This window comes from Oreochromis niloticus, linkage group LG11, assembly GCF_001858045.2.
Source record: "Oreochromis niloticus isolate F11D_XX linkage group LG11, O_niloticus_UMD_NMBU, whole genome shotgun sequence".
In the NCBI taxonomy this organism is placed as follows: Eukaryota; Metazoa; Chordata; class Actinopteri; order Cichliformes; family Cichlidae; genus Oreochromis; species Oreochromis niloticus.
The window spans coordinates 5494797-5638975 of NC_031976.2; the positions used below are offsets into that span (position 1 = coordinate 5494797).

The 144179-nt window shown below is 40.6% G+C and overlaps 4 protein-coding genes across 8 annotated transcripts; 2 read left to right on the top strand and 2 right to left on the bottom strand.

The window, feature by feature from the left end:
* Positions 1–1812: 1812 nt before the first annotated feature.
* On the bottom strand, positions 1813–35556 carry cep192 (centrosomal protein 192). 3 transcript variants are annotated; one of them, XM_019364467.2, is made up of 53 exons: positions 35411–35444; positions 35234–35297; positions 34516–34760; positions 34083–34193; positions 33482–33639; positions 33006–33067; positions 32511–32661; positions 32265–32380; positions 32048–32137; positions 30260–30412; positions 29953–30103; positions 29543–29763; positions 28556–28678; positions 27661–27816; positions 27204–27477; positions 26956–27105; positions 26788–26852; positions 26411–26629; positions 26060–26201; positions 25844–25926; positions 25451–25738; positions 24563–25286; positions 24283–24388; positions 23882–24038; positions 22986–23673; positions 22686–22877; positions 22233–22381; positions 21873–22103; positions 21563–21688; positions 19752–19892; positions 19443–19506; positions 19121–19260; positions 17970–18062; positions 17548–17666; positions 16884–17081; positions 16326–16416; positions 13676–13855; positions 13259–13519; positions 13052–13173; positions 12327–12436; positions 11432–11591; positions 11085–11175; positions 10840–10918; positions 10609–10732; positions 8605–8710; positions 8292–8511; positions 8000–8076; positions 7581–7676; positions 6996–7115; positions 5829–5941; positions 5076–5202; positions 4621–4679; positions 1813–3362 (listed from the first exon to the last, which is right to left on the bottom strand). In XM_019364467.2, the coding sequence occupies exons 3-53, from the start codon at positions 34686–34688 to the stop codon at positions 3230–3232; spliced, it is 8283 nt and encodes a 2760-aa protein (XP_019220012.1). In that variant the 5' UTR covers positions 34689–34760; positions 35234–35297; positions 35411–35444; the 3' UTR covers positions 1813–3229. The 3 variants fall into 3 exon arrangements, with proteins under 3 accessions (XP_019220012.1, XP_005456837.1, XP_005456838.1); XM_005456780.3 differs by lacking the exon at positions 35234–35297 and having other exon boundaries at positions 35411–35556; XM_005456781.4 differs by having other exon boundaries at positions 19121–19257; positions 35234–35467.
* Positions 35557–36657: 1101 nt separating this feature from the next.
* seh1l (SEH1-like (S. cerevisiae)) lies at positions 36658–42676 on the bottom strand. 3 transcript variants are annotated; one of them, XM_005456777.4, is made up of 10 exons: positions 42449–42674; positions 41972–42022; positions 41703–41849; positions 41408–41619; positions 40992–41090; positions 40760–40900; positions 40439–40593; positions 38631–38784; positions 37302–37424; positions 36828–36968 (listed from the first exon to the last, which is right to left on the bottom strand). In XM_005456777.4, the coding sequence occupies exons 1-9, from the start codon at positions 42557–42559 to the stop codon at positions 37343–37345; spliced, it is 1152 nt and encodes a 383-aa protein (XP_005456834.1). In that variant the 5' UTR covers positions 42560–42674; the 3' UTR covers positions 36828–36968; positions 37302–37342. The 3 variants fall into 3 exon arrangements, with proteins under 3 accessions (XP_005456833.1, XP_005456834.1, XP_003452143.2); XM_005456776.4 differs by lacking the exon at positions 37302–37424 and having other exon boundaries at positions 36658–36968; positions 42449–42676; XM_003452095.5 differs by having other exon boundaries at positions 36858–37424.
* Positions 42677–43370: 694 nt separating this feature from the next.
* On the top strand, positions 43371–54207 carry ptpn2a (protein tyrosine phosphatase non-receptor type 2a). The gene is made up of 9 exons (XM_013275678.3): positions 43371–43628; positions 45097–45187; positions 45282–45382; positions 45559–45657; positions 46875–47012; positions 47236–47445; positions 50049–50213; positions 51958–52145; positions 52382–54207. The coding sequence occupies exons 1-9, from the start codon at positions 43572–43574 to the stop codon at positions 52572–52574; spliced, it is 1242 nt and encodes a 413-aa protein (XP_013131132.1). The 5' UTR covers positions 43371–43571; the 3' UTR covers positions 52575–54207.
* Positions 54208–56597: 2390 nt separating this feature from the next.
* On the top strand, positions 56598–69299 carry cep76 (centrosomal protein 76). Its single transcript, XM_003452094.5, has 13 exons — positions 56598–56863; positions 57446–57601; positions 57835–57919; positions 58013–58237; positions 58346–58531; positions 61271–61368; positions 61561–61689; positions 61882–62070; positions 66038–66204; positions 66892–67051; positions 67589–67762; positions 68078–68295; positions 68921–69299. Exons 1-13 carry the CDS (start codon positions 56801–56803, stop codon positions 69057–69059), a joined length of 1989 nt encoding a protein of 662 aa, XP_003452142.1. The 5' UTR covers positions 56598–56800; the 3' UTR covers positions 69060–69299.
* The last annotated feature ends 74880 nt before the right edge of the window (positions 69300–144179 follow it).

Genomic DNA, 144179 nt, shown 5'->3' on the forward strand with positions numbered 1-144179 from the left:
TGAGGTTATTGTACTCGGCCCTGAAAATCTTAGAAATATGGTATCTAAGCAGATTCTTACTCTGGATGGCATTACCTTGGCCTCCAGTAACACTGTGAGAAACCTTGGAGTCATTTTTGACCAGGACATGTCCTTCAATGCACATATTAAACAAATATGTAAGACTGCTTTCTTCCATTTGCGCAACATCTCTAAAATTAGAAATATCCTGTCTCAGAGTGATGCTGAAAAACTAGTTCATGCATTTATTACTTCCAGGCTGGACTACTGTAATTCACTATTATCAGGAAGTCCTAAAAACTCGCTGAGAAGCCTTCAGCTAATCCAAAATGCTGCAGCAAGAGTACTGACAGGGACTAGAAAGAGAGAGCATATTTCTCCTGTTTTGGCTTCCCTTCATTGGCTTCCTGTTAAATCCAGAATTGATTTCAAAATCCTGCTCCTCACATACAAGGTCTTAAATAATCAGGCCCCATCTTATCTTAATGACCTTGTAGTACCATATCACCCTATTAGAGCACTTCGCTCTTGCACTGCAGGCCTACTTGTTGTTCCTAGAGTATTTAAAAGTAGAATGGGAGGCAGAGCCTTCAGTTTTCAGGCCCCTCTTCTGTGGAACCAACTTCCAGTTTGGATTCGGGAGACAGACACTATCTCTACTTTCAAGATTAGGCTTAAAACTTTCCTTTTTGCTAAAGCATATAGTTAGGGCTGGACCAGGTGACCCTGAATCCTCCCTTAGTTATGCTGCAATAGACGTAGGCTGCCGGGGATTCCCATGATGCATTGAGTTTTTCCCTTCCAGTCACCTTTCTCACTCACTATGTGCTAATAGACCTCTCTGCATCGAATCATATCTGTTATTAATCTCTGTCTCTCTTCCACAGCATGTCTTTCATCCTGTTTTCCTTCTTTCACCCCAACCGGTCGCAGCAGATGGCCGCCCCTCCCTGAGCCTGGTTCTGCCGGAGGTTTCTTCCTGTTAAAAGGGAGTTTTTCCTTCCCACTGTCGCCAAAGTGCTTGCTCATAGGGGGTCATATGATTGTTGGGTTTTTCTCTGTATTTATTATTGTGCTATCTACTGTACAATATAAAGCGCCTTGAGGCGACTTTTGTTGTGATTTGGCGCTATATAAATAAAATTGAATTGAATTGAATTGAATTGACAGTACAGTCGTTAGGTCAGACATATGATGTAATATATGTATCCAAAACTGTATGCTGATCGTGAGTTTAAGGCTTTCCTTTATTCTCATTTGAATTTTTAAGGATTTAATGGCTTAATTGTCACCATTTTTATTCCAGCTTAGTCAGACTTTTATTTCAGGAAGTTTGCTTGAAGAAATCTGGGATTTAAATAAAGCTAACCAAAAGCTAACCAAACAACTAACCTATGACTTTAGAGTAAGAAACATTTTCACTGTTCACTTGTTATTGTTAATGAACATGATGCCCAGAAATCCACTTACTAAAGCTCATTACATGGCAGCCAATCTGAAGTTATTTATAGAGTAGTGCTTCCACCATGTGGAAGCTAGCTATGTCACTTATCCAAACCAATTAACAGAACTTGGATTTCTGAAAACGCATCACCTTCTTATAAAATAACTGGGCTTTTGTTAGATTCTTTAACAAGTCGTAGCGTTAAGTGACAGCCTTGTTGTACGTAAAGTCTGATTGAATGGACAAACAAAAAACAAGGTGAACATGAATATAAAGCTAGTGTTCAAGAATATGTTTCATAAATCATCTTTGTCCACTTTGATACCTCTCTGACAGCAATGTGGGCTAAAGAACAAAAGACACTGCACTTTCAATTGTCACAAAACTTTATTTAAACATATATTACATACAATATATTACATAATTGCTATTCAAAGCATGTGCAAATTGTAAATCAAAACATGTTGGGATGTTTAACAGTACACTGCCTTCATGTTAAAACCCGCTACACAAGTAGGAAAAACTGTACAAAAGAATAGTGTTCTTCAAAGTATTGTCACAATGTGTGGCACTAGCAGGTTAACAACACCTCCTTGATAAAGTTTCCCCATTTCCATCCCCTTCAATATCAAAACTGATTATGGAAGCAAATCCAAAACCCCCCCGAGCAATTTTGGCCATTTGCCCCAGAGCCAAAAGAGGAAACTGGGAGCTAATTTTCTGTGACTGGAACAGTGATTAACACCAGTTTTGCCATGGCAACCATACTGAACAGACCTGGCAAGCTGCCGAATGAAAACCCCACCAGAGGAAACTCTTTTAGCATGTAATAACAATCATTAACCATCCTAATGTTGCTGTGAGCTGCCCTGAACATGACTAAATTAAGTACATCTGGGCTGTTTGGAATGAGCCTTGGAGGTTGTGGGGAAGTCAACACATGGTGCTGACAAAGGCTACTGCGCAGGTGGGCCCTGCAAGATGAAGAGCCATCTCCATAGAAACAAACACGAGTACAGAAGATTAGGAAAATGTTGTGAGATGCAGACAGAGCTAGAATAGCAGTTTTAAAATGTACTCCAGGAAAACTGAAGCTTTAAATCTATTCGGGTCCTTGTTTCAGTTAGGAGGTAATGGCAGAGATGACTCCACCGAGTTCTGAGACAAAAAGGTATCTATCCACTATGTAACACAACAAACAGGCAGAAATGTGGCTTTTCCAAAAACAAAATCCCTGCAGTGCTGTTACCAAACAGCAAACACAGGCATTCCTGCATGCCCATCTCCAAATAATTCCAAAGTATCTCAGCTGGTGCCGCTACTGTCCGACAGACCATGGCAACAGCAATGCTACTTTGTGACATGACTCAGAGAGAAAGCGAAACACCAGATCCAGAGTCAAGTGACAAAACTTATTAGCTCTCTGGAACGCCGGGACCATGCAGACTAATTGTGAGCTGGACAGATTCAAACTATTCAGGTTCAGGCACAAACAGGCGCAATCATTTTTCATCGGCCAGCTGAGGACACCTGTGCCTTATCCACAGGCAGCTGGGGCTGTGTTGGCAGGAGTCTCAGTCAGTCCCCCTCAATCAGCTATAGCGTGCATCTCCAAACATGACAACAAGGAAGGATTTAAATCCAAATGCTGACATTATTTGATCCTTAGCCCTTATGCCTTTTATTCTGTCACTCTCATCTCTCCCACAGTGAAGAGAACAGAGGAGCACCACCCAAAGCCAGGCGGCACGACGAGGTGGTGTGGGATGGTTAAAAACGGTGGACTCAAGGCAATGCCTCACCAGTCAGCTGAATAACAAGACTTCCGCTTGTTTCTGACTGGATGAGCAGCAAGCCGCTGTGCCCGCCTGCGGTACTGGGCTTGAACTGGACGGGTAGCTTCAGATAGTGCTGGGATCTAAAGGGTGAGGAAGAACAAAGACGGTTACTGAACGGCTGTAACAATTTGAAATGTGTGTGTGAATGCATAATGTGAAGAAGCACAAATATAGATTCAAAATGCATTCAAATATGCACTGCACTCATCTAAAAATAAATAAAATCCTACACTGTCAACGTTTCATATTGTTTAAAGTATAATTGATATCAGTCACAACCACTTTGCACTGTTATGGAACACTTGAACCTGAAATGACTAGTCCGTCTACTATTAATGTATCTTTTAACCATTTTGAATCAAAGTTTTAAAAAGTATTTTATTTGTAGATTAATTACTGTTTTCTAATGTTGTACAGAACAAATAATGAATCAATGGTGGAAACAATCACATGATGCAGCCATATATCAATGACTAGCACTAATAATCCATTCATAAACAGCAGAAAATGAATGCAGGGATTAACTACAGCACTTTAAGGTCCAGTTTAAATTTTAGATGAGGTTAGAGAACTACTTCAACTACACTGGTTATATATTCAAGTTGGCTTTTGGTCAGCTTTAGATACAGAGGTATTTCAGAACTAAATGCTTATACTAAGACCCATACAAGGGAAACTGGAGAAGCATTTCTTTAAACCTGTGGTCATCGTAATGAGATCCACAACATGCTGGGAACACCACAATCACAAATCCACACACAGCAGTGCTCACAGCACACCTATCACAAAGCTGGGGGAGGTTCAGGTTGTGGCATTGTTTCACATAACTGTCAAGCTTCACTATGGAATGTGTCACAGTACTTTCATTTTGTTGATGAAGCAAATGCATTTCAGTAAGTAATTCATTTCCACACTAGGCATCATTTTAGCCACTACAAAACAACAAATAATGTGCACATTCTGAACACTGTTCCTCACCAGCACAGCACAGCACAACACAACTGGTACCTGTGACCAGGCTGCCCCTCCAAACGCCTTTGTTAGGCAAAACATCCCTCGTACTCAGGCCCCAAGTATATACTCTAGATAGTAAGATCATCTTCCAGGTCCCAGCTTCTCATAGGACCTCCCACAGTGAGCATTCACAATGGGAAAATGACATTGCGCAGTCTCCGAGTTAGACTACAGAACATCTTTTTGATTAAACATGATCTAACCAACTACTCAGTTGTATGATAATAATACCAGAAAACCTTCAAGAGCTCCAAATAAACCTAAACCAAGTCTAAAAGTAGCAATCAAAAGGTTTGTGTTTGGTGTAATAAACATCAGACTCACCTCAGAGAATATCTGGAATGCTTGATGTAGAAGGGCTCGCTAGGGTTTACAAATTTCAGCTGCAAGTCAATTAGAGAAGCCACACATCACATATCAAATCCATGCAAAGCACAGTGACAAGTGTTAGGGGTTGTTACTGTATTTTTCACTCAGTATAATTACATCAACTCAGGCATGCAATTTCTTTTAGTGGTACAGAGAATCACAAATATAGTCAAGGTATCTCTACTTCTGCTTCTTTAACACATTATGTCATCTCCAGAGGCAGCTCAAACTTAAAGAATGACTTCTTTTTAAACAGTCTCTCATCTTGTTTCCTTGCTTGTGTTAACCCTGTGACAACTTCACTTTTCTGACATGATCTTACTGCATTTGCATGTAAGTGAACTTCAGTTTCTGCTGCAGTAGGCAAGAAAAAAAACCTTACACTTTCATGAGAATAAATTATGCCCCACCTCATGCGTGTCGGACGAGTTGTTGCGGACGTTGACCTTTAGAGAGCTGGACTCACCCACCCGTGTGGCAGGGAAGGTGTACAGGTCCTGTGGTGAATACACACCCCTCCGCACGGCCTCCTCCTGGCTGAGGATTACAAAATGTGCCACTTTAAACAGGAGGCGTCACCATCATGAAACAACCAGGAATTCACAATGACTCAGTGTTTAAAAACAACATAACTATGGTATAAATTTAGGTTGAAAAGGGTCCTATAACGGCTTTAAAAGAAATATATATATGCTGTCAGACTCGGGGATACTCCATTTAACAATGCTCAAGTTTAAAAAAATAAAAATGTTTGTATGAGTAATCTATGCACAAGTCTCTGGCTATGACTACAGAAGCCCAAACCACCTGTAATTCAAATCTTCTGTTTGTGAGTAGCAGCCAATCAGTTGGCCTGAAGGGACCGGAGCTAAAAATCACTCCATGAACTGAGAAGCTGCATAAAGGCCGAGTACAGGATAGATAATCATGCAGAACTACTCTAGCAGGGTACCGGGATAACTGTTAGAATTCAATTCTAGCTCAGTCATTTAGTAAAAATCATCTTCCATGGTGATGTTTTGACATCTCGATCTTCTTGATTTCCTCCCATCACTATAGCTAATCTAAATTTACTAAATAAACCCACATGTGCTACATAAAACAATATTCTTGTGTTTTTCCTGATTGGGATCTCCTCCATGACTAGATTTAGGTGGAGTTACCTGGTTTTGCTAGATGAGGACTCGGGTCTCTTCTTGGTCTTGACTGTGGCCTCTGTCTTCACTAGAGAGCAGTCTCCTTCCTGTGGTCCTCCCACTGGTCCAGACTTTGTTCCCTTTAGACATAGACATTTAAGATTCAGCCTGTTAGCTTTCAGTGCAACTTAAAAACTGCTTTATACAAAAACAAAAACACCTGAATACTAACACCATTCATCCCTGGGAGACATACAGCTACATGCTGGCTTACTAAATTATATGCAGAGACTTTGACTTAAGAGTGTTAGCCGTAGAACTAAATATGAGTGTTATGTTTTGCATTTTGTTTTTCCAAAGTTTTACAAACTAGAGTCACAGATTGGTATTTAACTCTACTCAAAGACTCGGCGTTCCACTTTAAACACCACATCTAAAAGACAAAGCAACAACAACAAAAGCACTAGCATCACAGCCACTTAACCTACTCATGTGGAGCCATCTCTCTGACATCCCACTTGCTGTGCATGTATGCTCTTAAGTTAACTGATTCTGTCATAACACTTCACTTTAAAGTGTTACACACAAGATGCCCGCAGGCCCTTCTCAGCAGGGTGGCGCTCCTTCCCATCCCACAACCCACTTGTCTCATTTGTTAATTCTGTCACTTACACTACAAAGCCACAGTCAAGGTACTGCTAATGTGTGCAGCTTATTTTAAAGTAACTGAAAGTTAACATCACAATGTGTTGCTGTAGCGGAAGCACTGGCCACGTCCACATTCTTTAGACTGAATATCAAATATCTATAGTAAAGTAGATTAAAAGTTGTCTAAAAGTACAAGTTTGTTTTCTATAGCACAAACTGAACTCCGTTTTGTTTTTAATGCCATTTTTTTTTTTTTTTTAAAAAAAGCTGAAGGTGTACCAGGATTCCTGTGCCTCTTATGTACTACAGAAGAACAACTTTTATTGTCCCTCATTATGGTTTTGAAAAACTGCATGATTAGTGTTGCTACACAGGAAGAGGGTCCTGGGAGAGGCCCTTCTGTGTGGTTTCTGTGTGTTTTTTTCTGAATGACTGAAAAATAACCTGGGAAAAACACTTTCAGAGAATAGACTCTATATTGTGAGGAGTCTGCTTCCTGGTTTAAGGGGGAGAAAAAAGAAGAAAAAAAAAAAAAAGGGTCCTCACGGTGCCACAGAGCTGGAGGCGGATTCGGGTTTTCTGCTGGGGTTCAGACACAGGGTGGCACTCCAAGTCCCAGAACTGGGCATAGTCCCCTCTGTCCCTGGGCAGAAAAGTGATGGGTACCTAAAAAGATAACAAAAAAACATTCTAGGACACAAATGGATTTTATTTAACCTCATAAAAACATCTTACTACAGAGTTATGCTTCTAGATGAAAAGTATAAACTTCCTAAATGTCTCCTTCAGTGTTTGATCTGACCAAACTCACAGATGTGATACATAACAGAGTAACATAGAAACATTATTTTGAGTGCGTCACTTGACTAAAAAGGGAATTCCAATGTGAACAGTAAAACTAATTGCACATTAAAACTGTATTTGGTGAAAGGAACAATAAAATTAATGAAAGTTTTAATAGAACACCAATTTTAAAATGTAAAAACAATAAAACTAGATTTTATAGGTTTTATGATTGGCAATGAGATTTTTTAATTTTTTTTATTTTTATTTTTTTATTAAAAAGGATCCGATGTCCCTTTATAATGACCTACTTTAAATATTACTGGCAAGTCTACTGCAAGTACCTACCTGCATCTTCTCATGTGCTCCCAGGGTTCCAGAAACCCTGGAGCATCTGAAAGCCGTGTAGGTGGCCCGGTAAACGTCTCCGCTGTTGTCAACCCCCTGAAGACAGAAAAAAAAAAAAAAGAGAGAGAAAAAAGAGAGTGAGAGAGCGAGGGAGAGAGAGCGAGAGAGAACCACAGTTTGTAACATAAGCTTTATGTATTAGAACAACATCAAGAGTGTGAACAATTACAAAGTAATTACCAAAGTAGTTCATGAAACAAAACGGATTTCGCAATACTCACATACAAAAGTAACTTCAAAATAAACTACAAAGCCGTAAAAGCAGAGATCTCCAAGAGAGATATTCAAGAGGAGCAGGAGAAAACAGCTAATAGAAGAAAGAGATAATGAAGGGAGGCGAAAAAAAAAAAAAAAAGCACCTTGACATATGGAGGAGCAAATGATGACAGGTACCACCTCACTTCCACGTTCCCATTCTGCACCTCCAGCTGGGCCTCTGAAGTACAGGAGCAACACAGAGACGTTCAGTCTCCCACAGGAATAGATGCATCACGTGCTACCTACAGACCACGACTAAAAACTGACAGCCTGGAAAGTATTTCATGTTTAAACTGAAAGATAATTGTTGTCAAACTGTTCAGACACGAGCACAATGTAGAGCTTTAATGTTCGTCAGCGCAACTTACTTCCAGCGGTAAGCCATGTTCCTACCTGATGTCTCCCCTGAGGGCGTGGTGGGGAAGACGATGGTCTTGTTGTTGATCTCTACCATGGCCTGAGGCATCTGTGGGGTAAGCGATGGCCTCGTGGTGAGCCTGCCCACAGGCAACAAGGGGGTAGCAGCCTGAGGAGGCAGGGCTGACAAACTTGAATCTGCTGGGGCTGTAGACACATCCAGAGCAAGGTCTCGACGGATCTGAACCTTAATAAACTGAAACCAGCTCAGATTTAGCTCATGTCAGTTTCTCACAGTCTGAGTCAGTGTTGCATGGAAAAAAAACAAAAAGTTGCTAATATCCCATACCTTCTGTTGACCATCACACTGGACATAAATCTGTCCACTCCAGGGAAGCAGGGAAGATTTAGTTGCCAATGAGGGGTTGGGGCTGATCAAGATCTGCAGGTGGCACCTTGGTTTATGATAATGACAAAATTAGACGCAAACATAACATTTAGCAGATTTATGCACACATTAAATTAGGATTTGCTTGTCCGTTCGCCAGCCACTGTAATGGCAAAAGTTATGGAATCAGATATGTAAAAGGGTTACCGCATTAAAATCTCCCTTATTAAAAAAATAAATAAATAATTTCTGCCAGTGTATGAAAACAGTAATACTTCAGCTTGATTTTCGGTTGCAAGGAGGAAAATCTAGTGATAGTGGTAGGTGTGCATGGTTTTTTTTTTTCTAGGACAAAACTCCTGCATTTTCAATGTGCTCTGTAGTGAAACAGGATGACACAAGCCACAGTTCTGCAGAGACCGTCTCACCCTGAGGGATGAAATCAAGGTGCACGCTAACAGAAAACAGCTGAAGGTCATATCCTGAGAAGCAGCTCCCATGATCATTCAGGATGGTTTCAAAGAGAAGTCAATATTGTCTTTTTACTCTACACACAAACCTTATGTCACACAGAGAGAAATGCTTCAGAACAGGAGTGAATAAAGCCAGACATGGTTGAGAAGATGATCTTGTAGATCTACAAATTTTAAACCAGGTACATTTTTTGTTTTTTAAAGACTGATTTGTGGAATATTTTGATTATACCTCATATTACTAGAGATGGACTGATCCGATATTACGTATCGGTATGATACGGACCTAAATTACTGGATCGGATATCGGAGAGAAATAAAAAATGTAATCCGATCCATTAAATATCAAAAAAAGCACCTCACAAAACTTGCGACAAACCGGCATTTCATCTCCGAGGAAGTTATCCCAGAGAGAAGTAAAGCAAGTGTGTAAGTTCATCTCTGAATGTTTGTAAAGCGTTCCAGCGTTAAGCTTAACAACCGATATATAGAGTGACTGCCTCTCATTCTCTCCCCCTCCCTCTCCTGTTGCTACTTCAATCGTGAAACTGATCAATGATCAGCTGATCGGCTTTTCTGTCGCGAGTCCGTCTCTCTTGTTTGTTTATTGCCCACTTCGCGCCAGAAAGAGGAAACCAGCGGCGGAACAACAGCAGCACGTTTAAGCTTGATAATCTGTTGTAGGAATTTATTTAATATTACTTTCTACACCAGGATCCTTTTCTACGTAGCTGACGGCTGGTAACTGTGCAGGGGCGGATCTAGCAAAGTTTAGCCAGGGGGGCCGATAGGGCATGAACAGAGAAAGATGTTGAACCTATTTAATTATTCTTGAAAAATAATTGATTTCTGTGCATTTTTTTTTTTTTTTTTTTTTTTTTTTCACACTGCATCAAATTAAAGTTGATTACATCGATTAAGCATCATGAGGTGGAGGGTGGGGGGTGGTTCCCTATTTTTTTTTTTTTGCTGGGAGTTTGCAACCCTATTAGTTAGGTTGCTTACTCTTTAAAATACCAGAATAGGGAGGATGGTGTAGGTTTAAGTTTAGATTAGATTGATCAGTGTTGCTTAACTATGAAATATTTTGGGTGCAGTGTATTTTTTGCATACAGGTATAACAGAATAGCTTTAGTGTTTGTTTGTTTTTTTTAAACCTGAGTATGAACTTATACAAAATGCAGGAATATATTTAAAAAAAAAACAGTTTTATTGATTAAAAAAAACACTATATCGGATTCATATCGATATCGGCCGATATCCAAATTTATGATATCGGTATCGGTCATAAAAAAGTGGTATCGTGCCATCTCTACATATTACATATGTGGAAAAATCCACTGGACCTCATGCTAAAGTGTTCCAAATATTCAGTTGATGCGTAACGTGATGTAATCACATCAAGTGTGAGAAATGCAGAAAAAAAACAAAAAAACAAAACAGAAAACAGAGAATCTGTAACCCAAAACTCTTGACTCAAGGGTATTCTTACTGAGGCTCGATAACTCCATGCTGTGGGGTGATCGTGAGGCAGTGGGCGGGCCAGGACAAATCAAAGCTCAGCTCTCTTGAAGTATTGTTTCGGATCTGAACTTGACTGGTGGTGGATGCACCATCTAAAAACAACAACAACAACAACAACAACAACAAAAATTCACTGGTTGCTTCAGCCAAACTAACAATCAAGCTTGCTTAGTACTCTTGAAATCTGTATTCAACTCACTGATGGTGGGAGCTGCAAGGACGAGCTGTTCTGGGTGAATAGTCCAGGACTCGGACTGTTTGTGTAATGGCTCTGAAGCCTGAAGAGGGTAAAAAGAAGATAGTCTACAATTAAAAAAATGATACATTTTTCACATGAAATAGAGTGAAGCAAAGATCTAAATCTCAGTCACCTTAAAAAGCCCCAAAGTAATCAATAGTCATTGAAAGAAACCATTAAAGTTGATTAAGAAGGGCTTACAGTACCTTTAAGGAAGGCTCTGCCACTCTCAGTGCTGGACCCTGGGGACCTTTCACTGGCAGCACATCCAGAGACACATTGCCATTTGAAGACCCACTGGGAATCACACAAGACCATTAAACTGTGCATTCTCATCAATGCAGAGTTATCAAATAGCAGGAATACACAAAGACAATTGATATAGTTTCATCATAATTTTGAATGTGTTTACTAATCTAAATAAACCCAATAAAATGAGTATGCTGTACTTCAACCAACAGTCTTGCGTTTTCCAACATGTACTTGGATCCCCATATTGGTGATCACACTGCTATTAAGATTGAACAGACCCGTGTATATTCCAGCAGGTTACCTGTCTGTCTCTGAGCTGGACTGTGCAGATGGCAGCAGCAGAGCATGCTCGCTCTCCTCAAAGTCTGTATTCTTAGTACTTCCAAGCAACGACACTACCACCTTACTCATGTTGCCGTAGAAGATGTGGGCTTCATTGGGCCGCTGGGGCAGGTCACAGGCTACACGGGAGGGAAATCATTCGTCAAATTTTAAGCAGCGAGTCAGATGTAAAGATGTTCAGAATCAAAATATGGATCTCTGCTGCGCTAAATTTATGTTCGTGTTCTCTTAGGCTTTATTCAGCCATGCAACTTTGTCCTCGGCTGAGTGATTTCTGCTAAACAGTCTTTGCTCAACTTGTCCCAAAGCTTCAGAACAATTCTGCTTTACCATTAAATCTGACATTTCTAAAGCATATCTGGTATTAAGGTGCTACCTTTTAATACCACTTTCTTATCACTGCTAAAAAGAAAAACACCAGTGGTATTCTTCAGCCTCCTAGTAGCTACACTTATGGTATTAATTTGAAGGTCCTACATCTGCTTGTTCCAGTTATCGCATTCACAAACTCGGGTGTCCATCCCACCCGCCCAACATCCCTCAGTCTTTTAAAAGCTGAGGGGTAACAAGGATGTTTGTTTGTGCACAATTTTTCTCAATGTCAATATGTAGATATTCTACTACGCCCAAACTAGTAGGGTTTTTTTGTTTGTTTGTTTGTTTGTTTTTTTTAAATAAAAGGGTAAAAGGCTGTTTATTTCCATATGAGACACTTAAGTTAAATTGTTCTAAGTTAACAAAGCAGTAAAATGGAACGTGAAATGTGCAGATTATTACCATCATCTATGGAAAGTTCTCAACTGCTTTAACCTTGAGATCAGAAAGGAATTCCCCTACCCAGCATGGTATCTTACCCTCTGCAACATTTTCTTCTCCCAAGAACTTCTCATTAAAATCGATGTTTTTCAGCAGACTGTTGTCAGACAGGGCCTTCCGTGCAACTTCTGGCTTGCTCTGAAGCAACCTGACAGAAAAAAATAAAAGATGCACAGGACTGAAAAAGTCCTGCCAAAAGTATCTGGAAAAGGCTCTGTAAACATTTTAATGATTCAGAAACGATTTACGGCTTTGTTTGTGCACAAGCGTCATCAGTACTCTACTGCAAGGAAAGAAGAAAAGAAAAAGAAAGATGGACACTTAAAAAAATAACTTTAATTGCCCCCCTCTGGACTTAAAGTTTTTATTTTCTACCTTAAAGGAATTACTGATGCAACAATTTCAGTTCCTCTTCATTGCTCTTATTGCAGCATTTGTAAAATCAGTTTACAGGGCCATATATATTTTTTTCTGAACCTAATACAAACTCATATGGTGATAAAGTTAATCTATTTAAGTACTGCTCTGGCCATTACCGAACAGAACAGAAGGCCATTTTAACGCTGATGCAAAGTGACACAGATAAAATCCCTTCCTTCCACAGAGATCCATATTATTTGAAGCCATCTTTACTACAACAGAGCTTTAACTTCTCCTAATGATCGTTTAGATTTAATTAAATCACTATCAATTCGAATCCTGTGAACTATTACCATTAATATTCAACAGTCCAACTACAAAACTAAATGCTGGAAGGTCTCACCTCCTGTACTGCTGTCTGGAGACCTCATCTCCACAGAATAGATAGATTGTAGCCAGCAGTGCACTGGCTAACTGACAGAGGTTCTGCTCTCTTTGGGTGGACTTCATTAGCACAGTGATCACCTGAAAATTCAGATTGATAACAAGTTCAAGTATACACAGAGAAAATCAACACAAAAAGAAGCTATTGGTAGTGAGGATCTCTTACCTCTTGGGTTCTTTCCTTCAGTACAAACTGTGAAGGCGCGAGGCTGATGACTGAGGGCTCCATAAGTGATTGTATTTGCACATCAGAGAAGGCCACAGCTTTGATGAAAGCAGCTCTGGAGCCTGTGTTCCTCACACACAGACACACTTTGCTCACACAGCCAACAGCGATGTCGGTCAGTGTTGCTACGTAGCCATCTGCACGTTTCCTCTGGTCTTCTAGGATGATGTTGCTGGTGCCGCCATAACCCGACAGTGGAATCTAAGGATCAGAAACACAGGAATGAAATTAATCACAGACGCAGAAAGTGAAAAGAGCGTGACAAAAGAAGAGTAAAACTGTAATAAGAGAAACTATAATGTGTTTGATGATTTCAGAGAAAGAAGTACGGAATGGTTTTAACGGTCACATCCTCACAGTGAATTTGACCCCAGGCTGTGAAGGTCGAACTCCAGATTGTTTGATCTCCAGCTTGGCCAACATGCAGGCCACTCTGGTGGGAGCAAAAAGAAGGTGGACGGTCACATCCTCTCTGGGACGGATGGACAGCTCTCCATGTCGGGTTAGACGTTCTTCAGGACTGAATAAACTCTGGAGCTGGAGAAGAAATGGATGACCAAATTAAGCAAATTCAACAAATGTTAACTACACCCATCATTCATAACATTACGACCATCTGCCTAATATTGTGTTGGTCCCCCTCCTATAGACTCCAACAGACCCCTAAAGGTATGCTGTGGTATCTGCACCAAGATGTTAGGAACAGATTTGAGTCCTGTAAAGTAGACTCAAAGGATCTGAGGCTGGGTCTCCAAGAATCACAATTGTTTGTTCAGCAGATCTCTCAGATGCTTGACTGGATTAAGATCTGCGGAATTTGGAGGCCAAGTCAACTCGTTCTTGTGCTCCTCAATCCATTCCTGAATCATTTTTGCTTTGTGGCAGGATGCACTTCGTCCTGGTCGCGGAACACTGGACCAGCTCTTTATCCTCTCAAGGATACTTGAGGGTGCATGGGAGTTTGCCCAACCAGTCTACATGTGTTTTGTGGACTTGGAGAAGGCATTCGACCGTGTCCCTCGGGGTGTCCTGTGGGAGGTGTTGCGGGAGTATGGGGTGTCTGGCCCATTGCTACGGGCCATTCGATCCCTATACAACCGTTGCAAGAGTTTGGTTCGCATTGCCGGCAATAAGTCGGACTCGTTCCCGGTGGGTGATGGGCTCCGCCAGGGCTGCCCTTTGTCACCGGTTCTGTTCATAATTTTTATGGACAGGATTTCTAGGCGCAGCCAAGTGGCGGAGGGCTTTCGCTTCGGTGGCCTCAGAATCTCATCTCTGCTTTTTGCGGATGATGTGGTTCTGTTGGCTTCATCAGGTGAAGGCCTCCAGCTCGCACTGGAACGGTTCGCAGCCGAGTGTGAAGCAGCGGGAATGAGGATCAGCACCTCCAAATCTGAGGCCATGGTTCTCAGCTGGAAAAGGGTGGAGTGCCCACTCCGGGTCGGGGATGAGTTCCTGCCCCAAGTGGAGGAGTTCAAGTATCTCGGGGTCTTGTTCGCGAGTGATGGGAGAAGGGAGCCGGAGATCGACAGACGGATTGGTGCTGCGGCTGCAGTGATGCGGACGCTGCACCGGTCCGTCGTGGTGAAGAGCGAGCTGAGTGTAAAAGCGAAGCTCTCAATTTACCGGTCGATCTACGTCCCTACCCTCACCTATGGCCACGAGCTGTGGGTAGTGACCGAAAGAACGAGATCGCGGATACAAGCGGCAGAAATGAGCTTCCTCCGAAGGGTGGCTGGCCTCTCCCTTAGAGATAGGGTGAGAAGTTCGGCCATCCGGGAGGGGCTCAGAGTAGAGCCGCTGCTCCTCCACATCGAAAGGAGCCAGTTGAGGTGGTTCGGGCATCTGACAAGGATGCCTCCTGGGCGCCTCCTGGGTGAGGTGTTCCGGGCATGTCCCACCGGGAGGAGGCCCCGGGGCAGACCCAGGACACGCTGGAGAGATTATATCTCTCGGCTGGCCTGGGAACGCCTTGGTGTTCCCCGGATAAGCTGGAGGAGGTGGCTGGGGAGAGGGAGGTCTGGGCTTCTCTGCTTAGGCTGCTGCCCCGCGACCCGGCCTCGGATAAAGCAGATGAAGATGGATGGATGGCAGGATGCACTATCCTGTTGAAAGAGGTCACGGCCATCAGGGCATGAAAAGGTGCATGTGGTCTGCAACAATGTTTAGGGGGTAGGTGGTACGTGTCAAAGTAACACTCAAGGTTTTCAGCAGAACGTTGCCTAAAGCATCACGCCATCTCCACTAGCTTGCCTTTTTCCTAGTGCCAGGTGTTCCCCAGATAAGCGATGCACATACACCCGGCCATCCATGTGATGGTCAGGTGTATGAGAAAGAAAACGCGATTCATCGAGTAAACCACGTGCTTCCATTGCTCTGTCATCCAATTCTGATGCCCATTGTTGATGCTTTTGGTGGTGGACAGGGGTCTGTGGCTATGCAGCCCTATATAAAACAAACAGTGATGAACTCTGTATTCTGACAACTTTCAATGAGAACCAGCTTGAACTTGACCACATGGGCCAGCCTTTGCTCTCCATGTGCCTCAATGAGCCTCAGCTGCCCAGGACCCTGTCATTGGATCGCCACCATTCCTTCCTTGGACCACTTCGGATACATACTGACCATTGCAGACCCAACAAGACACCCCAACTCACTCAAATTGTTACACTTGCCCATTTTTCCAGTTTCTAATACATCAACTTTGAGGAGAAAATGTTTACTTCCTCCCTAATATAGCGCACCCACTAACAGGTGCCATGATGAAAAGATAATCAGTGTTCTACACTGCAGTTAGTGGTCAGAATGTTATTCCTGATCAGTGTAGATTCCACTGTGCCAGAACCCCTAATACACAAGAAAAGTAGTAAAAAAAGAAAAAAAGAAAAAAGAAGAAGACACAGTTCCAACCAGTACATCAGGAAAAGAAAAAAAACAAAAAAAACAACCAAACAAACAGTATGCGCTACTCACAACAACACACAACAAGAATAGAGATGATGTGCACCTGAAAACAATCTTGGTCTTGGCCTCGAATAAGCAAGCGCAGCTGCTGTGTGGCGTCAGTCGAGTTGTTCCTAAGGACCAGCTTCTGTTGGCTAAAAAACAAGCGCTCTTGGTTACGTGACAACAGTCAGTGTACACAGTGTTCTCCGTCTAACTGGACCTTTGACAGACTTTGAACACTGACAATCATTTTCCTACTTCGTGTACGAACAGCTGGGTCAAATCTGGATCTGGCTAAAACTTTAAAGAATACTTATTGAGGGGGATTTAGCCTTCTTACTGCCGTCTCTTCTATGCCGCCCTTCAGTGAGTATAAATAAATTGTGCATTATGTTGAAATGGCTTCTGAGGAATAACACTCCCGGTAGATGCCAACTGTCCCGTCTCATGAATAACATTATACAAGTCTTAATAGAATAAGATGGACCACTGGGCCTTGAGATTTTTATTGATTACTTTCCAATGAATAATTGATACCTATAACAAGTTTTCTTTTTCTGCAAGAGTGTAGCAGTGAAATTAATGAAAAACTGAAGAAAAAAAAAAAAAAATTGCTTACACAGCACGGCCCAGGGTGACTCCTCCCCAGGCTACAAACTGCTTATTAGAGAGGATTGGTGGGACGTTATTGGTCAGACCAGGGCCGCACACAGCTGCAGAGGGGAGTGCATGCTTTCCAGAGTCCTCAGGGGTTACTTCTCCTTTCAGTGTTACCTCATACTGAGGGCCGGACAGTAGCACCAAAATGGTGAGAAGGCTGGAATATAAAGTTAATTATAAGGATTGAGTTTACAATATATTACAACACTTTGGAGGGGTTTCAAAGTTACAATCCAGGACTGGTGTATGAGTATAGTTCATTAAAATGAAGACTCATTAAAACAAAGATATACTTAGAGTCCTAAAAGGCACAATTATATACATTTGCTGGTAATTTCAGTGTCAGACTGGATTAAATTATATTAATACTAAAGATACAGGGTTATAAGTCATTTTAATGCACGCCTCACATCACTCAGGACTGCTGTCACAGCCATTTTTTCATTTTAAGTCTAGAAACCGGGGTAAGCATACAGATGTTATACATAGCCAAATGTCAATTACAAGTTATCCATTTGTATTATCACAGTTATTAAAATCCTTTTCAGAATGAAATTGTGGGTTTGTGTTTAAATCTGGTTGCTACAAAAAGAACCTCTTACAATCATGAAAAAGTTATATACCTGTCTCTACATTTTCGGTTGCCCTGTGCTTTGAAAGACACAACAATGCCGTGTTCCTCTCCCACTCTCAGGGTCAGTTCATTAGGTGTGACAGAAAAACTGTCCTCGTTGTCACTGCACTGTAAACAGGGATGAAAGTAAAGGCAAAGGAAAAGTGATTCCAGTTGAATGGGCAACAAAGAGGAAGAAATGTACAGTGGAAGGGAAAAGAAAAAAAAAACAGGAGCACAAAGAAATAAAGAAGGTGAGAAAGAAAGGGAAACATTGAAGGTGGAAGTTGAGAAAGCGAAAAAAAAAAAAATAAAAAAAAATTGGCAAAATATCAATGGATCCCTGCTGTGTTTGCCACAATCTGAGCCCAAAATGTCACAGAGGCTTACCCAAACCCCAAATCCAATAAGAAAAGTAAAGGTCAGAATTACCTTGAGTTTCAGCTGCACATCAATGTTTCCTGCATTCTTTAATGGCAGCGTCTGTTGACTAGATTTACCCAGTGGAGCGGACAAGCTGACAGTCTAGACAAAGAAGCACAAGAAAGAAAAAAAAACAGTTCGCTACCAACTCAAAAGGCCAGTGTACGCCAACAGAGTGATAACTTATACATGCTAACAAAAAAGTTCGATTTATTATAATAAAATAAATGAATGTGTCCACTCTTAAATGAATGAGTCATTACTACATCATGACATTTTATGAAAACAGCCTTTTTTTCTCTTTATAAATGTGGTGTTTATATGCTGTTCAGCATAAATAAAAAGGAGGGTTGCTGGAGTCAGGCCATGTGCACTGTGTAAAAACAAACAAATAAAATCTGTCATACTGGTTCCATCTACTCCTGCGTTGTCTTCAACATTTAAAATGATTTAAATGTTGAAGACACTGAGTCTTGAAAAAGAGTTCTGTTAAATCTGCCAAAAATCAAATTCATTCAAATCTTTTCATTCTTCCACAATGACAAAATTATTTTACAAATTTCTGAATCAGAATACTTTATTACTCCCTAGGGAAATTACGTCCTCATCTCCTCTTCATTATGTAAAAAACCCAAAAGAAAAAACAAAAAAACAAAAAAAAACCCATACAAATAAAATACACATTTCATTAGCTGAAAAAAAGTGTCCTTGGCATGTACATGTAAAGCATGTATTCTTAAACCGGTTAAGTGCCACAGATTTTATTCAGCACATACACTCATCCAACAACAACAGATACCCCATTGTTGATATTACTTACTAAACGATCCTTGAAAATGTTTCCTTACTTCTGAAGATGCCACAAACATATTTAAAGACATAAGATCACACAAACACCGCCATCATTCAGTGGGGGAAAGAATTTTTCGATTCCCTGGTGAATTTATAAGTTTTCTCAGTTAAATCTACTTGAGTTTGTTCTGCTTTACCCTCAAAAACGGGGGAAAATATTATTTCTTAGTGCGTATTATAATTGATAGTTGCAAAAACCATATTAACAAGGGCTGTACATATTTCAATATCATATTCAGGAAGAAATGCTAAATGATGTTAAGCTAGTTCCTATTAGTTTAAGAACAGCCACACAGCAGCTTAGTTACCTGCAGATCTTTAGGAGCATGGACCCTTGCAGTTCCAGACCTGGCCCTGAGGGGAATGCTCCTGATCACACGACTGGGACCAGGGGAGTCCACTTCAATATCCACACGAGCACTGTACTCATCAGCTGGACCTAGCTCTGCTAAAAAGGACAATAACACACAGTTAACTTTAGTAGGAAACAACTTCTGTTTTATTATTTTTGTTTCACCTAAACTTCTACTGCTCACTAAGAATATCATGGGTTAAGTGATTTGTTAAATATATTCCAAAAAAAACAAACAAAAAAACTTTCAGTATAATTATTGTGTCCAGACTGGTTACCAGAACAAGCTGTGTATTTCTGAGGGGCCTTGAAATGAACCCAGACCATGAAGCTTTCTGGATTCTGGAAAAAAAAAATGAAGTTTTATTTATTATGATACATCATTAGGTGAACTTCAGGTGAAGACTGGGGAAGAATAAAAAGTCAGACAGGACCTCTCAAACTGAAATAATCATGTTGAAATGCTCTGCTTGAGTATCAAGTGTTTAAGCAAGCCTTTGACTAACTGTGACACAAACACGTGCAGCCGTGAAATACTTTAAATGGCGGACTCTGACAAGGATTATAATCATTTTGGCAACTCAAACCTCTCCATAGTTGGCATGCATCACATGATTCATCACAGAAGGAGAGGAAACGGGGGTCATGTGTCCGGCCGGCTGTGTGCCCTCAGATGTCATGGTAACAGGGTGCTTGGAAAAGGTGAAGCATCTCCATGCTGTGGCGTTCTGTTGGAATAAAGTTTAGAATGTAAACCACTCAGATACGTTTCATTATACCAAACTGTGTTTCTGCTGAACAAAGCAATGCAGGAACTGGTTGTTATTAATCATCTATGCTCCAGTGCAGACACTTTCTTTTTATAATATAGAAACATTCTCTGACTTTTGCTAGATCATTAGCTTTGATGTGATATTAACTTTAGATTGAGTCTTTTTGTGTTTTAACCCATCATTTGAACCTCGACCCTCTATTTCAGAGGTTCCCAAAGTGTGGGGCCCGCCCCCTAGGGGGGGCGCAGAGCCATTGCAGGGGGGCGCGGTATGAAAATTTAAAAAAAAAAAAAAAAAAGAGCGCTTGGACACTGTGGACAGGTTTTTGACGGGGCTCCCACACAAACGCAAAGCAGGAGATGAAGCATCGCCAAATATGTTTCCAAACAAACTTCCTTCCAAGCCAAAGACTGGAAAATATGGTGAAGCATATCTTCCCTTTGGCTTCACCTGCACAAGTGCCAAGGTAGGTCTCCCCTGCAAAATTAGTTTCCCTGCGTCAGGAGCACGCGCTGTGCTCTCCAAATCATGGACAAACAGGATCCCACATTCTTGATTTTTAGTTCACAAACACTTCTTGTATTAACTAACTACTCCTGACATTAAATGTCAGGAGTAGTTAGTTATTACAAGAAGTGTTTGTGAACTAAAAATCAAGAGCTAACATGATGTTAGCTCTTTATGCAGTAAAATTACAGTGGGATACAAATAATATCAGGCTGATCCTGCCGTAATTTGTTCCCCCTGTTCAAATCACGGACAAACAGTATCTCACAGTTGTTTATGTGTTTAAACCTATTTTGCACAGAGAGGCATTTTTTGAAAAATGTATTGATAGCAATGTTGAATATTATTACACAGGAAAAAAAAAAAACAACTACATGTAAAATAATTACACCGTGATGCCTCTGCCTTTCTAAATGGAGGGACAGTAACTGCGTGTGTATATGTAAGCGTGTAAAACCTGAAGATAGTCAGATTAACAGTATTTTGTCTCTATCTGCCATTCTGCAATTCATCTCATGTAAACAATAACGTGGCGCACAGCGTGACGTGAAAAAAGGCACATACCTTTGACGTTGCGTGACGAACTCTGTAATCCTCGTCCACACGTAAACGCAAAAAAGGAGTTTTAAATAATCTCCGTTTTCGGTGAATCGCAACGCCGTTTACGTGTTGACGAAAAGCCCAAACGCATAGAAACAGCTGAGTTTTCAAAAATACCCGTGTAGTTGTGGACGTAGCGTAAAAGAGTTAGTAGTATATTTTATTACTACCTGTAATTTATTGCCGTTTACTTGTATTTGCTTAATTGTTTACTAAATGTTTGAGGTGTGAAATAAACCGCAATGGAGTTTGTAAACAAAATATGGGTGTGTGTGTTTGGAGGATGTGTTTGTGCGGGGGGGGGTGCGAACATTTTTCTTGTAAAAAACGGGGGCCTGGCAAAAAAAGTTTGGGAACCACTGCTCTATTTGATTCTTTACATAAATACATCATCTTGAAACTGGACAGCTACCAAGCATGGTCATTGCAAAACTACTATGGATCAGCACATGTGTTTTTGAGTGATTTAAAAAGATACATAATCATTTTTATAGTTTCATTATAGTACAGTGACTTACTGCACTGATGACCAGTCGGATGGGTACTGTGGCATGTGTCCTGTTGAGCAATTTCAGAGGAAGAGATTTAGCACCGCCTCCAGGCAGGTCTCCAAAATCCAAACAGCCAGATTTGCCCACTTCAACCTGAGAACCAAAATGAATTTGAGTCTAGTTAAATACTGTGAAATGCATTTCATAGCAAGTCACTAAAGAAGAGAAAAAAGAAAGTGTCTAAGAATATTAGCTCAGCTAATACTTTTAGCTTTTTTCTTCCCCCTGATTTTCATTTTCATGAATTTTCTTTTAACAAAACACTGGGGAACCTCACCTCCAGAGCCGGGTTCTCCGCTATGGCAACAAGCACCACCCTTCTAGCAAATATGTTAGCCCTGGCAGCCACCTCTGTCTCAGCAGATGCTGGCCAGGAGCTAACACTGAGGACACACTGGTAGACACCAGCATGGGGAGGTATGAACAACACCTTCTGCTCCTCTGTACTCTTTGGGCCAATGATTGTCTTGTTCTTCACCATTAGCCACTGGTAAGGCAAGCTGTCCACCTGTACGGAAAGAATGAAGCACATGTAAAAAATAAAATACTGAGTCATGGCAACTCAAGAGATTTAAAAAAAAAAGAAAAAAAAAAAGGGTGTACTTTAAATATACATGCTGTGACACAGGGGATTCACCTTTTCTCCATCAATGGCCAGACTATTAACGGTAATTGAAACTTGTTGCCATCTCTCAGACGGGTTGAAAAGGCTGAGGGAGGTCTGTGAGGCTATGCCCACACAGCAGGCATGAGGGAACCGTAGCTCCTCTGGCACCACCACTTGGCCTGAGGATGACAGTGGAACAGTAATACATGACAGAGAAACACAAGTCCTCACTGCAGGAAAGATAAGGCATATACTTATTACAAGTATAGAGAATGAACTCGGTGATTTATGACTCTTGCCAACAGGCATGACGAATGTCGGTATGAAGCGCATTAATAGCCTTATCTAAAAAAATAAAAATAAACAAATTAATTAATTAATTAAAAAAATTGAGTTATGCAAGTCTTTATAACTTCTAGAGTGTGTACTGATATTTCTTCTACTATTACTGATCACTGATAATGATGATAAAAACACTGCTACCTCTCAGTTCTTCAAGACCGCTTGTCACCAGAGGATCTACAGTATACTGACTGAAGGGTTTCCCCATCATTCCAATGTCCTGCTGGCTCTGATGTGGTCTGGGAAGGAGATGGGATCCAGCAGCACCAGAAATCCCCAGAGGACCAGATGTTGTGTGGATGTGTCTAACCGGTAGATCACTGTTTGGTATGCCTGCCAAAAAGGAGGAAGGATTATTTTAAGCTTATATTGTCTGGGTTTAACCGTCATGATGTACCAACACCTCAGCATGTTTACTTAGGAAAGTGAATGATGGCAGACCTGCTGAGGCCACAGTATAGAGACCGCTTCCTGTTGTTCCCACATAAGCAGCTGGATGTAGCGGAGCTTCAGGTCCCAGATACTGCTGAGCCAGCTGAGAGTTGAAGAGAGCACGTCCAGTGAGGAGGGACTGCACATCTCCTTGGTGGGGAAGGTCAATCATGCCAGGACACTGAGGCTTAAAGCTGGGGATGGGCACATAGTGAAGTCCGTCCGATGAAAATGTTGGAGGCATACCGAGGCCTCCGGTGTACACAGACGATGAAACTGAGCTAGCAGTACCCCACTGCTGGGAGCTCTGAGGAGCTGTGGAGCTGCTAGTCTGCTGAATGTTCAGATTGCTACAATATCCCGAGTCCACTTTAGTGAGCTGCCTTACATTAGACTCAGAGAGGTGCTTGTGATTCCTGCAGCTGGTGGAAATGTCACCGCTTCTGTTCCCAGGACAGTGGTAGTTACATTCACTCTGGCTGCGGGTGCAGCTCAAAGCAGAACCACTACGCGAGGGCTCTGGGCTTTTATGTGGCCGGGGTGGGAGTGGGTCTAAACTTCTGGAATGCTGTGTCTGCACCTGATCGAGGCTTTTGGGAAGCCCTGGAATCTCCATGCAAGACTGTGCATCTGGATCCACAGGTGGGGTAGGACTGAATCTGATGATGGTGGTGCTCAGTGCCATGCTAGAATTATTCTGTTCAGTGCAAACAGCCCAGCACGGAAAAAAACAAAAACAAAAAAAACCCCACAAAAATTAAGACAAATACAGTACGACACTCTTTTCACCAAGAGCACAACCAGGAAAAAAAATCTAAATTAATCATTTCATGTATTTAAGCTGGATCAAATTTTCAATGCTGTTATAACCCAAGTCAGGCACAATTGACTTTTTCATGGTGTACCTTTGGTTTCTCAGGTGTAGGTACGACAGTGCCATCATTCAGTGAGATGTAGGTGAGCCTGCTGAGACTAGGGCTGGAGCAGTTACTCTGAGGAGAAAGGTCGTGACCTGGATGTCTGTTTGCCAGACGTCCGGAAGATGAAGGTGGTGACAACATACTGGGAAGGCAAGACAACATGGATAAAGTAACAAATGAATAATGGCTAGTAATAAAGACATATATTAAGTGTCCGTAGTGATGAGTTTTGACTAAGTAATAAAAAGATGAATGACATACAAGAGAACAGGGTAGACATTTGAAGACTTGAGCTAAATGTAAAATGAGGTCATGCTAACAGCACTGCCAACCAAAAACTAACATTAAAAACATTTATTTTATAGAAACAATATGTGACACAATACCCATCTGCACTGGGAACAGAGGTCTGACTTGGAGAGGAGTGGGTAAGAGGAGAAGTGGATGGTCTGAAGTTACACTGAGTCTCCTCTATACATGGCTCAGAAAAACCTTTTGTTCAGAAGGAGAAAAAACAAAAAAACAACAACAACAACAACAAAAAAAAAAACCTTGTAAATATTCCAACTGCAGCAATCCTTACCAAAAATCAACATTATGGTGGATACCAATGCTTTTAATGTACCATGCACATTATTTATGTTTGTTTTTGTGGATTTCACGCACCAGATGAAGGGTCTACAGAAGACTGAACATTTCTGCCAACATGCTTCTCCAGTGGGGCCGGAGCAGCAGAGATATTCCTGGGCGGTGGTCTCTCACAATTTCTGGATGTGTCCGCATGCTTCTGCGTCACGGGAGAGGAACCTTTACGGCAAGGGAGGACTGACTGCCCTTTCATCCAGCCAGGGGAGGTTCTGGGCAAGCCAGGTGAAGCAGCAGAGCTTTTATTCGTTTGGTGTGGGGATTTAAAAGGGCTACCGTTGGATGCTTCTATGTTCACTTCTGCTGGTTTGACTCCACCTAATGAAGTACAGGTAGTGGCTGAGGAAGCAGCATGAGATAACACTGTGTCTGCAGGAGGCTTGTGTGTGGAAGAGCCCACAGATCTCCTGGCAGAGCTCAGTGACTGTTGAGGGATAGAGCTACCGGGCGCTATCGTTGACTCTCCCCTGCTGTCTTTCTCCATCACGCTTGTCTTACCGTCCACGTGCTGAGCTGCGTTCCCCCATTTTTCAGGATGTCCTGCCTGAGGCTTCCTCTGAGAGCTGCTGAGATTGTTAGTCCAGCTGCTCAAGTCAAGGGTGGTATGAGCCCCCAAGGAATCACTGTTGCCAGACACATCAACCTTTTTCAAGTATTTCTCCATATCAAAGCCAGTCATCTCTCCTACACAGGTGCTTCTCTGCAGTGTGTCTACAATGCCACTGTGATCTGGCTCAGGGAGGATCTAGATAGAGACCAAAACAGTGTTTCAATTTTTTAATTTTCATTTTTTAAGTTAAACACTGAAAGAACATGTTTAGAACTTTAACCATTCCTTAATCTGATATACAAGTCATAGATATAACTAACACCCTTAAACATATTGTTAAATAAACAATCAACGCTTACATGCAGAGCTGAGGTAGGTTCCTCAGTGCTGCTGACAGCAGGGCCAACTTTTGCAGACTCTGCACGATTCCTCGCCCTACTCTTCTTGGACAGCTCCATGATCATGGCAGCCAGCTGTGACGGGTCGTTACTGATGGATGCATCTGCAATGGCTGAAGCAATTGTACTGATACTAAGCATCAGCGGACTGCTGTTATTGTCAGGGATCGCATAGCTCTGATTAGCCAAGCTTGAATCAGAACTGGGGCCATCACTGCTGTCTGGATGTGCAGCTCTAACACCATTTTCCTAAAGAGGAAAGTGATTTATGTCATAAAACTGTGCATGTAATCTTTAAAATATTCAAAATATCATTAAAAAAAAAAAAGAAAGAAAGAAAAGGGATCTACATACCTCCTTTTTACAAGAGTCTAGATCAGTGGTCCCTTTTGGTGACATCCTTTCAACTGGAGCTTCAAGAGTTTTATCTAGTTCCTCTGCAAGAAGATGAGTGTAAGCAGAGAAGCACAATGTGGATCACTGCAAAATGAACAAGACACAGAAAAGATTCTGTTCTGTTCTATAAGCCTTTAAAATAATGCTCCAGCAACAGCGATGCTACAAACACACCTGGGTTGAGAGTTTTGTCTGCTTCACTGAGATCCGTGGTGTCACTGGAAGGAGAGCCATCTCTATTTGAGAACTCTGAAGGGTGAATCAAGGGAAATGGTTCCCTTTTTTCTGGAGAGGTAATGATGTAGCCAAAGGATGGCTAGAGGAACAAAAAGTATCTTTTTAATAATTTCACACTTTTTGCATTCCTTCTCCTCCTCTCAGAATTTGTGTAATCTTCAAGCAAACAAAAACTCTTTGGCAGCTGCTTCTGTCCATGCCCACCTTTATGTAGTCTTAGTAGTCTCCCAACTTTGTTGAGTTGGGGAAAAGAACAATTTTAATTTCTGCAAAGTAGCTTTTACTGACCCTTTTAACTAAATCACTGGAGCTTCCCAAACAGCCCAGAGCTTCAGAACGCTGTCCAAAAAACTGCCCCAAAGAAAGTCGCAGGTAGCTTTCATCTCCTTGCATAAATTCTGATGAGACCTGGGAGGCCCTCATTAGGATGTGGCTGTTGAAGGGCAATTTCCAGGACGAGTCGCTGTTAAAGGTGCCGTTGCTGCTGGCTGGTTCGATCTGTTCCTCCTGAATGATACATTACACCACCAGAGATCATTCTTTACACCAAAACAGTGCAGCAGAAACTTCAAGTTACCTGCCAATACCTTCATTTATTGTATGGCAGTAGAAAACTGCTCTAAATAGTATGCCAGCAAAAAATCTGGCGAGGCAGTCATATGTACCTGCATGAACTGGTGCTCCTTTTCAAATTGTTCTTGATCCTTCACTATCTTGTCCATAGCGTCACCTGCAAGAGAAGGAAACATCATCCAAAAACTCAGTGTATATTACATACAAATGAAACAGTGTAGTATATAAATCTAATATTATAATAAGGTTGTGGACCATACTTGCAGGAACAAAGTCCTCTGTCTCAAACTGGGCAGCACTCTCTGAGGTCTTTCCAGCAACCTCTTTTTCAAAGGACGAGTAATATGCCAGGTCTGTCACCCACTGCCCCTCTTCATTCTGATACACTACATTATGAGTGGCATTGGCTCCTGAGGGGAGCAGCAGTGTTCTTAACATGTTACATCAGTCTCAGATTTTTACATCAGAATTAAGACTCCGTATTTATTCAAGAATAACAACCACCTACCTCGTTGAAATTCCTGCTCTAGGTTGTCTGGGCAATGGTTCCAGCCATCATCTGAATCATCCTGCTCCTGGTGGAAACTTTGAGAGAAGTACTTAGCTTCCAGGGATGTGGAGAGGGGATTGTTGTCATCCTCGCTGGTACTGTCTGAAACCTCAGCAGTAGTAACATCACCGCAGGGTCCTCCTCTTAAGCCCAAGGAGGGCCTGGCACCATCAGGCTCATCTATTCCATCATCATCATCGTCATTCTTGTCATCACAATCTGGAACCAGCACCTGAGGCATAAGTATTGTAAAAATATATAAAATCAATCAAAATTTGTATGGTCATTTGCAAGTTAATTTTTAATTTTATTTACAAAATGTAAATAAATAAATGCTCAAAAATAGGACTAGCACAGTTGGCTTTAAACGGGCACTTAGGTCTACAAGAGATTTTTACCCCTAACCTCCATTTACCTGGGAGAGGTGGAAGCGCCCTTGGGTTCCTTGAAGGTGAGACACAGTAAGGTTCGTTGAATCTTGAGGTCTTCTCAGTGCAGCTCCGCTCCTCAGGTAGACCGAGTCCAACAGTCTGTCAACTGCAGGCCCAGAGTCTGTGCTCTCCATGGCATCCTGACATTCATAATTAGAAAAAACATGAGCAAATATAGCCTTTAAAGCTCATTACAACTACAGGTACCTCCAACGTTCTGATTGATTACCAAATCATTCAATTTAGTTTGAAGCACTATTTGTTATGTGTACGGAAAAGCCAATATTTAAATGTCATAAGTGAAGTAAAAATACAGGATTCATAACTAAGAGAATAAAAACAGCAATTTAATGTTCTTGAGAATCAGATGACACATAACTTTGCTTTTTGAATACCTGAGCATCCTGAGCATGAGCTCAAACCAAACACTGAATGAAAGCTCTGTTGAATATTTTGTTTCAGTTGTTGGGGTTACCCATCTTTCAATTATTAAATCACCTAAAATTCACTGTTAGGTTTCCTTATGTTTTACTTTTTTTGTTTTTTGCTAAAATAGAAGCCAAATACAAAATGGTCCCATTCAACTTTTGATTCTGCAATCCTAATAATAATAATATTGCAATATTAATACTGCTACTCTGACTACCAAACAAGCACATTTTAATAAATAACATCCTTGCTTTGTCAGTACTTGACATATAGTGTCAAGTACTCAAGGAGAAAGCACCAACAATTCAGTTCAACAATATAAGATAAATGTGCAAAACACTATTACAGTGTTAACAGCATAGTATGTACAATATATAATAAATATAGCCATGCGTGACTGAAATGACCACGAGCTGGTCAACTGCAGTTACATACAGCACCTGTACTTACCAGTGCCTCCTGTCTGTCCAGGGCCTTGCTCCAGCTGACATGAGAAAGCCTCTGAGATGCCCCAGACATCCCCAGAGAGGAGCTGGTCTCTCCTGTTCCAACAGGACCCACACGGTCTCCCATCTGAAAATAAAAAAAAAATAAATACAATTTTTAATTAAAATTAAAGCAAAAAGACAAAAAACAAACACACCGTCAAGGCTAAGTCATATTCTCCATCTATCAGGGGTCCAAACGGTGAAAGACTTGATCGTGAACTTCATGAACAAATGAATGTGTTTTTTTGCTCATAGCTATTGCAAAGGCTTTTATGGACTATCAAAAAGGTAAGACTTACATTTGGCATTGATAAATAGATTTCACAACTTCTACAGCAAAAAGAAAAATATTGGCGTTTACCACTACTACCCCAAAGCTTCCTAGTAGATGCACCTATGGTATCAATTTGAAAATCCTAGGTGCCTTTCAGAAAACTTGACCTCTAACCTTGAGGTCAAGGTCAGTGGGATTCAAACTTTCTAGTAGACACACCTATGGCATCAATTTGAAAGTCCTACATAGCCTCGTTCTCGAGTCATCTTATTCACAAGAGTTTCAGAAAACTTGACCTCTGATCTTGAGGTCACCCTCAAGATCAGAGGTCAATAACCCATCAACCTTTTATAGCTGAGGAGTAATAACTATCAAGCTTAATTCAATTAACCTGTCGTTTTCAGAAAGCCGGGTTCATAAAGATCTGCATAAGGGAATTATTCTTAACACTATATGGATTTGAAATCAAGCAATCAAGATATGTTTTAAGTGTTAACTTTCACTTTTACTTCAAGGACAACTAAAAAAGAAAAAAAAAAATGGCATCAAACATTTAGGAATGACAGAAATTGTTAAGGGCTTAAACATTTCATGTCTTAAAACCACAGTCACGTTAACCATGACATAGAAATAATTATTTGCCACCAACTACCGAGTACAGAGCCCCATTCGTACCTTTGTATGTCTGGGAAGGCTGATTCTTCCATGTACTGGAAGACTGTTCAGATTATGGTCCTCATCTTCACCAACAGCACTGCTACCCACAATCCCCAACCCACGCAGGGCATCGTAGGTGGTCTGGACATTAGTTGCTGGTGGAAGAGGGATGGTCGACACTCCTCCATCGTTTCCACTTTCTTCACTGCCACTGCTCCCATCCCCACCTCCTCCATCTCCTGATGTTACACAGCACCAAACAAAAAACTGGGTTATACAAGAGGCTTGGGAAATTTGTTTCTCATTTTCACATAATCTACTGCTGGTTTAACAATATGATAGGATTGTGGAATGACAGTTTTGTCACTACTACTACTACTACTACTACTACAGACACACACAGCAAACATTGAAGATGGGTGTTATACCTGTGACAGGAGGGTTGATGACTTGCCCTTCAGCAGATCGCCTGTGTCCAATCCCAGACGAGGATGCACCACCCCGACCACTGGAAGCCTCATCCTCAGAACTGCCTCCTTCTAGACCTGGCCTGAACGTGGGACGGTTGCTTTGTCCAACCTGTCGATTCACACAGAGAAAAACACAAGCAGTAAGTAAAACAATATTGAGAATGCTGTTCACTTTGATTGAAAATAAAACAGTGGATCTACTGGTGACCAATATAGACATGAAAATGTAAAAATATCTGATAATATTTCTTTTTGTATTTCTGACCAGCTGTCTGGATGTGCTTGGCAGCAGCCGAGTCCTGGCAGCATCACTGCTCCTTCTTGCAGATTCCAGCTCATCCTCCGTGTCCTCATCACTGGCTGGACAGGAGTCCATACCTGTGGCAGCCAGGCGCACATCGGGCATCTGGAAATCCTCCTGATTTTTTTTTATTTTATTTTTTTCCAAATTGAGAGAAAGTAAACATGTGGCTTTCAATATCCAGCCCAAATAGGATTAAGTACAAGCAAACCAAAAGTCAAGTAAACAAGGTTCTTGCTAAACCCTTATTTTTAAGGTCAGCTGTCTAAACTGACCTGTAGTTTCAAACACAAGTTATCATTCTCTGCCTAAGCCAGGGGTCGGCAACCCGTGGCTCCGGAGCCGCATGCGGTTCTTTAGTTCTTATTTTGCGGCTCTGGGTGGTTTGGGAAAATAAATTAGAAGTATTTCGCTGAAGTGCCTTTTATTTGTGTTTAGTTCTTTTTTTTAACTTGTAGTTCTAAATTGGAAGATTGTGATTTTGAAATATAAAAATAAAATTATATCTTGTTATTTTTTTCATCGCTCAAAATAAGCGTTACACTCGGGGAAGCCGGTGTACCCGCAGAAACGCCGTGCATTTATCGAGACTTTCAACCCCAGATAGGCCAATTATGGATCTTCGGATCCACATTACGTCGGCAGCTCTTCTCAACCGTGAACTATGTTAAAAACAAACACCGCTCCTGCCTCACAGATGACAGCTTACAGTCCTGCGTAAAGATGAATGCCCCGATTTGCAGACGCTGTGCGCAGAGGTTCGGGACCAGAAGTCTTATTGTAAACATATCACGGCAGACCTGACGATGTTTTACATGAACATGCTTTTCAGCATCTCTTTATTGACTACTTTTCACACACGGTTGCTGTACGCATAAAGCCGGCTGTAGCTTTTCAGCTCACAGCCCGACACACACCAACAACAGCAGAGAGAGCACAGACTTTAAGGTGGCGAGGCGTGATTGCGGGTGCCGCTCAGGTGCATCCGACTCCCATGCAGCGGCACTGCAGACCACGCCCCGCCACACACATTAACAAGGTAAAATAGATATTTAGGCAGAATTTTGCATCTATTTTTTTTTTTTTTTAGCGGCATAGAGCTTTTTTTCCCAATTACTTTTTAAAAGTCAGGTCAAGGCTCCAAAAGCCCAAAGGCGATATAAGGGTGGCGGCTCACAGCAGTTTTTGTTTGCTACATGGATCATTTTAGTTCAGCTGGGTGTCTTTCCTTTTGTTATATTTCTTTAAGATTTTAAAATGTGTTAATTACATAAATAAAATGTAATTTTCTCTGTAGCACTTCATGGATTTCATAAGCAAGACACCTTAGTTGCTCTGTGGATTCTTTTAAAAAGCAGTTAAAAATTTTTCTGTTCAAACAAGCCTTTTGTTGATCTACGTATTTTATATTCTTTACATTATTTACATTTGATCTTTTACATTGTGTATAATGTCTATTGATTGTATTGTTTATTTTAATATTTATGTACAGCGCTTTGTGACTGCCTGTCTGTGAAAAGCGCTTAATAAATAAACTTTACTTACTTTAGTTGTTCACACAAAGCACAAAGGTAAAAAACAATATATACAGTGTTATCTTCATTTTAGATTTCAAAAAGTATTTGCAGCTCCCAGTGTTTTCTTTTGCGTGGAAACCGGGTCCAAGTGGCTCTTTGGGTGTTAAAGGTTGCAGACCCCTGGCCTAAGCTGACATCAGCACACAGTCACAAAGCAATGTATCAACATGCTCACCTGATCAGACTGATCAAGGAATTGATCTCTGTACTGTTCAGGCTCTGTAGAACTTGGGTTGGACAGGACATCAGCAGCACCTGGCACTCCCTATGAAAGATGTACTGTGTTAGTGAGAACTCTGAAACAAATATTTTAGCTTACATCTTTTTAAAAGTGGTACTGGTAAAATGTATAAGTCAGTAAAGTCAGCAAAGTAGAGCAGAAAGAGCCTTACTGTTGCAGGAATCTCCTGGCCCTCCACTCTGCCTCTCTGCATAGCAGGAGGGACCAGCTTATTGAAGTACAGCTCCAGCTCATCATCAGGCATGTTGTTTACGTCAATGTCATCATCTGGTGACCAAACACCAAGTATGTGTGTGACTGAATCACAAATATCACACCTGCTCGGTGTTAAATTTATCCAACTGAAATAGGAACGATGTACAAAGCGTGACTCTAAGGACTTAAAGGTCTGACTTACCTGTTAGGTCGCTATTCATACTATCCACAGACATGAGCTTCTCATTGGCCAGGAAGCTTGAGTTGCTGTCACTAAAATGGTCACTGCCCACTCCTTCACTCAGCGCCTGGTTGTCTTCAACTGTAGCTGGTAAGGCCTGAACCTGTATGGACTGAACAACAGAGGAATGCAATGAAAGCAACTTTACAGAAATGTTGTTAGCAAATAAAAAAGGTGAGTTTGATTACAAAAAAAACAAAAAAACCCCACTTGTAACAAAAATACTGCATTGTAGAAAGAGCTAGGTATCAAGACATTCATAAGTTTAAAACAAGTGAAATAATGGCTTTTAAACAGTGAGTCTAACTCTGTATTTTGTACATTATGACAGAAAATAGAGAACACAGAAAATGAGTAGGGAAAGAAATAGTCCAAATCTTTGGACAGCAGTCGCATGACACATCATATAGATATAAATCAACAGGAAACTGATCAGCATGTATGGGAAGGTGGTACCTTTTTGTCTGTGACATCTTTATGTCCAAAATGAGCAAATGTCAGAAGCCCTGTTGACAGATCTGTTAGAAGAGACACAAACAAGTTCATCAGTACCACTTTCGTACAGGTGGATCAAATGAGCATGTACACATTGCTCCCTCCCCAAAAAGCCTCAAGCAAACAAAAAACAAAACAACTTTAGGCAAAAACGCTTACATAACAGATCAGTATGAAGTGGTTGATTTATAAGAACAAGCAAACTTCCAGTTATTAGCTACATTTAAGGGCCCTAACTCATGTGTACCATGGTTCTTTGCATTACCACAACAGCAACAGAAAGAACCATGGTACACATTCAAGTAGTACATGGCTCAATTTTACATTGTGTGCCAAGTCTGAATGGAGAATGGTCACTTAAATAGACTGATGAAGCCAGAAATATTATTTAATGTGTGCCTGAAAAAGTCAATAGAGCCAGGGGCACAAGAATTTACCTGCTCCAAGTTCTGTGGGACGGCCACAGACTGAGCCTGTCTGCGTAGTACCAAGGCCCAGCATGGAGCCTTGATTTCTGGATGCACTCTCATCCAGATTAATCTTCAGAAGCTTGTCTGAAAGACGATGGGCTGCAATGAAGTCATCTGCATTATCCCTGTAACAATGACAGGGATGTAAATAATTCAGAACACATTAGTAAAACACGCCAAAGGAGAGTTAAAGTAATTACTTATCTATTAGTCAGTTTTATACTGTGTGTTTGTGTGTGTAAAACATTAAATTCTTACTAACAACAACAGCTGTATATCCACTTCACTGCATTTGAAACATTTTAAAGAAAAAGGGCATTTATTTTCACCGAGATGACAAAGGTACACACCTCAAGTAAAATCGACACTAAAGATCAGAGTTACTACATTTCAGTATTCGGTTTCTCATCCTTCAAACCTCAAAACATCTATCCTGACTGTTGATCCAACAATTGGAAATTGGCTGCAGTATTACACACTACAGTTTTTTGGGGTTTTTTTTTTTTTTTTAAAACAGATTTCACAGGCAACAATGAGCAGCGTGAACTACATGTATTTATATACTCACATGTCATCTTTGAAGCTGAGGGCAAACTTGGGCTGTTCTACTCCAGATAACTGTAGACCAGCCTGCTGCAGCACTCTGCCATCCAGGTATGAAGCCTCAATGGGATTGTCTCTATAAAATGAGCAAATAGCGCAAAAAGCAGCTTGTTAACACAAAAATCAACTTTAAATAATTATTAGTACCTTTAATTACATTTGGCATCTATATGCTCACCCAGAATTAATATATTACCTATAAACTTTTTTTTGAATATGTCAGAGACCACAAAGAGCTGCTTTCATTGACAAATATACACAGTTGTTTGTTTTTTTTAGCAGGCATTTTTGCAATACTGCCATCCTTGCATTGCAAACAAAGAACCTGAGATCTATTTTTAGCCTCAGAGCATTTCTACACAAATCACATCTGTCCAAAGCCAACAGCATACTCCCACCTGTTGTCAGATTCGGGTCTAATTTTAGCCACAGTAGAGGCAGCCACCGGCAGTCCTGGGCCTGAACCCAATGTCACATTTCCCAGTGTGGGGCGGCCACTGGTGCTGTCCAGAGACTTGCAGAGGAAACTTGGAAAGGCTTCATCTTCCAGTTTGTAAAAACTGTCTGCCATTGCTTTTGAAGGGAGCAGGGTGAGTGCCAAATGTGGCTTAGATTCCGTTCAGGTGATGACCATCTGTAACGTCTAGGAAAAATGAACGGTAGCAATAGAGGACAAGTTAAAACACATCTTGTGAACATTTGTGTGCTTATATAGCAATCATCAGCTTCTTAATACCACCTTTCAATCGTGAAAACTATTGACTTAAGTATTTTCTTTGGGGAACGTCATCATATATGTTGTTTCGCAGGTATACGGTTCAAGTCTATTGAATAAACAAATTAGAGAACTTAACTAGCCAACTACACTAGGTGGGCTAACTTCTAAGCTAACTGGCTACTTGCTAAAAACAAGAGGGTCTGTGGAACTCGCCAGCACGCTGCAAATTTAAGCTACCCCATTGTTTTTGGTTATTTAAGTTAGAGTGTGTAAAAAGACATTTTGCAAACAGCACATATAAGTGAACAAGCTTCACCTGCTCGATAAATATTTCTTCTTAGACTGTTATACTCCAGCAAGGGAATTCAATTAAAAACGTTTGTCGGACTTCAACTCACATTCAACACTCCAGAAGTAAGCGGGCCCAGGGATAAATAGTTTTTCTCCAACTCGAACTTTGTCCTTATAAACGGGTTCAAATGCGATACCAAGTGTAGCTAAGTGCCAAATGTAACTTCGAAATAACTTAGACTCATCATTATTACTTAAAATCTGACATATCAAACAAACCGTACAATAGTTCGCAGGACCAAACAGCGCCCAGAAGCCACAGGAAGCCCGCGTGAGCGTCATATCACAAAGGTGGGACTTAATCAGTTTTAGACGACGCGGATTGGACAGCAAACCTATGAGGGAGGAAATTGCCAGAGATGATTGGTTACGATTTATGTCATTCCAATGGATTTGGCAGCTTGGGACCAATGACTGTATGCTTGGGGCGGTTAAGAAAAGTGCTCATTCATTTATCAGTAAAGCGCTTGTCCTCAGATGAATGAAAGACAGAATGTGCTCTTTTGAACTCCAGCCATAACGTATCTGATCATATATACCACTAAATTATCTGCAATATGACAATAGGTTGTTATATTTATTTTGAATTAGCGCCTAGATATTAAGCAAAGCGTGTCTTAACACAATTAGTTAATGGCCAAGTGAGGATTTTATTGTATCGTATGTCCTGCCAAACAGCTGCAAGAGTGCCGAGGCTCGCAAACAGCTGACTGCTGAAAGAGTTGTCATCCCATGCGTTCCGTTTATTAGGAGTGCCACGATATGAAATGTTGTCCTCCCTGTCATTGTTATCCTTCTGTGACAATACTAATGGCATATATTGTCAGTTTTGCCTAATTTTGGAGTGACATTGGCAGGAGAATTCCCCATTGCTGACACGTGATAGCACAGCCAAAAGACAGCTCTTCACACTAAAAAGGAAAGAGTTGTATAACGCAATAGGCAACTAATGGCTAGGCCCTAAAGAAGCACATCAGTGTCCAGGAGCTACCAGGTATCACCAAGTTTTATAAATGGCTAGGACAAACACAGATTCAAGAGCTTGGAAAAAAAAATTAAAAACTTCCTGGCCCAAGATGACCATCATATTATTTCCAGTCAGTCATGTGAAATCACTATGCCTTTCTTCTTCTTTGATTGTAAAGGAGAAGTAGTCAAAAATAACACCCACTTTATATCATTTATTTCTGAGTCTTACTTCCACCCAGGCTAATTATAGACTTCCATAAGCAGAAAGACAAACATCTCCTCCTTTCAGACACAACTGACTGAAGTTTTCCAATTTACCAGCCAATGATCGTCTCGTCCCCCCCCCCCCAAAAAAAAGATATCAGCTTAGTTTAAAAATGCTGAGTTTATTATTCACACAACACCATATACATTATTTAAATGACTCTCTTTACCAATGCATTCGTTCTTCCAAAGGTTTTTTTTAATAATATGCAGAGGGAAAAAAAACCCATAACAAACCTTTAGAAAAGTGAAAAAAAATCTTTATTAGAAATTAAAGGAAATTTTATTGTTCATTCAAAACTCTTTGAAAAAATGATACCATGTCTTATTTAACTAAAACACACAGGGGAAGAGGAAAAAAAAAATAAAAATCATTGCCCTTCAGCTTCTGGTAAGGGCAGCAGTGCCCTGGAGGACAGCCTGTGGGGAAGAGGCTGCTGCTGAGGCTGAATGGGCTCAGTATCACAGTGCTCTATTAGGGAGGAAGGAGGCAGCAGGTGACCATACACAATACCTGCTCTAGGGGGGTCCAGAGGAGGAAAGAAATACCTGAAGTAAGAAAAAGGAGGAGGAGACAAAGACGACAAATACGTGGACGGGGAGAAGAGACAACAAAGGGAATATACAGAGGGTGAACAAATAAAAGGAAGCAAAAAAGGAGAAATTAAAAGGAGAAGGATGCATGTTTGGTCCAGACACTAAAAAGGTAAGAGGGAAGCAGACAGTGACATTAAAAAAAATAAAAATTAAAAAAAGGTTTAAGCACAAAAAGAAAGGAATCACAATTTTTTGCAAGGTTCACGCCAGGTTTCTTGCCAAAAATGAAAGTTTCAATCAGTAATACCCAAGTATCCATTTGTGAAACGTGTTACAGAGTCTTACATTTTAAATACGGGCAAGTGGGATCTGATGCACAAGACACGTTAGTAATATGCGGGTGGCTGGTATATCTTTGGAGAGGTCAGCTGCCGCAGGGGAGGAGCAAAGGGAGCTCTCTTGCCAATCCTGCATGCAATAAGCAGTACAACAGCACATTACTTCAAACAAAGCTCACTTCACACTTGTTTCTGATACATGAAAAACTCTACACGCTGCTCTGCAAACGCCTTAATTCAACTGAACTGAGTTAATTGGCTTACAATACACAGATATTGTGTTACTCAGGTTAGAGGGGAATCACAAGTTGAGTCAAAAACATGTACGTACAAGTTTTTGTTAGTTCTGTGGTTATGGAGTTGAACATAAATACAGCCACACTCTGACGCTTAGACACAATTTATTTATCGTTCAAGTTTTTCTCATGCGACAACTGCTGAGGCTTCATGTGTGAATGAGGGGGGAACAATGAATGCTAAAAACAAGAGCAGCTGCTGAGCCAGCAGACCAAATATGGTTTCAATAGGAAGTAATAACAGGTGTGGATACATTTCATTTGTATAAAACAAGGAATGTGTTATCATTCCATTCAAGGCTCGCAGTGGCTGTATTCATACTCGTTCTGTGTGCGTTTACACTCTGTTAATAGGGCTCATTCAAGCTGTCCTTTCTGCTCAGCAAAGAGTTTGGCACTACTTGTTCAAGGATACATTCAAAACCCAAAGGAGAAAAATAAGGAGAAAATATTCAGGATGCATTCATATATTGGTCAAATGTCTGTATCAGGTGATATCGGCATGTCTGTTAATATAAGATGGTACTTATCCACATCAGCAGCCGATATTCATTTTGTGTTGGCTAAAAAGACCAAGCAGAACTAATGGGAGGAACAAATAACAAAAACAGTCAGTCATGTCAGTCAAAAGACTGACATTTGCTATCGGCTCAGAATCTAATGATCACAGAATTTCTGCTTCATATAAACACATTTATTTTCCTTTTATATATTAAGAAAACAGTTAGCCCTTGCACTCACAGTGCAAAGTGGAACCATTCTTATTACATGCATCAGTATAAATTGAGAGGAAGTCACTTAGAAAACACCACCACAACACATCCGGCTCCACAGGCACAATGTAGATAACCTGTGTGGTGAAAACCAGAAGCCAAGCTCTTTGCATGAGTGCAGCACGGGATCAGTGCGAGTCCAACACGCTTGTCAGTAAGCAGCTGTACTCCCAGTCAGGGTGAGGCATTAAAAAAAACCAAAGTTGTCAGTTCTGACTGGCTTGGGTAGGGCTGGGTGAGTGGCATCGGATGCGCCACGCTGCCTACCTTCCTGCAGACATCCCGTTCAAGGCATTCTGGGAGGACTGAACAGAGGAGCCCAACACAGTACTCATGGCTGAGGGCTGACCGGATGAACCTGTAAGTGGACTTCCATCTCCTTTCAGGATGCCGGTGCACTTCCAGTTGTCCATGTAGTTAGCTGCACAGAGACAGAAGGAAAAGTCGGCATTTATTTCCCACACGAAGGAGAAAGGGGACAATCTGACAGCTGAACTTTTCACCGTCATAGGCTTTACTTAGCTGTTCTTCTACCCTACTTTAAATCTATAACTTTGCATGTGTTCAAGTGGGGCTCTTTTCTCCACTTGAATATCTGGTGTTCCTCCAGACCAGTGCATTTTGCTGAAGCACACAAATCATTTAACAATCTACTAGTTGCTATGAACACAGTTACTGCACAACCATTTATTGTGAGGGGACTTATCAGCTTTAGCGCTTTGAGCTCATTCCTTTCAGATTTTTGAAGCCCTCTCTCATCTGTGTCAGTGTAAAAACTATCACAAAACCTTTGTGTAATTCTGGTTCAGCAACAAACACCATTTAACAGACATGGACTCGAAGGTAGCACTTAACAGCTTTAAAAACATATTTCTAAGAAAAAGAGAGCAGGATGTAGAGAACAAAGCAGAGATAAATTCTCTAATGCTGACAGACTGTGTGACCATACTTGCGTATCACCAGATGTACTATATGCACGGAGTTTGTAAAAATTGACACTTCTATTAAGCCCAACTTTTAAGACATACATTTCATAACAAAACAAAAAGAAATATCTTAACCTGGAAAAGAGACGCTATGGTTTTTCCTGCTGCTGATACAAACAAATAAATGTGAATCACACAAATAAAGAGGTAAGCTCAGTCAGGATGCTTGGTTATGAATATAGAAACAAAGTCTGCTACAGCGCAAACAAACTGTTAAGATCTTTTAACATTGGTTTCTAAAACCAAATAAAAAATAAAATAATCGTTCCCTGACTCCACCAGGCTGAATACTCGGGAGTGTGAGTGTGTATGCAGATGTTAGAAAAAAAAGGATAGAAGCACTGTATGAATGTGTGTTTTGGTGAAGCACTTTGAGTTATAAACCAAGTAGAAAGATACTATACAAGTAGCAGTCCACTTACCAGTATATAGACACCGCCTGAATAAGACCAAACTATGGATCAAGGTAGATCAAACAGACCCATCCAGGTAACGCCCAAAGTTACAGACACTATAGCATCCCATCTATCCAATATTTTTCAAACAAGAAGAAACTTCATATAAACTTATGGACCAATTCCAAATGATCTGGTGTGGAATGACTTGAATAACTGGACAATTTAACCTATGACTAAATCATTATTCCTAGTATTAACAGCAGCAACTGCTGCTACACAGCTACAAAGCCTGAAGCTTGGTAGGAGGGCAAAGGTTTCCTAACTGGAGGACATAATGGTTGCCAATATCAGTCTGCTTGATTACTGGGATCAATACTCTGAAAACAAACACGCTGGTTAACCTGATTACAACATATTCACAAGTAGGTATTTGCACCTCAGTCAGTAGAGAAAAAAAAAAAAGCTGTTGTGGTTTGATGAGAACCTGTGCAAAAATGTCAGCTTTCTTTACACAGCTGAACCAACAAATCCTTTATTTTGGAAATGACCAATGGCAACTATGAGTGAACAAAAGTCATTCAATGCCTAGTGAAAAGTACTATTCACTGAATATCCACATTAAATAGCTTTTACTAAAGCTGTCACTGAAGTAAAAGGAAGACAAACAAGCAGTTGTTAAGAGCCCCCTCACCTTTCCAGAGGCGCACACAGCCATCATCCCCAGAGGAGGCCAGCAGGGTGCTGGTGATATTCCAGCTCACACGCCACACCTGAGAGTTATGGTTGTCAAACTGAGCCACAATCTGCACCTCAAATTTGGTGGGTCCTGTGGACGTGCTCTCCTTCCTGTCAGGAGGACACAGGAAACAGGAAATTGAATTTTTATTTTTCATTATCTTAAAAAGAGAACATCTGCTCAGGAACTGCATGCAGGGCTTCAGTGCAGTATTTGTGTGACTCCACCAGTTTCTGTGCGTTGTGACCTTCCATAAGACAGAGTGCAAACACTCACCTCATCGGAACTAGCTTAAATATTCGAACATCTTTTGTTGCAATGGCGAGCACATGGAAAGATCTTCCCAGGTTTGGAGCAAACGCGATGTCATGAACCGCATCAGTGACCGTCATAAGTGTCTCTGCTTTGCCATATTTCCTTTTAAACAGATAAATATTAAAATCTATCATTTATTTTGGTATATCTTCATAATGCGATGGTTAGTGCATCACTGATAATGAATACCCACCGTGTGTTTTCGTTGTACTCGTAGATCTGAACCTTCCCACCGTATGTTACATTGCTGTCGTCACTCCCCACAGCAAACATGGGAGGATGGGCACGTGAGCTGTTGGTAGGAGACAACGCATGGTTACACCAGCAGACTGTTAACAGCATGGTGTTACATACACATGAAAAGGTCAAGTGATACTTGCACAGCATTATTCATTATGTTGTTATACCTGCATGTCTATAAGTCACATTAAGTCTAGCTGTAAGCTGTTTTATTGAAAGAATTAGTGGTAGTAATTGTGTTATTTCATAAGCACATTAACTGAAAACATGGTCTAACATATGCAAGCAAATAATATAAAAGCACTACACCTGCTCTCTACATTTGAATCTCATCTTGGTTTCCTACACAAAGTAAACCAGCAGTCTAACCTGGAGGGGTTCCAAGAGATGCAGCTGCAGCTGAGCTTGCAGGAGATCTCATGCTGCAGGGACCACTGACTCAGGTTCATCACATCAGGAGCCTCGTAGATCCTCACCACCCCATCCGCAGAGCAGGTGGTCAGCATCAGACCCATGTGTTTAGGAGCAAACTTCACATCGGTCACTGAAGTTCTACTGTCCACTAGCGTGGTTCTCTTAATCTAGAAAAGCCCAACATGAAACACTCAGGTGAAATCTAACAAACAGTTATATTAAATGGGAAATGCAATGCAAGCGTACTAACCCAGTGGCTAAGTCCCCTCTGCTTGTCATTGGACTCTCCTACAATCTCCTCCCAAACAGCAGCTGTTCTGTCAAAGGAGCAAGAAGCTAGAACCTGTCCAAATTCTGGATGCGCCCAGGTCACTCGCCACACTGATCCACTGTGTGTCTGGACATAACAACATTCATCTATTAACTCCATCGATACTTTGAATGTAATGCTGTGTCCATACTCAAAAAGACAAACATAAAGTAATAAATAAAAAAGAAAAGGAAATGATGGTGGTTTACCTTCCAGCTGGCTGTGCAGTGCCACTCTCCGTTCTCACTTTTGTCCCAGACCTGAGTGGAATAAAATCAGTCTTGAATACTGCTCATGTGTCTGTGCACAATTATCACCGATTTTGCACTGACTTTTGTATGTACGTCCTTTATTATGTCGTCACATAATAAAAAATACACCGATAGCTCTGTCGGAAAACTCGGCAGTGCTTAACTACACTACTGTGGTATAGAGCTTATCTGTAGCCAGCCTAGCTCGTGTGCTACAAGCACCAGAGCTAACAGACTAGCATTTTAAACTGAGATAACTTCCCTCGAGTGTAATAACCAGAGGAAGATTTTTCAAACAACCTCATGCCATGTCTGTCAGGAAAACGAGTCAGTAATTTCAGTATGAAAGGTGAGAGTGTCGGTAATGTGGGCAAGGCTATCCTGCTAGCTGTAACGGCTAATGCTAACATTAGCAAACTATGATGTAAAGCTTACCTTGACACTTTGGTCACTGGAGCAAGTCGCCATCCTCCGGCCGTGAAAATCATACGATACGTCATGAATTAGATCTTTATGATCTGCTGCGATACTACGCGCAACAAACATGATAACAACTATGTACCGGCAACTCTAGCTGGGACGATTAACTGGCAGGCCTGTCATGTGTCTACTTATGCTGTGTGTTTATTTGGCGGTAATGTGATTGTGTGTAGTACAAGTTATTGACCACACGGCGGCGCATGCACACAAATTTTAAGCAGCTCAAAGCGACTTTGGGATTCTTTATAAGAAGATAAAATATATCGAAAGCTATTCCGTGAAAAACTGCTACAGCTAGAGTTACTTTGAAGATACGTAGTCAGATAAACAGACAGATTAATAGGTTTATTAATACATAACTGCCAAAGTAAATATAGTAAGTAATATATTGTCAAAATTTATTGCCGCCTCTTGCGCGGTTGCCAGGTTTGATCCAACTGACAGTTTTTTTCTTCGCTAACTTTATTAATAAAAGTTAATTTCAAGTAACAATATTTAAACAGATTTGTGCAAAGGAATTTTGTAAAGGCATAAAATAATAGTACTTAAAAACATTCAGTAAAGAGATTGTGAAAGAACTTTAATGCGTTCAATAAGAGTATTGCATTAATTAATTAAATTAATGCATTCATTGAAATACTGCAACATATCTTGTTTTTTTGTTTTTCGTGTTTTAAGTAAGGCCAGAAGAATCTGCCAGTTAGAAACAACTGAATAAAACACTGAGCTAAGTGTCAATATCCTTGCGTATGTTTTTTTTAAATATTAATGTTAATATCAGATTTTTGTAGTTTAGTGTAGTTTAGTTTTGTTTTTTGTATTTTTGTGTGTGTGTGTGTGTGTGTGTGTGTTTGCGGAAGGCTGTGATGAACGCATATCTGGCAACCCGGGTCAGTCAGCGTGCAGGCAGCAAGCAAGCAAGCAGTATTGTGCCGGAGCAGCAGACTCCCCGCAGGGATTCCTAGGGTTACACACACTGCTGTTTAGATGGCTGACAGAAAGGAGTAAGTTGGTGAACGGTGCTGAAAACACTCTGAGATTATTCCGGCAAGTGTCTGGGTTCACTAACTACAACACAATGGAGGAAGAATTTCAAGACATTGATTCGTCGGGGAGATGGCAAAACCTTTACAATGTAAGTCGGGACACTGACCGGGCCTCTCTTGTTTCTATGACGATCGGTTGCTAACTAACTTAGCTAGCTAATTTGATAGCTATCAAGTTAGACACCACTTCGAGTTTTTGGTCACTTTCCCGTCCACGCTTTTAATTGTGTAAATTTCTACACTTCGTGACATGACTTCCAAGTTCTTTATACATATTGGAGTGCACTTGGTAAAGACGAATGAGTAACTAGCATTTCGCGCTAGCTGACTTCCGTAGCTGGAAAACGTGCATCGGCACGATCTTCACTTCGGTTAGCTAATGCTGGCTGACGCTAGCAGACGTCAGCCGCAGTTTCTGAGAACTCATCAGGACTTCCACAGAAAAGCGTGTTGTGTTTTACCACGCAGCACAGCATTTCGTTTATAATATGTCTGTTCCGGTTAAACTTTGGCTATGACCCTGCAATGTGCAGCTGCGAACTACAAAGATGCCATGTAACTAGAGCTGTTTTTTCACACATGAGTGTTAATAAATTAAGAAGAAATGAACGTGCACACTTTATACATTTTTAAAAAATGTTTTTAAAAAAAACCTTTCAAAACCTTTTTTTGACAGGGAGCGGGGGGTATTTATAAAAAGTGCATGGATAAGTAATTTCATAAAAGATCAAATTTCTTTCATGCAGTCCAGTCCTACTGAGAATTTAAATGGGACTGAACAGACATGAGAATACTAACACTTAATTTAATTTCTTACCTATTTTAAGGATAATGTCGTTAGCATGATAATCTATTTAAACCAATAGTGCTCATTGTACATAATGATGCTTTTCAGTTCCATATGTTATGGGATTATCTCTGTCAGTTTACTTCTAATATGAGTCCCAAGCTTGAATAAATGGGGAGGTTTAAATCAGGAAGTCAAATATGCAGACCAAGAATACAGCATCATGTCTTAGTACATCTATGCACTGAAACTGTACTTTGTGTACTACTAAAAATTACTTTTGCCACTAGTCTTATCCATGGTGCTGTAGCTCAGTGGCAGTGAGGGGACACGCCCCTGCTCACGACAGTATTCTTGGGAGTGTCAAAAATAATTTTTGTTCTCCTTTATTCTTTTCTTGTGTCCAGTAAAACTGCTTCTGTTTCTCTAGAATGAAATAATAATAATAGAACTGAGTTCGCCCTTTGGCCTTGCCCATGCAGACTGTGTTGTAAAAGGAAAACAACAGCCTGAGGCATTGCAGTACATTAAGTTTGACAAATGACAATGAAAACAAAGCAGACCAGTTGTAATGAATTGAGTACAAAGGATTGAGGACCTTTGATCTCTGCGTATGGTTTTTCTTTTAATGTCATTACTGGTCACCACTCCAGTAAAACTGGAGGTACATGAATTGAACAGGTTGTGTCACTGTTTCCTGTCGCTGTTGTCTACTGAATCAACTCAAAGTGATGCTTCTGAGTTCCTGTTTGGTTTCTCATCTGCAACAGGAGATCCGTAACCAAGCCAGTGAATATTCCTACAAAGTGGCAAAGCTTCCAGTGAACCGGAATCTGAACCGCTACAGAGATGTCAGCCCATGTGAGTGTTACGATGGTTAAGGCTCTCATTGATGATATGTGCTGCCGAGAATGACGTCATCATAATTGCTCTGTGATCTCTTGCTTGGTTTCAGACGATCACAGTCGGGTAAAACTTGAAAACTCTGAAAATGACTACATCAATGCAAGTTTAGTCGATGTGGAAGAAGCCCAAAGAGCTTACATTCTTTCTCAGGTATGTAGATTGTAGGACAAGCAGTGTACACTGAACTGTCTGCACGGATATCTGTTGAACACATCTGCGTGCCACTCAAAGGAAAATACACAGGATTTGAGTTTGACATTTTGGGAGTTGTTGATGATCTCTGGATGTTATTCATTTATGTGGATTTTCTACTTTTGCTTTGACAGGGCCCCTTGAGGAATACATGCGGCCATTTCTGGCTGATGATTTGGGAACAGAGTTGCAAAGCTGTTATAATGCTCAACAGAGTGATTGAAAAAGGATCTGTGAGTACACTACAGCACCTGCTAATCATTACGTTCTGAAGTCCCCCTGCTGGCTAGGTTGTTTGAAAGTTTGAGGAGACAAATCTTTATTAATAGATGTAGATACATTTGCTCATCCCAAAAGGTTTGAGATCCAATGCCTGTTTCCACTGATGCTAAAATTCTGTGCATTTACAAGATGAAATAGAATCCAAGATACGTTTTATTGTGTTTTCTTTCTAGTCTATCCACTTTTATCTGGTAGACTAGAAAGGCTTTCAGCCCTGTCTTGGAGTTTTCAAAAAGATGACCAGATTTACTATAAAATTTAATTGGCTTGTTTTTCGTGCATGTACCATCTCTTCACCACGTTTCATGAATTTCACCCTGGTAGGTGTAATCATGCTGACAGACAGACTGAGAAGAATGCCACAATTTTGAAAAAGTGAATTGAAATACTGAAGAGCTGCACATGTTTAAATTCGTTATGGATCAAAGCCTAATTGAGATATTTTGGGCAGGAATCATGACTCAAATTCCTTTACTTGACAATGGAAAAAATTTATTTCCTTACATTTAAAAAAAAAAAAAAAAAAAAAAATCCAGTTTAAAATGTCTTTTTCTTGCTCTGTGGTGTTGTACTTCATCAGAACTCTGTGTTTCACAAGATTGTCTTAAGCTCTGTGGTCATGTTTTAAGCTGTACTGTATGTAAAGTTTCAGTTCTGTTGTTTCCATTTATTTGAAATTTTAACCACAGTTCCAGGAAAGTTAATGATTACTTAGTTTGTTTTTGCATTTAGTTTTGAATGTGTTTTTTTTTTATTTTTAGTTTCACTTGTATTTGGTTTTCATGTTTCAGTTTAGGTTTTACTCTGAAAAGGTTTCATTTTCAGTGAGGTTTCATTGTTGTGTATTTCATTGTTTTTTTGGGGGGGGGTTAAGTTTTTTTTTTTTCTCTCTCTCTCTCCACACTTTGGTTTTTAGTTGAGTTTAGTGTAGCTAACTATAATGGCCTTGGTTCCAAGAACAACCTATGGAAACTGGAAACAAGCTGTCAGATACTTCGGTGTACACGAACGTAATTAGTTGTGCTCTTCGTGCACGGTTGATTTTCTGAATCGGAGAAATAGTGTACATAAGTGCAGCTGTGCCCAGTATTTAAGTCAGAAGTTCTTCAAATGGCTCGAGGCACATGACAGCCTATCCATGAATAACTGAACGTATTTGTCTCAACAGGAAAAGTGCGCGCAATACTGGCCTACCACCGAGGAGCTACAGATGTCTTTCACAGACACAGGGTTTGTTGTGAGGCTACTGTCAGAGGAGGACCAATCCTATTTCACAATCAGATTGCTGGAACTGCAAAATACAAAAGTGAGTATGCAAGGGCACCTATTGGTTAATGACATCTCTCTCTTTCAGCATGGTTTTAAGCACTGCTTAACCAGTCTCTTACCATTTAAGTGTAATGGCATGTAGCTGAAAAAAGACTGTGATTTCAGAGTGTGTAATGTTTTCCTAGTGACAGTCAGCTCAGTCATGCAGAACTGTGTCTATACAATGCTCCAGTCTTGACCAAACATTATGCCTACTACAGACAGGGGAGTCGAGAGAGATCTATCACTTTCACTACACCACATGGCCTGACTTCGGTGTTCCAGAATCCCCTGCCTCCTTCCTCAACTTCCTCTTCAAGGTTCGGGAGTCTGGCTCGCTGGACCCAGAGCATGGGCCTTCAGTGGTGCACTGCAGCGCTGGGATTGGTCGCTCAGGGACCTTTGCCTTGGTGGATACCTGTCTAGTTTTGGTGAGAAGGGGAGTGGGGAAATGTCACTGAAAGCCTGCCACTGTTAAAGAGAATTGTTTCGCAAGAGGTTCACATTACAATGACTAAAGTCTGATGATGGTAAGATGAGGCGTTCATGCTCTGATTGTACTTGCATGCTGATAACATGCTTACAGAGGAGTGTCGGCGTGTAGGTATTCAGCGTGAGTGTGTAAAGTCTGGAGTTTTTTAACTGGAGCAGAGAAGAGGCCCTTAACTGATTATTTCTTGGGAAATGTTTCTCTTCCTGTATGTCAAGAATAACTTTTAAATTACCACAATTCCACATGTGTCTGCAACTATATGGAACTAAATTCCTGATTCTTATCATGGCTTGATGAGTTTTAAAGCTCTAAAAGTTAAAAAAAAAATGATGAATCTTATTTCACTAGAAAGTTTTGCAAATTTCCTGTGGCCATTTGACTTGTCTGTCAACCTTGTTAACATGATTTTGTTTGGCCAGCTGTTAGGTTAACCAGACCTTAAGTGCTGTAGGTCTTTGAATATTGTTCAACACTACACCACAAGTAAGTAGCGAGTTGATCAGAATGAGATTTTCAGCCTCTTCTATTAATCAAACACAGCATATGCAGGATGTCTCTCCATTATCTGGTTTCAATTACCTAAAGATGATTATGATTATTATCACCTGCAGGGCATTATCACCTTGATAATACAGCCCAGAATGCTAAACTAACACAGGCAGAAAGCAACACCACTACAAATCCGTGATGTGTGAGTGTGATAGGAAAATCCCTGTACAGTAGTGCAATATTAAAAGCGCTGCATGAATGTATATGCACTTTTAAGTGCTTTGGTCAGTAAGACTGGATAAGTGCTATATTAATAAAGTCTAGCCTAAAAGGAGCCAGGAGAAAGGAAGGTGGCTAGAATGCACATAGAGTTACCAGGATTACAGTATTGTATTAAGACTTGGAAGAATTCTCTAATCTGCATAGGGTCAAAGGTATACATACACACAAATCTACTAGTCATAAAGATTCTGTAATATCTTTTAACTCTACAAGGCCAAGGGTTATAGACATCTTCTTAGTGATCATGATTCCAGACAACTGGCAGTTTCTCTTTGGTGCGATTAAAATGATTTGTTTGACAGCACTCATTGGACTGACCAGAACAATGGGAAATTTAGAGGAACTCAGTGAAGCTCTAAGAAGGAGAATTGTAGATTTAGACAAATTGGGAAGGTCTCTCGGCCTCTTGCCAATTTTAAGTTCATCAGTTCAAACAGTTATATGTAAGATCAAGTTACTTGGATGTGTCACAACTTTTCCAAGAACTGCCATGAACTGGAAATTGCTGGAACACCAGCATAACTATCCACAGTGAAGTCAGTTTTACAGAATCATGGACTAAGAGGATGCTGCTCATGAAAGTAGCTCCTGCTTCAAATTCAACACCTTCAAGCTTATCTGAAATTTATAAATGTCCATATGGCCAAGGCAAATGCCTTCTGGAGAAAAGTTTTATGGGGCTGGTTTTGGAAACTTACCCACAAGCAAGAATTCCTTCAGAGCCTTGCCCTGCTTTTTAAACCCCAAATAAAAAATTAAACAAATTAGCCTTCTGGCCCATCACCTCAAATAACCTTTGAATGTCACCCTGTGCATAAACAAACAAAGCTATCTGTCAAATGTTTTGTGCCACTCCTTCCTAATAAAGCAACAAGCAAAAACAGCCTCTTTGCTCTTGTGGCTTTTAAAAGTTGTACAACAATGGTGCTGTAAGAAAACAGCAATCAGCCTTCAATGCTCCGAGCCCCACCTCAAAGGTTCCTGAACACTTAGAAAGTATGGGTGACCTGTGCACACCTCGGTGCAAATGAACACCTTCATACTGTGGATAGAATCATGCCAGAGGAAAGTGAATCTGTCCCTGCTTGCAATATTTTTACTGGTCAAATTGACCATTCTATACAGGCTTTTTATATAACCATTGTACGTTAGGACATTATCACATTTATTCTATGTCAGATATTGATTAGAAAGCTTAAAGTGTAAAGCTGTCACAATGTAGGAGGCAGAACCCACAAAAGAAACAAAAACAAGTGGATTCTAGTGGGAACTTCTTTCTGTTCTCACTTCCTAGTAGCACAGGTTTAAAGAGCCTGAAATTTCTGCCACTTAATGATTCTGATACCACGTATCAGAATCAATAAAGTATTCTGATACATGGTAAAAGCTCCCATAAATAAAAACGGATTTTGTACACATCATTTGCACTGCTGTGTATTTTAACTCACCTGTTAAATACGCAGTTTGAGTTGCGAGTTAAGATTTGGAACAGCTAAAACTTATTTCTTCCCAGCACTCACATCTTTAGCAGCATTAGACTCTGAGACAGATTGGTAAGTTGTTTGGACATGTGCCTTAAATCAAACCACTCCCTCACATATTAGAAAGATTACCTTTCTCAAATGTAATACATCTTTTAGAACTTCTCAATATTATAGCTCATGACTTCCTAAAGGAAAACAAAGGTGTGATATCCTGTGCAACTGATGTGATTCTCTATTAAGAGGTTATTCCACAGTATTCCATAAATGGAAAAATCTGTGTTTGCAGATGGAGAAGAGGAAAAACCGGTCATCAGTGGACGTACAAAAGGTGCTACTTGGCATGAGGGAATACCGCATGGGCCTGATCCAGACCCCCGACCAGCTCCGCTTTTCATACATGGCTGTCATTGAGGGAGCCAAGCTCATCCTGACAGACAACTCAGAAACACAGGTAGTCACAAGGCTGATTGAAAGCTTGTAAAAGTCTGCCTCTAAATAAGCTTTTGCACCAACACCAGAGTTATCTGAATTTCAGTAACCACCCGAAGAGCAGTGTTACTCCAATAAAAGACAGAGGCATTGTTGTGGTTTGAAGTTTTACTTTCAGTTTTGCTCAAAAGCCGGCATCAGAGGCTGAAAGAGGTGGTGATGACTGATTTTGATTGTTTCTTTGACATTTTCCGGGAAAGTGAAGCTAATAATTTGGGAGCGTTAAAGGGAAATGAGAAATTTCAAATATAGATATGTAGCACTTAGGTTGAGAAACATTGTAATATACTTATATACAAGGCAATCATTCTGTTTTACTCCAGAGAAGTGAAAATAAATATAACAGTAAAGTTTAAGGTGACATATGGGCTCTCTTGGTTTTCTACCATCCTTTCACGGTCTGGTTAGCTTGGAAACGGGTCTTGAATTGCATTCTTTAAGGCATTAAAGTCTTAAGTTTTCAACTGTACATGCTGAAACCTGCAGCAATCCTGTCTAAATGTTCTCTTGCTGCATCAACACAAAATTGCCTTTGACGCAGGCCGCATAAAACACAACCTCACAATAAAATGAAGTGATTACCAGAGTTTCAAGCCCTGTCAGCTGTAATTTTAAATGTTACAAACTTCCTAATTCCATTTCATTGTATTGGTTTGAATTTACCAGGTTTGGATTTAGCTAATCTTAGACTCAGACTTTAAGGTGTGATTATTATTATTATTATTGTTTTTTTGGGGGGGGGGGGTTTAATAGAAAACTCCTGATGACACTTTAAGCTGTTGTGAGTGATGAAAGCTGATGATGACTGTTCTTTCCAAATGTCTCAGTGTGACGATGAGCCAGTACCAGTAATAGTTACAGTACCAAGGAGCTAAAGTGAGTCTTTATTCACCAGATGTACAATCAGATCATTGGAAGGGATAATTGTTTTTGAGTGCCCAAATGATCACTTCTATTTTTATTTTAGAATTAAAATAATAATGGGGGAGGGGGGTGCTTTTAGTCAAACCATTTTCACACATGCAGTGCAGCTTTAAACTTTTCATTACTCACCGGAGGAGGTTCATATGAGAACACAAATGTCCAAAACCTGCTAGCTCCTTACATCATCATGTACCACGGCTAATATTCAGGCCTGTTCAACACTAGCGAGTGGGCGTCACAAAAGGTTCCTGAAGTAGAATGGGGGAAACTAGAAAATATCCCAAACAGATTTTCCTGTCTGTTCACTCTTCCTGAAAGTAAATTTAAAGCTGCTGAAGCTGCTGGGTTCCAGATGTTTGTTTGGGGGGGTTTTTTTTGGTTTTTTTGGAGTCTTTCTTCAGAGCCATCCGAAAGTGTCTAATTAAAGTGGTGTGTGGGTGCTTTCCCATAACAACGAATAGGGCCTCTTTAATTTATAAGGTAACTGTCAAAAATAATGGCCAACTCACTTGACAAACTAACTAGATCCTCACACTTGTTATGTAATGACTATACAGACGCTCTTTGATCATTCGCGTCTTGCAGGTGCCCTTTCTTTACCAGAATTTTAGTTTTGCCACTTGCAAACTAAATGATGAGAATGTGAGCCAACATATTTAAAAATCATGAATTTAAGCTTTTATTTTGGAAAAGGATCACTATTCTCTTCCTCTCTGTCATAAGCTGACAGTACACTGAAATTTTCCTTCTTGGTTGTCTCTACATGTCATCCTCTTTGTTAGAACAAGCTGACACAGCTGTCCAGAGATGACCTGGAGCCAGATCTACCCCCTCCACCACCTCCACCTAGACCTCACCTTAACGACAGCAGACCCAACGGACCCCACCTAGAGTCTCAGGCCCCCTCAGGAGATGGGCTTCCAGGAGAGCCAGATGCCCAAGATCACAATAAGGCAGAAAACTCTGGGCAGTAAGTAACAGAACTGAAGTTGGGCAGATTAAAAATTAAGCGTTGAAATCTGCTGACTTGTTTCCATCCGTGCGCTGAGATTCAGTTGATCTTTTAGAGCACATAGAAATCAGGCTTCACCCTTTTGTCTATCTTTGTAGTAAAGCTTTGGTACAGCAGTGGCACAGTGTGTTGGATTAAAGTGAGTATTACCCTGTTGTTTATTGTTGGACTGCTGTACACTCTGTCTATTTCAGGGTCCGAAAGCGACACCGTGAGGAAAGGATTGCCAGCACAGCACAGAGGGTCCAACAAATGAAACAGAGACTGACAGAGTCTGAGAGGAAACAGGAGAAGTGGCAGTACTGGAGACCCATCCTGTTCAACGTCGGCGCCGGCGCCGGGGCTGTCTTGGCTGTAGGCCTGCTGTACTGGATGTATTCCCAGTGAAGCACTGCGGGTCATTTAAAACTGACTCCTATTTTGCACCGGTACCTGGGATTAGGTACTTCTTCTCGACATAGATTTAGACAGTAATATGTGCAGAATTGAGGGTATTTATTTCTCAAGGTCAAAATGTGGGAGCGCTAGATCAAACGAGCGTCTGTATATTTTTCATGTAAGATCGAAACAAAAAAATAGTAACATCTCAGGATCTCGGTGCCAGCACGATGATTTAATTTCCTTTCCTTCTTGTCACTGCTCATGAATGTACTGTATCATAGCAAAAATGGCTTTGCAGAAACTTACTAAAGGTGCAGTACAAAGAAAAATATATAGTGACAGGTTTATTTTTACATTCTTTATTTGTAATAGTCAGATATGTGTCGATCAACACGTTTTACATTTTACATTTCAGAATGACTTGTGTTGACTTGTTCATCCTACTGTAGACTTGTAGGAAAACTCCAGAGCCAAGAGGTCAGCTGTAGGGTTTTACTTTTCTTTAGTTTTAATGTAATATAATGAAATGCATGCGTTCTGTGGTTTTCCAGACCACCACTTGTTCTTCCATTCACATTTAGCAGGGCATCCCAACACGGCCAGAAGAATATTTTTGTGTGACTGGACACTTCATAGGGAGCTTCCTTGCCAATGTTTCACACTCTGCTAGAATGTTCATTTTCTGTTATGTGCACACTTTTTTTTTTTTTTCTTTCTTTTGCCTGCATTTGTTAGCTGCCACATGGATCATAAACGTTGCCCCCTAGGAAGTTATTTACCCACTGGATGGGTTGGTCTGTGTATGTTCAGGTGATCACGCTTTTTTTTTTTTTTTTTTTTTTTTTTTTTTTTTTTTTTTGTTTATTTTAAGAAACCAAAGCCTGTTTTTAGGAAGGTAACAGTCAGACAAGCTCCTAATGATGAACCCTCGTATACTCCCCTCATGTCGAATGTATATTCTGTTGAATCTCTCTGTCATAACTGACACCTGTATTACAAAATGATGCTAGTACCGTTCTACATCCTGTCCGTGTTTTGAACCCACATGATCGCCGATTCGGTTTTCAATTGACTGGGACCAATCCAAAGCTACAATAGTGCAATTTAGAAGCTGAAGGAGAGCACCTTGGATTAAATTTAGAAGAGAGCGATGTCCTTGTGGGCTGGTTGATAAAGCGTTTAATGTGCCTTGAAATGTGTTAAATAGGGAAAGGAGGAAAAAAAAGTGCGCTCCCAGAATTTTTTTTTTTTTTTGGTGTGTGATCAGTACAGAAAATTGTCATGTCGCACATAATGTGAGTAACATGTTTGCACTGCAATGACCAGATTAGAGGTGGTGTACAGTAACATGTGTTTGAGTTGATTGAACATTGAATGTGTCATTAGCATGTATTGACTCCTGAAGTGAAATTTTTGATTGGCTACAGTAGAACATGGCTTTTATTTTATTATTATTAATATTGTTATTTTCTTATTTAACCCCAGAGAAGTGTAACATTCCATTCATTTATTGTTTTCTGTGTACAGTTTTCAGGGGAGTTTTGTACACTGAGCTGCAGTGTGGAACATGACAGAAGAGTTTTGATGAGAAAAATGACAAAACCAAACAAAAACATTAAATACTTCATAAAAAATAAAATTTTCTTTTTTTCTTTTTTTTTTTTTTTATAAACCAAACTTTGCTTGCCTGTTCTTTAATTCTGTATCCGTAAAGCAGCTTTACCCACAGCTCTTCCCATCTCACCCACTTTCTGTGCTGTTACTCATAATTTCATTCTGACCATGAGCTAAATCAATGCAGACAGACTGGAGACCTCTCACTGTGGATTCCAGGAATTGATTCAATATTTCAAGAAGAGGCCATGCTCACATTGACTGCTGTAGTAATTTCATTTTCTCTTGTCTGGGACTGTGTGTGTATTTTGTGTTGAATGTATTTTGTGCCTTTGTACTTATTTCAGCTTGTCTGTTTGATGCTGGCTCGATCTCTGCTTTGTCGTTATGTCGTACAGCTCCTCCTAATTCTTTCAGCCGGTCCTTTTAGAGGTCGCCACAGCGAATCATCTGCCCTCCATCTCACACTGTCCCTAGCATCATCCTGCTCTGTCACACCAATCCTCTGCATGTCCTCCTTCCCTACACCCATGAACCTCCTCGGAGATCTTCCGCTCTAGCTTGGTCACTTCTAGCTCAGTTTCCTTTTTGTCAGTGCCACCATCTCAAAAGAGACGATATGTAAACCTTCCCTTTCAGTGTTTCTGCTGTCCTTTCACAAATCACCCCTGACATTTATCTTCTACCCTGCCTCTACTCTGTTCCTCACCTCTCCCCTGCACTGTCTGCTTTTGGATGGTTGACCCCAGGTATTTAAACTCTATCTTCACTCTCTCTAATTATTGTACGGTCGTCTTATCACCTGTCTCCCTCTCATTCACACTTGTATTTTGTATTACTTCTACTGACTTTAATCCTCTACAGTCCATACCACCACCTCTATGGGCTCTCATCCACCTACTCCCCAATCACACTACAGATCAGTGTCATCTGCAAACATCATAGTCCTGCCTGACCTCAACTGTCAGTATACGCCCATTGCTTCTGAAAACAAGAAAGGGCACAGAGCAGATCCTTGATTGTTTATAACTCCTACTGCATGCATCACCACTGTCTCATTGGCCTCATACATGTCCTGCACTACACTCGCACACTTCTCTGGGCCTCTTGACTTCCTCATAAAGTACCACAGTTCCTCTCTTGGCGCTTTCTCTAGATCCACAATGGCACAGTGAAGCACCTTCTGACCTCTATACTTCTCAATGATTACTCTTAAATATAACATCACATCTGTAGTGTTCTTTCTCTGCATGAGGCCATACTGATGCTCAATGATCATAACCTATATTAATTTAGCTTCAACTCTTTCACATATCTTTATGGGCTGACCCATCAGCTTTATCCCTCTGTAGTTACTACAGCTCTGCACATTACCTTTGTTCTTCCCCATACCTCAGGCATCTCTCACTTTCCACGGTTGTGTTAAACAATCTGGTTAAAAAGTCCACTGTCCTCTCTCCTAGACATCTCCATACCTCTACAGGTATGGTGTCTGGACCAGCTGCCTTTCCACTCTGGATCCCATTGTAGCTGCCCTCCCTTCCTCCTTACTAATCCTTGGCTCTTCCTGATTCACTAACTGTCCTCCATCCATCCTCCTCTCTCTCTTATTTTCTTCATTCATCAGCTCCTCAAAGTACTCCTTCAGTCTTCTCAACTCCATTTCTTCACTTCATAGCTATATCTGTCCTGAATCACTCTAACCTGCTACACGTGCTTTCCAGCTCGATCTCTCTGCCTAGCCAATCTGTCCCTTTCTCATCCATTAGTATTTGGTCTCACATACAACTTAAGACTTTACCGACCCACCACCTCTTTGTAACATCTGTTTTCCTCACCATTCTTCATCCATTGAACCCCGCCCCTCCCCGAATGACGACACTCTCTACTCATTAACAGAATTTAAACAATAGGTCAGTTATAATGCAACCATATTCACCATAAGTGTCTTTTTCTTAAAACACTTGACTGATATTTGACACAAATCTTGCCCCCTACTGGCATAATTATAAGTACTTATAATACGTACGAGTCATTAAAGCTTAGAAAGTTACGTTTAAATTTTTATTCCTTTGTCGATAGGCAGGATATGCGTAATTTGATCCATTTATGTCTTGCCTTAGTATGAAAACGCCTCCACATATAAAAAATAAACATAAAAACAGTGGCTATAATTTAAACTACAATTCAAGGGTCTTTCACATGTCGTCGCAATTCGTGACGCGATTGGGGTACGTAAAAATATCCCTGAATAAAATGGGGAATATTTGGTGAGCAAAAATGAAATAAAACTACAATAAATGCACCACCAAAAATACGTATATCGTGGTTTATATGGTGATTCTTATAAATCCTGTAACTTTAGAGCAAAATTGTCGAGGTATTGATTTTTTTTCCGGAGTATGGTGTCGGGCATCAGCGGAGAAACCTTCCCGCTCGCTTTTCCGCCACTGTTTGAACTGGCAGTTGTTGCTGTCAGAAAAGAACATTTCTGCGAAAAATGGCGAATGCACACAAAGTTTCATTATAACTCAACGGCGTTATTTATTGTTTCTACCAGTACCCATGTATAAGCCTGGCTAGCTAGCTTAGCCTAAAAAGCACAAATAATAGCAATAATGTCGCTGCCTCCAGAAAAAGCTTCCGAGCTGAAGCAAATCATTCACAACCATCTGCTCAAGGTGAGAAAACTACATAGATTTTATGGCTATTCGTGTTGTAAACAATGTACAGTTGAATGCTGAAGTCCTTAAGCAGCATGGTTACACGGGTATTTTTCATGAAGGGGGGAAGCTAGCTGTTTATAGTGGGCAAATAGATTTTTTTTAATGTCACAAATTCCTATTTCCTTGCATTTGCACATCACAGAGAAATCACATATTACCACCTAGTTGGTAAGATTGGCTGCACCATCTCTTTATACAGCATTATTTAAAGCACCGTTGGGAACCCGTGCTGTTTTCCAGCCAAGCGTCTATAAGCAGATAAAGTACAAATTCACACAGCAAACAAGACCAATTTCGATCCTACATTTGTTGCTGATTTGAATGAAAAATTGATTTGTAAAAAGTAATGAATGAGAAAAGATTTCGCATCAATAATGCACCGAATAGACGGTACTTATAGGTCTACTGATATAAAACATACACACACACTTCCCAAAATCAGAGTTTAAATGGGAAAGGACTGTTTTTAGAGGATGTTTAGAAAGCACAAACACAATTTTTAAGTAGGTGAAGGAATTTTGTTTTTCTGTTTGTCAGATGGATATCCATGGGAAGATCCGAGAGGTCCTGGCTGAGACTGTGAGGGATGATCAAGGCCCAGCACGTCGGTCTCTGTCTGAAGCAGATTTCCTGCGTGCTCTGCAGCGTAGAGGCATCATAGATGATATGATGAAAGATCTTCACTTTACACAGGTTTCCCAGCTTTTTTGATGCAATTTCAGACCTGCATTGCTAATTGGTTTTTAATATAGAAGTATTTTTCATTCCATCCATCAATCAAACATCTACAATGTATCAATCCCCTTGATAGCTACGTTTTACTTTCACAGTTTGCCTTCAGTATGGATTAAAAATATCTGTAATACAGTGTGTCAGTTCTGTCCCATCTTTTCTGACTGTTCTGTCTTGTCATTTTGGCGTGGTAGGAAGCCGGCACAGAAGCAGAAACGGGATCACCTACAAAACCTGCTACTCATTTTGTTGATAAAGATATCACTCATCTGAAAAAAAGTAAGAAACATTATTTGCATACCAAGCAAATAATAATATGATGCACAGATTGTTTTGCCTAACGTTATTCCTCTTCTACTTTTCTCTTCTCAGCCAATATTGACCCATCAAGGCGATGCCTGTATCTCCAGGTGCTTGGAGGGAAAGCCTTTTTGGAGCATCTCCAGGAGCCGGAGCCCTTACCTGGTCAGGTGTGTTCTACCTTCACACTCTACCTGCACTTCCGCAACCAGAGGTTTCGATCAAAGCCAGTGCCCTGTGCCTGTGAACCTGACCTCAAGGAGGGCTTCCTGTTAGAGATCCACAGAGACGGTATAGGTGTGTGTTAACCACAACTGTTTGTGTCAATCACAAATACTGTTCTCATTGTATTGCTTAATAAACCATCCATGTACAGAGTATAATTTTACAATTTTTGTATTCCAGGGGAAAGTGGTAAGATGGCAGATGCGACCTCCATGCTGTCAGTGTGTGACCCAGTGCACTTTGTGCTGATAAAAACAGACACCTCAAGTGAAACAATGCTTGTCTCATCCTACTTCCTGGACTGGAGGACTGTCCTAAGCTCGCCCAGCTGCAAGACCTGCTTTGCTGTAGAGCTGATGGGAGTTGGTGAGCAACAGACTCTCTCTGCACAAAGAGTTTCTAATGAAGGGTTCTTTTGATTTTAATTTTGAAGAACAAAAGCAGAAGTCAAAAAATCATGCTGGATATCTAGCTATATAGACCGGTTAATGTGTTGGTTGGAAATGAAAATGATCAACCTACAAAGTGCTGAATTCAAAGACACTCCCACAATAAAAGTGAAAAAATGATGTGGCAGTGCTCTGGGGTGAGGTGCTCTGTTGGATTTAGGTGAGCGGAGGGGTCAGTAAGTGGTATAAATTCCTTCGTCCTCCAGCCTGCATACTCTCACCCCATGAGGCCGGGCATTGTGTTGCACCAGACGGAATCCATGACCCACTGTATCAGTGTAGGGTCTGACACTGGGTCCAGTGATTTATTCCTGATATCTAATGGCAGTCAGGGTTCTGTTGCCTAGCCTGTAGAGGGCTGTGAAGATATGGCTCCCCTGACCATCACTCACTGACCACCAAACCAGTCATGCCAAATGATGTTACAGGCAGTATCATTCTCCAAACCCCTTCGCATCTGTCACATGTACTCAGGGTGAACCTGCTCTCATCTGTGAAAAACACAGAGCCATTAGAGGACATCAGGCCCTCAGGCCACTCTAATGAAGTCTGTTTCTGATTTTTTTGTTAAGAGACATTCACACCAGTGACCTGCTAAAGATAATTTTGTAGCTCTGGAGTGCTCATCCTGTTCCTCCTTGCATAAAGGAGCAGATACCGTCATGCTGATGGGTTAAGGATCTAAGGATGTCTAGCTGTCTTAGACATTCCTGTGTCCTGGAATGTCTTCCATGCTCTTGAGACTATGCTGGGAGACACAGAAATCCTGGTAGGGATTATTGATGTGCCATTCTGGAGGAATGGGTGGAGTGCCCACTCCGGGTCGGGGATGAGTTCCTGCCCCAAGTGGAGGAGTTTAAGTATCTCGGGGTCTTGTTCGCGAGTGATGGGAGAAGGGAGCCGGAGATCAACAGACGGATTGGTGCTGCGGCTGCAGTGATGCGGACGCTGCACCGGTCCGTCGTGGTGAAGAGGGAGCTGAGTGTAAAAGCGAAGCACTCAATTTACCGGTCGATCTACGTCCCTACCCTCACCTATGGCCACGAGCTGTGGTTAGTGACCGAAAGAACGAGATCGCGGATACAAGCGGCAGAAATGAGCTTCCTCCGAAGGGTGGCTGGCCTCTCCCTTAGAGATAGGGTGAGAAGTTCGGCCATCCGGGAGGGGCTCAGAGTAGAGCCGCTGCTCCTCCACATCGAAAGGAGCCAGTTGAGGTGGTTCGGGCATCTGACAAGGATGCCTCCTGGGCGCCTCCTGGGTGAGGTGTTCCGGGCATGTCCCACCGGGAGGAGGCCCCGGGGCAGACCCAGGACACGCTGGAGAGATTATATCTCTCGGCTGGCCTGGGAACGCCTTGGTGTTCCCCCGGATAAGCTGGAGGAGGTGGCTGGGGAGAGGGAGGTCTGGGCTTCTCTGCTTAGGCTGCTGCCCCCGCGACCCGGCCTCGGATAAAGCGGATGAAGATGGATGGATGGATGGATGGCATTCTGGAGGAGTTGGACTAACTGTAACCTCTGTAAGGTCCAGGTATCACCTCATGCTATCAGCAGTGACACTGACACTAACCAAAAGAACAGTCAAAAATGGATGAGGAGGGAAAACATGTCAGTGGATTATACCTGTAAAATTATTCCTATTTTGGGGGTTGTCTCACTGCTGCTCCTCCATTGCACCTGTTAATTTCAATAGCATCAAAGCAGCTGAAACGGATGAACAATCTCCTCTGCTACTTAACTGACAACATCAATATCCTGAAGGTTTAACTCACTTGATGCTATACTAATTAAAACGTTCCTGTAATTTTTTGAGTAGTTTATAATGGAGTGTAAGCTATATAATTCCAATTACATAGCATATAGTTAGGGTGGGACATAATATCAGTATGGTAACATTCTGTTGTTCGTCCTGTGATACATTACCCTTAGACTTGGACCCAAATATCAATATTTGCAGACACCCCAATTACTGACCTGCCAGTCTGACTTCTTCATGGCTTACTGTGGTGGAGCTATGGTGTGGAAAAAGAATAATACAGTGTAAAAGTGGCAGACAGTGCAAACAATAAAGGAAAACAAATCAGAGAGCTAAATCAATGCAATGACACATTTTAAAATTGAATAATGGTGGTGGCACACCTAGAGAAACACGATTTACATAGGGCCAATATTTAAAAGGGACTTAGAAACTGCCCCCTATGCCTGCGTCTCATGGGAGTGGTCTGTTTTGCATTCCTGTAGTGATATCTGTGTTTTCCAGTAATAATAATCTGATGTTACTATTGCCACTTAGTAACTTTTTAAGACAGCAATGTTTTTAACTGAACGCTGTATTTATTTAATCATGCTTCAAGATTTGACTCTTTTGATGGATTTTATGAACAGGTCTCTGTGCTGTGCAGGAACACAAGCCCTCCAGAATTTGCACCCCAAGTACTGTCCTAACTTGCATATATATAAGCCAGTATAGTTTGTGTACCACTCATGCTGGAAGAAAGGTCTGGAAAACACAAAAACTTTTGGAAAAACACCAAAAACTCAAAGAAAATTTGATTAGTAATGTCTGATAAAACTGACTGTACAAATTACAAACCTGGCAATTTTGCTTTTTGCTTATTTTTCTGGCAACATCTTTCAGTAAAGAGTGTGTTTGTCACCAGGAAGTGAATCCAAAGTCCCAGCTGGTGTTTTGACAGTTAGCCTGGAGCTCTACCCTCCTCTCCCAGAGATTCTGAGCGCTGACATCATCAGCACACAGGTCAGCATCTATTTATTCCTCTGTTTCATTATTCATAAATCAATCTCTGTGAACTACCAGTGACTCATTACAACAGAATCCCATTAATGCTTTTTAAGAATCAGTCGTCCTCAGAGTGGAGATAAAGAGGCTGTAAAAGAAACATCAGAGCCTTTGTTGTGAGGGAGTGATGTCACTGTGTTTTTCATTTAGCAATCACTGGAGAGGCAGAGGACGGCCGAGAAGGAGAGGCTCTTCTTGGTTTATGCCAAGCAGTGGTGGAGGGAGTTCCTGGAGATCCGTCCGTCACATCAGACCAAGCTGGTCAAGATTTTTGCACAGGTTTGTCCCACGTATTGACCCACGGCCGGCCCCTCGAGAAAAAAAACATCTTTATCACTTCATTGGTTGATCGTGTTTTTAAAAGGAAGCATCTGTGCTCATTCTATTAACATCATAACCAGTTCACCAAATATTTCATGTCACCTTCTTGGCCTTTCCTTTCCTCTGGGTGTGTGTCTGCACACTCTGCAGGATGAGAATGGCGTCAACAGGCCAGTTTGCTCCTACGTACGTGTCCTCCGGGCAGGCCGCCTCCTGGAGAGCCCTCGGCAGGCAGCCCGCTTCGTCAGCCTTCTAGCCCACGAGAAGGCTCCGGTGGTGGGAGGAGGAGGCAAGCAGGAGCAGTGGTGCACATTAATGGCTTTCCTGTGTCGAGGGAAGGTAAGGAGAGGTTCCCGGCCACTTGGCAGCCTCAGAGTAGGAATGATTCATTTTCCATTTTCCAAGACAGTGCATCCTCTGTACTGTTAGATCTCTTATTGCCACAGATCAAAACAATGGGAGATAATTACATTTGTTACCAAAGTTCCAGTAAACTGATATGTTACTTTTTTTTCTTCTAAATTAAATTTGTCATTTATCTGCCACTCAGTGGGACTGTACTCAGATCTCAGAAAGTAGAAAAGCCATTAAACACTAAATAAATCCTGGGATGGGATGCGACAAGTCAAGCGAGATAGTTCCTAAAGTTCCAGCTGTACTATTATGCTTTGGGCTGTAGTTAATGTTTACTACAAGTTATCTTCAAGCAAGTCCAAGGCAAAGTCTAGATCTAAAAACAGTGCGCCGCCATGCAAATGATGGCATCACTCGGCTGCTATTCAAGAGCTTGCTGATGCAAACACAGACTGTGTTTCAGCTGATATAAATGACAAATGAATGCTTCAAAAGGGGATGCATTGTTTCATGTAAATCGTATACTGATGCGTTAAAAGAAAGAAACTCTGCATCAAAATGTCAGACTTCTTTTTCAGCACAGTGAAGGAAATCGCAAGTTTACATATCTTTGGCAGGACATGGGTTTTTATCCACATCATACTAGCTGATAATGCCCTGCATTCGTCTGTTGAACTGAGACCTCCAAAAAAACAAAAAAACCCAACAGTATAGCTCTGCAGTGACGATGTTAGATGGAATGAAATTGGCTGAACAAGAAGGAGAACAACAGTGGAGTTCACTGTAAGGCCTGATTTTAGGTTTGTGTGAGGAACCTTTATGTAACCCACAAAGTGGATGATGTTGTGCTGGTGCATTATGTGTTTTATATCCGTGGTCCTCTCACTGTATTTCATATGCAGTCCCAGCCGATAGAAACAAATAAAACGTTGGGAATTTTTTCTCTTCTGGGTCCTCACTCTTTTGTGGTCAGTGTAGTTGGTGTAAATCTATTTGCCCCTTATGTTATTCCCTCACGTCCACTTCCATAGTTTCAACAACGTCCCTTTAGGAGTTTCCTGACATTTGTGAGTTCCTTTGTTGATGCTATGATTATTAGTCCTGAAGTGATGATCTTTATTTTTCTCACTGACAAATCTAAAAGGTGCATAGAAAAAGTAGCTGGAAATGCACAGGAGGATTTAACGGTACTGAGCGGGCCAATCATAGTTGTCAGGCTGCGACAGCCCGATGTGTAGTTGTGTTTCTAGGAAAGTGAATGTCAGGTTATGGCGTAAGGTTTCAGAGGGGTTTTGCCGTTACGACATAGCTGCTGCGTAGATTTCCCACTGAAGCATAAATTCCAGTAAAGAAGATGATCAGTGTTGAAAAAGGCACATAGAAATTGTCTTGGATAATTTTGCACTGTTTTTCACACTGTTCCACTTCACTACAAAATATCTTAGTATATTAGTTTTGTCCTAATGTATGGCATGGTGGTTACCACTGTTGCCCCACAGCAAGACGGTCCTGAGTTTGAATCCACGATCAATGGATCCTTTCTGTGTGCAGTTTGCATTTTCTCCCTGATACTATGTGGGTAATCAGGCTTCTAGTTAGTGGTGTTAGGGTAGGGTGTTTGGTGATTGTTTGGATGGTTGTCTCTGTCTCTGGGTTAGACTGGCGACATGATAAGTGGAAAAAGATTGATGGACTTGTGGGCTAAGCTAAAGGACAGCAACAGTACCAAGCCAAACATAAACATTAGCTGTGTTTCAAATGTTTTTGACACTTTCACCTTGTGGCATTTGAAGCCAGTTAAGTGAAATACAAGAATTAAAATAAGGAGCTGGATTGAGCACATTCAAGTGAATAGAATTAATACAGTTGTACACACACACAACCTAGCCTCACATGACCTCAGTCATTTTCCTCTGGCTACACTGTACATTTTCAGTGAATTCACAGGTTTGCGTTGTGTTGCCTCCTAAAAGTAAAGTTTTGTTCCACAATCACAAAGCTTGATTTGGCCACGTTTACACTAACCGCATTTCCGAGTACGGCTGACTGTGTGGTTTCTGAGAAAGAAGGATTTGTGCACAGTTGACTGACTGCTGCATTCTCATTTCTCGACTAGATAGCGGGGAATTTCCCAGACCACCACAGGATAAATGTTCCCTGCCTCTCCTCTGTGTGAGCGGCTGGCAAGACAGACACAACACAACTCTCACAAAGTGGCCCTTGTCAGCTGTGATTTATGAGTTTCATTTGAGGGAAAATTAATTTAGCCTCATCAGTCCTGCTCAGCCTGTTCCGATGCTGCCGTCCATATTAGCACTTCTGGGGAACATCTATCATTCTGACTTGCCCGTAGCCTGAGCCAGCACGCAGCAGCAACAGTCCCCAGCTCAACCCAGGCTTCTTTACAGGAAAACTTGTACGAATGAAACAAGAGTTGCTTACTGTCATGGACAATTTAATGACTCCAGAGCTTATTTCCTCTCCAGGAGGCTTCTTGTTTGAATTGGGCACTTCTGAGAAAGGCTAACTGTGTAGCGAGAACAAGATATTGTGTTTTGTTTAAAGAGACTCTTGTACTGACATGAGGAATTAGGCAAGGTCGGTGTGAAAACAGAATTCTATCTGCTTAAATATCAGCATAAAATTAGCCACATGCAGCCAGCGTGAGTTTAGGCCACACCTACACTTGTTCTGCTGTAGGAGATTCCAGCAGAGTGTAAATGCTGGAGGGAATGAAGAAATCAAGCAATCACCGACCTGAATTTAAATGCATAACAAGGACTTTACAAGGCCGTATACAAGTTGGCAGCCAGAGACGCTCGTGAGATGAGCTTCAATGAACGGGAGTTTGTGGGACTTAGATTGGATTAAATAACAAATATAATTATTTGAAATGTCTTTTAGATTCATAAAATAAACAAAAATGCATTTTATGATCCTTTTTACCAACTCTTATATGCCCAACATGCTCCGCCTCTTTGTTTTTTCTTGTCTTATTTCCCAAAAATCTGAAGCATTCTGTCAGTGGATCCTGACATCATCAGTTAGGATTCACGATGTGCTGTTAACCTGAAACAGGAACTACAAGAGGCGCTGAATGTGTCGTTAACTCGAAGCAGGAACTTGCATGGCAATAAATTCCCTGCAGCTGCTCGTGTCATGTGGGAAATTTAAATGGCAACAAATACAACAGAAACAGAAAAATCTTAAGAAAATGAGCTATATTTATTTTCGTCTTCTATAAAAACAAAAAAATTCAAGAAGAATTATTTAAGAAGAATTAGATATTATAATATGTTGGAATCAAAGCTTCAATGATTTGGAATTAAATTAGTATTGTTTGGGGAATAAAGCCAAAATATTTTTAATGTTTTAAAATCAAGTCTGAAAGTTGTTTGACAAAATAGTTAAAATATGTTGAGAATAAAGCTGAAAGGCTGCAATGTTTTAAAGGGAAAAGGTTTTAATATTTTAATAGTAAAGGTACATTTTTGAGAATAAAATTAATGTTATGATATTCTGAGAAAACAGTTGTAACATCTCAGATTTAAAGCAGTAAAATGTTGATAGTAAAAATCACAATACTTTGAGGTTAAAGATTAAATCTTTCCAGATTCAACTCCTGTAATTGTGTGTCGTGCAGCCTTAGAGATAGAAACAGAGGCTCTGTTGAACATCATTCTCCAGCCACTCACTAGCTTTCTGTGATTTCAACTACATCTCATGATCTTCTGAGACGGGAGCGTGCTGAAGGCTCTCTGTTTAGAGAAGTCACATCAGGATTAAAAGTACTGCCAATAACTCTGCCTTAGATATATGACCTTAATTGAACCAGAAGACAAAAATGAACATTTCTCTTAAAGCACAACAAATAGCTGACTAATGTGATGAAGATATTTAGTTCACTTTAAACTCCTGAGCAGATCCCAGTATAACACTCTGTCCTCCGCAGGGGGACTGTGAGGATCACGCCACCCTGCTGTGCAGCCTCCTGCTGGGTTTTGGCCTGGATGCATACGTGTGTGTGGGCACCAAAGCCAAAGGAGTGCCACATGCCTGGGTCCTGACCCGTGGTACTGACGGGAGCATCACTTTCTGGGAAAGCCTGACAGCGCACAGGTCTGTTTTTTTTGTTAATATAGTTAACGAATAAGCAAAGTAACTCCACCCCCTTTCACGAGACCTTTGAGGGTCAGATTTAAACAGGACTTTTCTCAAAAGAAGTACAGCATAATTAACGTATCAGGAAATGAAATTAGTTACTTTGGACAGGATACCACTCTGTTATAAAAAAGGAAAAGCTTTTCTTCTCTTCTCGGTATCCCCTTTAACTAAAACCAGACTCAGTCTGAGTTACAGTGAGCTTTTTGTGTTTGCCTCACTTACTTCATTAAACGGTCTTTGTGTGTTAGTCAGCAGGATCTCTTGGAATCCCATGAGTGGATTTCTATGAAAGTTGGTGGCCAGGCTTTGAGCCAAGGAACAATTGATTACATTTTAGTGTTTCTTAAGCTCCTCCTCACCATGAAGCACTGGCCTAATGGAGCATGTTTTTCATTAGTTTGAATATCTGAGCCTAATATGATGTGAATTAAAGGATATATGAAGGGCAAGGAACTATCAATAATTTGTCACACTTATGTTACGGTATTTAAGAATCATGTACATCCTAAATATGAAAAGGTCAGGGAAGCTGCCTAAAATTAAAAAAAAAAGAGAACAGACCATAGACATTTCTCACTGAGTAATATTAGTGTTTTGTTTCATTTCTTAATACTTTTCTTTGCATTTCTTGTGTGTGATCAGATACCTGCACCGTCCTATAGATCCAGATGCTCCACCTCTGGCTCCCCAGCCTAAACCTTCCTACCCATACCGCACTGTAGGCTGTGTCTTCAACCACCAGACCTTCCTTGCCAACTGTCAGCCCTCTGATGCTGTGGAGCTCTGTGTCTTTGACTTCCAGGTAATATAATGCACATCCGCTTTGGGGGTATGGCTGGAGGATAGCCATGTTATATTGCTTTCAATGCTCCATTGTTGTATTTATTAATAAGAAAGGTACTGTAGCTATTAAAGAGTGCTAGAGAAATATTACGCTGTTCACATTTGTTTCATTGGCAGGTGTTGTCTTAATGGTTCACATTTGGGGTTTGGCAAATGAGCCTCAATATGAAAATCCTGCCGCAATATCAGATTGGCCAGCGTAGAAAACCTAATCAAATAAGTACTGGTGATTTTTAGGCAGACAGAGGGCAAAGGTAGCCTGGAGCAGGGTCCTGTGGGCACAGAGCTCGCTGGAAGATTGCCATCTTCAATCAACAGAACAGGAGCCAGTTTGCGGGAAAGGAAATTGAATCTGTAACAGTTTCATTCATCAGCAACTCCCATTCTGTCACGCTGGCCTAAAGCAAAGCACCCAGTGGACAATGTAGTGGGTCTGTGTGAATGGGATTATCAGCTAAATGCCTCTTTTTCTTCCCCCCTACCTGATTTTCTTCAGAATCAGTCACGGTGGAAAGCAATGAGTGAAGAGGCTCTGAAGTCTGTTTGCGCTCCAGGCTCCACCACCTCTCTGCCCCCTCTGCCTCCACTCTGCTCCTCGTCTCTGGATCCACCTGCAGCCAGCAACCAGCTGGAGCTGGAGATGCGCTACCTGGTATCTGAGCATAGGAAGGTAAAACACAGTGATGGAGTTGTTGGATGGTGGTAAACTCGCCTGCGCTCTGGAAAGAGGCCTGATTAGAGCACTGAGAGAGATGAGAACACTGATAATTCTTTAAAACATCAAAATACGAATAAGTCATGATGTATGTTGTTTAAACATCACTTATATTTACATTGAAGAGATGAAAACAATAATGCCAGATGACCATTATAACCTTATTTCACCTTTAGTATATAAGTGTAGTTGCTGTGTAGTTGACTGTAGTGGCATAACATGTAACCATTACTGAGGAATGTATCCACTCTGTGGGGTGCTCTCCTCCAGGACCTGGATCTGGCGACGGTGTGGGACGACCACCTGTCCTACCTGCTGTCCTCAGCCCTGTCAGCCTATGAGCTGGAACGCTGCACCGGTGTCTCCTGCGGCAACGAGGAGTTCCAGGACGCCGTGAGGAGGGCTGTGCCAGACGGACACACTTTCAAAGGCTTCCCTATACACTTCCTTCACCGTAACGCTCGTCGGGCCTTTGCCACCTGCCTCAGGTAATATACAACTAAACTAAATGTTAAAATATTACAACTAGAGAACAAAGCTGTATGAAAACTTCAATGACTTTTGAAAGGTTGCCAGTGATTTTGTGGCCTCGAAGCCCAAACTATTGCACAGTAGTTTAGTCTCGTCTTTACCTGTGGCTTTCCTGTAGAGGATGTAAGAGAGAGAAGTGCTGCACACAGACCAACAAACATGTTAATGTCTATATGTTCTAATAGTGTCAGTATGGACAATAAATGATGCACACACCATCCACTCTAAAGCATGATGGGAAATAGGCTCAAAATAAAAAGTGACCCTGTAAGCTCCCCGGTCTTTTCCACAACATATACTGTAACAGTTTCACATGTTATACCTCCTGCCAGAGCTGAGAACACGAATATGATCATAAAAAAATTAGTCTCAAAAGTCATGCCATTAGGAAGTAATGGCATGACTTTTGAGACTGTCATTAACAGGTTTCTAGATAACCTGTGCACATTCACAAACACTCAGCCTTCAGTTTTGTCCCTTTGTCACAAACAATCCAGAATATTAAACTGGTTTTATTCCCTGAATATTTTTCTCACACATTATTTTGCGTTCCATGCTCTGAATTTCTTATTTTTCATGCAGGTCCCCCTTCTGTGAGGAGATAGTGTGTTGTCGTGGCGATCACGTGAGGCTGGCTGTCCGCGTTCGGGTGTTCGTTTATCCCGAGAACGCGTGCGCAGTGTGGATCATGTTTGCCTGTAAATACCGTTCTGTACTCTGACCAGCAGATGGATGGCGCCCAGGAAACCCCGGCCTGTGTTGCACTTTGACCCCACACTGGATTTTAGGACACCACAGGGACACACCGGGACTCAAAATGAGACTAAATTGATATTAAGCTCTAATATTGCACAGACATGTTTGTGGCTCTGCTTTGATGGTCAGGCCTTTATTTTGTAGTGGACTCATTTGTACAGACATTTACATTATTTATTTTTCCAAATAAACCCAACGTTGTTTATCCTGCTGTGCATTTTTTACATGCTTTATTAAAGCTATTTAAACTTGTGTCACAAACATGAACAGGGTTGTTTTACTGCAGTTGCATGAAGGATTTAAGTAATACAGAATTACCTGCTTTGGCAGAACCTTCATTTACAGCAATCTCATTTAATCAAAAATAATGAGATACTGAGGAAATGAGTTGCTCCAAGATTGTAAGAACTAAACTAAATGAAATAGTACAGAATATTAGAAAGATGGATAAAGATACAAATGAATGTAATGAAATTATGTCTTTGAGTTTAAAAACATTTTGCCACCATTTAATATAGACCTGTCACACAATTAAAATATAATTTTATGTTTATAAACTACATGTGACTACATGTGAGACTACAGTAATATTTAATAGCAGAAAATATGTGAATAAACCACGCTGCATACCACTGGAACAAACCAAAAATCTTTAAGCAACCCATAAAGCCAGCACTGTCAAAAGTTTGAAATTTATGCCCATGGTGTGAAAGAAATTTATTGGATTTAGTCTAGTCCTGAGGTGCCAAACACGTGGCTGGGGGGCCAGAACCAGCCTGCCAGAGTGTCCATTGTGGCCTAGAGTCTCCCTATTGACACAGACATTACCCATAAGCTGGCATTTTACCCCATATCAGTAAAAGATAAAGTGTTAAATGATAAAAATTGAGGCTTTTTTATTGTTAGTATCTCATTAAATAAAAGAATATTTCCTTTCTTCACTATTTACTATCTTCTCTGTTTAAGGAGATCTTTTTCTGTAAAAAAGTATTAACGTATTAAAAATCTGGGTAATAAGATGTCAGTACTTTTATCTGTAATATGAATATATTTCTTAAAATTTACTGCTGTACAGAATCTTTTTTTGTGGGAAAATTGAGCAATTTATATTGAAATCATCACAGGGCTGCTCATCATCAGTATTATAAGTGGCGGGTCAATTATTTTGACTGTACTTAATAATTAAACTTTGTTACAATAAAAGAAAGATGTTTTTATGGGTTGTTAGGCAGCAGCGTTACTGGTCCTGAGTTTAAATTGGGGTTTTATGCCCCACAAAGTAAAATACGTTTGACAGCCCTGGTTTTAAAGGCGAGTATGTAAGGAGAGCACCTTGTGTTTAAAGATCATTAAATTAAATCAAACTGACGTAATTAAGCTGTCAGTTTGTCTTTTTGCGAGAAGTGTACGGGCAAATTTAAACTTGTATTAAAGTTGTTGTATTGCACTTGTAATAACTGTGATCAGCACTAGATGGCGCGTTAAGACAAATATTGGGAAACTGGAAGCAGCTGCAGCTCTGTGCTCGCCACAGCAGCCCTGCACGCATAATGCTTTGTAGGTTTTTTGAATAGAAATAAGACTGGTTTAAATGTCTCGTTGATCATGCATAAGAGTAGATTATGAGTTAAACTATGGGGGTTAAAAGACACAAAATATAACTAGAAAAAAGGTAACGTTATTAGAAAAACTTTAAAGAATGACTTGATTGAATTTATGTCCAAAATCATACCGTCTGTAAAAAGCAGAAGCCACAATAACATCATTATTTCAGCTTGTTCGCCGCTGAAAAGCCACAGGCGAACACTGTCCTCCAGTTTGACACTGGCTGATTATGAAATTGCAGCGAGGACGAAGTGACAGGCGCCTGGTTGAGTGAATTATTGTGTGGTTAGGAGAAGTCAACTCGGGAAAGTTTTGCCATAATTGAAGTGCTTTATTAATTGATGCGCAGAGGGTAGTTTTGTTGTTATGGAGTGCTTTGCTTTGCTCATTTGTTTTTCTCTTTTTTTGGTCGCCCCCCTCCTCCCTGCTGTGTTCCTCTACTGTGCAGAGCTGTTCTGGAGTTGAATCGTGGAAGGGAATCGTTGACACATCAGCCCAAACTTTGACAAGAAGCCTGTGAGGATGGCCAATTAATTCGATTTTTCCGGGAGCTAATTTGCAATTCTGCATTTGCCCCAGAGTTGTTCAACACAAGGATCAGGAGGGAGGCTGGAAGAACAAAATAGAAAGCTAATGAATAATTCCTGCTTTTTTCTGAATGTCACACACACACACACACACACACACACACACACCAACACCTCCACTCCGCGCGTTACTGTGTACCACAGGAAGACTGCAGCAAAGGAAGTGTTTGATGCTGGGAACTCAGGTATGTTTTCAGCCCATATTAAACAGGAACGCTCAGGTGTAATTGACTAATAGGTCCTGTGGGAAAGGAGCTGCTCCATTAAAAACAGGAAGGGAAGCGGTGGGAGACTGGTTTCACCTTAGATCTGGTGAGCAATGTTTGCATTCAGGTGAGACGTTCAGATGCATTTTGCACCAAGCCATGCGTGTAAGTGGAAACACAATGTAAATTTGGCTCATGAATAAGAAAAACTAATTGATTATGTGAAACGAGGATGGCATAAGTAGCCTGCAGGAGGTTTTGTAGTTATAAAGAAGAAACCTGATATGGGTGAAAAAGTCTCGCGTTGTCGTGAACGAACTGTTTTTCACACACAAATTCATCTTCCTCAGATGGCACAAGTCAATAACGAGTGCTTTTCCTTTCTCAGACATTTCACCTACACTTAACAAGTATTGTCAATAACATCATCAGGCACTATAATGGTGTTGATTGGGAGAAATATACTGTAGCTCAGAGCCATCTTTAACACATTACTGTTTAGTTCGCCTGGCCAAACAGGAATTTGAGGGGGGAGACACTAGAAAACATTTTTGAACACATCAAGTACCACAGTGGTTTACCACATTTAATTATACTGATAGCACATCGCACATTTTTTAAGAAATAAGGAAGAAATGTGTGCAGCTATAGAGCTGTAAGTAAATATTTTGTCCCTTTACTGAAATCTCCAGCGCAGATGCATAACTCAGGAAGTCTCCATTCCTGGGGCCCATTGGGCATAACTCAGACTTCCTCACTGGTTCTGAATCCCCAGTGTTGTAAATGTAATTATCAGTAAATAATTTTTTTTCTGCAATTAAATCCTTTTTAAAAAATGTTATTCTAATTAATTAAACAGATCACTTGGCTGAATCATCAAAATGGAACCACTAACTTACACGTTTCTTAAACACCAAATTAAATAGTCTTTAATTTGGTGTTATAGCTGCTGTGTGTGTGTGTGTGTGTGTGTGTGTGTGTGTGTGTACTCGAAGAGCTGTAATAATGTGTGTGATCCCTATCTAGAATATCTCCATTATTTGGCTTTATGACTGAAATGAGTCACACTCTCAGGTGTAAATGTGAAAATGTGCTAAAACATGACACTGCGCCAACAAATTTTCAGGTTACAGTTACAACTCTCCTGCTGTAGCAGGAGAGTTGATAAGTGACCAAGCGCTTTGTAACGATAGCCTTCATTATGTTTTTCTATCATTAGCTAAATTTTGCTCCCATGATCTAGTGATCACCTCTGCATGTGTCAAACTGGTCCTTAAAATATCATAAATACACATTTACTAATAATAAGGGATTACAGGTTTTCAGACATCAAGAATATATTTTCATTTTTGTTTGTGCATTTCTATTAAACTTTATTGAAATTAATTAATATAAGAAACGCAAATAAAAAAAAAATCCTTCTGTTCAGCTCGCTTGTACATGTGGTCAGCCTGTTTAATCTGCTGATGTTATATGTTCTTTAAGCTTTAAAATACTTATTTGCTGTAACAAGCAGAACGTGTTCATTCCTCTCTCCAATGTTATACACTCTCACTTTAAGGACTGTTCTACCAAAATCTGAATTACCAGCTGGGCACAGTGGCCACAAAAGCACCAGACTTTATGCTAATATGCACAAACCTGAAAATATTTATACTCCAACTGACAAAAACTCCAAATTTGTGTCATAAATCAGTCATCAAGCTTTGGAACTTGCTGACTGATTTCTGACTGTAACTTGATGAGAGAACTGGTTTCAGGATTACTGAATGGATAACGGTCTTGGGGGAATTCAACAACAAATGATAACATCAGAGCGCGGATGTCAAACTCATTTTACACTGTGGGACACATACAGTCCATTTTTACACTTCACTATTCATATATTCACATTTATTCCTTCATATATCTTAATACAACAAAAAACCCAACAGTATGTCTCAGTTTTTCTTCATGGTAAAAATGCTGCTGCTGTAAATATGAGCAGTTTGTCAACACAAGTCTTTGGGATTAAACTGTAATAAGTAAATATGTAAAATTATAGAAAAGATTTCGATAATCCATTTTTGAGACTGTCCCATAATTTTTGCTAATTCAAATGAAATGCCAGATTTTTAAAAATAATATATTGTTATTAATATTATTATTACAATTGCAAAAAACACCTTATGCAAAAGCAAAAAAGAGCTTTTCTTGTTTATCTATTATTTAATTACTCTGGTGTAGTATGGATGGACACGGGAGATGTCTTTATCAGTAGGAAAAGCGGTAAAACATATCAATTTAAAGTTTAGTTCAAAATTTCCTTCACATTGTTCAAAGCCATTCAGTCTTTGCTGGGCCGATTCTGGCCCCCAGGCCTTATGTTTCACCCTCCTGCTCCAGGGGATCTGCGTAACTCTCACCAACTCACTTTGTTAATTGTAATCTAAATCCCAAAGTCCATCACACACTAAAACTCAACATTATAACAAAGAGGGATGGATTGACCGTTACTCATCTGCACAGAAAAGCCCGTCTGTGCTCACAAAGAGCAGGTGTATCTGAGCGCCGCCGTTTCCTCCGGTCATAGCAATAAGAAGTGAGTTCCCGTTGCTGGTCTCCTAGCTGCACAACCACCTCATTATTTTGTTGTCACTGAATGAACTTAATTCAATGTATAGGCCTTGGGCTCTGTTCGACTTTGTCAAGTAAATGAGAAGACTAATGGCGCATCTCCTTATCAGTTGTGTTTTTGTATTGTGGTAATATATCTGCTGACAGACACTGATGTATCAACTAATTACCGTATTGTAGCCATTAAAAAGGAGTGTTTAGACATTGGGCTCTGTAGTAATTTTCTGGTGTCTGTGTCTCTGCGTGTGCATTTCCTGATGTCATCTTTGACAGACGCTGGTGCTGATTAATTAAAAATTATTGAAATGAATGAAAGGATGTTACCTTTGTGTCAAGAACTGTAAGATCCAGCTATTCCATGCTTTACCTCCAGTTATGGTGATTACATACTTATTAAAAAATTACATTTATATTATGTGCACTTATGTGTTTCCTTTTTGGGAGACGCCCACACTCACTCTGCTTATGCACGAATGACTCAAAGCTGATTATTAACATAGTCATTAGGGTATACCTGTAACTTTATATCTATTCAAGTACTACATTTCTCATATCTTCCTGCCACCCAGTGCTTCCCTTTTCTCTTGTCTTATTTCTATTTTTGAAATGTAAAAATTCCTGCAGGGGGTAAAAGAAGAAGAGAGACTGGGGGGAGAGAGCGAGAGAGGGGAGCACTGGGCATTGGAGAGAAATGCAATGCATGGCCTGGAGCCTAACGAGTAATAAAGTCATTAATTCAGCTGATTAAGTTAGCCTTTGGGTTAAAGAAAAATCATATCCGTCTCCCTTTGAGATGTGACTGGGGAAGCACAGAAGAGGGAGAAGCCAGCTAATTAGTGCTGAAAAACAGGAGGGGGCCAGAGAGGGAGATGGGAGAAAGTGCGTGCGTGTGTGTGTGTGTGTGTGCGTGTGCGTGTAATAGGGAAGAGGCGTAGGGGGTGCGTATAGGTGTTTCGAGTGAACTACTAATGAGGCATGTTTGGGGTGAGGGAGTGACAAGCTCATCAAAAACGCCCGCTTGCCAGGCGAGCCATTTCTCTCAAAGAGTTTGCCCGGCTACCTTTGAGCCTGACGCTGCCACTTAATGATGTGAAACCAGAGAAAGAGGGAGAAGTTAGGGTGAAATGTCAGTTTGCTTGCAGTTTAATGAGCTTGTTGTTGGATGCAGGAAAAGAAAGCACAGCGAAAAGAGCAACAGGAGATGCAGAAGCAAGATCCCAACCCCCCCACCCCACCCCAACCTCCTCGGAGCTATGAGAGGAGCTTGTTGAGTGTGTTAACTTGTAAAACTGTGCTGCTGAAATGACTTGTGCTTAAAAAATATTTAGTAATTGCAGATATCAGCATCTTCTTGGACTGTAAAAACAAACGCCTTACCTGATTTAAATGTAGCAGATCTTCTGTTCAAGATGGGATTTCAGTTCTGTTATGACCCGTTGTATTTGTGAAGTCTGTGATGGTTGCCGGATCTCTTTCATTATGTCAAAAAGGCAAGCCTTGATTTCATTTTCAGGAAACGGGCAAACACACGGAGGTAAATCTGGCAAATAAAGCAGGTGGAAGAGGAAGGCTGCAGGAAGGCATGCACCACCTCTCTCCTTAAAGATTCTGCAGTAGAAGTCCACAGTAGCTTTTGATCACCAGTTACTAGTAAAGGCCAGTGCCTATAAATACTTAAATGCACTCCATGTCAAAGGTAAACATAAATCAAAGGATAATAGAATTTTTTTCCTTCCTTTTACATCAACTATCAAATTGGACAATGTTCTTAAACTCAACCAAATACTTTAATCTTTGTCTTTTCTTGGAGAGAGTATATTTTCACTTTTGATGTGTATTTTTATTGTGGGTTGGTGTTTTATGCTTTTAGGTTAAACGTGGGTTTTCAGAAAGGTGGTTTCCTTCTTAAACTGCTTAGTGGGATTGCTGTTGCCATATGATAAGAAGATAGACAACGAAAGGAAATACAAGTATGTTCCAGTTTTGTTGAACTTGCTTTGCAGTACAGGGGTGACATGTTTCAGTCATTTCAAGCAGAGACCTTCAAACCCCTCAGATTTTGTCTTACTGAAATAATCAAAAAAGCCACAAGGCAAAATTAGTGGCTGTGAAATACTATCAAAGAAAGAAATTAAGAGTAATTTCCTTTCTTATTTTCCAATAATTGCCATCAACAGTATTAGCATTAGAAGAAAAGACAAGTTAAACTATATGTAGACCATAAATCATCACTCTTTAAATTCTACCCTATTGAAACCATGTAGCTAATGGGAAACCACAAAAAAAGAGACTCTGATCTAATGAATGAAGTAAATAATGAACCACTCGGAGCAAAATGCTCCTGACTGAATAGAGGCAAAGTGGAAATTTCCCCTTGGTGTGATTTACTTATGCCTGTAGGACCATCTCTGCACAGAAACAGTATTACCATTACACGTGTATATTGTTGCAGCATCTCATTTCACAAAGAACCATCATCATTTTCTGCTCCCTATTGGCCAGCAGAGGCAGCACATCAGTGAAAACATTCCTGCTCCTCACAAGGGAGCCGCTGACCTCTGCATGACTTCAATCTAACTCCTGGATTGTTTTCTGTTGAGTGTATCAAGCAGCGGGGAAACTGGGCTGCACTGTGTGCCAGTGGCAGGAGTCAAGCCTTTAATACTGAGCAGGATTACACTGCATGTAAGAACTGAGGAGGGAAGTGATTCCTAATAGGAGCAACGATGATGCCTTAAAAATGTGGGGCTATTCTTTGTCTTTTATCTCTGCATGACTCATTCAGCATTTGTAGCTGATTATGTGCTTCGAATAGGGATGGATACTGTTACACTTTGAAAACACTGTGCAAGTATAAATAAGAGGAACTGATTGAGGAGACTAATGAGAATTTATGGATTTCCAGAATGGTGACCACATCACATGAGGGACAACTAGGTCGGCTGAAGCATGTATTTTGAATAGATGAGGCACGATCCATCATGAGCAACAATGTGTTATGCTTGCCACTTTTGAAACTCCTCAAAACATGGTCTATTGTTATAGTTTGATTTAAAGTGAGTGTTTTTTGTGTGTAATATTTAAGGAGGCAGTTAGTCGGTAGTTTTGTCATAACAAGATAATATACAGTAGATTAGACTTTGAATTGCAAGAATTCAGCACATTCAGTTTTTATGGTTTCTCTGGTGATTTGGAGGAACACAGGACTACAGGAGGGATAAGCTCCTGGATGGATGGATGGATGGATGGATGGATGGCTGGCTGGCTGGATGGCTGGATGGATGGATGGATGGCTGGATGGATGGATGGATGGATGGATGGCTGGATGGATATATGGATGTACAGATGGATGGATGGATGGACGTACAGCTCTCACTGGGAATCACTTCTTTCAGTTTCAGTTTTTCAGAAATCAGGTTTTTTTCTGTAAAATTACACCCATGTTATCTGCATACAACTCACAAGTCTTCCTGCCACACACAGCAGTGATAAAGATTTATTCCTGAACTTAGTCAGAGCGCAGGGCCATAAAGTACAAAGTGATACAATTGCGCTAAGAGTCTGAACTGAAATTTTGATGCATTTTCAGTGTTTGCAGAGACTTTCTGCATTCTGCTTCCAATATGGAAAGCTGCTAAGTGTAGCTTTAATGTCCTATAGCAGTAGGAACATAAGGGCTTCCAGGGGTTAGCATCCTGTCTACTGCCTGGTTACATCTGGTCCCATGGCAAACACAGAGAATCTCCTTTGTCAGTGTCTACAAAGGCAGAGAAGGAGAGAGGAAAGAGAGAAAGAGGGACTCTGCTGGCCTTCTTTATAAACCAATTCAAAGGACTCTCTTCTGGAGTCTGTTAGAATAGCAGAATGTCTTCTTCAGTTGCAGAGAGGGACAAACAAATGTGCTCTGTGGCGGCTGCCAAATAACCTTGGCTGCTGCTATTGAAATGGTGGTCAATCAAGAGAAAAGGAAAGAGATCAGAGGGAAGAGAAAGCCATGAAGCAGCAGAGAGGGGCAAATGTGATGGTGAATGAGAAATAAAGTACAGCAAAGTTAGAAGGTAATAAAAACAGAAAAAAGGTGAAGGTAAAATAAACAGAAAATGAGGGAAAAGGTTAAGGTTAAAAAAAGTGATATGACTAAAATATTTAAAAGAAAAAATCAAATTAAGGTTTGATAAAAAAAAAATAGATGGGGATTCCAGGGGCTTTCTGTGAATACAAAAAAATTCTTTACTTGTGAAGCTAAATGGAAAAAAAGAATAACAAAAATAAGAAATCTACTTTTCAGTTATCTCTCCAAAGCTAATCAGTCCAGTTAACTGCATGTTCACTCTGTAGCTAACTGAAGGTGTTCACCAAATGCATAATAGTAAGGCACGGCGCTAAAATCCACCTGCGGTAGATAGATTGGACACATGTCATTCTCAAAAAAACTCTTGGTCTTAAACAGTGAATATAACTGGTTACTGCAATCTCTTCACTGTGGACATATTTTACAATCGTTTTATTTAAGGTAGTACAAAAATTAGCCACAATCCTGTTTTCAAAAAAAAGGTGCAACACCACAGTGATGTAAATCATTTCAAATATATATTTAACTGAAAATATGAAAAAGACAATATCACAACTGTTAAAAACTGAAAATGTTTTGTTTCATTTTTTTTTTTTTGACAATTCAAGCCAGAAGAACTTTTCAAAAGATTCCTTTAACTCAGTTCATGCCCACTTTATGTGGACGCTACAGTACATTTTTAAACATTTGCATTGCTCTGGCCTTGTTTTCTCCATTAGCTATTATAATTTTCTAAGAGGTGTTAATGGGAGTGAATCGGTTAAAAAACTGAACATCATATGAACAGTCCTAACAGTCAAACTAACCTCCATGTTTCTTGCACAGATTCTACTTTGTGATTTAAAAATATTAAGCCTAGTTTATGCATTATAAAAAAGATAGAGGAGTAGATGTCTTACACTGTTAACAGTTTACATTTATTTGCTACAAAAAGGGAAATTAAATACCTTGTGTCAAAATTCAAAGTATGAGTGTTATGAAAGTTGATGAGGCGTTAAGATTCTGTAGCCTGGCATTACTTCAAACTGATATCATGGAGACCGTCACAAACTAATATAGTAACTAATCAGCTGCCACTCTTCACATGCCTGCATATGCAACCTTTTCTGTTCTTATTCCTTCCCTATGGTGGGTTCATGTTTATGGACATCAGCTAACTGCAAAATGTCAAGTGTCAGAGCTCAACACAAGTTTCATCTTCTTTCGTGCTGGCTATTATACTTATAATGTACTTTCTGCTATAAAGAAGATTATGTACATTAATGTTTGGACTTAAATAGGAGAATGTGAGGATGAGGAACACAACTACCACATAAAATCTGTGACTTATACAGTACAGCATACTGTTTTAAAATGAGGCAATTTTCCACATTATGTTTTCATGGATGTTGTACCTTTAACCACACACTGAACTCATAAAAAAACATATTTTTTAAATGGTGTAATACTGCAGCTACTAGAAGTAGGTATTTTGGAGTATTATACCATGGTTTACAGTAACTGACAAATATGTTTAAAATATTTTAAGGTGTACTCATATTCAAAGAAAATGAAGACATTTAACTTCAGCATAAAATATGTTTAACCAACAGAGATTATTTTGGCCCATTGCATCCCCGGCTGTGTTATCCATGGTCACTGTTCGGTTAGGTCCAAGGTAGCATTCTCAATTTGAATTCAGCTCGATGAGGCTTATTAGTATCCCACTCACCTCTTGCAATGTTCTACTTTCCTTTTTAAAGCCGCCCTAACAGAATTACAATCTCTGTAACATCTTCTATCATTTTGCAAAATGTTGATTGCATTTTTGTCCATAAACAACAAATAAAATGGGCAACCAGAACAGGACAAATCCATTTTCAGACATCCTTTAATGTGATGAAGAAAGCACGGTGATGGATGTATGTGGACAAGAATGGAAAGTGTGATGGCACTAGGCTGATAGCAGGTGACACTGCCTGCTCTGAGCCAGAGATGTGCCAGCCTCAACAAAGGGACAAACCAGCAGGGATAGAAGAACTCCCTGTGGTCCTGTTTACTAAGCTAGAGAGGGACTCAGAAAGAGAGGGAGACAGAGATGGTCAGGCCAAAAGGATCAATAGATATCCTGAAAGAAGTTCTAACAGGCGCTGGCATCAGAGGAACATCAGTTGATTCGAAGCTCTAATGGAAGCCTTAAAAGGATTGGCTGAAGAATAAAGGAACACGGGGAGACAGAGAGACAGGAGAAATAGATGGAAAGGAGCAGCTGAGTTAAGAGAAAGAGGAGGAAAAAAGTGGGATTGTTGGGGAAAGTGGAATTTAAAAGCACTCGGCACCATCCACCAGCCCTCCGCTCGCCCTCTTCCCCGCCCCGTGGCAGAAGTGGAGAAATGGAAAAACGTTAACGGATGAAAGCTTTCCAATGAACCTGTTACAGAAAAGTTGTTTTGCTTGGCCCGGTTTATATCCTCTTCACCGTCCCTGTAAGAGTTTACTATGGCAATAAGGGATTTATATTTTCAAGGGAGTTTTAATGCCATTTCAAAGGAAGAATTAATTAGCAGTCAGCTTTAGCGTTTTTACACCAATTTCACACACCTTCAGTGACAGTAATTGCTTTAGGGTTATTTGAGAAATGTTCAAAGTGCAGTATCTTGTCCTAATTAAAAATGAATCTATTTGGGTGTGTATGGAAATATTTCTTTTGGACAGATGTTTGTTTTGCTGTGTTTCTTTATGAGTGTGTGTGTGTGTGTGTGTGTGTGTGTGTGTGTGTGTGTGTGTGTTGTTCATAAAAATATATCTTGGGAATCTGACCTGTGATAACTGATCACTGGGAAAAATCAAACCCATTTCTTGTATCTCCTCAAATAAACTAATGAATGTACACATGAAAAGATATTGAAGATTATCATCAGTGATACCTGCACTATATCAGCATTGTTTTCTTACCATAAATGTGACATTATGGAAAAGATGTACAGAATGATCATGACTTGTAAATTCATCTATGACTAAATTGAACGTTTGCAGGGTTTTTGACTGGCCCAATGCTTTTCACCCATCTCTCAACAATGAATATGATTTATCTGTTAAGACATAGGCTGTCTGAGCTCCTCTTCAGTTAGAATAAAAAGAGGTCCATGATTTGTTAAATAACACACAATATATTTCCTTATATAATATATTTCTTTAGCTTCATAATTTAGACATATAAAACATGTGGTGCTCAAAAGTCTTATGTGTCGAGCTAAAAGCTGTAGTTCTTATCATTCATACTAGGAACCTTTTCACAAAGAGATTAACAGTATAGACTGGATTCCCAGAAAACATTAAAAATGATAGAAGTTTCTGAAGAACAAGCACTTGAAATCCCACACCTGTAATGCTGATGTTATAAAGACAACGTTGAGAGCTGCTCAGGGTAGACGTCAACCTAGCTTCTTTTTTTTTCTTTTTTTTAATGTGACTCTCATTGTTTGTAGATGAATGCACCAGGTGCCTAGGTCAGCTGGTAAATTGTTCCAGTACACAATGCAGTTGACAAAACGGCAGGAAACTTCTTTTTACCTTTAGTCTGACTTAAAAACGAACATTTAGAATGTACATAAAACACTGTAGTTTGCTTTTTCTAGTTGGCCCGACTGAATCTGTTAATGTAAAATAATTTGTTCTGTGAATGCAGTGGAAACATATTGTACAAAGTTAGTATGATCTATGAAAACAAAATAGTCACCTTAATAGAAACAGGAGGATTGAATTACCTATGATTTTCCATACATTTCTACATAAAAGGCCAGCAGACAACATAACCTAAAGCACACCCAAGCTGTGCTGCCATGTTTTTTGTTTTTTAGAGAGAAGAGGGTTTCCCCTGGTGTGCCTACTTGTTTCACCTTTTTCTAATTATACCCGTATGAATTTTAACATGCTAACTGAGGCCTGTAGAGTCTGAGATAGAGCTATTGGGTTCTTGGAGTTTCTCTGAGCCTTGCAGTTTCTGATCTTGAGATGAATTAACTGGAAAGTCCAGAGAACATAGATACGCGTCTTTAATGTTTTCCTTACATCCATCCATTCATCCATTTATGTCAGGGTTATGATGGGTCTGGATCCCCCTGTGACACCTAGAATAGGCTAGCTGTCACAGAGTAAGTTGTAGGATACAGCATGGACAGGTTGCCAGCCTGCCACAGGGCCACCATATAGAGACACATAGCCATTGATGCTCACATTTACATCTATTTTTGAATTAGAACTAGCAGTTAACTTCACCTTACTAACTGGATGTCTTTGGACTGTGGGAGGAAGCTGGAGTACTTGGCAAGAACCCATGCAGACAAGGGAAGACCATGCAAGTGCCACACAGAAAGGCCCCAGACTGGATTCAACTCAAGGACCTTCTTGCTATGAGGTGACAGTGCTACCTACCGTACCCTCACCTTGAATATTTTCCACTTATGGATAATTTCTTGGTGGTTAAGTTCTTGGATAAGTTCTTGGTGGAGTCCAACACCCACCAGGAATGAGTCCGGCTGATTGTCGCCTATGCAGACCAAGATCTTTCAACGGTTGTATATGGGTCGTGTCCAAATTCATGGGCTGCATCCTCCTGAGGACCCGGCCTTCGCGGTTTACGTGGGCCGGGTCCTCAGACGGTCGGGTAGGCCGGAAGTAAACGGCAGTGAAATTGGACGGTCTAGCCTTCTGATTAACGTCCCCGCTGTCTCGGTGGAGTTTAATAAACTCAGCCGTCTGCTCCTTGCTATGTAAAATATAACGGGACACTTGCGTAAATTCTCGACCGTCTCACACTTCTGTTTAATCAGTTTTCTGTTTGACGTTTAGTCAGCTGTATAAAAACCAAGGAGGAACCCACTCGGGGGATTAATAAAGTTTTATTTTATCTAATCTAATCTAATAACTTTAATCTCAGCCAAGCCGATTTACTCACGAACAAACAAAACACTGAAAAAGCCCAACAATAACATTTTTAGGTTGTCTCAGGTACTTATATACTACGTTTAACCAGAGTAGCGAAAGTCCGCGGTGATCCGAAAATGATGTGCCAGGAGTTGTGCCGTTCTCGGCGGCTTCAGTGGCCCTCGAGCTCCCGGCTCGCTATCGAGCTGGTGGGTAGCAGGCGTCTCCGAAAACGTCGAAGCACTTTTCCAAATATGCGATATCTTGATAAACCGAGCAGATATTTGATGTTTACACAGCTACTTTCTCGCCTGAAAATATGTTAAAAGTTTATTTTGTGACCCAGAAAAATTAATAAGAGTAATTTTAAAACGTAGTACCGGCCGCCATTGTTGGAAACTAGAGTTTGGCTGGGCCGCGCTATGAATTCTGGGATATGGTGGGCAAAGAAGGATACATCAGACCCATCCTCAAATTCGGGGAAAATGAGGACCCATTTGTCGGCTGCATTAGGAGCAGCCTATGAATTTGGACAGCCTTCGGCGCGTCGCTGTGACGTAATCGGTCTACAAATGCGGCCTCAGGAGGATGCAGCCCATGAATTTGGACACGACCTATATGTATATTCAACAGCTGCTTTGGGAGTATGAGGTATCGGCCATGACAGCCTGAAAGCACCTCCCATAGAACAACCTGAAGGACACAGTCAGACGCTTTCTCCAATTCCACAAAACACAGGTAGGCTGGTTGGGCAAACTCCCATCCACCCTCAAGTATCCTTGAGAAGCTAAAGAGCTGGTCCAGTGTTCTGAAACCTGGATGAAAACCACATTGTTCCTCCTGAATCTGAGGTTCGACTAACAGACAGACTCTCTTGCAGGAAAGCTGAGGAGTGCGATCCCCCTATGTATAGTTGGAGCAGACCCTCTGGTGCCCCTTCTGGAAGATGGGAACCACCACCAGAGGTACTCCCCCTGACCTCTAGCAACATTGTAGAGGTGTGTCAGCCAAGACACACAACATCCAGAGTCTTTAATAACTCAAGGCAAACCTCATCCACCCCAGTGGCCCTGTCACCAAGAAGTTGTTTAACTGCCTCAGTGACCTAACCCCGGTGATGGACGAGTTGTATCCCCTCTTTCCCAGACCCCTCTACGGAAGATGTGTCAGTGGGATTAAGGAGCTCTTTGAACTATTCCTTCCACAAGTATTCCTTCCAATAATATCCTCAGCCGAAGACGAAGCACTCCACCCACACTATACACAGTGCAGGTAGAGCACCGCTTCCCCCTCCTGAGTTACTTTACTTTAAGATAAGATAAGATAAGATAACCTTTATTAGTCCCACACGTGGGAAATTTGTTTTGTCACAGCAGGAAGTGGACAGTGCAAAAGTTATGAAGCAAAAATTAGAATACAATAATAATAAATACAGTACACAACTGTACAGAATAGAATAAAATAAAATAAAATACTATATACAGTAGAATACAATATACAATAAGATAAAAAATAGAATACAAATGCTATATACAACTGAGTAAAAATACAACGATGCCAGAAAAGATTATTGCACTTAGTCTTATTGCACATGTGTGTGTTTGATCAGTTAAAGTCTTTGTTGTAGAGTCTGACAGCAGTGGGGAGGAAAGACCTGCGAAATCTCTCCGTCCCACACCGTGGGTGCCGCAGCCTGCCACTGAAGGAGCTGCTCAGTGCTGTCAGAGTCTCCTGCATGGGGTGGGAGATGTTGTCCATCAGGGATGAAAGCTTAGCCACCATTCTCCTGTCACTCACCACCTCCACTGGGTCCAGAGGGCATCCTAGAACAGAGCTGGCCCTTCGGATCAGCCTGTTCAGTCTCTTCCTGTCCCCAGCAGAGATGCTGCCGCCCCAGCAGACCACACCATAGAAGATGGCTGAGGCCACCACAGAGTCATAGAAGGTCTTCAGGAGTGGGCCCTCCACTCCAAACGACCTGAGTCTCCGCAGCAGGTACAGCCTGCTCTGCCCTTTCCTGTAGAGGGCGTCTGAGTTATGAGTCCAGTCCAGTTTGTTGTTCAGATGAACACCAAGGTACCTGTAGCTGTCCACAGCCTCGATGTCCATACGTTGGATGTTCAGTGGTTGGAGTGGAGAATGCTTGTGCCTGCGGAAGTCTACCACCAGCTCCTTGGTTTTACTGGCGTTGATCTGGAGGTAGTTCAGCTGGCACCAGTTCACAAAGTCTTGAGTCAGTCCTCTGACTCAAGACTTTACTTTATTGATTTATACATATTGATTTATATAGCACTCTTCACAGGATAAAAACCTGTTGCCTGACGTTTTGCCAGAATCTCTTCAAGGCAGTCCAAAAGTCTTTTTCCATGACCTCTCCAAACTCCTCCCCATACCCGAGTTTGTGCTTCAGTCACTGGCCAAGCCGTGTTCTGCTTGGTCTGTTGGTACCTACTGGCTGCCTCTGGAGTTTCACGGGTTAACCAAGCCCAATAGGACTCTTTCTTCAGCCCAATGGTTTCCTTCAGCTCTGTTGTCCATCTTGTGGTTCAGGGGGTTACCACCATGACGGGCACCAACAACCTTGCAGCCGCAGCTCAGTGCAATAGCTTCAGTAATGGAGGTGCTGAACATAGTCCATTCAGACTCAGTGTCCCCAGTCTCCCTCTGAATGCTGTTGAAGCTCTGTCGGAGGTAGGAGTTGAAGGTCTTGTGGACGGGGGCCTCTGCTAAGTGGAAGACCCAGGGAACAAAACCTCTTGAACACTGGGAAAACTCCAACATACAGGCAAGGCGAGGGGATACTAAGATACCCACCCCAGCCCACCACTTTTCCCCAAGAGCAACTCCAGACTGAGACAGAGCCCAGCCCCTCTGCAGGAGACTGGTTCTGGATCCCAAGCTGTGTGTTGAGGTGAGCCCAACTATATGTACTTGATACCTCTCAACCTCATGCACTAGCTCAGGCTACCATGTCCCAGTCATTAGTCTCGGTAGCTGGGGATAGGTCCCGGGTCTCTACCCCCATGGCGCCACTTGTGGGTGGTGGGCCTACAGGAGGAAGTCTGACCATGACTGAATAAAGGCTTATTAGCAACAGAATGTTGGACTCTATCTAATCATTCCAAAATAATCACATTTTTCCCTCATATATCCTTGCAAGAATCCAAACCTTTCACTATCTTTTAGGTTATCTTTTTCTCGGCCCTGTGTTTAGAGAAAAAAGAAAGCAGTTAATAGGACATTTTTTTCTGATCATCCCAGAAGATTCCAATTACAGCACTGTTTGGAGATCAGTGAGATTACAGTGTATCTAAGGAAAAACAATCAGCGCCTATCTGATTCCCGTCTCTATCAGGAGACACATCTCTGTAATAAAGTCTCTCATTTCTCCTCATTGTCTTTTCCATCTCTCTTCATCTTCCTTTATCCCCCTACCTTCATCTGAATTCTCCTTTATTTTGTCTTACTCTCTGTCATTTCTTCTGCTTTCATTTGGTAGCTTTCCTCACTCTGATTCTCATTCTTCTCAGACTTCTCTTATTCGTTACTCTCTCCATTCCTCACGTTTTCTTTAACCAGTGCACGTCTGCACACATGGAAAACCTTCCCACTTCCTTTCCCCTCCATCATGCGTGACACTACCACATAATATTACCACGGGGGATTACTGAAGCAGGCCTGAAGGTGGTGCACGTACACAAAGAGCTGAGTGCAGCAGAGCGGGGGTTTTTTTCTTCCTTTTTTTCCCCTCTCACCTCAATAATGAAAATATCACAGGAGACCCGGTGGGTGGTGATGACCTTTGGAGAGCACTGCGTTTTCGCCTCGCTTGCTTGCTCTTTCGTAAAATGCCCGGCCACCCGTCTCACCCCCACCCTCTTCCTCCGCCTCTGGGTGATGCGGCTAAGCAACTGCAACGCACTGAGAGCTTGTAGATCTATACTCTGTGTAAATAATTTATTACTGGCTGAAAAGGGGAACGGGAGGAAGAGGAGTGCTGTGAAAAGAATGACGATGACGACGGCGATGAAAGGAAGCAAATTACTACGAGTTATAATAAACTTCATTAAAGTTGCAATAATCTCACTAAACATAACTTATGGCAATATTATTGTACTGATGAACTTACATCCATTAGTAAAAAGGCCAACCGAAACATAAATCCAGCAATTTGTACTTTCACTTTTGTGTTTATCCACATGTTGAAAGTCAGATGTTTCCCATCAGCGGCAGCAGCTTGAGGTACATATCATGATATCAGTCCTGACTGCTGGTCCAGAAACAGTGAACAGATGAATGTATTATTGGCACCATTATGTTGAAATGTCAGCATGTCTCTGTGCTGTACAAAGGAAGGATCACAGCATGCCCTGTCAGCTATCCTGCAGGTAATGAATTGTCTCAACAGTTCAGATATGTCACACTGATGTGCAGAAAATGCTGTATATATGCATTTGTTTTTAGTTTCTGTCATTATTGTGTGCACCTACATGTCTTTAGCAGACAGCAGATTAAATTTCGAAGTTAAGGAAGGGATTTAGGATGAGTATTTAAAATATTGTTGTAGCAGAAACATTAGACATCCAACTGCTCGTGTATTGCTGCAAGAAATACTATCCATCAGGCTTGAACACATCAAATTTCACTTTATTTTTGATGAGGAAGACAATGGTGGGATCTATTTAAAATGAAAAAGAAAAGGGTTTTAAATAATATACAAATACAAGAAAATATATATTTAGGAAAAATCACACTACACAGAATAAGAAAGCAGTATTTTTCCACCTCATTGTGCATAATACCAGAAAAGACTTAAAGAAACTGCCAGGTCAAATATACAACCTTAACTTTTGTGTATTTTTTTAAACCTGCCTTTTCTAATGATTAAAGCACTTTGTGTTCCATGACTGCTTGATTTTAGTAATAGGTTATCACTGCTGCAGTCTTTTTAACAATATTATATGTACTCTGTTTGTGCCCAACCTCAGTGACCTATGGGGATTGATTGCAGTATCGATGTGACCCTTCCTCTGCTGATCAATGTGTTGTAATGTTGATACACAGGCTCCATTGGTGGTAAAGGACAGGGGTGGAAGGCAGTCATCAATTAGAGCTGATAGAGATGAAAAAAATATATTTCTCTTTGCTCTTAATCCATAATTTTCCTTTTTCCTATTCCTTTCTCTTCTTTCCCCCATGTTTCAAGGTTCTGCACAAAACTGTATTTTCATTACAAACGTGTGCTATTATCCTCACTTCCAGCGCCATATTTGCATGATTTGAGGTTTAGAAAAATCCTTTATTTTAACAAATTCTTTTGATTTTAAACTGGCCTTGGTGGAGCCTTTGTGTTCTGTTTTCTGAAAAAGAAAGAAAGAAACAAAATGACTCTCAAAATGCTACTGTAGCTCCTTTTTCTTTCCATTATGTTAATGTTTGCCTGATTGGCTGCCCTTCATGAAGAGAATTTTGGGTGATGCTCATAGCCAGAGCTGTTAAGTCTAAGATGACCATATCCTGCCTCTGACATCATACAGAGCCAAGACAGAAAATGCATTTAGATGTGTGTGCCTGAGGCTTTAGTTCACAGGGATCACTCTTGCGTAATCTGACCTCAATTATTTAAAACTTTGGTCACGTTTAATGGTAAGCATCAACCACTGTACCAGCTGACATATGACAGAAAATAAAAGCACAATAGGTCCCCTCAAATCTGCTTTATAACTGTAACTTTGCAGATTTGTCTGGAAAGGAGAAGAATTTTTAAATATGGAGACTCTAATCCAGTGTCCAAACAATCAGCGCTGAAAGCACCCAACTGCACAACAAAACATATTGTGTTATGGCAGGCCTTATCCCAGTGTAGTCATTACTATGTAATGATATTCATGAGCTGGGCCTGCCATACGGCTGTGAGAGTGTTGTATGTGTTTCATGCTATAGATCCAGCCAGCATCTCCTCAGGGCCATTTGGCTGAGGCCTAATGACCGAGGCCGAGCGAATCCCCCCGGAGGGGCTCGCGCTGCAGTCTCATTTGTAAGGAGAAAGCTCTGATGATGGCTTTGAAGGAATGTCACACTGGTGCCTCAGTTCATGTTGCCTCTGGTTAGCCCTAACCCCATCCTCAAACACGAGCACACACACATGGCCTGCCCTGCAGAAATACAGACAAATACAAAGAGGAACATCTTACTCTCTCTCCTTCTGTGTATTTGCATCTATACACATTCATAGAGAACAACGCACACGTACGCAATGGGGCCCTCACAGTAGGGGCCGCAGTAATAGGCACCCTGCCATCTGGAGACCCCGTCCAGGGAGACGTAAACAATAGAGGCCACTCAATATGGCACAAGACATCATCAGCGTACATGAATGTATGCACGCGTATGTGTTGTTAGTAGACCTGGGGAAATGACGGGATCCTCCCCACCTAAACCAATGTTTTCTCACCCCCTGCATCCACCCTGAGGCTGTTAGGTGCTGCCGCTATCCATGGGGCGATGGGCCCGAACATTCTGAATAATGTAAAACCTCATTTATTCAGTACTTAAAAGATGGACCGTGTCTCTACGTGTTTGGAGCATCTGCTGTTTATTCAGTCAACTTTCCGGAAGGATTTCTCGTTTTTTCTAAAACCAAGCCACATTCTGTTTACGTCTCCTTTCTATGTCAGTTTGTTTGCCTGCTTTGCTTTTTTTTTTTTTCTCTTTTTCAAAATATAAAAAAAGGACCCGCTCAAGAGTGCTGCACTCGCAACCATGGTAGCCACTAATTGGAACAAAAGAAGCCTACTGCTGCAAAAGACCAGCACAGAAGCGAGCCAGATGCAGACTCAATCAGTTCTACATGGAAAAACAACCTGTAAATATACATCGCTCTCTGTAGTGTATTTGAGCATATTTGGCAAGTTTTATATTGTTAAAACTGCTTTTTGTAATTTTTCCCAGAATAGGATAACAGAAGGTATTTCATACTAATTTCCTTATCAAATCTGATGTTCAATTTTCCCAAGTGGCACAATCAACCGTGCGATAATGTGGCCACGCTCTGCCACTGTCCGTGTATTCAACAAAAGCAGCGTCTCTTTGTAATTCCAGAATCAAAGTGGAATCTTTTTGGTGATTTTCTTTAAGGTGTGGAATACTAATAACCATTTATCCTTTGTCCCCGTTCCATATAGCCCTATGAAAAAATAATTGTCATAACCAAACCCCCCCTTCCTCCTTCCCCCGAGCCTTTTATGAAAATCAGATCTAGAGAGCGCCTAATTAGGCGTGATTCACGGTAAAGGAAGGGGAAAGAGAGGAATGTGAATAAATTGAGACCAGGAGGAGGAGAGAAAGGAGCGACAGACTGGTGATTAATGTGAAGGCTGTGATGCACGTCAGCGGGGAGACAAATGAAAGGATGGGGAGAGCTTTTCTTTGAAAGGGAAAAGACGATGCAGTGTAGTAACATTTGAGCCTCTTAAACACAGTTAGATTCATACACGCAACACTCTGCTATCACTGATATTAGGCTCACATCACTAGGTATATTTTCATGTTTGCCATAACGACCATTGTTTTTAATTTACAGTTTGTAGTGACCCTTTAGTCAAATATGTCTATGATTTATTTCTGCTCTAATTGCCATAATCTTGGAAAGCCTGAAAATCTCAAGTAATTAATCAGTGTAAAAGCAAAAGATGAGAGCAATGTTTAAAGTAAAAACTCTATGCTATGTGTAAAATATACATTATTTTAAATTTTGCAAATGAAAAATACAATTTAAAAAAATACTTCTACTACTACTACTAATAATATAAATGAGCCTACACTTTATCTCTGTGTCCACACTACATTTTACTGCAGTAGTGCCGTACCTGCTGAGGTAGAGCAAATCACAGCTGGTTTTGTTAAACTAATTTTTCAACCTCCAAAATATTATGAGTGCATAGAGTAATTATTGTATTTCTACCTGTATTTACTGTTGAACAGTTTAATTTCGAATGCATCACATTATAAAAGAGTAAAAAGTAGAATAGCACTGTGAGTAAGATAAAATACATATATAACACAGTATATAAAAGACTGAATTATCCTGGGCCTGTTTGATTCATGCTTTTACTTCACAGCTGTCACACTGTCTGTGGAAACAGTCAGAGCATGCAGAGAAGGCTGTTAAAAACTGTGTGTGTTGCACTCTGCATCAGAGGACTCGCTGCTAAGTGGTTACCAAGCCAGGCTATGCGTGTTGAGCCGTTCTGCCGATGACCAGTTGAATACTTAATGACTGTAAGTGCCTTGATGAGGGAAGTGAGAGAGCTGGTTTTTGCTTAATTTCCAAAGTCGTCCAGTTACCGAGCTGCTGTATCGACTGACTGAACAACTGGCTGGTTTGCGGGCTGGCTGCAGCTCCTCCAGCAATCAGCAGCACTCCTCTGGTTCGGCTGCTGTACTAATTGATGGAGGAAACGCAGGAGTCCTCGCCCCCAGCACTAATAGGAGGTTCACTCTTTCTCTGTCTGAGTCGCCTCATTAAAGAGCACAGAATGTAGGAAGGTCAGGGGAAGTGTTGCACAGGAACTACTGTTGCCTCAGTATCACTCTCAGTGGGGAACAAGTGCTTCAAATGTAGCATTTTTACAGCAAATTGTGTGTCGTAGGTTGCATGGAAATGACAGACGCTGTGCAGTTCTCGGATTAGCCCATGCTGTTACTAGGTCCCAGTGGCATGGTGGAAACTGGCAGGATTGGGAAACCTCCTTATGTGGCTGGTAATGTAAACTAACGCGGCTGGACGCAGTGGTCTGTGCTGACTGTTTCAGGCTGTTTTTGCATTCAAACACGCACACCGATCAGGCTGTAATCATGTCTGCAGCAGGAGAATAAAGCGATACAGCCCCACCTTGACCTGACCTGTTATGAGATAGAGAGTATCCTGCTGAATTCTGAGTCCTATATACACAAAATGGAGGGAAAAAAAAAGATGCAAAGCTATGGATTAAGCAAATCCTGGATGCAGCCAAGAGTATTAATGCTTCACATGGATTCTGTGGCTGGGAGCAGTGCAAGTGTAAATTAATTAGTCAGAAAAGTATTGCTGAAGCAGAAATGAATATTTTTAAACGATTGTGGAAACGATTCTGTCCACTGTAATACTACTACTACTAATAAAAGTAAGAGCTGCAGGATGCTGAAATATAAGCCAGTTTCCAAAAATATTGGGACACAATATAAATAGGAATGAAAACAGAATGCACTCATTTGCAAATCATTTAAGGCCCGTGTTTTATCAAAATAGTAAAAAACATATCAAGTCTGTTTTTTCAATTGAAGAATTTCATTTAAGAAGCTCACGCAATGCAAAAACATCACCTAGTTGAATATCTCACAGCTAATTAGCATATTCAGTGACACTGCTCGAGGCACAAAAATAAAAATGAACATTGGTATTGCACATGACATGCATAAACTATACATCTGTGCAGGCACCATGAATGCTGAACTACTGTCGGGTTTGGAGCAACATACGCTTGGATTTTCTTGTTTCACCAGAACAAAATTCCACTACATTGTACTACATAGCTCTGTACTAAAAGGATCCAGATAGTTTTTAATGTATTTCTCACAATTTATGATTTTTCCCATTAAAACAATAAAAAAATAAATAAAATAAAAGCAAAGACAACATTTATAAACTCCAAAATATACGACTTAATTTTCTCTTTTTGCAATTCCCCCCTTGTGATTAAGCAAATTCATTATTTCAAATCAGAAATGGTACTGTTCATATATCTTCCATGCCATTAACGGCATTTAAATTACTGTGATAATGATAGCACCAAGATAGGCTTATAGATTTAATAGTGCAAGTGTCTCACTGAGTTGAAGCCATTAACGGTGGTTCTGTTATAATCATTACAGAGAGGAAAGTTAAGTCAGGCACAAACAGGCCTGGAATAGCTGCTGTGTGAGAGTCCAGGTATGATTTAAAGCTATGTTTTCAGAAGCTACATTTTATTTGTCCCTTGAGTGTTGTGTGTTGATTATAATTGATGACACCATAGTGGCATGAAGTTTTCCGTCTAGGAATTGATCTTTGGCTCAGAGCCTCATGCATCCATTCCTTTTCTGTTCTTTCAGGGTCATATTCGCGGCTCCTGTTTGTCATGCATAATACCCACAATGCCTGTAGTTTCTATGATCCACAGCAGAGCTCGGCCGAGTGCGTTCATTAAGAGTGAGGCTCTTCAGCCATCAGCTCCAGGGAGTGATCAGTGTTCCTTTTCTAGGTCACCGGTTATGCGACGCGCTGAGCCACTGGGAGCCCCCCCCCCCCATATTCCTCTTCTCCCACCGCTGGAGAAGCGAGCCACATCTCCAATTAAACCGCCCTCCACCGGCACACCCATCCGCCATCGGATCTGGAGCAGTCATCTCGCATTCAGACGTCTTCCCTCACAGTCCGTACCCAGAGTCCCTGAAGATACCGGGGAGAGACAAGGAAAGATTGTTTCCTGATTGCCGGCAAGAGGAAAAGGGGGAGAAGGTTTTTGAAATATTTAACAGCGACGTGGCCTCGCTGCAATGAGGAGATTTTGTTTTGTTTTATATTTGATGCTGGTAAACTTCAGAGGTACACAGCTCTTCCATTTAAATCACAGAGATGTCACAAGCAATGAGAATTCACCATGACTCCAAGCATGACTTTTTCAATGCAGGGGAAAGACGGAGAGTGTTGACATGGCATCTGCTCATGAGGGAGCGCTCTAATTTATGTAGCAAGATTCTATTAAATTTTAGGAGCAGAGCTTTGAAACTTTTAAAAATCTGTAGATCAGGACTTGCAAATTGATGCTGTTTCCATGAGGGTCCTTGCATGGCTCACCATGCACTTTTTCCGTAAACATAACACAATTTATGGTTGATATTGAAAATAAGAATAAGCATCACTTGGTTATCACTTGGATTTTTAAATTGTTAAAATTCATGTAAATAACAGAACACACTTTGAATTCCATATATGTCATATTTTGCCACTTACAAATATCTTGTAAACAAAATACACGACCGGTCAAAAGTTGTAGAACACCCCAATTTTTCCAGTTATTTATTGCAATTTAAGTCGTTTAAGTCCAATGAATAGCTTGAAATGGTACAAAGGTAAGTGGTGAACTACCTAAAGTTAAAAAAAAAAACTTACCCAAAACTGAAAAATAATGTACATTTCAGAATTATACAAAAAGGAGGCCTTTTTTAGGGAACACAAAATGTGCTAACAACTTAAAGCTGTTGTGCAGCAATGGAGGTTGATCAAGCCTTGAAAGCTGGTGATACTAATTCCTACATCTGTTCCAACTTTTCTGCATTACTTACAACCCCCTTTGTCTGCATTTAAGCAGTGTTGGAACATATTGTGATACTATACCCTCGTGAGCATCAATTGAACAGTATTGTACTGCAGAAAGCAGTGTGTTGCTACAAAAATGGTGAGAAAAAGGCAATTAACAATGAGACAGACCATCATAACACTTAAAGAGGTAGGTCTTTGCTACAGAGAAATTGCAAAGAAAGTCAAGGTGTCAGTGAGTACAGTTTCCTTCACCATCAAAAGACACTCAGACACTGGGGCAAACTCTGACAGGAAGAGGTCTGGCAGACCCAAAGTCACAAATGAATAAGAGGACAAGTTTTTGAGAGTTAACGGCTTGTGTGGTAGGCGGCTCACAGGACAACAGCTTCAAGTAAATGGTAAATGGACTGGTTCTTATATAGCGCTTTTCTACTCTCACTGAGCACTCAAAGCGCTTTATACAACTCGTGCATTCACCCAGTCATACCCATTCACACGAGCACTTTATATAAGGTTTTCTTTTAGTGCTTCTATCTAACATCTATTCGCATTCACGCTCCGATGGATGCACCAGAGGGCAACATGGGATTAGTATCTTGCCCAAGGATATTTGGCATGCTGACTAGAGCAGACTGGGATCGAACCACCAACCTTCCGGTGAGTAGGTTCACCTCCGTGTCAATTTCAAGATCCTGCTTCTCACTTTCAAAGCGCTTCATAACCTTGCTACTCCATATCTATCCGATCTTCTCCATACATACTCACCCCTTCGTACACTCTGCTCTTCTTCAGCTTCCCTTCCGTCTGTTCCACCTGCTCGCCTGACTACCATTGGACTCAGAGCCTTTAGTTATTCTGCCCCGAGACTTTGGAATGCACTTCCACTTGCTCTCTGGACCACAGACTGTCTCACCACTTTTAAATCACGTCTCAAAACTCATCTATTTAGAATTGCATACACCTGATCTGTCTCAGTCCATTTTTACCTTGCTCAGTTTTTATATTTGCTTTTATACTTTTATGACTGTCTATATCTAAATTTTATTTTACCATGTTTAATATATTTTTTGCTGCTATTGCTCATGTGTAAGGTGACCTTGAGGGTCTGAAAGGCGCCTATAAATAAAATGTATTATTATTATTATTATTATTATTATTATTATTAGGTGACCCGCTCTTCCACCTGAGCTACAGGTACAAAATAGTGGTCGCTTTAAGCAAGTCTCAGTTTCAACTGTGAGGGGAAGACTTTGAGTTGCAGGTTTGAAAGGACGAGTTGCAGCAGGAAAGTGACTGCTAAATAACGCAGTATCTTTGAACGCCTCTGATTAGGCAAAAGGATGGTTCCACAGTGTGTGTTATCAACTGCCAAACATAAAGGAGGAAGTGTGATGGTCTGGGGCTGTTTTGCTGGATCCAGGGTTGGTGACTTGTACAGAATGAGAGGCACCCTGAACCAAATCGACGACCACAGCAGCGCCATGCAATACCCTCTGGTATACACCTAGTTGGCCTGGGGTTTATCCTACAGCAAGATAATGACTACACTGTAAAATCTAATTAGTTCCCAGAACTCAAAAAAATTATGGAAACTCGTTGCCTCAAAAAAATTGAGTAAAGCTTAGCTAAAAATGATTAAATTAGGAGAACTTATTTATTTTGAGTACTCTGTACAAGCTCATTTGTTCCCAGAACTCAAAAAAATTGGATCAAGTTTACGTAAGATGACCAAGTTAGGGCAACTTACTCATTTTGAGTACACTGTACAGCCTTGTTAGTTCCCAGAACTCAAAAAAATTATGGAAACTCGTTGCCTCAAAATAACTAAGTAAAGCTTACTTAAGATGACTGTTAGGACAACTTATACATTGCAAGTCTGCAGTATTAAGAATAACTTGATATTTCTGACTGTACAATACTAATTGTTTACCTACTGACAAACATTTCAAGTTCAACTAAATGAAAAAACAATTTGTGGTAACCTGAATATGATTAAAAATAATTAACAACAATTTTTGTAATGATGTTAAAATGAGCCCAACTTTTATTTTCAAACACAACAAAGTACAACAGCCAACATACTGGACACTGTTCTACTGAACAACAAACAATTATATTGCCATCACTGTTATAATCTTACAATGAAACAAAGTCTCAGTTGTAATTATTCTGAAAATAAGTTTAGTTCTACCACAGTTTGTTTTGTACTTACATTACTTATATAATCAAAATATTTATTGTTCTGTCACAAGTGCAGTCTCTAATTTAAACAACACATTTGTTTGTCATTCCAACACAGGAGCTGGAATGTTGTAATATTTTAAGGATGGCTTGTTTCCAGTCCAGGCATTACTGCCTGAATGACTGTCATGGATCAGGGTGATCCAAATGTAGGTGCAGAAGAAAGTCTTTAACTTCCCTTCAGTGGATGTGGGTTGGAGATGCAATGAGCTTGAACCTGCAGGCGACCATCTTCACTGACCACACCATCTGTGACGGAGGACTCATCTCTCCTGTTGTCCTGCAAGCAAACAATCATATTTTTTGGAACATGAACTTAATTGCTTTCTTAAAACATTTTTTTCTGCATTTGGTATAAAACAGACTCCAATTTAGACAATCTCAGGCTCCCTCCCCACCGGAGAGACATTCAATGTCCCAAATTGTCAGTCTGCATAGCCCTGACCACCACCCAACACACAATAATGTCATGAAAGCATCATTTTAAAAAGGGCTATGCAAACATGGCCAATAACTTTCATTCTAATGATGTGCAAAATGATTTGGGCACAAAACAAATTTTGCTGTTAGAAAACTTGCAGACTTCACTATATACAGTGTAGACCCTCTAAACTAAGTTTGGGGGATGTGAGCTTTCAAGAAATGCAGACCAAACTGTTGTTGTTTGTTTACTTACACAGCATGTCTTGTAGAATTAACTGTGGTCACCAGCAACAGCATAGTGCAGTCATATCTCAAGTCTAATAACAGAAGACAGGAAAAGATCAGTAAAGAAACAACTTCCCCAAACCAAAGCACAAATAAAACAATAAGTAAAACAGGCTGATCTAAAGTATGATTAAAGTTCAGCCTGATTAATATAAATGTCACTGACAGTTGCTAATATATTGGAAAACCAAAATACTTACTGATGTCTTTCTGTCCAACAACAGGAGTGCTGGTCCGGAGCCTCAAAGACAGTAAGAAGCAAGCAGAGGGAGAAAAAACAGAACATTTTTCAGAAACTGATTTGATCCTTAATGGCTGTGCAATCATTGTAACATAGAGTTTGCTTATGTTGTTAAATAAAGGCTAGATTTGACATTAATAGACGCAACAGATGTTCAAAAGCTGCCACAAAGCATGAAAAAAAAAAGACGTCTCCGAAAACGTCGGAGCATTTTTGCAAATATGTGATGTCTTGATAAATCGAGCAGATATTTGAACTTTACACAGCTACATTCTTGCCTGAAAATATCTTAAAAGTTTATTTTGTGACCCAGAAAAAGTAATAAGTTTTTCAGCGGCGCTCCTCCGCCATTGCCACGCTTACAAGTACGCACAGGCTCCGACAACCGTGGCCGACAAATGCGATCCTCCTTTTCCCCAGACTACTCTTTCTGGGTCACAAAATAACCTTTTAAGATATTTTCAGGCGACAATGTAGCCGTGTAATGCTCAAATATCTACTTAATTTATCAAAATATCACATATTTGCAAAAGTGGGTGGGTGGGTTTCAATAATCGATTTTCCAATTAAAATCGATTTTAGCTTGAATGAAGCAATACCGATTCATTAAATCCTGAATTAATTTTTAAATATAAATGTATTTTGCCAGAATTGCCAGACTCTCAGGTTAAACCTTACAAAACAATTTCAACAACCACGAAACAGCTAAAACAGTAAATGAGAGCAGGTAAACGAATTCCGCACAAAGATGTAAACACAAAGCATGGACACGATGCATCAGAATCTGTGAGATGTCGGCTTTCTCACCTGATGGCACGGACACGGACACGCTGTCAGGGCTGAAAGCCAACAGCTCACAGATTCTGAAGCTGCAGGTTTTGTCACTCTCCAAAATTCACTGAACCAGCAGCAAAAGAAGATCCAAATTATGCCTTACATTTCGATTCACATAAACATCGTCATGAATTCGCTCTTACTTTTGCTGTTTTGCTTCCATCATGATAAAATTGCACTTCCTACACAGCTCTTTCTCTCTCTGTGTACTTCAAGAACAGTTTCCTATCTCAAAAAACTTCTACCGTTGTTTACAAAGCTGTGGGCCGCTGTTGTTGTTATTTTTTTAGATGACTTCCGTCAAGAAAGCCTCATTTCTGGGCAGAAGAATGAAATCAAAGCAACCCACAAGTGCAGCAGATTCATGGGAACTTCTGCAACAGATATGGGAAGAACTTTCTGAACAATATTTGATTTTTATTGTAGAAAGAATGCCACGCGTGACTTCAGCTGTTATATCTGCCAAAGGTGGCTACTTTGACAACTCAGAAGTTTAGAATACATTTTGGTCTATAACTTATTTCCATGATTTCTTTTTTAACTCCAATTGCTTATTTGTACTATGCTTTCATTTCAGAGTGCAATAAGAAATTAAACTGCATGATTTCCAATAAAAAAACTGGAAAGACTGGAATGTTCTTAAACTTCGGACGGTAGTGTACATATTAGCCTTGTTATATCTTTTACTTCTGTTTTGCTTTCCAAGATCTCCTTAGAAAAAGTTTTAGTTTCATAGGTACTACTTGTCTCTAACTTTGTTGCTTATGTGTTGTTTTTCCAGCGATCAGTGGAAGAGAATTAGAACAGAATAGAACTGTCACAGAATAGTAATGAAGGGAACTTTTACATTTCATTTAGTTGGTACTGTTAATAAAACTATTAATTAGACCAGCTTCAAATAATCTTTTTGCTAATGCAAGAAGGCTTTTGCTACACCTCTGCCTACACACTACTAGTCAAGGCCAAATTACCAACCAGGCAATATGGGCAACTACCCTCAATGTTTTAGCTTTTTCATTAATTATTAATGTTTTTAGTTAAATAGGAGATATCCACCCTTTAAGTACAGTCTCAAGTAAGGTTAGGTAATTACTGAGCCCTTCCTATGTAGAGTTGTGAAAGCAGATTAGCTATTGTTTCATCAGAGGAGGCTTGGCTGCAAAATGTTATGGTGGCTGAAAGGCAGCACTTGGGGAATAATGGGGATCTACAGTAAATTTTCACCTGGTGGCCCCTAAAAAGCTTAATCTAGCCATGTTGCTAGGAATCCAATTCTGGGTAGTAAATCCTTTATTTCTTCCTCTCCTTTTGGCTCCAAAAGTATTGTCAGCAAGGAATGTAACATTAAATTGTTCACAAGGAACTGCACATTTTCCTCCAGATTGCTGTCCCAGGAAACAGTACAAAGACCATGTGCTTAGAGTGACCTAAAACTCTGCGTGGTACATTCAGACAAAAACTGAACATAAAGGCCAGAAAGTGAAGCTAAGCGCAGTCCAATCAGATCTGCTGACCTCCATGCGACACTGTATGTAGCCCGACATACAGTGCAGACAAGGTATTTATGGTTTCTTTCTTAGCTTAACCATTCAAGCCAAGAAAGGAACCATTTCTTAGCTTCTTAGCCAAATAATCTGTGAAAACAATGGGAAATATAAAAAACAGAAACAGGATGTTTAGCTATTTTTGCCTCCACTGCTCACCTGTCCCGCATATAACATGCTTTCTAAGACACTTAGCCAACAGAGTTACATCTGCAAACCACTTTCCAACCACAGACAGTATAAAAGATTTACGTAAGCACTATGACGTTACCCCCTGGTTGTGAACTCCATGTTTTGAAGCTTCTAAGTTAGCACTTTGGCCACCATGTTGTTTTTTGAAGTCAGAAGTTATATACCTTATATGCAGCTAGCATGGTTTGCAATGCCCTCTTCCTATTGAAAAAACAAAAGTTGTATCCAAGATGGCCGACTTCTAAATGGCCACCATGGTCACCACCCATCTTGAGGAGTTTGCCCCCTCACATATACTAATGTGCCACAAACAGGACTTTAATATCACCAACCATTCCCATTTTATTACGGTGTATCCATATAAATGGCCCACCCTGTATATACCAGCTAGCCAAACTTCAGTAACCCTGCAAATGTCACTGCTGTTTAATTTCCTGTCTTCATTTATGTCGGAAATGATAGTAGAGCTCTACGTCTTAATTTGTTTCAGAAATCCCTCAGTCAGAACATGGTATATTATATTTAGATGGAAACTAGCAAGCTAGCTTCCTGCTAACTTCTAACTCCGTTAAATTTCATAAATTCGGTTTTTATGGATGCCCGGATGTTAAACTTAATTGTTACACCTGGTAAAGCAGCAACACTGATCATTTTATTACAGATGAAAGGATTTAGACAGTTTTTAACTCTTAGTGATGCTGCAGTGATCGTGTGACTTGGGGACCTGCAGCGGAGTTTGGGCCCAGGCACGGCTAATGACGGCAGACTTAAAGACCAGATACAAATGCAAGACGCAGGAAATTTTAGCTTCATTTTTGTGGAATGGGAGGAAATTGAACCACGTCGTCCCTCTTTTATACAGTCACTGGGTAGAACACGCAGACACACACATCAGGTGATTAGTGTTAAGCAGCATACTTACGCGAGAACTTCGCTCACCAAAGTTGAAGTACAAACTTCCTAGACGGTCTGTATCATACATCAAGCTGTAATATTCATCAGAAAATCCATTAAAACTCTGCATATGTCTTCAACAGTGCATCCACAGTAAAGACGTCCAGTTTAATTACTCGAAATAGTCAATGAGGCTACAGCTACCCGTGTCAGGGCATATGTCAGTCAAAGTAACCACAGCCATAATTCAGTTATCTAGATAAGTTAAAAAAATCTCCCTACTCTGTGTTTTTATGAAGGGGGAAGCTATCCATAGAGGCCAAAGCTGTTTTGTGTACTCGACTCTAAATATGCTTTTTAATGCTGCGTAGTGCTCCACCCAATATGCTTTCCACTAGGGCTGTGCGATATGACCAAATTCCAATATAAGTCATTTCTTATCCCGATAACAATATATATCACAATATAGTGCATTTCTGTAAATTCAGTGAATTGTTTATATAATCACCACATGGAAAGTATTTCCACCACATTTCTTTTTTACATTTAAATTAAATAATCAAAAGGCCCCTGGCTATAATTTCTCCTGTATGGTTGTCAGGAAAATAACCGTTCTGCAAACATGATGTTGCAGTATGTAGCTGTTAATTTATTGCATTCCACAGTTGATAGGTGATATGTGCTAGACTGAGTCATCAAACAGAGGTGTTTTAAAGTAAAGAAGATTTAAAAAACTGGTGTTTTAAAGTAAAGAAGATTTAAAAAACTGGTTGCACTGTGGAACCATCATCACTGAAAAATCATGCATGTTCAAAGACAATCAAACTTTGTATTAAAACAGGACTGATAGTTTGTATTTTTTCTGTAAAGAACCATCATGCTCAAAATGGATTAAAATTGAAATTGAGAACAGAGTATGGCCCTGGGAAAGTTGTGAAACAATAATGTCTACAGCTCCACTGTTGTCTCAAGAACTAGAGTCTCTAGCCTCTATTCACCTCAGCTCACCTGCAGGAACAGATGTCTCTCCTACACACCATTTGGAGTGAGCCACTTCTTCTTCTTCTTCTTCTTCTTTTTTTAAGTTTTAAATCACCTAATTGTTATTCACTTTAGAACGGCTTCAGATGTTTGCTAAGCTTCAATTCACTTAAACCACCTCCACTCCAAAAAGTCGACTCAACACTGTTTGACAAGGCCTGTGGCAAACTCTCTCCTTTGAATTTACATAGCATTAAAGTCACACGGGGAAACCACTGTCTGTACTGACTTCATTAGTAAACTTCTGTTTTACAGTCACACCTGCCCTTGGGTCACAGGGATGATGGAATAAATTAATTCTATTGTGTATGACATGCCAGAAAATCATACATTGTGTTTTAACTATTCAGTTATTCAAATATGAAATACACATAAGTAATATAAAACCAAAAAATGCATAACTGAGACTGCTGTTTTACACATCTTATACATTTTTTGTGATGCAAAAAACAATAAGAAACACCAATTAACTGCACTGATCGTTTGATTAATTACCAAAACCTAAGCTTCAGAGGAAATTAACTTACATATGTGGCATGGAAATCAGATGGGGTGGCAAAATAAAGATAATTCTTTAACACTTTCCGGGTGTTACATTCTCTAATATCTACCATATATGGTTAAATCATATACATTGCAGTAGGTATACACATTTCATACAAACATAGTCTGTAACTTTCTTATTGTCATTAGCCCAATTATTAAACATTTAAGTTACATAAAAATAATGTGCATTTCATTTTATGTACTGTATAGCCTATTTAAGAAATAAACATAAAGCCTAATAAGTATAAAAGGAGGTGGCTCAATTCAAAATAAACATCCAAGCTAAGTTTCACATTCTTTGTTTATTAGAAATATATTCAAAAGTTTGTTATATGCCTAAATTTACACAAAAAGTCGGAAATCTGCACTGTCATAAATAAAATTATATATTTTTTCACGAAAAATTTAACGTAATTTTTAATGGTTTATTGGTTTCATCACCCAATGCTATGTTGAAATCTGAAGTTCCTGTGTGTGTTTCTGTCACTGACATTGGTTGCAGTTGAAAACACGAAATAAAGCAGTTTAAGGTAACGCTATGCAAAGGGGGGGGGAATTCAAATGTGTTATCGGTGGCACCAGAGTACACCTGCCCCTGCATTGAACATAATGCACATCTCCTCGAGTAAATCTGATACTAGATACATAGTCAAAACAGAACAATGATTACTTAAAATGCCAATAAGAGGATCTGAAAAAGGGAAAAACATGGTAGAAACTGAAATTACAACCTCCTTCTGCAGCTCTGGCCTCTACGTTGTAAACTCCTCCTCTGAGCAGAGAACCGGCATATGCAAGAGCTCTGCATACTATACTACAAACAGACAAGCAAAGAAGCCACCTATTCATTTGCCTTTACATGGAACTCTAACACTGGGTGAAGGTTCTCAGGTTAACGCAGCCATGACATCAGTTTTCAGGCCCCTCTTCTGTGGAACCAGCTTCCAGTTTGGATTCGGGAGACAGACACTATCTCTACTTTCAAGATTAGGCTTAAAACTTTCCTTTTTGCTAAAGCATATAGTTAGGGCTGGACCAGGTGACCCTGAATCCTCCCTTAGTTATGCTGCAATAGACGTAGGCTGCCGGGGATTCCCATGATGCATTGAGTTTTTCCTTTCCAGCCACTCACTATGTGTTAATAGACCTCTCTGCATCGAATCATATCTGTTATTAATTTCTGTCTCTCTTCCACAGCATGTCTTTCATCCTGTTTTCCTTCTTCACCCCAACCGGTCGCAGCAGATGGCCGCCCCTCCCTGAGCCTGGTTCTGCCGGAGGTTTCTTCCTGTTAAAAGGGAGTTTTTCCTTCCCACTGTCGCCAAAGTGCTTGCTCATAGGGGGTCATATGATATGATTGTTGGGGTTTTCTCTGTATTTATTATTGTGCGATCTATTGTACAATATAAAGCGCCTTGAGGCGACTTTTGTTGTGATTTGGCGCTATATAAATAAAATTGAATTGAATTGAATCCTGCTCCCACATTAAAATTAAATATTAAACTTTTATCCGTACAAACAGTTACAGCTCCACCTTAATCAACTAGATGTTTATAATGGTCATGGTAATAAAAATTGATAGCAAGTACCATTTATTGTCTTCATTTGTCTGTATTTATTTATGTATTTATTTACTATTTATTAGCTGTAAATAATTTGAATGTACACACAGATTGGGCTAGGTAGTGAATACATTATAATAATATATCACACAATATCCCTCAGGCTTTTGATGATGCAAATCTCAAAATGAATGTTTTTTTTTCCTTTTTTTCCCGCTCCAATCAAAAACTTTGCTATGTTAGAAGTATCTCATCTTGGTGTCACATCAGCTGCTTTGGGCCAATTAAGCAGAAGAATCCCCCCCTCCCCCAGCATCAACCACAAAACCCACACACTGAAAAGTGAACCTGCAAACGCAAGTGCCTTTAATAATGTAGACCTTTAAGAAAACCTGCACAGCACAACGTGTTGTAGCTGCACTCCAAACAGCCTGAATCCTCCTCTCCCCCTATTAGAGAGGCTGCATGGCTGTGGCAGCAGCAGAGATGAAGGGCCATCAGGGGAATTCATCCATCCATTCATCCATCCTGCTGCATTAGGGGGAGGCTGTTTTTTTAACCAACAGCCTCTGAGGCAAGAGCATGGGTTTCTCATCTAAATATTAATAATGCCTTACCGGTGTATCAACAAATATAAAAACACAAAAAACCAAGAGTGGACATGTGTGAATGGGGAAAATCTAATTAAAAAGCTGCGTAATAACTTCAGCATTCTGTTATCGCCCTAATGTGACAGTCTCTGCCGTGATGGCTCAGAGCAGGTCTGTAGCAGAAGAACAGTAAGCCAGGAGGAGTGCCCTGTCACAGGCTGAATGGACTGAAAGAGAGCGCAACCTGGCATTGACAACCACTTATCGTAAGCATGGCACTGTGTGAGGAGATTCTGATTTGTTTGGGAAAAAAAATGAAAAGAAAACTTTGTCCCTAAACCTAGATAATGGCTTTTTCCATTTAGGAACCACGCATTATGCTAATATGATATGCATATATCTGGCATTCACTTGAAGTGTTTGTCTTTGTACTTGACAGTAGATGTGAGTGTGTGTCAGGTTGTGCATGTGGGTGTTTTGTGCGTGTGTCAGTTGCATGCCCAGTTTCACTCTTGTTTTTGGGCCATTGATAATTCTTCCATTTACTAACTGGAAAATAGCTAATTAAAACCCACTTCAGCTAACAGGCTGTCTGGGACAACGCTAATGTCGCTGTGTGCTAATGCCTGCTTGCCATTTCCGCTCCCCTACACCGTAATCAGTTACTGTTACCCACTTTCTCTCCCTGCACATAATGATTCAGATGCAGGGAATGCTGCACTGTAAGTACATGCAGTAATGGAGAGATTATTGTTACTGTATTTTTGATTTCACCTGCTATTTCATTACATTCACAGAGTTCTTTTGCATTTAGACCAGAAGTGTTTCATTGCTTGTATAAGGAATGCATATGTGCACATTACGGAATTAACTGGTTCTTACTTGTTTGCTCTAATGAAGCTAATGAAAAGACCTCTGCAAGCACAGTATTCCCCAAAGACTGCTGCTTTATATGGCTTTTTGGCTTTAAATGTGGGGGAGGAAAAAGAGAAAGTAATATGGGGTATTGAAATAGGACCAGGTCAGTCAGTGTTAGTGTGCCTCAGATTAATTGGGATAAGAGATTTATGATTTTGTGAATGGAAAAAAATCAATGTATGTCAAGTCAAGTCACAATTTTGGGAATACTGAGGTAATTTATCCAAGTCTGTTTGCACAAAATGCAGAAAACATCTCCAGGGTCACATGATTGACAGGATAAGAAATGCATTACTGCATTTATCGTTTTTCTTTTGCCTTAATATTTCACCTTATTCTAGCCACATTAAGAAAGGACCATAGATATCTGATGATGCATACAGTTTCAGCTTGATGTATTTATATAAAAGCTCCAAACCTCTGTTTTGTAACTCATATTATATGATGATATCACAACCTGATCATTCTGTGTAAAATCAGGTTATTAATGTACAACCGTATCCTACCTCTAATGCCTTCTTTTGCCCCAGATATCATTAATGTGCTTGTGTTTTTTATATAAATCAGGAAATGTAAATTTTTTTTCAAGTTGTTCAAAACTGCAGTCCTCAATAATCCCTTTATTGTTCCACCGATATTGTAATATTCTCCATAATTTACAGGTAAGGATTGCTGGTTTCTTAATTACACATATTGTATAGAATAAAAATACTATCACATCACCTAAACATTGAACATAGACACTGTGGTAACTGCGAACACTTTACTATGAAAAACATATGGTACGATGCTTATTTCCTTAAGCAGTGTCTGCATACAGTCGGTTTGATTTACCACAGCAAATGGAAAATGCTCATTAAAAAAGAAAGACCTGCACGAACATACATGAATGCAACAGCTAAGAGAATAGATCATTTGTTTAAAAAGTCAGGTATTGTTTTCTGGCATTTCTCTGTTATCACGTCTCAGGCCCCCAGAGGCTGTCAGAGGAAATGCACAGAGGCTGTGCTGCTTTTGTTAATTAAAGCTGTCAATCAAGGATCTCAGTATTTCTTTTTCTTTTTTTGTCTATTTTTCTCTCTCTGGATGTGTTTGTGTCACTCAGATCAAAGCCGTGATGAAAAGAGAAGCCCATTTCTTCAAGTAAACAAGAGAATTTTTCATGTCTATTTAATGCAGCACTCTTTAAAGCAAACTTTTGGTGTGTACAAAGTTTTTTTTTTCTTTCCGCTGCAATATTATTTCTTCATCTTTTATTCATCTCTTTTCTCTCAGTAGATTCAGCCACTAGCAAAAACATTTGGGTTTATTACACAGTGGTAGTAGCACAAAGGAATACTGTTTTCTTTGCCCCTAAAGACTCAAGAAGGAGGAAGTTATATGAAATCTGTGAAATACTATCCATTAAAACCCTTTTTTAATTCAAAATTAACTTTGATCTGAAGGTGATTTTAAATAACTCATTTTTGTCCCAAACAACTTGCATCATCGTACTTCAAATCCTGTGTGATTATAAGGCATCTCCTCCATAATTCCTCTGCAGCGGACTAAGTGTAAGCGCACTATTACCACAGATAGAAAAATGACTAATAGACTGTACGCCAGCAAAGCAGGACTCGCCAGCCTTGACAGTGTAGTCAAGGTAATAAAGAGACCGAACGTTAGAGAACAGCAAAAAGAAAACATTTACATTTCAGTCTAATGCAAAAGGAGATGATGAAAGACCTTCAGGTGAAAAGTGGCTTTGTGTAGACACTGTATATCTATAAATGCACGTGTTTAGATTTTAGAGTAATGTTTTTAATGATTTATTAGAGACTATTGAAAAGAGTGCAGCCTCACCAAATAGTAAGGCATAGAAATACTGTAAAATAGCATATAAGTATCTCTTTTCATTGTGCACAACTTGGCAGCTTGCTATACGTATCAAAAAATGAATGAAATTATAATCCAAAATAAGAGAAAACTGGCATGATTTACCCAGATGTCAGGTCTGATTAAGAAGGATGTGAAGTAAAACAGGGAACAAGATCAGAGAAAAAGTGGGTTTTTATGTGTCCTACACTGGCGTGTTTTAGAATTCCCAGGTGACTGCCTGTCGGTGGAGCCCAGCAGGTTTGTGTCTGTGTGTAAGTGGAGGTATATAATTTCCATCCGCCCAGTCAGAGGCAGGGAGGGATTTGACCAGACATTCAGCTTCAGCCCACTGAAGCAGCTCCTATTGATTAGCTACAGATCTCGGTGTCTGTGTGAACCGTGCTGCATCTAACATGACCCCAAATAGAGTCAAGCTGACCCTTATGGTAGTCTGATGGATTCTGATGGTTTTATTTGCTCGATGTAGATACAACATACATGCTACATGCTAAGTGCAATTTCAGAAACCTATAAGGCAGATAAAGTGATTACAGTTAAACTATTATCCCTGCTCTGCATTTGTTTGTTGTCGCTATATTACTCGACTGTACCTCACCGGAAAAAAAAGAAAGAAAAAAACACAAAAACGAATCAAAAAGAGTAAAAACCCTTCCTTTGATGCCAGATTTACCGTGGATGTGTGCTGTGTGTACCCCAAAAAAAACAACAAACGAAAGAAAAAAAAGCCAAACTAAACTGAAAACACACAAACAGAAGAATAGGCAGATCAAATAGTCGTCAACTGCAGTTAGCAAACCTCTTAGCTGCTAACTGGACCGGCACAAATGGCGGTGATGTCAATGACCCAAAGCTTCATCAAGCCACTGGGATGTCCAACTCAGCTGAAAAAGTAATTTCAGATAAGACAAACCTTGAATTGTCAAAGTTTTTTGTTTGAAAACTGGAAAGACACTGACAAAAATCGCTTCCTTTTGAATCCTCGTCCTTTGAATCCTTGTAGGAATCTACAAATGAAATCGGTATCTAATGGACTGCGTGGAATGCTCAGGCTGTTGACAATACTGTTGCAGACCTTCCACACACTTGCAAGGCTAATCAGTTTTTTTTTTTTTTAATATATATATTTATTGAGATTTTTTGATATAAGAAAAAACAAACAAGCAAAACAAACGAAAAAACAACAGACAACACAACAGCAAGGGCTAAAACACACAAATAAGACAAAAGTTTACACTGCAACAACGAAAATATTGCTTCAACACTGGCAATAAACAAAAATAAAACGCTAAGGTGGAAGGCTAAGTTATTGGTGATCGATCAAATAGGACTTTGTTTTAATACATGATCTAAAAATGGTTGCCACACATCAAAGAAATTACTAAGTTTGTCTGCTAATATATACCTAATTCTCTCCATATGTAGTAGAGCAGTCAGTTCTGTGAGCCACATTTTAAATTGAGGTACAATATCCGTCTTCCAAAGAGTCAAAATAATTTTTTTAGCAATTACCATTCCGAACAAAACTGTGGTTTGTGCAGCAGAGCTAAGGTGTAAAAGGGAAGAGGAAGATCCAAACAATGCAATTATTGGGTCCGGCTCTAATGTGCAATTATAGATATCAGAAAAACAGTTAAAAATATTCAACCAATAGTTATACAATTTGGGACAAGTCCAAAACAAATGAGTAAGAGAGCCTTCTCCAAGTTTACAACGATCGCATATCGAACTGATAGAAGGAAAAATCCTGTGCAGTTTAGTTTTTGAATAATGAAGTCTGTGAAGCACTTTAAATTGAATTAACTGATGCCTTGCATTTATAGAGCAAGAATGGATCATACACAGACTCCTCTCCCACACCTCATCTCCAATCAGCAAACCAAGCTCTTCCTCCCATGCCATCTTCAAAAAGTCAGATTTAGAATTTAAATACTCAGAAAAGGCTTTCACAAAACCAGAAACCAACTTTTTTAGAATCCGGGGAACTCAGAAGAAGTGTAAAAATTGACCCCTCTTCCGGAAGAGATGGAAAATTAGCAATACTCTGACGGACATAGTTTCTTATCTGTAAATAATGAAAAAAATGTGACGCAGGAAGAGAGAACTTGTTCTGCAACTGAGTAAATGATGCAAACTGCCTGTCAATATATAAATCTTTGAGAGTAATAATACCTTTCTGTGTCCAGATATCAAAAGAGGCGTCTAAACATGAGGGTGGGAATGCATGATTACCGTATATTGGAGTATGGATTGAAGTGTCTGGTAGACCACAACCTTTTTTGATCTGACTAAAGATTTTAACACAGTTCGAAACTATAAAATTATTGACCTTGGTTCGCGAATTAGAGGATGAAAAAAGAAGAGCAGGGAGGGAACTATTCTCAACCCCACCACTCTCTATGACCACCCACGGTGGGGTATCGGCAGACTTAATTTTTTTGTACCCTTCCTGCCAATAAGCAAGAGTTCTAGCATTTGCAGCCCAGTAATAAAACTGAAACACTGGCAAAGCAAATCCACCCTTAAGTTTTGACTTACATAGATGAACTTTTGATATCCTGTGAGTTTTAAAGCCCCAGACAAATGGTAATACTACTGAGTCGATCACTTTAAAAAATTGCTTATTCAGAAAAATAGGTAAGTTTAAAAATAAGTATAAAAATTTAGGAAGGGAAACCATTTTAATTACGTTAATGCGACCTACCATGGAGATAGGGAGAGCCCTCCATTTCTCAACATCTATTTTCAATTTTTCTACTTGTTCAAGATAATTCAACTTAAAGATCAATTTAGGATCCTTAGGCAAAGTGACACCCAAGTATTTCAATCTGTCTGTGATTTTAAAAGGCAAAACTTTTAAAAAATCAACATCCAAATTTGTAGTTAAAGCCACAAACTCACTCTTCTGCCAATTAATTGTATAACCTGAGATTTCCCCAAATGACCTCACCACATCTAAGAGTACAGGAACAGATCGCTCAGGATTTGACAAAAACAAAACAACATCATCCGCATATAAGGAAATGTAGTGCTTGATATTCCCCAATCTGACAGGGTCAATAGAGGGCTCATTCCTAATGGCTATTGCAAGAGGTTCAATAGAAATTGCAAAGAGCAAAGGGCTCAAAGGGCAGCCTTGTCGTGTCCCGCGGTGTAAAAAAAAAGGCGCAGATCTATCTTGGTTAGTAAGAATGGAAGAAGAGGGATGCCTATATATCATATCAACCCATGATCTAAACTGTTCGCCTAAACCGAACTTCTCCAGTACCCGGAGCATATAGGCCCACTCGACCTGGTCAAACGCCTTTTCGGCATCTAAGCTCAGTACTGCGATCTTAGAAGCTCCCCAATGCCTATGATACATAATATTCATCAATCTTCGAACATTAAAGAAGGAAAACCTCTGAGGAATAAACCCAGTTTGATCCGGATGGATAATTGATCCAACATGTCCATTTAATCGGTTTGCCAAAATTTTAGTGAAAATTTTCATATCCAAATTCAACAAAGCAATAGGTCGATAAGAGGAACATTCTGTTTCATCCTTTCCTTCTTTCAATAACAAAGAAATATTAGCTTCATATAGCGTACGAGGAAATACTTGAGTATGGAAAGAATGCTTAAACATTCTCAATAAAAGCGGGGCCACCTTTTCAGAGTATTTTAATCAGTTTTGATGAGCTGGAAAGAACAGTTGTTCTACACCAAAGGGAGAAGTTGGACGAATGACTCCAACTTACCAAAGAAAAGTAGGTGGAGCATCTTTTACATCCTTAAAACGCTGGGTACTGATGTTTTTTGGGGGATTTACAGGTGAGTTCCAATTCGGTAGGTAGATAACTATGATGAAAGCTAACTGACGTGGAGTGGATGTTTGTCTTGTGTATGTTACAGGGATGTCCTGATTTACCACTATTAAACATGATACATAATAATGAAAAAATCATATTGTGCCAAAACAAGCATTAGATATTATCATAAGCAATCTCGCAGCATAAAGTCTTGCTTACAGATTCACTTTTTGGTGTTTCCTCAGGAAACCTACTCATCCTCTTCTTGTGGACAGCCTCAGCTTTGGTCCTCCAGTTGAGACGGTTGTCAGTGTGGATACCCAGGTACTTGTACTCCTCCTTCAACACCTTGTCCCAGGATAGAGATGTCCTCTTCAATCTGAACTCCATCACCCTCTCTCTGGTCTTATTCACATTCACAAGCAGATGATTTCTCCCAGACCACTCCTCCTCTTGCCAATTACGAACATATCCAACCACTGCTGTATCAAGAGAATTTCAGCAGGTGCCGTAAGTTGAACTGAAAGTGTGACGTGTACAAGGTGAACAGGAATGGAGACAGCACAGTGCCATGTGGATATCCTGTACTGCACATCACCAAATCAGACAGAACTCTACCCTGTCTGGTCTGTAAGGGAGTCAGTGATCCATGAGATGATGGGTGTGTTTAGTGACATTTCCTGTAATGCAAATTTCTTTGAAGATGATCCTCACTGTGCAGCTGCGACTATCAATCCATATCAATCCATCATTCACTTCCAGATTTGGCCTGTTTGCAAAATGCAGGCTAGTCTCCCCAGCACCTTATTCACTTGTGATGTAGCGGCAACCGCTAAATAATTGTTAAGCTGTAATGAAGTCATCTTCTTTGTTACAGTAACAAGACAGAACTTTTTTAAAATAACAACAATACTTTCTCCTGCTTCAGACTCATGTTATAAATGTAATGCAGGATCACAGACAGGCAGCTAACACAATTCTTTAGAAACTTGGGGCTAATGCCCCAATTTCTCCAGCTGTCACCTAAAGCCCCGATTACACTCTGTTGCTAACACGAAAACAGACATGGGCAGCTCCTAAAGGCCGAGTAGTCTTTTCTGTTATAGATATTTGAAGTCCACTTCAAGTTTGTGGTGAATCTATAGTTGTAATGTAAATTCTCCACAGCTAAGTAACAAAACAACAGTCAGGTATGCAAATGCCTGCACAGACATAGTGCTCACTGTGTGATTACAAAATTTGTATAGAGTCTACAAGTAGACCATAGTAGACTTGTGGATGTCACAAGTATAATCAATGCTTAACCTGGCCAGAATACACACTCAAGCTGATGTGTTTATCAGATGTGTAGGAAGTAGGGGTTTTGTGGGGTGGGGTAGGGTAGGTGTCCACTGGTTGTCTGTTTGTCACCTTAAACCCAGCGATTTTTTTAATACCACCCCACACATCCTTTAGGTTATTCTGCTTGAAATAGTATTCCAGTCTAAAGACTTGCCTACTACATTGCAGCCTCAGCTTATCCTGAAATTCTGGCTGAATAACCTGAGCTGCTGTTGCTGAAGCTACTACTCTCACACGCCAAGAGAGACTTACAACAACAAACCTGTTAGGTTAGACTGAGTCACAAACACTGATGCATTTAGGCTGTTGTTACACCACTGAATGAAATTCTGGACACAGTCAAACTGTTGAGGATTTCATTCTTGATTTAATTATCACCTTGCTGTCTGCTCTTGCTGCTGCCTCCCTGCTTTTCTCTCCTTTCCAAATGTTTGAGCTAACCCTAGCTGCACCATTAAAATGTCCCACTTTGCTCTTTGCTATGACTCACTGTTTTGTCTGCAGTTTAATGGTGGCCTGACTTAGTCGCTGCAGTTTGGTGCTCTAATTTAGCTTTGTGACATTTAATCTACAAACTGACTGTTAATGATGTGGATGATGTACAACCTCTGTGGTCACAACTTTTTTTTTAACATTCGTAGTGGAAAAAGTGCTTCTTGAAGGGAAACTAGTGACTGGAGTGGTTAGAAATAACAAGTCTGTCCTTCTTTCTCCACAACTGACTGTGAAGAGCCAGTCAGTCAGTGAATCTGTTTGTCTTTCAAAAAGCAAAACCCTCTGGTTTCCAACACAACACAAAAGGGCTAAAACACAATTCAAATAAGTGCATTTTTCAGATCATTGACAGAAAAGAACAACAACCGGTGATCATTTCACAAGATATGTGTAGTGTCAAATGCAAGGCTATTTGTATGTTAAAAACTATGATATGTGGCAGCACAACAATCTGGAGCACAGCAGCAAATCTACACAGAATGGCTGAAAAGGAGAAGTATAAAAAACTTCCTTTCCTCCAGTACAGAATCAGATCGGCTCTGTTTCAGTCGGTTTCCATTAAAAATGAGTACCACCTAATGTGTGTTGGGTCATTATAGCAATGTGGCCAAAAGTCCCATAAGTATTTAAAAGTAGAATGGGAGGCAGAGCGTTTAGTTTAGAGGGACTTTAGTATGCTTTAAACTTTTTTCGAACAAACTGTTGCATTACATCCCAGTTTGAAATTAGAAAGTTTAATTCAGGACATGAAATTATATCAGGAATTTTGATCAAAAGGAAAAGAATGCTGACATTTGTAGTCCTCCAGGCAGACAATGACATTATCTGCACATCTTGTTAAGGAACGTGTGAAACAGCAGACTGGTTCAAATTGCTTTAATAAATTAATTGTCGAGAAGAAACGGACAATAGACGGCACTTAATGTCCACTGCACTCAAATGCCTACAGTGAAAGTATTTTCTCAGTTTCCTGTTAAATGTGACCGTTGCAGTGCGTTAGACAGAGATAAGGATTGTGAAAAGAATGAGAGTGAGAATCTGGAATGAGGAAAGAAGGCCAGAGAAATGCCAACTCAGGCTTCTGTCTCCGAGCATCTGATTGTTCAGCAAGACCCCTTTCTAAGAGCTTGCCAGCGCCGATCTGAATAGATGCCAATTATCACACCCAACAATGTTCCTCAACAATACTTTAACGATGTGCCGTTTGTTGAAAAGCCACTAAGCTCTCAGGAGTTAATTGGTTTTTAAAAAGCAATATAAAATCCCATCGCAATAATCAGTTCTCATAGACTCTTTTCTCTCTCCCATCAAACAAAGACGCTAATTGTTTTAAGACCGACTGTGAGTGTTTCATGTGAAATTACCTAGAGTCTGTGTCATAATATGCACAGCTTGAGTGTTTGGCAGGATAGAAACAAGACAGATTTTTGGTGTTTCCTATGGTTTTTTTGTATTTACACAAAGAAAATTTGAACATGGAAAAATTAGAGTTACTTGGGACGGGATGAAAATTATTTGGGTGAGGAAGACAGGTAAACTTTTGTTCCAAAGAGCTGCAAACCAAAATGAAAAACAATTTCAGAGTTAGAAACACATACCTTTGAAGTCTTTGTAATGCATTTCTAAATGCTATAATGGAATTTAAATTAAAACTATGCCGTCTTGGGGCCATCTCTTTGTGTGCTGAAAAATGCAAAATTATTTAGTGTCGGCTTGACATTTGTCCAACTACATTAACAGCATAATATGATCAACTATTTATTCATCCTCATTACAGGAGTTGATATTTTAGAGACTCCCCAAGCATTAAGTTTTACTGTGATTTTCCATTCTGTAATAACTCACGGGGTGTCAAACTCCGCTCTTTTGCCAGAAGCCACTGGTATCTCAGAAATTTGCAAAATGTGACCTCGCTGCATAATTAGGTTTAGATACCCAAACTGCTGGGATGGGTTTTAATGCAGACTCAACATATGCGTTCATCATATCCACAACTGCACACTGAGAACACCACCATGCACGGCAAACATGATGTTCAAATATGATGGCAAAGGGGTCCTAAGCAAGCAGTGATATATGATAAGTTGGGTGTGAAACCGGACTCACTATCATAGCAAAGGATTGACCCCAAAAACACATAAATGGCAGTATTTCATCCTCTGGCAATGAGAACAGTTTAAAAAAAAAATATTATTTTTAACATATCTGCAGGAAAACCATCTTAGTTTCATAAACATATTTAATTGAATTAATTATTTAATTAACCTGTTGTAGCCCCTCCCTGAGCCTGGTTCTGCCGGAGGTTTCTTCCTGTTAAAAGGGAGTTTTTCCTTCCCGCTGTCGCCAAGTGCCTGCTCATAGGGGCTCATCTGATTTTCTTTGTATTGTTATAGAGTCATTACCTTACAATATAAAGCACCTCGGGATGACTGTTGTTGTGATATATAAATAAATTGAATGAATTAAATTGTATTTGCATTTGTATTTTGCTCTGCTTGGCGATGAAAAAAAAGACCTTTATCGTCTACAAAAATTCCATATAGAAAAACCGCCCTTCTTCCTTTCTGTCCCCCTACTCATTTAAGCATTGGTTATTTTTCAGTGTTACAAAAACACATTATGCTGAATGTTTTAAAAACTCTCCTCAGTTATCAAAAATCTGTAGAACTGAATAGAAATGGCCTCACACATTTTTAATTTGAAACTAGCACGCTAAAAAACAAAGCAGGCCCTGTCGTGCCGCCATTCCACGGACCACCGATAATGCACATTAAAACTGTGTTATCCCGAGCCACTGACCTCTCTAACAAGCCTTGTTCTGCCATACAATTGCAGCCTGGTGTTAATGCTCATTTCCACTTTAGGGTGAAGTAGGCTGCAACGGTGATTGTGTTCCCTGACATGTGACATACAGGGGGTTAAGGGGATACAATAGCTCCATCATGTAAGGAAGTCACAGTGACTGGCTGGGAAATATAAAGGAGAGAAGTGGGCTCTGCATTAATGCTTGGCACGTACTTTATATCTAGAGCCTGATCCTTTTTTTCTCCCCGTCCTCTGTCCTTCAACAACAACAGTGCAATTACATTTCTGATGGTAATAAAATCCCCTGCACGAGGCCAAATGTCTGCTGTAGGGAACGGTAGCTTTGTTTTTTCACTTTCAAATCCGTGTCATTTAAAAAGGTGACATACTGAAAATGTGTTATTTTCTGCAACCCAACAAATTAAGCGAAAGTTCCAAACCAAGAAATTCTTTTTACCTATATTTGAATGTGATGATGTATGTAACAATCACATCATCTGTTTCAGAAAAGCAAAATCCAAAGTCAACAGGGTACTAAGGAGAAAGCACTTGATTGCCATATCAAATATATTTTTTCTTTTTTCCCCCCCAAACCTTTTTTTTCTTTTCTTTGAAAAACACAGCAAGATGTATCTTTCCCAGCCTGTGGTCCTTGAAATCAATTCGTCAGATATGAGCAGAATTAGCGCTGGATCAGACCGAATTTAGCTTAATGAAAAGGCGTCCTGTGCCATCGCCACAGGAGCGTCCGTGTGTACAGGAGGAGGAGGAGGGAAACAATAGAAAATGCATAACGCTCCGAACAGTGGGATCCCTGCTCCCTCTCCACCTGGGACTCAGTATGGAGGATCCCCTCTGACCACAGCCCAATTAAGAACCGCACACACACACACACACACACACACACACAAACAACTTACACGCAGAAACACACACATCTCCACGTGGAGTGACCCGCTTCCATCATGAATATGGATGTGTTGGAGAAATGCAAATAAACCCGGGCTGGCTGCAGACAGACAGAGAGATGAACGGACAGACAGACTGGCAGACAGACAGTCAGCAGCACAACAAAGAGGTGGTAGCAAACGAGAACAAAGGAGCAGCCCAGGTTGAAGCTGCACGGATGCCTTCACTTCCAGCTTTGTCACAGCCAGAACCACAGAGCTCATGTCTGGATAATCTGCCACAATAAATGCCTTTATATCACTGCATTAAGAGCCAGAGTGTGCTCGACATTATTAGAGCTTTTAATACGGTGTAGTTTATGTTAAGTCTGTGTATTGTTTTCCCCCTTTTTGTCCATAATATTAACAATAATAATAATAAAAAAAACAGAGCCATGAACTCACTACTCACTCAATCAACTCCCACCCCCGCCCAGTCTTTGGGTATCTCGTCATTTAGAACCAGACAGAGGCTGAAGGAAGGCAAAGCGGACAAAGAAGACGAATGAGGTGCTAAATGAATCATTCCAATATGTTTTGTAAATATCTGCTGCTCCCAGAAAGCAGATCTTCCAGTCAGTCAGTGGCATATAGACCCCATAAATATTAGATGATGATTTGGGGGGGGGCAGCTCAGAGGACACTGGTGATCTCAGCTTGCCAGCACACTTAAATGATAGCTACAAGGGTCCAGGGAGCACTCTTGTCCCTTTCACGGCTGATGTTTAAAATGTGCTTTTGTACAAAGATGTCTAAAAATGCACCATCGTGGCTTGTTATTTAAAGATTAAACGAGCTTTATTAAAAAGATGGGGCAGGGGGTATGGCTGGCCTTAGATATAAGGGTGGCACACGCGATGCAACAGATTTTCCATGGCACTTAAATAGAATAAGCAATAAAACGGATGGCTTCATAGATAGTGACATTTAATGCAGGAGAAGTGCCAAGCCAGACGTGGTGTACAGGGGTCTGCTTGTAAATAATTAATCTTTGCTCTTCATGTCTTCTTGTCAGTACAGACGAGGGGCTTGTATCCTGGCAACGCGCCATGGTTCCCACATGCTGCAGGGAGAGAGCGGCCCTCAGGGGGGAGACAATCTTCAACCTGCCTGCAGCAACTGCAGGCGTGCACAAATAAACAAATACACACACGGCAATCTGCTACACAGAGGCAAGCGTGTGTATATACTAGAAGTGATACTAACTAGATGTTTGCACATGTACATGCTAAATACACGCACGTGCTGGTGCAGACATTTGCCCACATGTGCACAATAATTCATGCTTCTATTTGTGCATGAGAAAACACAACCAGCAGGCGCGCCAAGTTACCTGTACGCTCAAAAACATATGCGAGGATTCATGCATGCATACTATATACACTGTTGCCACTGAGCAGACAGACGGAGATTCTCATGGCAAACACACACACACATACTCCCACACACATCCACACACACAAAGCACATCTCTAGAGTGGGCCTATTAGAGATGCTCTGATTGGTCCCTCCAATGCCAGACAGACTTCTCTGAAGGTCTTTTTGCGCAGTCCTCCTATCCAACACAGCCACAGAGGTCAGTGCATCTGTGCAGGAGCTAAACTTTGTGTTTCAGCTACAGTATGTCCTGTAGTCCTTTTTAAAGATGAAGTCATCAGCAAAGAAAAAAAAAAAAGGTTGCTGGCCATCGGCCATCATTTGAAATATCCTTGATATGAAGTTGATAATTGGGGATTTTCTTTTTACACCAAAGTTTTCCATTGGATATAAAGATGTCTCTGTCTTGCTGGGGTTTTTTCATACAAAGAGAGACTAATGCTAACTGACCACTCGCCTCCCACTGGAAATATGTAAAGTAAAAGCAAATAGTTTGTGAGTGTCAGTTCTGCTTTCCAGTTATTTAAATCATGCAAATGGTTGCCCTACCAAATATCACTTTTAGTCAGTGAAATGAAAGCCTGAAGACAAATCTGTTTCTGTCTGCAGCTACAATAAAAACACACCAGGATGGAGCAAACCCACTGCACAAACTCAACTCCCAGCACAGAGGGTTAGGTTTAGGGGTGAAGTTCAGTTGTGCATTTCCCTCAATAGCTGTCTAGAGTAACTTAGCAGAAAATTTGAATTTTCTTTTAATGCAAATAACTGTGAAGTATAGTGGTTAGCCGTGTTGCTACACAGCAAGAAGAACGTGCCTCTTTGAGTGTGGTGTTTTTGTGTTCTCCTTTGCCTGCATGGGGTTTCTCTTGGTGTTGTGGTTTCCTCCCACAGACTAATGACAAACATGTTACATTCATTAGTAATCTGCACACAGTGTATATAAATGACGGCCGTAACCACGTAATTCATTTCAATTTTATTTATATAGCTCAAATCACAATATCAGTTGCCACAAAACAAAGAAAACAGAGAAAACCCCAACAACTGCATGACCGCCCCCCCGAGCAAGTGCTTTGGCGAAAGTGGGAGGGAAAAACTGCCATTTAACAGGAAGAAAGCTCCAGCAGAAACATCTGCCCCCACATCTGTGGAAAAGAGCCAGTAATAACTAATAACTGAATGCGGCGTGCAGTGAAAAAGGTGACTGAAAAAGAAACACTCAATGGATCATGGGAATCCCACAGTAGACCTAGACCTAATGCAGTGTAACTATTCTGCCTCCCATTCTACTTGTAAAGACTAGGAACAACAAGTAAGCCTGCAGTCTAAGAGCGAAGTGCTGTAATAGGGTGATACGGGACGATAAGGTCATTAAGATAAGATGGGGCCTGATTATTTACAACCTGTATGTGAGGAGCAGGATTTTAACTTTGACTCTGGATTTAACAGGGAGCCAATGAAGGGAAGTCTAGTCCTTATCAGTACTCTTGCTGCAAGGCTTTTCAGTGAGTTTTTAGGACATCCTAACAATAATGAATTATAGTAGTCCAGCCTAGAAGTAATAAATGTATGAACTACTTTTTCATCATTAGTCTGAGGCAGGATGTTTCTAATTTTAGAGATATTACGCAAATGGATACATATTTGTTTAATTTGAAGGACATATCCTGGTCAACAACTCCTTACTGGAGGCCAAGGTAATACCATCCAGAATAAGTATCTGGTTAGATACCACATTTCTAAGGGGAGAGTACAATAACCTCAGTTTTATCTGAATTTAGAAGCAGGGCGGCAGCACGGTGGCACGGTGGTTAGCACTGTTGCCGCACAGCAAGAAGGTCCTGAGTTCAATTCCACCATCAGGCCGGGGTCTTTCTGTGTGGAGTTTGCATATTCTCCCCGTGTTTGCGTGGGTTCTCTCCGGGTACTCCAGCTTCCTCCCACCGTCCAAAGACATGCAGCTTGTGGGGATAGGTTAATTGGATAATCCAAATTGCCACTAGGTGTGAATGTGAGTGCAAATGGTTGTCTGTCCCTGTGTGTTAGCCCTGCGACAGACTGGCGACCTGTCCAGGGCGTACCCCGCCTCTCGCCCTATGACAGCTGGGATAGGCTCCAGCGCCCCCCGCGACCCTGAAAAGGATAAGCGGAAGCGAATGGATGGATGGAAATTAGAGGTCATCCAGGTCTTTATGTCTTTAAGATATTCCTGCAGTTTAAATAATTGGTGTGTGTTATCTGGCTTCATGGATAGATTGTTGTGTAGTTGTGTGTCATCTGCATAGCAGTGAAAATCTATGCCATGCCTTCTAATGAAAGGGAAACCTGTATAATGTAAACAGAATTGGTCCTAGCATGGAACCCTGTGGAACTGCATAATTAACCTTAGTGTGTGAAGAGGACTCTCCATTTACATGAACAAACTGGAGTTTATTAGATAGATATGATTCATATTTGAATGCCTACAGCATGCTCCAATTGCTGTAATGAAATACCTATTACAGTTTTAGTCCATTATAGTTTGACTAAAGCTAAACTAAAAACTAAATGTTAAAAAGGTTGGTCTAATTTGTCATCACATTCAGCATAAGCAGGCTGCAGTAAAAACTTTATTTAGTTTATTGTCATGTGTACAGAAGAAATAGCATTTCTCTGTGTAATGAAATTCTTCCTTTGCTGTCCATACACACCCAAATGCCAAGTTAGGTAGGGTTGAAGGAACAAGATAATAAGGATAAAAATAAGACAAGATATTAAGATAAATAAGGTAAAAATAAGGATAAAAAAAATAGTGAAAGATAAATAAATAAGTACAAAATATGCAAATGAAGACAAGTGAGGTATGCAGTTGTCAATGTAAAAAATGTAAAAAAATTAATGTCTATTAAGATCTGAATTTCTACAAGACTGTGAGTCAAGTGTTCTGTAGTGAAGCCTTGAGCTTATCGTTGTCACCCTCGCCATGATCGAGTTCTAAAATCAGATCTGACTGAGAAATCGAGGGACACTGAAAATCAGGGAGAGCTGCTAGTAACATGGCAGTCCCATTCTACCACATTCCCTGCTTTTATTTAGTTTTTGACTGTAACAGCGACCATGACTTACAAAATAAAATTCATGTAATATTCAGTAAAACTTAAAACTATGATTGATGTTGATTATGAAATTGTTTGCTGCAGTCATAGGAACAGAAACCACGTTCTTCCATAGATTTTTATAAAACTTCTTTTTGCAACCAGAGGAGTCACTCCACTAGAAAAAAAGGAAGTTTTAAGACACTTTTCAGACCCATCTTCTATAATATAGTACACCTGAAAGGCATACCTGATTACACACCTGGTTGAAATTAGGCTGATCATTGCTGGCCTATACAGGGAGCTTTTCCACATTGGCTGCTGAATCATTGTACTGGATTATACTGGTTAGTCCTTCTGTCCTTTAATTTACTGGATTTACTACTCAATGAAAATAGCAGGGACAGTTCTCTTTAAACTGAATAAGAGCACAGTGAACTTATGCATGCAAGACTTCACTAGTACATGAGAAATTATGCTGACCAGTGTGGTCATCGTACTTCACTTGGCCAGACCCTTTTTTAAAAACAACTATCCCAATAAAGTGATACTTCAGCACTGAGAGTGATGAACTAAAAAAAATCCATTGCAGTAATGAAACTATCTGGCTGTTTTTTGGGTACCTTAACAGTACTGTACTCTCTGGGGGCTACGAATGTTTTAGGACTCTGTCTGAAATGAAGTTCATGTGAGCTGTGACTGCCATAAAACCGATCTAGTGACAAAAAAAGAGGCTTAAACAGGAGTGAATTTGGGGTATTGATGCTTCTCCACCTGAGCAGTGTAACGCAGTGTGTCTTTTGTCCTGTCTCCCCTTACCCCTAACTGGTTGTGGGAGATAGGTGTCCCTCCCTGAGCCTATTTTTGCTGGAGTTTTTTCCATTAAAAGGGAGTTTTTCCTTCCCACTGTCGCCAAGTTCTTGTTCATAGCGAGTCATATGATTGTTGAGTTTTTCTCAGTATTTTTGTAGTAGAAAAATTTAAATATATACTGTGGTGCTACTACAACAGGAAGGCTCTCATCTTTATTGCACACATAAACTCTAGATAGTATTGACTCAAATTTGGACATTCTCCAGTGATTCCCTTTCTTACACAAGTATGTCTACATGATTAATGTGCATGTAGTCAGACAACCTGAGACGATATTAAAAACTGGCAACTACACCTTTCTGTGGAGGTTTCTTGAGGTTTCTGCGTTGCTTGAATGAAAGCACCAGGTGAATACTGGTTGTTGGAGCTCAAAAGGTTTTTTTTAGATTGAGGTAAAGACTCACCGGTTCTCTGTGACAAGGTGTAGCTTGAGCCTGCTGTTGTTCTTGCAATACAAACAGGGTTCTACTCTCTGCGATACTCAAACACAACTAATTATCGGTGATTATTTTTGCCTTCATCGTGAAAAATCACCACCCAGGCCAGAGATTTGTACATTAATGCCATAATGAGCCTGGAAATTGGGCACATTAGCACATATCTGCTAAAAGCGTGTGATACCCATTTTTCATCCCATTTGCCAGAAGTGCATTCTGCCAGTATGGAGTACTATTAGTTCAGCGATTTTATGGAAAAAAAAATATAGAGAGAGAAGAGAAAAAAAATCATGCACAGTAATTTCAGAGTAATTTCAGGGTGATTTTCTGACAAGTCATGCTACATTTTCTTATATTCTCTTCAGACCCTTTTTAAACTGCAGCGTTGCCAGAGCGTTTCACGCTTTGCGTGCTTATTTTGTTTTGTTTTAGCAACACACACACAAGAAAAAGAGACAATACTCAAGCAAAAACGCTGAAGCCAGCCTGGGCATAAATGGAAAAACCCAGAAAACTTGTTTGCACAGATTGATTACGGAGACGCATTCGGTTAATGGAATTACACGTATACATTGGCCTCTCTCTCTCTCTGTCGACTGGGAAACTGAATCTGTGCCTTCAGGCTGGAGCCTGGTTTGGAGCTGACGAAGGCCTTTCCTTGCTAGTGGGTCAGGCTAATTATTATTCTAATGGCCTCTCAGTCAGATGCAAATAGCTCTAATGGCAAAGCTACAGTAGAGCTGGGGGAAGGCAGGGAAGTAGGGGTGCTGAAGTGTATGTGTGTGTATGTGTTGGTTGGTTGGGGAGGTGGGAGTGTAAAGGAGGAGAGAGGAAAGATTGGAGCGGACAAAATTAGATTTGCATTTTTGTTAGAGAAATCTGCACGTGTGTGCACGAGGAAGAGAGCGTTCATCTTCCGAGTGACTGTGTAGTTTCTTTGGGTGTGCTTTGGTGCTTTGTGTGTTTCACATCACTCTAAATGCTTGACTTCAGACAAATGAATATACTGAACAATCTATAATAACACTAAACAACTACTGAAATTTAGGATTTCAAAAATGCATTATCTTTGGATCAGCCACGACTTCTATTGGCTAGACTTTATTCTTCAGATTGATTCCTTTTTCCTTAAATATACTCATGTTTCTAAAAATGCGCGTCATTCTCCATTTTCGTGTTGCAGCTTATGAGCCACATTCAGCTACTTAAATGCTAAGCCATGATAGAGTCATCAAATGATATGTGATTATGCATGCCATCTCTTGTTGTTGTCTTTTATCCTGTTGGAATGAGTCCACACTTTGGATTTCCTGCTCCACATATGTATTTACAACTGATGGAAGAAGCTGTAAATGTGTCCGTCCAAGACTGAGTTTTATTTTTTTTTCCCTCCCTGTAACTAGCTAACTATTAAAAACCACAATCCAGTCAGCTAAAACTCTTTTTATCAACCGATTGTTCGCTGACTGCTACAGGAGTACAGTTTCGACTTCTACTCTGAACCGTGGAAAAATCTTAAAGCCTCTTCTCGTTTTGCTTCAGATGAGCTGGTTTTTATTGTAATTTTTTAAAGCGGTCTTGAGCAATACATGGTGTATCCAAAAGAGTAATCTCCTTTCAAAAGGCCAAGTAATGGACATATAAGTTTATGGTCAATTTGGAGTTTTTAGGTAGGCAACAGCATCATTTTTTTCGGCATAACAAAGCAGTGTGGGATACAGCCAGTGGAGCTTTGATTGTCCTTCAAGAAGCCTGATGAACTATTCCATGAAACTTTGCCTAAGAAAGTTCAGGCTATGCTGAAGAATATGTGGGTGTACATAATTTAAATTTCTAAATTGTGTGTGGAAAAAAATTCTCAGCTTTTCCTGAAATATACTGAAACAAAGCTTTTCTCTCTTGTACGTCTCCACATTCTTGGTTCGTCGTTGTAGTAACACATAAGCTGTGATTGATCTAAACTCAAAAATAAAATGACTGATTATTGTTATTGATAGTATTCTAGGTAGCTGTAATCTTTTCTAGCAACCATTCAACCCATTTAAATAAAGACAGGTCATTTTAATGCAGTTTAGAATATGAGTGGGTAAGGGGGAAATTGCCAAACAGTGACTGAGGGAAAGGCTATATGATCAATATGATCACTGTTGCTTTATTAGGAACTTTAGGGTAGATAAAATAGTGATTTGACTCTGCCCTCTGCTGCAACCACCAACAGTACAGCCCTCACTAAAACAAAGCAGTCTTTAAAATATATTGAGAAAGAATTATGCACATTTTTTTCCACCAGCATACTCTGACACGTAGCTCATGCCTAATTATTAGTTCTATCACTCACTGACACATGCGATATGCTGTGCAATGCCCGACATACAGCAGTGTGCTGTAATTGTTGGTAGGTGGAGGGCACTGCAGGGAAGCAAGCTATTAAAGCTGTGAAAGACAATGTCACTTCAGAAGAACAGAGCAAGGCTACTCAGAGACAGATAGATGAAAACTACGTGCCGCATTGTTTCCATGCCCTCCAATTCCCTCATCTTCCCCGAGGTTTGAGAACCTCCCTGAGGGATGAGACTCTGTAGTCCTCCAAGGTCTTCTGGTTGCCAGTATATTGCTGGTCTCCTTCTGCATTGTGCTACAAAATGAGATCACTCCTGCGGAATGCGAGGGTTTGGTCATTATCATAATAAGACGGCGGGAAAGACGGAGCTGTGCAACATGAACTGCAACCAAAGCACGTGTGGTCTAGAGCAGGGTTCAGTGTTGGAATTACCAGAACACAATGGCCGAGTAAACGTTTTGAAATGATTTGATTTCAAGGCTGTTGGAAGAAAGGGACTATTTTATTTCAACAACAAGCAGGGAGTTGAATTGCTGCGATTACAGCCTCAGGCGCTTGTTTTGGACAAAAACAGCTCCTCGAATAGTCATGACGACTAAAGGGCAATTTGAGGCACTCCAAAATCTGTGTGAAAAGGGGGGAAAAAAACTGCTATTCTTTTGGGAAATTTTGAAGGGTGCAGATTTTTTTTAACCCACAATTATACCCAGGCAGAATGAAAGCCTTTTAAACTGACTTTCTGACTCATTCATCATAAAAATAAATAGTCACGGGATAATAGCAAGAGTGCCGAGTCTGAACAAATGCATTTTTTATTATGTTTATTCCAACAGGTTTGAACATTTCCTAGCAGAATTCTAATCGCTTTATTTTTAAAAGGCGGATGTTTAAAAATGATTATTAATGTGGCAGACTCATAAAAGTGATTTAATTTAATTCACTTTCACTGGTGGCAATTATGTCACTGAATTGATGGTGGATTAACTCTGCACCTGCAATTTGTCCTTTCTACGAATTTTGCCTGCCATTTAAAAAACAACAACATTATTTTACTTATTCAATCAAAGGTAGAATTAAATTGAGTGAAAGCAGTGGATTAAAAACGGCACACAGATAAGCCCGTCGAGCGTTGCTGCCTATATGCACCTCTGCTTAAAATATGATCCTAGCAGATTCCCAGTAACCATGGTGAGATGGAGGATGGGAAGCAGCATTCCTTTGGCGGGATGGGAAGCTTTTGCCACAGAGAGACATTGTTTATTCAACTTTAAGCAGAGCGGGGAGTGATATAAAGCAGGCGGAAGAAAGGTGAGAATGAAGAAAAGTTTGGAGAAGTTCAGAGTAAGAGTGATGGAGAGGGGAACGATAGCGATAGTGAGTGATGGAGGACAAGAAGCTAAGAGAGAGTGCAAGTGAGGGAATATCAGAACAGCCCATTTTGGTTTCACATCAGGTTCCCTCACAGCTTGCTATCCTTAAGTAAAAAGCATATCTCCCTCTGCCAGCTCCTTACCAATGAACCCTCTGTGGCAGAATTCAAGTCCACAGGCTGTGACAGCTGTGGGCCCTGAAGTGGCGTTTCCCAGAGAGCCGGCCAAACATTCCTCCCTGCTTTGTGACTTACAATGGGCACAATAACTTCAGCAACAGCACGGCACTCAGACGACGAGAGGAAGAGGAGAAGTGGTGGCTTGTTTTCTGAGAGCGTCAATTATCTTGCTGCCTATATGGCTCACTTTGCTTTTCCCCCCTCTCTCTTCTCCTTTCTTCTTCCTCTCCTTTCTCCCACTTTCTCTTTTCGCTTTGACTGCATCGCCTCACTTTGAGAAACATTATATGGTTTGAAATACAACACTTTCCACTTTGTCATGTGGTTGGCAGCGCTGCCCACGCATTGTGTAGGAGCTTAATTTCCATCCACTCTCTACTTAAGTGCAGCTCAATTCATCTGAGGAGGATGTTAAGGCTTGCTCTGAAAGTTGAAAGAATACTACTAAATGAGTAGAGACAAAGAAACGCAACCTGCTCTATAGAAAGAGACTTCAAACTGTTTCTCACTTTTTATTGCTTTGACTGGGTGATAGCCAATACGCTCACACATATCCTGTTCCCCCACTTCAGATCACATATCAAGCCAAAGCATTTTTCTTTTGCTTTGACTTTCTTTGAAATGTCACATCCATCCTATCAGAGCAGGATGCATTATACTGACACACACCTCACTACGCTTTTAGGAACTGACTCCCACGGCTCCACCAGCTGTGCCACAGAAAGCCAGTAACTGATTTCTATGTCAAAACTGGGTTACTACCCAAGTCTGGCAATTTTGTGTTTAACTTAGCACATAAACATTATCATGCTATAGAAATGTATTTTTTTTTCTATTAAAAAGAAATAGATCAGACATAAGGGGATAAGAAAAATATACTGTATACACATTGGCTGCTATTTCAAATGCAAAAATCTCCTTGAAGTCATCCAAAAAATGACCAATTATTAGTTTTTTTTCATGTGAATAATAATGTAGCGGTGTCGCTATCATTACCTGGGACTAGACTTATCACTATGGTAACCAGAGGTGAAACTGAAATTAAGAAACTTGTTGCAGGTGGGTGACTTCTGACAACCATGTGAACATAAATGGTTTTATTTTAATCTTTTTTTTTTCCCAAAGCTAATCGAGTCATTTGGCAGGTACACCCAGCCAAACAATTACTCATCTAAAAGACTAGCATTGTAAACAAGATTTAGAAATCAGTGAGGTCCAGAATGTTTTCTCTTAATCTAAATTCAAATGAAATAAATTGCATTTTATTTATATAGCAGCAAACGCAACAACCGTTGCCTCAAGGTGCTTTATATTATAAGATAAAGGCCCTACAATATTAGAAGGAAAACCCCAGAAATTAGACAACCCCCTATGAACAGGGACTTGGTGACAGTAGGAATGAAAACCTCCCTTGTAACAGGAAGTAAAAAAAAAGGCTCAGGCTTTGAATGTATATAGATGCTCTGTAAGTACTCATCCCCAGTGTCATGTGGAGGCTGTGTGCAGGCAGGAAAAGGACCCAAAGTGCAGACTCCGGAAACAGACGTGAGCTCAAAGTAACAAACTTCATTCATTCATTCATTCATTCATTCATTCATTCATTCATTCATTCATTCATTCATTCATTGATGGACGGACGGACGGACGGACGGACGGACGGACGGCACAGCATAGTAGACGGTAGATCGTGACACGGACACAGAGAAACACAGGGCTTAAATACACAGACGGAGCAATCAGGGAATGGGTAACAGGAGGGAAACACAGCTGGGGCAACTCAGGCCTAACGAGACAAAGGAAGCACAACCAGACACATTAACATGAGACACGGACTTTCAAAGTAAAACAGGAAACGTAACACAGACTGAACTTACAGACACAGACTCACAGGCAGGCACTGCAACAGAGGGAACAGAGACGTAGACTGACACAGGGATACAGCAACTATGGAACAGAACAGAAACCAGAAAGCACAACTCTGACGAAGAAACCAAAAGACTAGAAATGATAAATAAAGGCAAAAATCAAAGTACAATAAAAAATGAACTCTGGGTCGACGACCCAGGCACTCCAACACCCAGTACCGTAAGGCTATGGTAGCATAACTAAGGTAGGGTTCAGGGTGGCCCCAGCTATAAGTTTTATCAAATTTATCAAGGCAAGTTTTTAATCCCAATCTTAAAAACAGAGGGTTCCACATATGAGGGTCCTGAAAGCTTCAGGGTCTCTCACCCATTCTACTTTTTAAAAACTCTACATAGAAACCACAAGTAAGCCAACAGGCTGAGAGCAGTGTACTCTACTAGGACATTAAGATACTATGAGGTTTTTAAGATATGATGTGGTGCGATTATTTAAGAATGTATATGTAAGGAGAAGGATCTACTAGGGAGTCAATGAAGAGATGCTAACATGGGAGAAATGTGCTCTCTCTTTCTAGTCCCTGTCAGAACTCCACCTTTATCATATTTAAAGTGCAGCACCTGTGCTCCAATTATCAGCAGAAAAGGCTACAGTTTTGAAAAGACTGGGTCCTAGAGTTGTAATACAATCAAACCCAGAAATTTCAACTGTTTATATGGTTGTGTGTATAAGATAAGATAAGATAAGATAAGATAAGATAAGATAAGATAAGATAACCTTTATTAGTCCCACACATGGGAAATTTGTTTTGTCACAGCAGGAAGTGGACAGTGCAAAAGTTATGTAGCAAAATTAGAATACAATAAGAATAAAATACTGTACGGAACTGTACAGAACAGAATAAAATAAAATACTATATACAGTAGAATAAATAGAATAAAATATACAATAGGATAAAAATAGAATGCAAATGCTTTATAGAACTGAGTAAAAATACAACTATGTCAGAAAAAGAATAAAAGAGTAAAATAATAGAACGTAACAAAATACAAAATTATTATTCTTGAAATAAAAAATAGCATAAGGAAAAACACTCAAAGTGTCCAAACCACTCATTTTATTTGGTGTACTAACATTCCATTTCTATCATATTTATGCTCAGTGCATCTGAATCTGCCCAAGATCATGGTGGCAATGGATGGCATTACCTTGGCCTCCAGTAACACTCTGAGAAACCTTGGAGTCATTTTTGACCAGGACATGTCCTTCAACGCACATATTAAACAAATATGTAAGACTGCTTTCTTCCATTTGCGCAACATCTCTAAAATTAGAAATATCCTGTCTCAGAGTGATGCTGAAAAACTAGTTCATGCATTTATTACTTCCAGGCTGGACTACTGTAATTCTTTATTATCAGGATGTCCTAAAAACTCGCTGAAAAGCCTTCAGCTAATCCAAAATGCTGCAGCAAGAGTCCTGACAGGGACTAGAAAGAGAGAGCAGATTTCTCCTGTTTTGGCTTCCCTTCATTGGCTTCCTGTTAAATCCAGAATTGAATTCAAAATCCTGCTCCTCACATACACGGTCTTAAATAATCAGGCCCCATCTTATCTTAATGACCTTGTAGTACCATATCACCCATTAGAGCACTTCGCTCTCGCTCTGCAGGCTTACTTGTTGTTCCTAGAGTATTTAAAAGTAGAATGGGAGGCAGAGCCTTCAGTTTTCAGGCCCCTCTTCTGTGGAACCAACTTCCAGTTTGGATTCGGGAGACAGACACTATCTCTACTTTCAAGATTAGGCTTAAAACTTTCCTTTTTGCTAAAGCATATAGTTAGGGCTGGACCAGGTGACCCTGAATCCTCCCTTAGTTATGCTGCAATAGACGTAGGTGTGATAGATTGATTATTAGTTCATAATGGAGTAAACAGTTGTGGTTAAAAGTTACTCAATTTATTATTCAATTTGTTTCAAATATGTAAATGTATAAACAAGGGTAAAAGAAGTCCCATCAAAGAGATGTAATGTAACACAAAACAGTTAAAAGAGTTCATGACTTTGTTCAACCGGATAACAATCCTTAATGTGACTATAACCTGTGTAAAATTCAATCTGTGATCTACTTGTCGAGCCTGGGGAATAATCCATGTGATTTAGTGATCATGATTGATTTGTTATGTCTGCCATTGCCGGAAGGGGGAGCTCTGGCCACGATGCCTCATTCGCAATGAAGCTGCTGAAGGAGAAGCATCGTGTCTGAGCGTCATCATTGACTTATCCCCTTTTCAGGTAATAACTGAGCAATTCTGTTTTGAACATTACAAATATGTATGTTGAGCTGCACTGACCGTGTTTCCAAATGTACCAAGAGGATACTAGGAATATTTAGATAATTTGTGTTAACTGTGTTGTTAGGATAAGCTATAAGCAGCAAGCTAAGCTAAGCGCTCTGTTGGTGGCTAGCATGAAGCATTATCGTGCCAGACTGTGTATGAAACATACAGCATTGTGTGCATTTTGCATTTGGTCTGGACAAAGAACATGTTTATTATGTGTGAAGGGACAAATGCCTATTAGTATTTGTATATGAATATTTTGTTTATTTTCTGTACATTTAAGTTTAATGATCTAAGTTTGTTTATTGATTCATATGCTGTTTTTGTGAATTCTTACATTCAATTTAATCTGTAATTTAAAGGAAAGGAAAGAAAACAGTCTTGAGATATATTCTCTTACAACTAACAGAGACTGTACATCGTTGTTAGGATGTTTAATACTTTTGTATGTGTGTTTATATTTCTGAATCATTCGCAATGAAGCTGCTGAAGGAGAAGCATCGTGTCTGAGCGTCATCATTGACTTATCCCCTTTTCAGGGTGTAACATTTTGGAGGCACCGCTGGGATTGAATGTGATGAGGGCCTGCTGTCCCAGATAGACGCCCCAGTCATCATTCAACCCCTCACATCAAATACCACGGTGGGATATACAGTGTGCTGGTTTCGACAGTTATGCAGAGGGACCTGCATGCAACCTGAGGTTAACTGCTGGTGCCAGGGAAGCTGCACTGAGTCTTCTGCAAAGAGGTCTTACATCACACTGATCTTTTCCACAAACCACAGACTGAGATGGAGTCTTCAGGGCTAGAGGACCTGAAGTTAGAAGTTGCTGGTACATTGTATACAGTGACAAGAGACATTTTGATCGAAGTTTGTGATTTCCTAAATATTGCTGGTTCAAAACTTGAAAAGGTATCGGGTAAAAGTCGTTCCTTTCTCATTTCCTATATAATACAGCACTTAGAAAGAGAGGAGCTGGGTGAGCTTGAAGATGAGGGTATGTCAGAGCTACTGATTTTGAAAGATAAAATTTTTGAGTTGCAACAGGCTGCTCAGAATGGCACATCGGGACACAAAACCCCAGATGCTAACCAGACAGATGAGGTGCAGGAACAGGTTGGTGAGGCCTCAGAAGAAGAACAGCTGATAAAGGAAATAGAGACGCTTCAGTTGGCTCTTGCATTATCACGACAGAACAAGGCAAAGCAACCTAGTACAACCAAACTGTCGATGAGTGTGGGGAACAATAGTGCTAAACAAACCACTCCACCTTTTCTGACATTGCCGTGGGGCAGAGAATTCAAAATATCAGGTCAGATTGGTGAGCCCGGCCAAAAGGATAAACTAACTTTCTCCAGCCTAGCTCACCAGATTGAACAAGGCATCAGCAAAGGAGTCCCTGAAATAGAAATAGTTGATGCAGTAATCAGGGCAATAGCACCAGGCTTACAATTGCGCAGCTACCTGGAGGGCAAAACTAACCTTACGTTGCCTACTCTGAGGAGGATTCTAAGGTCCCACTACCAAGAACGAGGTGCAATAGAACTTTACAAACAACTCACGTCAGAAGTCCAAAGCATTAAAGAAACCCCACAAACTTTCTTAATTCGTGCCCTAGACTTAAGACAGAAAATTCTGTTTGCATCGCAAGAAGCTGAATCTGGCTTAAGATATGATCCTGTGCTTGTACAGAGCATGTTCCTTCATACAGTTCTGACAGGCCTGCAAAATGATAACATTAAAAGTGATCTCCAGCCCTACCTACAGGAAACCACAACCAGTGATGAGCTCCTCCTTGAGAAACTCAATGTTGCCTGTGCAAATGAAGCAGAGACAAAATAAAAAGAAGTTGCTCTCCCAGCAGCGGCCAACCACTGTGCATTCACTTCTGTCTGACACCCCTGCAGATAAAAAAGGGAAAAACCTGAAACCAGAATCCATCAGCAAAGCTCAGCCTGACCTACTAAATGAACTTAAAGAAATCCGTTCTGATATGGCATTATTGAAAAATCTTGGTGCTGAAGTTGCACAAATCAAAGAAATAATTCAACAGCCTAGTCCGGCACAAACGCAGTATTCTGCCTCACTTGCAGCACCAGAATGTGTTCCCTCTTCTCATCTCGAGCATCTGCCACACAACTACTGGCCTCCTGTGGGACCTGGACGGAGAGGTGATACAGCTCAGTATCAACAGAGGTTCGCACCACAACGTCAGTATCCTGCTGTAAACCGAGCACGCCTAAGGAAGTGCTTTGGCTGCCAGCAAAGTGGGACTGAGTACTGCAACCATTGCTATCGATGTGGTAGCAGTGAACACTTCCTCGCAGGTTGCAGGGCGAAACTAACTAGACCAGACAAAGATCAACCTTTAAACGGACAGTGGTTGCCCCCACGGGACAGGGAGTAACCAACAATAGTGTAACGTCCCAACAGCTTTGCTCTTACTGTCGTGTTCCGGGGAAACTCAAAAGACTCAGAAGGTGTGCAGCTTGTAAAAAAAGCACTTATTGTTCTAAGATGTGCCAAGCTGAGCACTGGCCCAGACACAGAAGACAATGCAACAAACACTCTCAGCCTCAGGTAAATCAGCACACGCACCCAAAGGCAAGTGTTATTCACCCCAAAAGGGTGGACAGCCAGTCCCATCTTGTTGCTCTTGTCGGGAAACAGTGTATAGTTGACTGTTATATACAAGGCCACCAAACTCAAGCCTTATGGGATATAGGCTCTCAAGTGTGTATTGTTGATGAAAAGTGGAAAAAGAAGTACTTACCACATGAGAAATTAAGAGATGTTTCTGAGTTACTTGATGCACCTGACGATTTAAAAATCTCAGCTGCTAATGGTCTAAACATCCCTTACAAGGGTTTCATTGAAGTCACTTTTGGTCTCGCTGCTGAGGGAGCAAACCCTAAAGAACTTGTAGTCCCCATGTTAGTGATGAAAGGCGGAAGTCTTTCGCAGCCCATTCTAGGCTTTAATGTCATTGAGCAAATACTGAAAACTAGTACTATAGAGCAAATGGATGCTGCAAGAACTGAGCAGTTGCACGAGACATTAAGAGGGGCTTTCCCTTGCCTTAAAAGAGAAAATGTCACAACCTTTATTGATTTAGTGACTGCTGAACAATCACATGATTTTGTTGTGAGAACAACAAAAGAGAAAGTCATTGTACCCAAACACACTTCTGTTCAGATTGACTGTAAGGTGCAGACCTGCCTGCTGAAGAAAGACACTACACTTCTCTTTGAGCCTGACATAAACCCTCAGTGGGCTGAAGGCCTGGAGTTTTGTGAGACACTGGTAGAACTCAGAAGGGGGGTCCCCCCTATATTGTTCTTGATGTGCAAAATCCCACTGATCATGATATTGAGCTGTCAGGAAAAACTGTTGTGGGCACCTTAGAGCAAATTCAAGCTGTGTACCCAGCGACCGTTTTAGAGAAACCTGACCAGTGGTTCCCATTATTGGTGAATCAAGTGAATGCAGAGAGTGAGCAAATCCCTGACACCTCATGGGACCCACCAATTGACCTTACTCACCTGAGTGAATCCGAAAGAGAGGTGGTGCAAACGATGCTCCGTGAGGAATGCTCTTCCTTTTCCAAATCAGATGATGACATTGGTTGTATCGACAAGTTGAAACTGAAGATATCATTGAAGGATATGGATCCTGTAGCACGCACTTACCTGTCAGTGCCAAAGCCGCTATACAAAGAGATGAAAGAGTATCTGCACAACCTTATTGCACAAGGATGGGTCAAGAAATCCAACTCATCTTATGCCTCGCCCATTGTCTGTGTGAGAAAGAAGGACGGCAGCTTACGTCTTTGTATAGATTACAGAGAACTAAACAAAAAGACTCATCCAGACAGACAACCAATCCCTCGAGTGCAGGACATTCTCGACAGTCTTGGCGGCAATTCATGGTTTTCATTGTTAGACCAAGGCAAGGCCTACCATCAGGGCTTTATGGATGAAGGCAGCCGACCTTTAACTGCTTTTGTGACACCATGGGGCCTGTACGAATGGATAAGGATTCCATTCGGGCTGATGAATGCACCCGCAGCTTTCCAACGCTGCATGGAAGATTGTCTGGAAGAGGTACGAGACAACATCTGTGTACCCTACCTTGATGACACCCTAGTGTACAGTCATTCATTTGATGATCATGTCAGTCATGTCAGAAAAGTGCTCCAGCTACTGAGGAAGTATGGGATCAAGCTTAAACCCAGTAAATGTGAATTATTCAAACACGAGGTTCGCTATCTAGGGAGAATTGTTTCAGCCGAAGGTAGCAAAATTGATCCAGCTGACACCAACGCAGTAAGAGCCTTGAAGGACAGGAGACCAAGCAATGTGGGAGAGCTGCGAACTGTCTTGGGCTTGTTAAGTTACTATAGGCAGTACATACGGGACTTCTCCCGTATTGCGGGTCCTCTTTATAGCTTATTGAAGGGCACAACAGAAGATAACAATGTACCACAAAACCAGACAAACACAAAGCAAGTCACAAGAAAGAGTAAAGGGGTTCCATCACACAAGTCAATTGTGTGGACTGAAGAACATCAGTGCATATTGGAACGACTAATAGACTGCCTAGTTGAGCCACCAGTCCTTGGGTTTCCAGATTTTTCTAAACCATTCATCCTCCACACCGATGCCTCAGCCCAAGGCCTCGGAGCAGTTCTATACCAACTACAGGATAATAAACTCCGTGTGATTGCTTATGGCTCCCGGACATTGACTGCAGCTGAACGAAACTATCATCTCCACTCAGGAAAACTGGAGTTTCTCGCACTGAAGTGGGCCGTCACAGAGAAATTCAGAGATTATCTTTATTATGCGCCTACTTTCACTGTGTTCACTGACAATAACCCCCTCACCTACATCCTGTCAAGTGCCAAGCTAAATGCAACTGGATGTAGATGGGTGGCAGAGCTTGCAGACTTCCATTTCACCATCCGATATCGCCCAGGTAGAGAGAATGTGGATGCTGATAGTCTTTCAAGAATGCCTGTTGAGATAGAGGAAATGATGGAACAGTGTACAGAGGAAGTGGGTTCAGATTGTGTGGCAGCAATAACCCAAGTTGTGGAGACTCCAGATTTCAACTCACCAATGGTTTGCCCCATACTCACCCGTCTCCAGTGTACATCAGTGGGTGAAGAACCACACAACCAATTTTCAGTTACAGAGATCAAACAAGCACAGCAAGACGATGAAAATATTGGCCCAATAATGCAGTGCAAAGTGAGGAATGAAAAGCCAACAAGGCATGAATTTAATACACTAAGTGCCCAAGGCAAGTGTCTCCTGCGTGAATGGGAAAGACTTCATATTGATGAAGATGGTATTCTTCGCAGAAAAACCACAACCAAGAGACAGCTTGTGCTGCCTGAAAAGTACAAAGAAACTGTACTGAGAGAGTTGCATGATGAGATGGGTCATCAGGGCACTGATCGAACAACATCATTGATCAGAGATAGATTCTTTTGGCCTTACATGCAACGAGACATTGAACATTATGTGACAAAGACCTGCACCTGCCTGAAACAAAAGATACCATGTAAAGAAGCGAGGGCACCGCTCACCAGTATTGTTACCACACAGCCGTTTGAACTGGTGTCAATAGATTTTCTCCACTTGGACAGGTGTAAGGGTGGTTACGAGTATATTTTGGTGATTGTTGACCACTTTACTCGTTTTGCACAGGCTTATGCCACCACCTCCAAGTCTGGCAAAACGGTTGCTGATCGCATCTTTAATGACTACGCCTTGAAGTTTGGACTGCCAGCACGGATACACCATGACCAAGGTGGTGAATTTGAGAACCAGCTCTTTGCCCAGCTGAAAAAGAACTGTGGCATATTGGGATCCCGAACTACACCATATCACCCACAAGGGAATGGACAAGTTGAACGGTTCAACCGGACGTTACTACAAATGTTGAGGACACTTACTGATAGGCAGAGGACACTTACTGATAGGCAGAAGACAAGTTGGAAAGAGTCCTTGAACAAGCTTATCTACGCCCATAACTGTACAAGAAGTGAGGTAACTGGGTTTTCTCCTTTCTACCTTCTCTTTGTAAGGTCCCCAAGATTACCTATTGATCTGCTGTTTGGTCTCACCTCTGAGACAGGGAAAACAGACCACCGAACCTACATGGAGAAATGGACACGAGAAATGCAAGATACTTATGGCATAGTACGGGAGAATGCAAAAAAGTCAGCAGACAGGAGTAAAAAACATTATGATGGGAAAGTGAGAAGCTCTGTGTTATACCCTGGCGATCGTGTTCTTGTCCGAAATCTGACCCCTAGAGGAGGAACCGGGAAGCTTCGTAATCACTGGGAACAGGACATCCATGTTGTCATCCGTCAAGTTGCAGACGGCCTCCCCGTGTATGAAGTGAAACCAGAGCAAGGGAGGGGAAGGTCAAGAATCATGCACCGCAACCTGCTGCTGCCATGTGATTACTTACCCCTGGAAAGGCCACCAGAAGTATCACCAAAGCAAAAGAAAAGAAGGGTGAGGGAAAAAGACGTAGAACAGGTGAACCAGGAAGTGGAAGATGACGAGGAGGAATGGGGGTACTATTATGGGCCCGCAACACAGCCTCAAGTGCCCAGTACAGAGAGGGTCACAGAGAATAGTGATGGCCAGGAGAAACCGGAGGTCGGTGGTAATGGACCACTGGGTGAAGAAAGGCTCATGTCGTACACAGAGGAGCCTGAGACACAGGACGGAAACAGGCCACAGGAAGAAGACCATCAAGAGAAAGATGGACAAGTAGTTGGAGAGGTAATGGATGACACTCTAGCATCTCCACGCCCATGCTTGCCTGAAAGCAACAGAGAAGGGACCTATAGTTTGCCACGGAGGGAGAGACGAGCCCCTAAGGTTTTCACCTATGATCAGCTGGGTACTCCAACATGCTACAGTACAGTGTGTACAAACGAGATGCCCTACCAGTATCAGCCCATACAACACAGAGACATTCAACCAATAACAATGTGGCCTAATTCCTTCCAAATTTGTCAGCCACTGTTCATGCAAGGTTACTGAACAGACTTAAGACTCAGTACGAAAGAGGGAACTAAGATTAAAAATGACTGGATTTTGTGATATCTTGTTAACTTTTAGTTCATAAGAGTTGTGATGTCGGGACGACATCTAATTTTGTGGGGGAGTATGTGATAGATTGATTATTAGTTCATAATGGAGTAAACAGTTGTGGTTAAAAGTTACTCAATTTATTATTCAATTTGTTTCAAATATGTAAATGTATAAACAAGGGTAAAAGAAGTCCCATCAAAGAGATGTAATGTAACACAAAACAGTTAAAAGAGTTCATGACTTTGTTCAACCGGATAACAATCCTTAATGTGACTATAACCTGTGTAAAATTCAATCTGTGATCTACTTGTCGAGCCTGGGGAATAATCCATGTGATTTAGTGATCATGATTGATTTGTTATGTCTGCCATTGCCGGAAGGGGGAGCTCTGGCCACGATGCCTCATTCGCAATGAAGCTGCTGAAGGAGAAGCATCGTGTCTGAGCGTCATCATTGACTTATCCCCTTTTCAGGTAATAACTGAGCAATTCTGTTTTGAACATTACAAATATGTATGTTGAGCTGCACTGACCGTGTTTCCAAATGTACCAAGAGGATACTAGGAATATTTAGATAATTTGTGTTAACTGTGTTGTTAGGATAAGCTATAAGCAGCAAGCTAAGCTAAGCGCTCTGTTGGTGGCTAGCATGAAGCATTATCGTGCCAGACTGTGTATGAAACATACAGCATTGTGTGCATTTTGCATTTGGTCTGGACAAAGAACATGTTTATTATGTGTGAAGGGACAAATGCCTATTAGTATTTGTATATGAATATTTTGTTTATTTTCTGTACATTTAAGTTTAATGATCTAAGTTTGTTTATTGATTCATATGCTGTTTTTGTGAATTCTTACATTCAATTTAATCTGTAATTTAAAGGAAAGGAAAGAAAACAGTCTTGAGATATATTCTCTTACAACTAACAGAGACTGTACATCGTTGTTAGGATGTTTAATACTTTTGTATGTGTGTTTATATTTCTGAATCATTCGCAATGAAGCTGCTGAAGGAGAAGCATCGTGTCTGAGCGTCATCATTGACTTATCCCCTTTTCAGGGTGTAACATAGGCTGCCGGGGATTCCCATGATGCATTGAGTTTTTCCCTTCCAGTCACCTTTCTCACTCACTATGTGCTAATAGACCTCTCTGCATCGAATCATATCTGTTATTAATCTCTGTCTCTCTTCCACAGCATGTCTTTCATCCTGTTTTCCTTCTTTCACCCCAACCGGTCGCAGCAGATGGCCCCGCCCCTCCCTGAGCCTGGTTCTGCCGGAGGTTTCTTCCTGTTAAAAGGGAGTTTTTCCTTCCCACTGTCGCCAAAGTGCTTGCTCATAGGGGGTCATATGATTGTTGGGTTTTTCTCTGTATTTATTATTGTGCTATCTACTGTACAATATAAAGCGCCTTGAGGCGACTTTTGTTGTGATTTGGCACTATATAAATAAAATTGAATTGAATTGAATTGAATTGAATCATCATCTATTAACCCTGAGTCTCTCTGTGTTCCAGGCCCTTCTGTGTTAAAATTGCTAGGAGTTTGCAAATCTTCCACAGGACCTAATGTTTCTTGATTGGTATGACATGCACATTTCTACTATATAGAAGAGTCTTGTTTTTCCATTTTACAGTCATAATTTGTAAGTGTTCAAATATTACTATATTAGAAAATTGTTATGACACAGAGGGAATCTTAGCGAGAGGATGAGCCAAGCATCAAAGTGTATGTAAAAAGCAGACTTTTCTTATGCTATAACTAGTTTTGTCAAAGAGACACATGTTTATATCGGCAAAGGGACATGCTTATAAGGGGGGCATGGAGTTGCACCAGACCCCCATGAAATATGATTGGACAATTCCTGGTGCCGCCCCACCAAAGCAATCTCCACCTGCAAGCACATAAGGCAGCTAAATGAAATTACTCTTGGATTAACTCGCAACTCTCTTTTGGACCCCGCTGATTGTCCTCTCCTCTGTTTCAGTGCCCTGGCCAGCCATAGTTTCCCCCGCCCAGTCTCTGCACCCAGTGGTCACAGTGATTTTGTCTTAATTTAGTTATAGTCCTAGTCTCCTCTGCCTCAGATGTCTAGTTTATGTTTCTTCTAAATAACAGTCTGAGTTTTCAGTTGCCTCTGCAATTGAGTCCATCCCATTCCACGGGCCACTGTGCCGTGACACTGTATTCTGAATGCAATTATTGCACTTCATACTCGATGATATTTTATTCATTTGGAAGCTTTACTTACTGATAATTTGCCAAAATAATTGCATTATTATAGCTCAAGCTTCTGATAGTAGTAAGTAGTTAAAGTAGTTCAAATTAGTAGTTAAAAATTAAAGTAGTTAAAAAAAATCTGAATACTTTTTTTCCACTTTGGAAAACAATGTTGGTCACAAGGTTATGTTTAAATTCTTATGCAGCTTCACTTTTTGCATAATAAATCTGCTCTCGGTGTAGGGCTGCGTATGAGCTTAAAGTTTATGGCTGCACAGTATGCATAAGTTTTTAAACTTGTTAAACATTTCTGATTAAAAATTTCCACACTTTTCAGTTTGTTGTGCTAAAAAACAGAGTTTTCAAACTTTCAGATGCCCTGGGGCAGACTGACAGAAGCAGGCTGCCATATCGCGCCATCAGCCCCTCTGGCCAACACCAGTAGGCGGTAGGGTAAAGTGTCTTGCCCAAGGACACAATGACCAGGACAGAGAGAGCAGGGGGATCAAACCGGCAACCTTCCGGTTACAGATGAGCTTCCCAATCCCCTGAGCCACGGTCACCCAGTATTACCTTTCCTTTATGTAAAGTCAGCGATAGTCATCAATAATCATTAATAAAGCGACAGGGTTAGGTTTTATATCTTACTGTTACAGTTTTCCGAGGAATATTCCTAGGAACCATAAACCCCCAACTCAGCTTCTATTCTAGTTATTGCACTGTGATGCTTCTTTAATGTCTAAAAGTCTGTTTTCTTGTTTCTTATCATTCGTCCTTTCTGTTCATACGACCTCCTCAGATGACCCGCGCATCTACATTTGGCTAGTTGGGCCTCAGCTCGTAAAAACAACTTGGCCTTTTGTGCAGGATCCAGCCTTTATACCTGCAGCATGCTAATTTGTCTCTGGGTAACAAGGCTTTTAGAAAGCACGAAGCAGAGCGCTAGGCAATTTATTAGTCTAATTTAAAATGTCTGTCAGCAAAACGCTATGGGAGGCGGTAACTGGCTCCATGATGACAGCGCCGTGAATGGAGAGTGTCATGTTATAAAGGGGATACATACAGCCACTGTTTATTATGCTAGGTTTTAGAAGCTGACCTGTGGGAGTGTGGGTGTTGATGGGGGTTCATATATACAAATCCATACACATACAAAAACACACAACACCTGAGTGGATTGATCACTTGAGACTCATTTATTATTCAGTGCACACAGAGCTGACCTGAGCTTCAATTGGGCTCACACACATTTTCTCTGTGCTGTGTGTTTGTAACGCTAGCTCAGTGTCTTTCTGCGGTGACTCACTTCTTGGCAGGGATCTGCGCTGTCAGAAGCACCTCCACAAGGCGGAGGTATCACATTTCTAACCTTCACCTCTTATTTCTGAACAGCCAGGTATATTATTATTTCTCTCTCTCTTTTGCAAGCGATTCTTGAGGAAAAGGAAATCCTGATAAGATCCTAATCTTATAATTGTAATGCTTAGCTGCAGACTAACAAAGCAGGAGTGCTTCAAATGTAAAATTCTTCAGAAATTACAAAGGGGTTTAGTGACAACTTCTCGATATGTCTAAGGATATTTTTCAAAACATAACCAAATACAGGCTAAAAAAATAGGCTCTATGTTTGAATGCACTGTGCAATTTGCTCTAACCCTAAAAACATTATGATTGCCTTTTATTTAACAAATGTACAGTATTTAAAAAAACATGACACTTTCATGGCAATGAAAAGAACTAAACCTTGTTATATTAAATTTTTATCCCCATAATTATAGTACTATAATGATTGTACCATGTGTATATATAAATATATCTCTGTATGTACCCTATCTCCTCCATAACAGGTGGGTCAATCTGAATGCATAGATTTCATCACACATCAATTATTACGCACTATTCGATTCTATTATTCTATTATAGTTCTTTGTATTTTTTGTATATATTAAGTTCCCCCTGGGAATGCAACGTTACATTATCTGTTTGATGTGTCATGCTGAATGTATGTGAGCATTAACAGTCACCAAAATTTATAACTATGGCAGAATTTTATTCAAGTCAACACTTAATACAGAATGAAGACTTAGAAAAAGAGACATAGCCGGATCAATTGGGCACAGCTGGTTGCAAACACTGGATGAACTGGTGGGACTGCACCAAGGCACAGTACAGGATAAATATGGTAAATGGCCTGTATTTATATAGCGCCTTACTAGTCCCTAAGGACCCCAAAGCGCTTTACATATCCAGTCATTCACCCATTCACGCACACATTCACAATATGGATTACTTTAAACTTTAAAGCTAATATAACAGGTTCCAAGAATAAAAATATGGAGCTTCTTCGTATTTTTTTCCATTTTAATTTTGAAGATGGTTCCAACCACTACAAATTCTGTGTCTGAGGCTCTGTTGCTGTGACGTGCCACTTAGACATAGACACATTAGACATAGACATAAATTTCTTTGGTAATAATCCACATGATAGTCATATGATAGATCGATCGACAAAGCTAAACTGGTAGTAAGTTTACTGCCTGCTGATGCATACGTGATATTTGGTTAGTTGGAGTAATTTATGTTAATAATTGAAATGTAATTCATATTGAAGGATTCCTTAATTAGGGTTTCAAACAATTTCTAACAGTGTTAGTTTGAATGGATTGCGTTCATTACGTGTCTGGTTTGCAAGAACTAAAAAAGTATGCATAAACAAAGCCACTTGATTAGAATCCTTTAGCTCATTTTTCCCCCTGCTGAAGAGATTAAAATCAATTTTCAAGGACAATGGTGTTATTTCACTGATTATTCTTTAGTTGTACACATAGAATTTTATACCATTTATATTGGAATTCATTTTTTCTTTACCTATGCCTACACCTTTATTTTATTATAAGCCAGGTCCCGAATATAGTAGACCCCCCACCCTCGTGAAAGCTTCTCAGAGTAGTTGTTTCTGCAGCATTGTCACAGGTATGACACAGGTATAGCGTCAAGCTCCATGATTTGATGTTTCTTCACAAAATACTGTACCTTTATCACTCATATTGCAACCAGGACATTTTCTGTCTGTCGTATCTTTCAGCTGCTCCAATAAACATGAACTCTGCAACCTGCAATTAGGACTGATAACACTGAACACAGGACTCTATTCTTATTAAGAAATTAATTCAACTTTTTTTTAAATTTTCATTGTGATGTGTTTTTAAGAATCCCTTTGTTTGCTAAGTGTGCTACCAGCCTGCTCCTACTACTTCTACTGTTGTGCTTTTCACACTTGCTCAAGGATGCATCAATGCCGAAGTGGTTGTCCTGCACAGACATATCAACTGGCTGGCTTGCCAGGAGTGTGTATATGATGGTGCGTGAGTGTATGTTCACTGTATGCATGTGTGTGTGTGTAGCTCTCTGTTTCAGCTGGTGGGTGGCAAGCCTGAGCAGGACCAGCTGGCCAGCTGTACAGGGCACCATGGTGCCCTCTGACCCCAGCCGGTGGGGGATCCGGGCCGATGGCGGCACAGCCATAAATCCATGGACACAGAGCATGTGGAGGCATTCAGGAGGCAGACACATCACCTGCTGCCTGCCGGCACACTGCCTCCCTTGCTGCCCTCCTCCACTGCAGCGCCTTTGCTCTCTGTCAAGTGCAAATGGTTCCCATGGAAATAAAGAGAAACTCAGTGCTTTTATTAAACAGAAGACTTTTAAACAATGGAGTTCACATTGCAGGAGTCAGGCAGTGTTTTCAATTGCAATTTTTTTTTCTCACACTTCAAACACACATTTCAGTCTAATGTTCTGACGTTCTTTCTGTGAAAAACTGTCATCTTTTCTCCCCCGCAGTGAAGCCCCGATGATAGAGGAACAAAATAATGAAAGACTGGCACACAATCCATAGGAAAATACCACAAAAATCAAAGGGAACAAATGAGCAAACACCCCCCATGACTCACACTTCTATTTGTCAAATGTGTCACATACAAATCCAAG

Bases quoted from the DNA above. Each gene is read 5' to 3' on its own strand.
- cep192 (XM_005456780.3), bottom strand. From the start codon at position 34,688: ATGGCAGACAGTTTTTACAAACTGGAAGATGAAGCCTTTCCAAGTTTC. The intron at 24,389-24,562 runs GTGCGTGAAATC...TCTGAACAAAAG, and splicing joins TTCTGTAGACCCTTCATCTG to GTTTTTCTGAGCCATGTATA. The intron at 21,689-21,872 runs GTGAGGTTCCCC...TTTGGTTCTCAG, and splicing joins CGGAGAACCCGGCTCTGGAG to GTTGAAGTGGGCAAATCTGG.
- seh1l (XM_005456776.4), bottom strand. From the start codon at position 42,559: ATGTTTGTTGCGCGTAGTATCGCAGCAGATCATAAAGATCTAATTCAT. The intron at 42,023-42,448 runs GTAAGCTTTACA...TATTCCACTCAG, and splicing joins CCAGTGACCAAAGTGTCAAG to GTCTGGGACAAAAGTGAGAA. The intron at 41,850-41,971 runs GTAAACCACCAT...TGTTATGTCCAG, and splicing joins ACTGCACAGCCAGCTGGAAG to ACACACAGTGGATCAGTGTG.
- ptpn2a (XM_013275678.3), top strand. From the start codon at position 43,572: ATGGAGGAAGAATTTCAAGACATTGATTCGTCGGGGAGATGGCAAAAC. The intron at 47,446-50,048 runs GTGAGAAGGGGA...CTGTGTTTGCAG, and splicing joins TGGATACCTGTCTAGTTTTG to ATGGAGAAGAGGAAAAACCG. The intron at 50,214-51,957 runs GTAGTCACAAGG...CCTCTTTGTTAG, and splicing joins CAGACAACTCAGAAACACAG to AACAAGCTGACACAGCTGTC.
- cep76 (XM_003452094.5), top strand. From the start codon at position 56,801: ATGTCGCTGCCTCCAGAAAAAGCTTCCGAGCTGAAGCAAATCATTCAC. The intron at 61,690-61,881 runs GTTTGTCCCACG...CACACTCTGCAG, and splicing joins TGGTCAAGATTTTTGCACAG to GATGAGAATGGCGTCAACAG. The intron at 67,763-68,077 runs GTAAAACACAGT...GCTCTCCTCCAG, and splicing joins TGGTATCTGAGCATAGGAAG to GACCTGGATCTGGCGACGGT.